Source organism: Oryctolagus cuniculus, chromosome 13 (assembly GCF_964237555.1).
Source record: "Oryctolagus cuniculus chromosome 13, mOryCun1.1, whole genome shotgun sequence".
Lineage (NCBI taxonomy): Eukaryota > Metazoa > Chordata > Mammalia > Lagomorpha > Leporidae > Oryctolagus > Oryctolagus cuniculus.
The window spans coordinates 36883377-37025819 of NC_091444.1; the positions used below are offsets into that span (position 1 = coordinate 36883377).

The 142443-nt window shown below is 46.0% G+C and overlaps 3 protein-coding genes, 1 long non-coding RNA gene, 1 other non-coding gene and 2 pseudogenes across 14 annotated transcripts in view; 2 read left to right on the plus strand and 5 right to left on the minus strand.

The window, feature by feature from the left end:
- Positions 1-5493: 5493 nt before the first annotated feature.
- Positions 5494-14776, minus strand: LOC127483400 (proteasome subunit beta type-3-like; annotated as a pseudogene).
- A 7962-nt stretch (positions 14777-22738) lies between these two features.
- On the plus strand, positions 22739-22811 carry TRNAT-UGU (transfer RNA threonine (anticodon UGU)). The gene has a single exon. It is a non-coding gene; the product is annotated as a tRNA-Thr (tRNA).
- Positions 22812-26653: 3842 nt separating this feature from the next.
- Positions 26654-50417, minus strand: HHIPL2 (HHIP like 2). The gene is made up of 9 exons (XM_002717388.5): positions 50039-50417; positions 46300-46952; positions 43886-44029; positions 41907-42238; positions 40687-40813; positions 36973-37118; positions 31981-32062; positions 28286-28368; positions 26654-27563 (listed from the first exon to the last, which is right to left on the minus strand). The coding sequence occupies exons 1-9, from the start codon at positions 50354-50356 to the stop codon at positions 27286-27288; spliced, it is 2163 nt and encodes a 720-aa protein (XP_002717434.3). The 5' UTR covers positions 50357-50417; the 3' UTR covers positions 26654-27285.
- Positions 50418-52618: 2201 nt separating this feature from the next.
- TAF1A (TATA-box binding protein associated factor, RNA polymerase I subunit A) lies at positions 52619-87434 on the minus strand. 5 transcript variants are annotated; one of them, XM_008268394.4, is made up of 11 exons: positions 87302-87434; positions 85930-86062; positions 81554-81723; positions 77318-77431; positions 72769-72967; positions 67350-67480; positions 66425-66583; positions 60355-60421; positions 58836-58959; positions 55795-55949; positions 52619-53057 (listed from the first exon to the last, which is right to left on the minus strand). In XM_008268394.4, exons 2-11 carry the CDS (start codon positions 86048-86050, stop codon positions 52945-52947), a joined length of 1353 nt encoding a protein of 450 aa, XP_008266616.3. In that variant the 5' UTR covers positions 86051-86062; positions 87302-87434; the 3' UTR covers positions 52619-52944. The 5 variants fall into 5 exon arrangements, with proteins under 5 accessions (XP_008266616.3, XP_008266618.3, XP_069911440.1 ...); XM_008268396.4 differs by having other exon boundaries at positions 85930-86052; positions 87302-87427; XM_070055339.1 differs by having other exon boundaries at positions 77318-77384; positions 81449-81723; positions 87302-87394.
- An 11473-nt stretch (positions 87435-98907) lies between these two features.
- LOC127483540 (cytochrome c oxidase subunit 4 isoform 1, mitochondrial pseudogene) lies at positions 98908-99372 on the minus strand (annotated as a pseudogene).
- A 5604-nt stretch (positions 99373-104976) lies between these two features.
- Positions 104977-142443, plus strand: part of MIA3 (MIA SH3 domain ER export factor 3) — a 53715-nt gene continuing 16248 nt past the window's right edge. For 3 of the 6 annotated variants that reach the window (XM_008268390.4, XM_008268391.4, XM_008268392.4), the window contains exons 1-8: positions 104977-105173; positions 107932-108065; positions 113792-113878; positions 117398-120242; positions 122579-122740; positions 126023-126174; positions 138856-138987; positions 142277-142298. In XM_008268390.4, coding sequence (XP_008266612.3) covers positions 105041-105173; positions 107932-108065; positions 113792-113878; positions 117398-120242; positions 122579-122740; positions 126023-126174; positions 138856-138987; positions 142277-142298 — 3667 coding nt within the window. In that variant the 5' untranslated portion in view covers positions 104977-105040. Of the gene's footprint in view, positions 105174-107026; positions 107118-107931; positions 108066-113791; positions 113879-117397; positions 120243-122578; positions 122741-126022; positions 126175-137385; positions 137713-138855; positions 138988-142276; positions 142299-142443 lie in introns of those variants that run through there. The other 3 variants (XM_017347772.3, XM_017347773.3, XM_070055340.1) reach the window with 2 other exon arrangements.
- LOC138844952 (uncharacterized) lies at positions 132508-137375 on the minus strand. The gene is made up of 3 exons (XR_011381467.1): positions 137026-137375; positions 136499-136565; positions 132508-133413 (listed from the first exon to the last, which is right to left on the minus strand). It is a non-coding gene; the product is annotated as an uncharacterized lncRNA (long non-coding RNA).

Here is a 142443-nt window from a genome sequence, read left to right on the forward strand (position 1 = left end):
CAAATTGGCGAGAGGCAGCTGCGTAGAAGTTTACTCCTCCCCAGCGCCATATTGTGGGAGAGCAGATGCATAGAATAAGTCTTAATTCCAGTAACTTAGTCTAGTCCCAGTTGCTCCCCACACTCTGTCTTTCAAATAAATAAAATAAATCTTTAAAAAAAATGTCTAGGACAGACCATATAAAGTAAATCTTTTTAAACTATTCTTTGAAGCCATATTTGGTGGCAAAATGCTTTTCTAATACCAGGAGGGGCACCAAGACGCTAGGAGCCATTGGACCTCAGAGGCCGACTTCTAATTAGAAGCAACACCCACAGCTCTCTGGTCAGCAGCCTGAGTACATCAGCCCTGTAGCCAGCCCCACAGCCCTACATCAGCCCCTTCCTCCCAAGAACCCTCAGGTAGAAACATTCATCTGGAGGGGTACCTGAGGGTGAGGGGGCCACAGATCAGAGGCAGCCCTGGGGAACAGGAAACATCATCAGATATTTTCATCCCGTGAGCCAACTATTCTTTAGCAGAATTTAGGGGTATATTTTATAACCCATTTGAGTTCCCAGAGAGAGAAGAGGGGAAAATTTGGTGAAAGAATTACTTTAAATGGGAGGATCACAATAAAGGCTGTGGCCTCTGTTGACCCATCTAAAAATCACTGTACTCCAAGCCCAGGAGCATAAATTCAGCAAAATCATCTTTGAATTTATGGGATTTGGCCACTTTTCAAGAATCTGTCTTGGCAGATAGATCCTGGCTGCATCCATGGGGGGAAAATTTATTAAACTTGCACCCAAATGGCCAGCCCTCAAACTAAGTTCCTTAATGTTTCCCACTTCTCCCTTCTTGCTTTCTTGGTTAAAAATGGGAGTAATATTATGAAGTGTGGCAAGGTGGCAAGAGGATGGGATTTGTAGTTACGCAGTCCCAGGGTTCAAACCTCAGCTCTACTATTTACTAGCTGAGTAACCTTCAGCAAGCTTCAATCTCTTCATCTGTAAAATGGGGATGAAAATATGTAGCTTGGAAAACTAATAGAGTACCTAAAATGTAATGCAATGGAGTGAAACGGACATTTTGAAATTCGATGATTGTATGCAGCCCTGTCTCTTCCGTTGACAAACAGGTTTTTTTCTTCATACTATCTGTTGAACTCTTTTACTTAGTGTAGGGTTAACTCTATGATCAATAAGTAAACTGAAAGTAGATCTTTGTAAAAATTAAGAGTGGGATTGGGAGAGGGAGGAGGAAAGATTGGAGCATGGGCAGAAAGGAGGGTAGGATGGGAAGTATCACTATGTTCCTAAATCTGTGTATATGAATTACATGAAACTTAAACAAAATTTTTTTTAACTTTTATTTAATGAATATAAGTTTCCAAAGTACGAATAATGGATTACTATGGCTTCCCCCCCATACCGTCCCTCCCACCCACAACCCTCCCCTTTCCCACTCCCTCTCCCCTTCCATTCACATCAAGATTCATTTTCGATTATCTTAATATACAGAAGATCAGCTTAGTATACATTAAGTAAGGATTTCAACAGTTTGCTCCCACACAGAAACATAAAGTGAAAAATAATGGATGATTTTTTTTTAATGATGATGAAATCAGGTCAGACCTATTGTCATGTTTAATCCCAGTGAGAGTCAAGTTGGGAGTTGATAGTTTCTTTTCTTTTTTTTTTTTTTTCAGAGGATCAGTTTAGTATGCATTAAGTAAAGATTTCAACAGTTTGCACACCCATAGAAACACAAAGTGAAATATATTGTTTGAGTACTCGTTATAGCATTAAATCTCAATGCACAGCACATTAAGGACAGAGATCCTACATGAGGAGTAAGTGCACAGTGACTCCTGACTTAAACAAAATTTTAAAAGTAAAAAATATTTGTTTAAAAGTTGCAATGTATAAAAAAGTTAATATAAGAAAAAATTAAGAAAACATCTATAAATTATCTGCAAACTAGTTTCCTGCAATAGGAGGTCAAAAAATGCTACTCCCCTTCACTTTCAGGTAGGTGTTATGTGTGTAAAAGGGTTTTATAGTCAAGTAAGCTTGGAAAGTACTTGGTTAAACAAATTTAAACCCATATCTTTTCTATGATATCTCCCAAAGTCTTCACCCTACTAAAGTGGACTATAGGTCTCCAAGAGGTCTCAGGCTCCCCAGACCACTGTGAACACAGAATCGTTATCATGGAATGCCATGTATGGCTTCTCCTTTAGCAAATGATGTTTTAAATTTAAGAGAATATAGCAACAGGGCCGGCGCTGTGGCACAGCAGATAAGCCCTGGCCTGAAGTGCTGGCAGCCCATATGGGCCCTGGTTCTAGTCCCGGCTGCTCCTCTTCCAATCCAACTCTCTGCTATGGCCTGGGAAAGCAGTAGAAAATGGCCCAAGTCCTTGGGCCCCTGCACCCACGTGGGAGACCCAGAAGAAGCTCTTGGCTCCTGGCTTGGGATTGGCACAGTTCTGGCTGTTGGTGGCCATCTGGGGAGTGAACCAGTGGATGGAAGACCTCTCTGTCTCTACCTCTCTCTGTAGCTCGGTCTTTCAAATAAATAAAAATAAATATTAAAAAAAATAAAAGAGAATATAGCAATTAAATGTTACAGCTTCTCAGATGACCCCTTTTCTAGAATCTAAACATGGCCATTGTTTCGATTCCAAAGAAGAGAATTCAAAGTAACATTCTTCCCCAAAAACTAGTGCATAAAAGGAATATGCATCCTAACCCTCACATTTTTCCAAGACACAAGCTATCCAGCACTAGCCGTTGCCTCAGCCTCATGGCTCATATCCCCATTGCTGCTCCCCAGTACTTGCTTCTGGGGAAGGAGTTGGAGCCAAAAATAAAAGTAGAGGGGTTTACGGTTAAGCACTTTCTTGGTTATTGTCTGATTTTATGCCACATCCATAAATTTACACTAAGTGGAGTATCCTGAGCCAATCTGCAACTGCAGAGTTATTTCAGCCATCTTATTAACTTTGCACAATCCTGTAAAGGAGGCAGAGTACAGATTCCCATTACCTGTGAGCAAAGTAAGGACCAGAGACTCAGAGCAGTTAAGCCAGAGAGCAAACCACCACCAAGAAAGGGTCTGGGGCCCCAAAGTTCTGGTTTTGCCCGAAAAATTAATTCCAGGCTCATCACCTTCTATTCAACAGTTGTGAATCCTGCATGCTTTGAAACAAGCCAATACTGCATGCAAGTGGATTTCACTTTACAGAGGGAGGGAATTAATATGCATATTCTGTCTTTCCAAAACGACCTACCAGGTATGAAGAGCCACTATAGCTACTTCTGACCAAAAGAGTCCTGCCTAGAGCCCTGCCTAATAGCTTTACACTGTAGTTTGTGGATTAGAGTCTAGGACAGTTTATCCCTTCATGCAGATGAGAATGTCAGATGGCTTTCCTTTACCACTGTCCCCTGAATCCAGAGGCACACTTAATCCCACTGCTAAGTCACATGCAAAGCACAAGAGTGTCGGCTGGAGAGGTAGATGACTTAGACAAAAGGAGCCTTGAAAAGAAGGGCCAATGTTACCAAACTTCAGCATCAAAATCCCCCTCTCCTACTCCTTTCAGCGGTTCCTCGGCTCTTAGGACTATCCCACCCCTCAAAGCCCCTGGAATACTGGCCACCTCCAGCCAGGTGCACAGTCTTTGAGGCAGAATGCAGAGCCATCAGCTGAGCAGTTCTATGTGATCCCCATGTGGGGTCTTATCCTCATGCCAGCTCTGTGAACAGGGACTTTCCATGGGCCAGAAGATAAAGGCAAGCCACCAACAGGTTCAAAACATACCCAGGGCTGCTTGGACAGCACCTCTCCATAGGAGAGGCTTGACTAACCTACCTATGTCTGAAGTGGATGACCTCTGCTCAGTCACTGCTAGGTTGCCCCTCCAGACTCTTATAATATCACTGGAAACAGAAAACATGGTAGTGTTTCTTTTGTAATCTTGCAACAATAATTTCTCTCCTTTCTCAAGAGTTTCCTATTTTCCTTGGCACACTACTGCCCAATTTAAGTTTACATATTCCATATAATTTACAGATTTAATCCTCACAATAACCCATCCTCCAGGTTACAGAGAAGAAAACTAAAGTATATAAATATTAAATGTCTTTTCAGAAGTTTAAGAGCCAGAATCCAACTCCAGACCAGACGAGATCACACAAACTGAGCCATCAATTTTTCCACTGCCTTCTCTATGCTCTTAGAGAGTGTGCCACTCTGATAGCATTTGCAATCACTTTTTATGAACATTTTCCCTTTTGGTAGACTGATAGCTCATTAAGTGTCATGTTCAAATTTTACTCATCTTGCATACATGTATATAAACACGCACACACACATACCTTTAGCACAATGCAGGGCACGTGATACATATTTAATAAATGTTTAATGCTTACATTAAATTAACCCAGCACATTTTTCTTTTGTTATATCCCCATTTTGTAGGTAAGAAAGTATATATTATCTTGGTCCCAACTCACCAGCAAGAGGTTGCTTCATCATTGCAAAAAGCTTTCAGAACTCATCAAAAAATATAAAGAGAATCCACTTAGAACAAAATGCCAGAAACCATATCTTCAAAATAAGCTCTTCCAAACCAAATACTTTAAAACTCCAGAAAGAAATCTAGGGAAACAGCCTGGGGAATCAGTTTGAGACAATCCCACCACTGACTACTAAAAGCCGGGGAAAGTCTGGGTGCTGCTCTCCAGTTAAGTTTTTCACAAGAGCTTATTTCACCTCTGACCACCATTAGGACCACCTGAGAAATATGTCTCAAAAATAAAACAATCCAAGGCCTCACCCCCAAATGCCAGCTCCGTCTGTCCAGGGTGGGACTCCAGCATAAAAGCATTTTCTTATAGCTTCCAAGATGTGCAGACCTGTAGCCAGGGTGAGCTGGAGGGTTAGGTTCGAGTATACTGCAACTACAGCAGGAAAGACAGACAAAGGATTGGGCCTCACTTGGGAATGGTATGTTCTCAGTGCCTGACAAATGGCAGGATGATGGGTGAGTGGCATGTTACTGCCCAGCCAGGAGGCAGAGCTGAGGTAAGTCCATGGCAGGGAGAGGCCAAGGCAGGTGAAGACTGGGAAGATGGCTGGTTCACCAGCTGTGATCAGCCAGGCCCTCACCAGCCCTACCACGTGGAAAGAGAGTCGCCCATCAACCTCACCCAAATACACCTGGAAATAGCCCACTTCACTCAGCCCACAGCAGCTGCCCAGTTCAGTCTAAAGCGGGAATCCTAGCAGGTGATTACAAAGCACAGTCAACATATGAATGGATCACGCCAGTATACCCAGTGCCTCAAACAACACCTGCACAAAGTCGGTTCTTGAAAATTGTTTTTCAAGTGAGTAAAGAAACTGGAAATACTACAGGCAAGATAGCCAAGATATTCTCATAATCTCAGGAGGAAAAATACGAAAGCCACAAAAACTTCAAAAGCACTTAAAACAGCTTGTTTCAACCAAGAACCACTTCATTAGAGCCACGACCAGCTAAATGAGCTATGTATTTTATGTAATCTGTTTCTGTAATGTCCAGGCATGTGTCCAGCGCTGTATAAAATGCATAAAATGCTTTTAATGCAGAATCCAACCTAAGTTTCAGAGTAACCTCAAAAAAGTACAAACCTGTTAACAAAAAGTGCAGCTTATAATTAGAACTAGTCAAGGTCAAAGTGTACGTGGTATTGCTACATAAAACCAAGCATGTGTCCTTCTCATTCAATATACTATGAAAAATCCTGGGAGAATTAGGAGAAATGGAGCAAAGCATATCCACAAACTAGAACCTCTGGGCTTACTTCCTCACTCTTGGGTCTGGGCAGGTGAGAGTAACAACATGACCTTGTCATGGTCTGAGGAAGGCACTAGTGAACCCTACCAATAATACCAAATTTGGGGACCAGGATGGAGGCAAGGTCCTCTCTAGGGGGACCCCTCTTCCATAGTTGTTCCAAGAAAGTGGCAAGCAAGCTAACAGGCAGGACTCTGGAGACAAGGGTCCTCATTTCCTCAGGTCACCCATGCCTGCATCCAGTCACCTGCACCATAGAAAGAAGAATCACACCACTGAGGCCAGCTGACATGTAGCCCCTGCAGGTTAAAGTGGCAGCACGTGTCATGAAGGGAACCACGTCATAATTCAGACTACAGGCATTGTGATAGATCTTTGTATGAATATTCATATCTCACCCAACCTCCTCCTATGTAGAACATCACACTAGCTCAATCTAAACAGTAAACCCACTAATGCAAGATCAATCAGCAACTTGCACTCACCCAACCTTCAGCTGTCACCTCTCTGAAGAAGGCCTGGCCCTGCTTGCCTCTCCATGCCCCTCATCTGTGTTCTTGAGCACTCTACTCTCCTCTGGAACAGCCCACACACATGATGACATGAGGCAATCATTTATGTACCTATTTCTTCTGTTAGCCTTCAGTCCCCTGGGTCAGGGTTAAGGTTTTAGGCATCAGTAGCTCTGTCATATTTTTCCCTGTTCCTAGCATATAACTGGTTCTCACATTGGTGATCACTGCAAAAGTTCAACCATAAGTACAAATCGAGCAACATCACCCAAGTCTTGGATGTCAAAAGGCCTTTGTGCTTGGGTTAATCCTCTGCCTGCGGTGCCAGCATCCCATGTGGGCGCCAGTTCTAGTCCCAGTTGCTCCTCTTCCAGTCCAGCTCTCTGCTGTAGCCTGGGAAGGCAGTGGAGGATGGCCCAGGTGCTTGGGCCCTGCACCCACGTGGGAGACCAGGAAGAGGCGCCTGGCTCCTGGCTTCGGATCAGCGCAGCTCTGTCCGTCGCAGCCATTTGGGGAGTGAACCAATGGAGGGAAGACCTTTCTCTCTTTCTCTCTCTCACTGTCTGTAATTCTATCTGATAAATAAATAGAAAATCTTTTTAAAAAAAGGCCCATGTGCTTTCACATGGGTTCAACATAAGCTGTTAAAATATATAGGACCTTCACAGGCCCCGGCTTTTTCCCCCAACATGAGTCCTCAGACATATCTCAGTGCTGTTCCTTGCCACATCAGCACTCACAGTCCCAGGCTCTGACCCACAGAAGCATGATAAAGCATCTTCATGGCTGTGTGCTATTAATACAGACACACAACACAGGCTGGACAGGCAAAGAAAGGAAAACCTGGATCACCAGCCAAGGATAAATACACCAGGGCTTGTATTTATCCAAATTATTTTGGCAATATTACTGTGCTTACAAAGTCTACAAAACAAAAATGTGGAACTCGGGGAAATGAGCGAAGTTAAACTAAGACCTGGTGCAGTATTGTTCTGTAATTTCCACTCACCGTCTGAGCCAGCAGTAGTCAGTGCTCCCCCGGGGGATTCTGCACATGAAGTTTGGGTGCCACCTGTTGCCTCAGGAAGGAAGAAGTAGCAAGCATAAGGGTGGGAGGCTCGAGCTAGGAGAGGATCATAGGATCATGAGGTGAAAACAGAGGATAGGGCTTAGGGCTTGGGTGTTCAGGTCTGGTGATCAGCCTGATGACAGCAGATAGAAGTGTAAGGACTCTGACTTCTTTGTGGGCACCCAGTCTTCCAACAAGACAGCCTGCAGTTAAGTTCAAGCTCACCACTTGCAAGCTGTGGAACAAGCTTTGGGCAAGTCATTTAACCTCTCTGGACTCATTTTCTCACTGGTAAACTGTCCAATTTGTGGCCCCGGCGTCATATGGCTGCCATGAGGATTAAATTAATAAATATATGTAAGTGTGCTGGAAGGGGGCCTTGCACATGGTAAGTGTTCTAAGTTTGTAAATATCATTATCTGTGGGGCCAGTGCAGTGGTGCAGTGGGTTAAGCTGCTGCCTGCAGTGCCAGCATCCCATTTGGGCATCTCATATGGGCACCAGCTCAAGTCCCAGCTGCCCCACTTCCTATCCAGCTCTGCGCTAAGTGCCTGGAAAAGCAATAAAAGATGGCCCAAGTCCTTAGGTCCCTGCACCCATTATAGAGACCCGGATGAAGCTCCTGGCTTTGGCCTGGTCCAGCCCTAGCCATTGTGGTCATTTGACTAGTGAACAAGCAGATGGAAGATCTTTCTCTCTCTGCCTCTGCTCTCCATCCCTATAATTCTGCCTTTCAAATAAATAAATAAATCTTTTTTAAAAATTCATCACTATCTAGACAAACTTGGACAGTTCACTTAACTTCAACTATAAAAATTAAGATAACTGTAATAATACTCATCTCACAATCACACACATGACAGGGCTTGCGAAACAAAGGGCTTATAAAAAGATCAAGTATGCGCCTATCTTCCTGAGGACAGAGATCGCCTAGATTAACCTCTCTTTGGGTCTTCCTCAATGTCCTGGATGGGTCTGGCATATAGCAGATACTCAGTAGGTGAAGTGAGCGTCAGAAGAATGTTTAAGTCCCAATCATGAGTCAAACCTCCCACATTAATTGACTCATCAATTTTTCCCTAAATGAGGGTGTTTGACCTTTAACACCTTCTCACTCTCAATCAAGGGAGGAAAATCCCTGTTGGGCGGGCTCTCTAGGTTCCAGCGATGAAGTAAGGCTATTGTCGGAAAAAGAATTTCACCCTTGAATACCGGACTTCTCCAGGTGAGAGCTGAACTGTTGCTGGTCAGGCCTGAGACTCATGGATGTCATCAATTCATTAAGGATTTAGATTATTATTATTTATCAATGATAGAGCTTAATTTGTTAGTTGCAGGACATTATTGCTATGCTAGATGTAAATCTGTTGATTTTTTTATGCAGTTGCATAAATATTATTTGTCAACATAAGAAATTTTTATATTGACTTGTTGGTCTCACTTATTGAGAACCCGGGCTCTCCAGAAACCCTAATGAGCAGAGTGGGACGTACGTTCAGGACTCCCCAACATTAAGGGACAAAAAGTCTTTCCCATCACACTTCTATTCCTTGAACCTTGCTTTCCTTGCCTTTCCAAACCCCTGTCACAAGAACCTACATCAGTCCTTCCAGTATCCTTTCAATCATTATCTCTCCTGCCCCCACCTGTTGCAATCTCCAATGACTGACTTACCAAATCGGTGACATTTCCTTGACTTTTCTACATTTCAAACTTTCGGTCAGCTTCTCATTTGGGAGCTCTTACTTTGGTCCTCACTGCACCGCCTGGGTCTCCGTTGCTCCTCAGGCCTGACCTGTCCCCTCCAGCCTCCCGGCCCAGGCCTCAGCCTCTGCTTTCCTCTATCCTGAGAATCACTCGCTCTTTGGTCTGATAAAGACTCACCCCTCCCCTGGCCCCTCCAAGAATAAGGCTGGAAAATCCAGCACCTCCACCTGGGTGTCTGCAGCTCACAAGGTCTAAAAAGCGGTTAGCCATCATTGCTGAAGCCAGATTTTCTCCCTATTCAATGCTCCCAATGGCATGCACTTGTCTCTGTCCACTCCATGTTCCAGAGGTGCAGGGTGCACACTTTGGGCAGGGACTGCCCATGGTGGGAAATACAGCAGCAAGCAAGCATGAGCCCTGCCTCATGAATGGGAGAACTCAGACAAGAAGCCAAAGATAAGGGAAGGTGTTTGCCACAACAGTTCAGATACTGTTTGAGATGCCCACAATTCATAGCACAGAACCGAGGTTTGAGTCCCAGCTCTGTTTCCAATCCAGCTTCCCAGTAATGTGTACCCTGGTAGGCAGCAGGTAGTGGCTCAAGTGCAGGGGCCCCTGCAACCCACATGGGAGATATAGACTGAGTTCCCAGCTCCTAGCTTCAGGCTGGTCCAGCCCCAGCTGTTGTAGATATTGGGGATTGAACCAGTGGGTGAAAGATCTGTGGGTGTGTGGGGGTGTGTGTGGGGGTGTGTGTGTACCTGCCTTTCAAATAAAGGGAGAATAAATAAATAAAAACAAAATAATTGAAAAATAAATATAAAATGTTCAGATGGCAATGGGCACCTTAAAGGAAAATACAAAAGATGTGGGGGATAGTATCCACAGGAGCTCTATCTTACACAAAGGTTTAATCCCTGGGTCCACGGGCACTCATCAAATGAGCCTGAAGAAAGAAAGATTTAGGAAATGGATGGAAGGGCAGCCCTGGAGACCCAGGTGGAAGTGCTAGGGAATAAGAAGAAAATTGGAAGTGAAGTCCCAGAACCAAAGCCAAGACAATGTTTCAGGTAGTCAGCTGGAGCCAGGGGCTCTGTCATTAGGCTTAGCATTATGGCAGTCACAAAAAAAAAAAAAAAAAAAAAAAAAAAAAAAAAAAAAAAAAAAAAAAAGAAAGAAAGAAAGAAAAGGAAGAGGAAGAAAGAAACAAAGGCAGTTTCAGCAGAATGTGGAGAAGGTGACCAATGAGAGAATTGGTGAGAGACAAAACAAGAGACAGCAGAGCAGGCACTTGGCACAGTGACTAAACCATTGGCTGGGACACACACATCTCGTATCATAGTGCCTGGGTTCAAGTCCTGGCTCTGCTTCTGATTCCAGCTTCCTGCTAATGTGCACTCCAAGAAGCAGTAACAATGGCCCAAGTACTTGGGTCCCTGCCACCCATGTGGGAGACCTAGATTGAGTTCCAGGCTCTGGACTTCAACCTGGCCTAGACCCATCTGTTGTGGGCATTTGGAAAGTGAGCCAGGAAATGAAAATCTCTCTCTCTCTCTCTCTCTCATAAAAATAAAGAACTTTTAAATAACTAAAACAAAGACAGCAAGGACAGGTGACCTTTTCTAGGATCTTTGATACAAAGAGCAGAGAAATAGAGGAGGAGTTACAACAAAGGCATGATTAAGGTTTTCAGGGTAGAAGATGCGCACATTTTTGTGTTGGTGGATGGAATTCAGAGAAGGAAATTTTGAAGATGCAGTGAGAGGAAGAAGAGACAAGCGCAGCAGTGAAGCCCTTGATGGCAGCCAGGATTGTGCTCAGCTTGGGAAGCAGAGCACAGGTGGGGAGTTTGGCTTAAGATGGGGCAGAAGCCATTCTCTGGGATGACTTCTCCCTGTTCCCTAATCTCTCCTCTTTTATCCATATTCTTGAGATCTTAACACTTGAATCAATCACCAAACATGGTCATTTATTCACCCTATAAAATCAATCACTTTTATCACTTGCTTTTCATCCTCCCTACTGTCACTCACAGCCAAGTTATTACAAGTCTTCTTATCTATAAAAGATGACAGAACATATTTGTTTTATGGTTGAAACACAAGCACTGTGCCACTGCCTGCCCACATGAGCAGAACGACCCATCTTTTTCCAGAGTCCCCTCTCCACACACTATGAGTTTACCACAAGACTGCACACGCAGCCCAAGGATCAGACACAGAGATTCCAACCCCCTGAGACCCCTTCCCACAGTCCCTCGGGCCCAAAGGCCTCCTGTGTCTTCACCAGCTAAGACAGAGACCTGGGGTCCCTGCTGGAGTCCTGAGAATGACAATTGCAAAGATAAGCCCCCAGTAGCCAAAACTGCCACCTTGGTCATCAACATCCACTGGTAGGCAGGGAAAAGAAGAGACAATTTCCCAGAAGGATTTCTAAGCTAGGCTTGCAGGTGATATCCATGATCACCACTAACTGCAAGCAGGCCAAGAATCTCCAGTCTCCCTAGGTTCCCAGGAAGAAGAGAAACAGCTGTTTTTAGGACAGTAATGACGCATGAACATCTTAGCAGCCCAGGGTAGTAACATTTGTTTTATAAAGCTAAGCTAAAGATAAGAGATTCTGGGTGCTATAAAGTCTCTCGGCATGTTACTGGACACAGCCACAGAGGTAAATGATCAGCCTCCTTCTCCCTTTCCCTCTCCTCCCTCATCTCTCTTCTCTCCAAGCCCTCCTACCATTTTTCCTTCTTTACCATTTCTAACCTTTAATGTTTCTAAAACTTCTACTTTTCTCAAACCACTGCCCACTCCCCACCCCATCTAAAGAATGCTGGAAATTCTTCCACAGCCTTCAGGACGAAGTCATAACCCCAGAATTTGGCAGTAAGACTCTTCTCAACCTTCTTGCTCTTCCATCCCTTATTCTCAACATGAAGCAACTCCATCTCAGAAGACACTGTGCAGGTCTGCTGCAGGTGTACTGTCCATTCTCTGGCCCCACTCAAATCTCACTCATGTTTCAACAACTAATTCATTTCCTGCCTTCTTCATGGACCTCCACTCACCACCCAGATGTCTCTTCTTCACCCAAGTCCTGTAGCACATCTCACCTCTTTTTTTTGAAGATTTATTTTATTTATTTGAAAGACAGTGTTACAGAGAGAGGCAGAGGCAGAGAGAGATGTCTTCCATCTGCTGGTTCACTCCCCAGATGGCCACAACAGCCAGAGCTGTGCCAATCCAAAACCAGGAGCCAGGAGTTTCTTCCAGGTCTCCCATGTGGGTACAGAGGCCCAAGGACTTGGGCCATCCTCTACTGCTTTCCCAGGTCACAGCAGAGAGCTGGATGAGAAGTGGAGTAGCTGGGACTAGAACCGGCACCCATATGGGATGCTGGTGCTTCAGGCCAAGGCACTAACCCACTGTTCCACAGCACCGGCCCCCTGCATCTCACCTCTTCTTCCTGGATATTTGTAACACTTCTTCATGTGGCTCATGAAAGACTTTGTCAGTTTTTGTACCACAACTGTGTTGTGATTCCTGAGGGCAACAACCATTGTCTATACTTCTCCCCATCATACTCTTGGACATGGGTCAGTACTTTTTTGCACAAAAGGTGGTTAAATAAATATATGTTCATCAAAGCACAAACTTCAGCTATAAGAGGCACTAGGAAGAGCTCAGATCTGAGCTTAAAGCCAAAGTATAACATCTTCAAGCTGTATGAGTAAGGTCAAGGTCATCCTTAAGGACATGTCTAAGTCAGAGCTAACTAGCTGTCCAGCAAGGTGGCTGAGAAGAAGGTGAGAGTATGTAGATAAAGCACCTAATAAGTAACTGAAACATGGTGTGCCTTCAACGATTATTCATTCCCTTTCCCAGCTACCCTACTGAAACTAATAACACAGAACAACAATGGACAACCGTGTTGGGGGACAGGCAAAGGTAACAAACACACTTTACACTGCAAAGCTCAGAGACCCTGCTCTGGGATGCTTCGTTCTTTTGACAAGGTTTGACGACTCTAAGGATTGAAAGGAGCTTCAGGAAATGCTGAGATGCCAACAAATTGGAAATCAGGGTTATGTCAAGAATTAGCTCCAACCCAAAGGTTTGACTTCTGAAGGGTACTGGAGACTGCCCACCATGTTGTTGCAAGAAGGGGAGTGCTCAACCCTAAAGAGTAGCTGGCCCAGCTAGCCCACATTCAGTAGCCCAGTGGTTATGAGTCTGGCCTATCCTTTATTTTATTAAAGAAAATTTGTCTTATTAAAAAAGAAGTTTGGGGCCGGCGCTGTAGTACAGTGGGTTAAAGCCCCAGCCTGCAATGCCAGCATCCCATATGGACACCAGTTCGAGTCCCAGGTGCTCCACTTCTGATCCAGCTCTCTGCTATGTCCTGGGAAAGTACTAGATGATGGCCCAAGTCCTTGGGTCTCTGCACTCACGTGGGAGATACAGAAGAAGCTCCTGGCTCCTGGCTTCAGATCCTCGGTTCTAGCCAGTGCGGTCATTTGGGGAGTGAACCAGTGAAATGGAAATCCTCTCTCTCTCTCTCTCTGGCTCTACTTCTCTCTGTAACTCTGTCTTTCAAATAAATAAAATAATTCTTTTTTTATATTTTTATTTGACAGATAGAGTTAGACAATGAGAGAGACAGAGAGAAAGGTCTTGCTTCCATTGGTTCACCCCCCAAATGGCCGCCACAGCCGGAGCTACGCCAATCCGAAGCCAGCAGCCAGGTGCTTCCTCCTGGTCTCCAACACTGGTGCAGGGGCCCAAGCACTTGAGCCATCCTCCACTGCCCTCCTGGGCCACAGCAGAGAGCTGGACTGGAAGAGGAGCAACCGGGACTAGAACCTGGAGCCCACATGGGATGCCGGCACCACAGGCAGAGGACTGACCAAGTGAGCCATGGAGCCGGCCCCTAAAATAATTCTTTAAAAAAAAAAAAAGTAGACTCTGGAAACAGTCCACTCAGGCCTTCAGTGTCCAGGTGGTGATTTTGTCCTTTTCAGTGATGTGAATCCTATGCCTGACACCTCATCCCAGTGCACAGCATGCTGTATGGCCTGGGAGATGGTTTCACACAGGTGTTCTTAACCCATGTTGGACCACCAGAAGGAATTGCACATCCCATACACTTGTTCAGCACAGATACCACTGACTACTGACTACAAAGTCACCGGTCACCATGGGGCAGCTGTGAATTCTACAGAACAGATAAAGAGCTTAAAAGTCTCTGGGTCCAACCCAGCAATGACCAGCTCGGTGTAGTAGAGACCAAACCATCTCAGACAAGAGGTTGGCCACCATGCTCACGAGGGACCTTCCTTCCCACTCACACAGGTTCAATCAGCATTTAAGGTGCTGCACAACTGTCTGGACATTGGTGGTGAGCCCAGCCAGGCCGACGTATAGCCAGGTACCCACGAGAAAGACCTCCCGGAAGCCTGTGGTTGCCACCTGAGCCTGAATCCCGAAGCACTGGTCTGCAGCAGTGGCTGTACTGTCCTGCCCCTTCATGGCCATGACGTGGACATAACAGACACTACTGCAGTGTACTAGGATGCCCAGTCACTGCTGCCAAACGGGAGAAGAGTGTGGACAAATGGGAGAAGCAGCAGCATCACTCAGGACTGGACCAGTAGTTTCAGGTTCCCCTTGCATGTGGCAAATTTCACAACTGGCTGAGAGAATAGCAACTGTGGGGGACACCCAGCTGAGCCCATGTCATTTAGAACATGATGGGCATTCATAATCAGCCCTTAAGGCATGCGGATCCGGCTGAAATGCCCATGAGAGTATTTCAGGCATGGAAAGCCAAGACACTCTGGGGGAAAAAAAACCTAAATGAAAGATCTCCACGAGTGAGATCCCAGTGGAAAGAATGGGTCATCAAAGAAGGAGGTACCTTTCTCTGAAGGGAGGAGAGAACTTCCACTTTGACCATGGCCTTGTCTAAAAATTATCAGAGTCAGTGAACTCAGGGGGCTTCCATAGCCTTGGCAGCTCATGACAAGAGCCTAGGGTACTTACTGAGGCCATAAACAAGAGTGTCAATTTGTTAAGTCAACAACAGGAGTCACTGTGCACTTACTCCTCATGTAGGATCTTTGGCCTTAGTGTGCTGTACATTGAGATTGAATGCTATAACTAGTACTCAAACAGTATTTTTCACTTTATGTTTCTGTGTGGGAGCAAACTGTTGAAATCTTTACTTAATGTATGCTAAACTGATCTTCTGTATATAAAGAGAATCGAAAATGAATCTTGATGTGAATGGAAGGGGCGAGGGAGTGAATAAGGGGAGGGTTGTGGATTGGAGGGATATTATGGGGGGGGAAGCCATTGTAATCAATATTCTGTACTTTGGAAATTTATATTCATTAAATAAAAGTTAAAAAAAAAAAAAGAACATGATGGGCATGTGCAACTCAGGATAAAGCCGGACTCTGCACTTACACAGAGGAGTGCATGTGTGTGCTGAAAGAAGCATGAATGAGTGAACAAAACTCACTGCACATTCTTGCAAGAGCAGCCTCTAAGACTCTGGTCATCTGAGAACAAAGGCAGAGCCTCTGCTTCTCCCATGGGCAGCTGAGCCTCCTGCCCACCTGCTTTCCCAGGTAAACCTGAGTAAGGTTGATTCCACAGTCCATCCATACCAGGGCTTCCCGCTGAAATCCACCTTCATGTCTTCGGATGTGCCCCAGTGTGAGAACACTTATGTTGCATGGGGCCAGTGTTCCCTAAGTGCAGTGCCAGGTTTGCTGCCCCATCATCATTACACGACTGCCCAATGTTAAACCAAACAGCAGGAGGATACACAGTAACAACTTAATAAGCATGAGTACAGACCAAGTCAGGGCAGTCACCAGCAAAAATGCATAAAGCATTCGAGTAGTGGGAATGGCATTTGCCCATCTCCACTCTCAAGGCCACTCTCAGAGTTCAAGGGCTCCTCCAGGATCACGCATGGCTGGCTGGCCACTTTATTCCCAAGCTTTCTCTGTCTCTGAGACGGAAACTCATTTAGAGCAGCTCGTTTGCAACTTGGCTGCCTGTTTTATCCATATTTTACAGACGAGAGCACTGAGGCATAAGTGAAATGACCTTCTCAGGGTCACAGAGTTGGTGGGTGGCAGAGCTGGAATGCAGGACAATGGGCTCCAAAGTCACCTTCCTACCCATGCCTCCCTGCCCCTTCTGAAACAATGACTCACCGGGACTTCACGGTTCTGGCTACAAAGGATGGAGAAAAGAGACAAGACGATGGTGAGCCTGCAGTGACTCCATAAGCCCCCAATGACTGATTTAGAGAGCCCATTGCAACACAAAGGCACTGAAGAGCAGGGTGACCAGGGCACGTCACCATAACAACACTCCTGTCCTATGCCGCGGTCTTAGGTGGTCTCCACACCGCCACCTCCTCACTAGTGAGAAAAGTGGTTCCCGAGAGTTACTGCTGAAAATCGGGAAAGATGCCTCCATGCAGGCCAGGCCTCTCACAATTCAGGAGGAGCAGATCATGAAAAGGCTTGCACATGACAACCGCACACTCACAACAGCCAGCCACACACCCGCACCCCAGCACCCAAAGTCCAGCTTCAGCTCTGGTAGAGAAAACTGTGCATGGGTGACATGGCCACTCTGGACGTGTCACGCAGGGCATCCGTGCCAGATCCCTGACCCATGACTGAGCCCAGCTGGTTCTCATTCGCTTCTGGGGCCAGGCCTGCTGCGTGGCTTCATTTAATTGTGTATTGATGGTTTGATATCTGTAGCCAGAAGCCCGCAGGCAGTAAATGCCCTTTTCCATCAGTTCAAGCAAGAAAATGTACCTGCCATGGTAGTATTTGCTTCACTGGGCTGCTGACTTATTTTAAGAACTAAATCTTTCCTGCTACTATATTTTTTATTCTGTGATATGTACTCCAAGCCTGACATTCATAACTTAGGGTCTAGGACAGGAGCATCCTTGCGGGTGAGGGCATAGTGCCACCTAGTGACCACTCTCTCAACCACAGTAAAATTAAATAATGGGTAATCTTGATAGACAGGAAAATGCTCTGTGCTTTGCCTGAGAACCTGTACACGCATTCTTCTCTTCTCGCATAACAGATCTTGCCTAACAGCATTATGCTTACTTTATTTTTAAAATGAATAAGTTAAGACACAAGGCACTAGCAAGAAAGCTGAGTACGTTTTTCATTTGCCAGCTCTTTCATACTTTCCAGCTTTGGTGTATGTCATTTATAAATGATGAGCTCATGAGAGAGAAGAGCTAATGCAACCTCCGGGTGCCCAGAGCACGACCGTGGAGAAAGGCAGCCCTCCCACGGGGCCTGATGCCATCGTCTTGTCTTTATTTAGTTTCCCAAACCAATGTCTCTAAACTTTGGGTGCAAGATTATCCTCACAGCACCTCCAAGGAGGAAAAATCCCAATGTTGATTATCTACAGGTTGCCACAGCAACTCATGTGTAAAGAGATGGAAAGCCCTTCCCCTGTGCTGAAGCAGAGATGGGGCTGTTCACAGCCCTCGAAACTCACTGCCACCGTGCTTCACTAGTGCAAGAATCAAGAATTAGCATCCTCTCAGCACCCTGCAGTCCTGGACTTCAAACTCCCATTTCCTTGCAGACATCTAAACTAGAATCTGTTGACCTGGGCAGCATGGGGTCAGATCAGGCTTTGTTCCTGGGATGGCTGTCTCCGTGCACTGTAACTCGTGGCATCCTTGACTTCTCCACACCAGATGCCAAGGGTGCCCGTCAAACCCTAAACCCCCACCCCAGGCACCACAGTACTGCCAAATGTTCCCTGGGCATGCAAAATCTTCCCTGGTTGATAGCCACTCACCTAGAAGGCAAGTGCTTACGAATATACTAGTAAGAACCACCACCACCACTACTGCTACCTTTTACAAGGCACAGACTGTCCAGTAGTCTAAGAAGGAGATGCTGGTCTCCTAAAAAGCACAATTGTGTGCTAAGATCTTCATGGTCTTATCTGATGCTTACAACCAAAAAAGTAGTCTGAGTTGACTCTCTGAGGAAACAGTTACAAGACAGGCAAAGAAACTGAACTTCAGACATGTTGAGTCGGCAGTGGCACAGCTACCGTTGGAAACGAGGCTCTGCTGACTCCAAAAGCTCATCACCACCTCTGGCTCCTGGGGCCACAGGTCTCACACAGCCCTGGGGCAGGCTTAACTCTCCCCAGTCCTGCGAGAGTACACTAGCACTATTTGAAGGCCATATCCAGATTCAGGCCTAAGGGATAAAGACTGTAACTGTCCTCTATAAGAAAATCCATCTAAAGTGTTAGTGCTGGGGGGATGTGAGGTTGCTGGGTTTGAATCCAGATCCTGTGGCCAATATCCTGGAGTCTCTGTTCATTTGTTTCCAAGATTAAAAAGCTTTTGAAGATCAGCAGCTCTCTACCCTGGCTGCACACTAAAATCACTTGGGAAACTTTTAAAAAGAAATATTTAGCATCTCTCCTCCCCAAAGCAATGAAACCAGATTCTGGGGCTTGGGCAATGACATTTTAGAAAGCACCCAGGTACTGTGTTGTGCAGCTAGAACTGAGAACCATGGGCCTGGATGAACTGTAAGACCCTCAAATTCTGTGTTTCTGCTTCAGGTCCCAACCACTCCGACTGGAGCCACCATTTCACCCCAGCACGTGCCCCTGGGATGTCAGCACATGCAAGAACTGTCTCAAGAGACTGTCCCAAGAGTCTTGAGGCATTCCCTAGAATCCCTTCACTCACCCCCACCCCCCAGTCCCTGCCGATCACGTCCAGCATTTCATGATTCCACCAAAAAGTAGCAAAACCCACTCCAATCTCCCACGGTACAGAGAGGCTGGAAAGCCCTAGGAAAAGCTGGGAAGAGCAGGGAAAAGGACAGAGGACAGCTGCATCAGCTGAAAGACTATCTTCCTCCTGGCCTCACCGAGCACTTGCCCTGCCTGACTTTAATAGGGCTAATTCTAATCCATGGTCCTCTAGGAGGTGAGAAAAGCTCCCCTTTCTGAACATGACTCACTGACTCCTCTCTCAGATCCCAAAGCAGAGTGATAATGTCTCACTCAGCAGGTGCCTGAGAGCAGCTCTGGCAAAACCAATGGGGCTTTGCAAGCTAAGAGCCCTGGCACCCCACCCCTCCCTGGCCCTGCACTCGCTCTGCAACAGGAGCCCTTCTTAGACCCCAACAGTGACAGCAATCAGCAACTTAACATCAACTCACACTCCCCAGAGGCCGGGCTCTGTGCAAAGTATTCACATGTCTCTGCCTCCAGACTCCTTCCTCCCAGAACAGCTGGAACACTAGCAGCCCCTGTTTAGCCCCTGCTAAATGACCTAATGACATCCATGCATGGCCATGGCACAGCTATCCCCAGACTCAACTGTTGTCCATCCAACAATTCCATCATAAAGTCCAGCGACCTGGTTACTAACAAGTCCAAGAGACAGTTGTTTGTTGTGGAACAGGCCTTGACAAATCTCATTACAGCGATTGTCATAGGTGGGTGCATTCCACTAGGCCCAGGAGGTCAGACACTGCCCTGCCCCATCCTGTGGGACACCTGTGCCCCAAGCCTTGTGTGCTGAAGCTGCAAGCAGGCCTGTGGGCCAACTCATTCAGAGAGCACGACAGCCCTGCCCACTAGGGATCCAGACAAGTAGTGGGAGAGGATCCGCTGGGACCACAGTCCGTAAACCCAGGATCCCAGCATCTGAGCCCCTACAGTGTCCTGGCTTCCTCTGGCCTCCGCACCCACCACCCAGAACCAATGGGCAGAGCCCAGACACTTGGGCCAGGTAGCCAGCTTCACTGGACACTACAAACATCGCATTCAGGTGCGAATCCCTCTTCTTTAACACAGGACAGAAACCTTGAGGGCAGGAACCACATACTTTTTTTTTTTTTTTTTTTTTTTTTTTTTTTTGGACAGGCAAAGTGGACAGTGAGAGAGAGAGAGAGAGAGACAGAGAGAAAGGTCTTCCTTTTTTCCATTGGTTCACCCTCCAATGGAGGCTGCGGCTGGCGTACCACACTGATCCGAAGCCAGGAGCCAGGTGCTTCTCCTGCTCTCCCATGCGGGTGCAGGGCCCAAGGACTTGGGCCATCCTCCACTGCACTCCCAGGCCACAGCACAGAGTTGGACAGGAAGAGGGGTAACCGGGACAAAATCCGGCGCCCCGACCGGGGCTAGAACCCGGGGTGCCAGCGCTGCAGGCGGAGGATTAGCCCATTGAGCTGCGGCACCGGCCACCACACACATTTTTGTACTGCATCTGGAAAAGCGCCCGCCCTGAGCTGCCTAAGGCACAGAGCCACTCTCCCGACAATGACTGCTCTGGATGAGTAAAGCAAAACTGAACATTGCCTCTCCTCCTGCCCCCTCCCTTCTTGGCCATAGCTCCTTTCCCTTGGTGCCATTGCCCTGGGGTTTGCTCCCTGACACCCCCTGTGACTCCTATGTCCCCCGCACCCGCAGCTAAGTGTGGGGAATAGAGGACCCCCACCGCACTCCCTCCCTGTCTAGATCTATAGAACCTCGGGTTCTTCTTGGACAAGTGCAGAAAGTCCCGTTCCCACACTCTATTTTGGGCTCGCTGATGGTTGGTTTGCTTTTGTGTGTGCCTGTGGCTTGTTTGGCTTTGTTCTTTTAACTTTCTTTGACCAACACCCAAAATAGGAAAGGAAAAAGAAAAAAAGCCCCACGCAGAAGGGCAAGTACGTGAGTCTCCAGGGCAGCTTCTGCTGCCAGCCGTCCACGCGTGACCTGGTGCAGGTCCCTCACCCTCCTTGAGACCAAAGCTCCCTTCTGGCCCTTATACTCTCCCATGCTCTGGGCCAGAGGCTGCCTTTGGACTTGAGAGTGGGAGGTGTGCTCCCAGGAGGAGAGGCCCTGCACTGAGCAGGTGGGAGCTACAGCCCAGAACTTAGAGCTGAGAGGAGGAGGGGTTCCATGTGTCTATCTCATCCCACCTGCGGCTGCCAGGAAACCAAGCATCTCCTCGCTGGAGGGGAGACAGGGGAACAGCACCAGCTCAGGGTAATGGAAGGAAGAAAATCCAAGCCCTAGTCCTGCTTGTGCCTAAACTGAAGGCACCATTTCCTTGTGAAGGGTTGGGCTGTCTCCCCCAAGTTCACATGTGAAAGACTAATGTGACCCTACCTGGAGACGACAGTCCTTGCAGAGGTGATGGGTTAAAGTGAGCCCATTAGAATGAGTCCCAAGCCATTATGACTGGTGTCCCTAAAAAGGGGGGTGGGAGGAACTGTACATCGTGATGGGCACAGAGGGAAGAGGATGTGGAGAGACACGGGGGGCAGATGGTCACCTACAAGCCAGGGGGCAGACCCCTTCCCTGGCCTCAGGCGGAACCAACACTCAGACCCAGAACTGGGAGACGGCGCGCTTCTGTTGTTGAGCCACGCAGCGTGTGACACTTGGTTGTGGTAGTCGTGGCAAACCGACACACTCCTCAGTGTCCCCTCTGAGGTGGGCTTCGGCCAGCTCCGACGGCTCACGCCAAGACCACACGAGACTCCGACATTAGGCTGAGACAATGCAGGCAGAAGGCGCCGTGCGAGATGAGATGCGAAGATGCCTTTGGGTCAGCGTGAGATGGGGGAAACGCTGGCGGAAAAAAAAAATACCAAGGGGACTGGGGAGCCGGCCTTTCATCCTGCGTCACCGGAGGAGAACCAGGCAGGCGAGGCGCAGCAGAGACAGGAGGCCAAATCCCTACCTGCGCCCCGGAGGCAGTGGAAGGAGAGGTGAGCGAGAACGCTGGGAAGTCGCCTGCCGTCCAGAGTTAACGTCAACCTCCGTGCCACGCCGCTCGGGGTTTGTTGAGCATCTACTGCGTCCGGCGCTAGCCCGCGCGCTGGGAATACGGCAGGAAAGGAAACTGATTGAAAAACACACAAGCATGATGTTCTAAGGCGAAGGGCGAGATAGAGGACGCTCACTGCTATAAGCGCCTTATCCCGAGTGAAAGGAGGTGGTGAGAGGTCGACGGCGCAGGACCGGGCAGAGGGCGCGCAAGGGCTCGCGAGGCGCGCGACAGCAGGCGGCGAGGCAGGCCGCGGGGCCCGGCCGGGCTGCGGGGCGGCTGCTGCGGCCCGGCCGCGCCCGGCGGCGGCGGTTCGCGGGGTTCACGCAGCAACGGGGTGAGCCGCGGGCCCCGCCGCCAGCAGAGGGCAGGCCGAGCTCGGCTCCCTGGCCCAGCGCCTTTCGCTCGGGCGACCAGCGTGCCGCCGACGCCCTCGCTCGTCCTCAGCTGAGACGCGGCCCTAACTTCCCTGGAAGACCCGAACCCGACACCGCGCGTCTCAGGAACGGGGCGGGAGCCGCTTCTGCGTGCAACCTGAGCGCATCCCTCGAAGGCTCCCCACGTCGCCTCCTCCCCTCAGCACTGCGGGGAACTTGGAGTACACTCGTCACCACACGCGAGTCTGAGCTGTCCCGCGGACCCTCAAGTTGCAGACTTGTCTCGTGCTCTTTTCACGGTGGGCGCGAAAGGCCATTCTCGAGCGCCGCCTACCGGGGCCGTTCCCAATATGTTCGGAATCTGGCGCCCTTGGCAACAAGCGGGCTCCATAGCTCAGTGGTTAGAGCACTGGTCTTGTAAACCAGGGGTCGCGAGTTCGATCCTCGCTGGGGCCTCTTGCTGTCTTTTTGTGCGTGTGACACCGTTTGAGAACACACGACTCCAAAGCTACAACATGCGTTTTGTGAAAACGTTACCTCCGGCAGGGCTGAAAATTATCCCAGCTGAGGTGAAGATGACCGGCAGAAGCGACCCGGAAGGGAATATTCCAGAACGTAACAAAAAAGGGGGAAAAGAAACTTGCTGAGCCAGCAGCGGCTTTACCCGGGCTTACGGGCTTGAGCCCCGGAAATGGCGGCCACAGACTCCTCAGGCTCTCTCCCAACACCCTGCCCCCAGGCTGGTCCCCGGAATTACCACACCGACCGGAGCGGCCGGCCTCGCCGTGAACTCTGGCAGCGGCGGGATGGGCCGCGGCGGCGCGGCGCCTGCAGTGGCGCCGCGTAGCCGGCGGGCGGCGCTGTGGCACCGCGGCCTTCCGCCTGGCCCTCCCGGCGCAGGCCCCTTGGCCAGCGTGGCCAGCGGGGCCGACACTGCCCTGGGCGCTGTGGCTGACACGTGGCAGCGCGGGCCTCCAAGCCCAACCCGGCGCCCAGGTCCTGCCTCTCTGGGGTGGAGGCGGGGGCGACTCCCAGACATAACAGCTCCGGGCTGCTGGGGAAGCCAGAATCTGCGCTCCTCCTGTTTTAGCTTAATTCCGGAATGCCTCGTGACTCGTGGCCACAGGCGGTGCCAGGAGGGTTTTCTGCACCCGCGAAGTTTCCCGACCCGGATTTCCTTTTCCTAAGTCTCTGGGCCAGCGTTTGGTGAAGGAGATGGCGCCGAAAGAGTGCAGTGCGCGTTGCATTTCAGACATTTGACAAGCAAAACGAGAATATTAACTGCTTCGCTGGGAATTTGTTAATTGGGTACATGTTGAAGCAAAGATATTTTGGTTTTACTGAAGAAAGCAAAAGTATAATTGCAAGTAATTTTATCCTTTTCCTTTAAAAAAAAAAAAACGCGACTACTGGACATTTTTAAATTACACCTGTGGTTTTTCTTTTGCAGCTCTCCTTATCTTTCTATTGGCTGGCGCAGAATCCTGCGACCTTGCTTTCAAGTTAATTCTTAATCGGTGCCCACACCAGATGCTCCCCACCTGGGAGAGGCAGAAAGAGTCGGGTTCATCTCTGCGCATGGCAGTCAGGGAGCCTGGCGTTCATTGAGCTGACATTAAGTAGCTCCCCACCATTTTTTTTATTTTTATTTTTTTTTTTTTTTTGGACAGGTAGAGTTATAGACAGTGAGAGAGACAGAAAGGTCTTCCTTCCGTTGGTTCACTCCCCAAATGGCCGCCACCAGTGCCAGTTTGGAAGCCAGGAGCCAGGTGCTTCCTCCTGGTTTCCCATGCAGATGCAGGGGCCCAAACACTTGGGCCATCCTCCACTGCCTTCCTGGGCCACAGCAGAGCTGGACTGGAAGAGGAGCAACCAGGACTAGAACCCAGCACCCATGTGGGATTCTGGCACCGCAGGCGGAGGATTAACCTAGTGAGCCATGGCACCAGCCCCATCCCACCATGATCTTAATATCCAGACAACAATTTTGCTTGGAAGATTAAAAAGATTTATTTATTTGAAAGCCAGAGTTAGGCAGAGAGAAAGTAGGTCTTCCATCCGATGGTTCACTCCCCAATTGGCCGCAATGGCCAGAGCTGCGCTGATCCGGAGCCAGGAGTTTCTTCCGGGTCTCCCATGTGGGTGCAGGGGCCAAAGGGCTTGCACCATCCTCTAGTGCTTTCCCAGGGCATAGCAGAGCTGGATCGGAAGTGGAGCAGCCAGATCTTGAACCAGCAGTCATATGGGATGCCAGTGCTACACGTCAGGGCGTTAACCCACTGCGCCACAGCACCAGCCCCATGGACTTTTCTGTGCCGTGGAGACACACGCCCTTCTGTCGTGTGGATGTCTGCTGCCACGAGGCAAAGTGCAACCATGGCCCCACAGATGCAAGACGGAACACCTGCCCACCGCGATTGCGAAGGGGCCAGCCCCTCAGGAACCGCAATCGCCTTTTTGCAAAGCCGTTTCAAGTCTATCTTCCTACTGGGACTCCTTCCTCTGAGGCATGTGGTCGTGAAGTGTCAGTGAGAAAGAGAAGCACCTACCCATCTCCCTCCAAATCGGGCCTCACCCACAGCTGGTCCGAGCGCAAAGAGCAGGCACGTGCACGGACTTTTCAGCACTCTTGGCCATAAGGAAGCCAGCTACATGCTGGCCTTGCTGAGCCCTGAAGATTGTTTTCTCAGTCCTAGCCCGGTCACGAAGGCTCCAGGGCATTATGGGTCATCTAAGCCCCGGTGCCACAGGGGGCGCTCTGTGGATTCCCCCAGCCTCCCAACAAGTCAAAGGCGCCCATCATTTCCCTTCTCCCATATTCAAAACCTGGCTTTAGAGTGCAGTCCCTTATTTTGATATAAGAACACCAAGCTCAGGCTGTATTTTTGCCACATGTGTCTAAAGAAAGATTAAATGGGTAAAATGAGACATTGAGTGCAGAGGTTATATCCAATGTCCCTGAACTCACCTATGATTTTTATCCATCTTTCAACAAAAGGATCCAGGGTTTAATCCTCTGGATACCTTCCTCGGAAAAGGAGCTAAAAGTGTGAAACATCAGGATTAGGTGCAGCAGCTAAGACCCTGCCTGCTGCACCTGCATCCCATATCCAGGCGCCCAGGATGGGGTCCTGTATCCACCTCCATTTCTGACTCCAGCTTCCTGCTAACACCCATCCTGGGAGGCAGCAGATGATGGCTAAAGAACTTGGGTCCCTGCCATCCACATGAGAAACCCAGATTGAGTTCCAGGGTCCTGACTTCAACCCAGCCCAGTCCCAGCTGTAGGCATCTGGGGAGTGATTAAGCAGATGGTACTCTCTCTCTCTCATCAATGTTTTGTTTTTTTTGTGTGTGTTTTTTTTTTTTTTTTTTTTGAGATTTTATTTATTGGAGAGAGACGGAGACAGAAAGAGATCTTTCAGCTGCTGGTTCACTCCTCAAATGGCCTCAATGCCCAGAGCTGAGCTGATCCAAAGCCAGGAGCCAGGAGCTTCATCCAGGTCTCCCCCATTGGCAGCAGAGGCCCAAGAACTTGGGCCACCCTCCGCTGCTTTCCCAGGAATATTAGCAGGAAGCTGGATTGGAAGTCTCATCAATTTTTTTAAAAGTTATAACAACAGGGTTGCTCAGACCCTGACGAGTATGCATAGGAGCTACGAAGGCAGGCAAAGAAAGGGGGGCATCATTTGGAGGGGCAAAGGGGAAAATTAAAAGATGATCTAAAAAATGATCTTCAGAAAATGATAGAGCATTTTCTATCTTTCATAAAGACTGAATGAGAGAAAATGAACCAGAGAGTCTTGATGGATGGAGGGGAGGGGAGGGGAGATACCTAAGACAGAACCTGTTTTTATGGAAGTCTCAAAATAGTGCCCAACCCTATCTAAAGCAGGGCAGCACATGACCTCTGAACAACCCTAACACTCCTGGCATTTTATGGTTTTGTTCCCCTTCAGCCAAATTGCCTACACACTTTTGGATGTTTTGCATGATCTGAAGAACTTCATGAAGAGAGAGATCATTTCCTCTCTTAGTTCTTAAGTCCTCTAATACCTGATTCAAAGGCCGCAATCTCATTAAAGTCCCTTGGGGGAGGCAGGTGCACAGCAGACCGAGGGCAATGGGTCAAGGCCAGCTGAATGGCTGCTGTCCTCTCACCACTGCAGCCGGTCACTCACCCTCCCAAAGCCTCTTTCTCCATCCTCTACAGCAGTTCTACAGCAGCCATAAGAAGGAAAGTTGTGAGGTTCCAAGATAAAGTATATAAAGTTGGCTGATAATAATAGACTCGATAATACAGATTTAAATTTATCATTCTATTTGCCAAGACCAAATAGTAGGTGCTAGATATACAAAATTGAGCCTGTTCTAGTTAGCTTGGTGAGCTTTGGACTGGGGCAAAGGGGACATCATTTTAGAGGAGTTTTCCACAGCAGCTGTCACTCACGGGCCTCCTCCTAGACCCCGGATGAGGTGGGACAGAGAAGTCTGGCTCCTAGGCAAGCTCTGTGAGGCAGGCTAACTTCCTAATACCAGACAAACATCCAGGAGCTCAAAGGACAGGTGTCAGCTGCAGCCAGTGTTGATCTATCCCTTCAGGTCACAGGCATTTACAAGCCATCATGGAGGCATCCCAAGGAACTCCAAGCAGGTTTCTAGATGGGTAGACGCAGTAGTAGTAACCCAGGGACACTAGCAACGTGGGACACGGCCTGCCTGCAGAAGCACTGGAAACGGACAAAGCACACTTGTCGTTCAGCAGGGAGCAAGATTTCCCAGAGAGGACAACCAGAGGGACCTTGGACAAGCCCCTGCCTCCACCCCCAGCTTCCCACATTTCTAGGGTCCAGTTTGAGCAGTGGCTTCCATGAGGCAAGGTGGAGTTCTCCTCTCCGCCATGGCCCCACCAGCCACGGTCACCAAAAGGTCAAGGGAAACTGCCTCCCCCCGCCGGCCCCCGCCGTGAAGACGGCCTCATCCTGCCACTGCGGGCGGCGGTCAGGCTCTGCTTCCTCAGCCGCTGGGGGGCTGGGGACCACACTCTGGCTTTCTTCTTTCTACCAGGCCCTCGCACCCTTGTCTTGCTGTCTGTGGGAGGAGCCGGCTTCCTGGGCGAGGTCCGGTCTGCGCTGGAGGCTAAGGTCACGTTGGATGCGCTTCTGGCAGCTCCCCCGGATTGCTCCTTTAGCAAGTCCAAGACTGTCTCTGGGAAACAAGCATTTGCTTTGTGAGATACAAGTCCTGGAAAGTAGCTAGAAGGGCAGCACCACCCGGGACACCCATAACTGCATGACGGTTTTAACATAAATGCTTCTGGTTAACGTGTTTTTAATTCCTTGACCTGGCCTTCGCCTATTTAAATACACTGCTCTCTGGGTAGGGTCACTCCAGACACCTGGCTCTGGCATGGTTCCCTTCAGCTAGCGTCTTCCTCTGCGTCTCTCCTGACTCCCCACCCTCCCTGAGGAAGGCTCCCTCATCCTAGGGGCCCTCTCAGTGCCCTGGCCATCCTTCTAAGGCAGAGCCTCAGGGCTCAATGTATCTATTTCCTGCACCACCCCTACTTCCTATCTGATCCTGGACTTGTACAGATCAGAGAACTCAGCGTTCACTGCTTGTAGCCCAGTGCCTGCCACAAAGTAAGTACTGAATGAATGACGCACGAATGATTAACTGAATGAATGGACAGATGAATGAATGACTAGAGGTCAACAGGTCCCGGTAGAAGCAGGCGTCCCTCCCACTCACTCTGGGAGTCAGAGGGACGTAGACAGACTGAGCCACAAGGAACAAGCCTCATCTAAACGTTATCCCCTAAGGAGGAAGCTAAGCCCCTCCATGCTGGGGATTGGAGTGAGTTTGCTAAGGGTACTGCTTGTGGTCCGAGCAGGCTAAGCCCCGAGTTGAAGACCCAAAGACAGACTCACTGGCAAGTGGCCGGAACGGGATCCGCTTACTCTTGGTCTTCACAGGCACGGGTTTGTATCTGCACTTGCCCGGGGGTGCACGCCTGAAAAATGCATACAGAAAGGGTGAGGTCACAAGACTCAGAAGATGCCATCAGGAAACGCAGATCACCAGGAGACACACATTTGCAGCCCTCATCCATGGGCATGGGGTGCATAGTAGGAAATCTGCTATGAGCTCAGACGAAGAGGAGAAAGGGCATGGACATCACAGGGCGGGCACTTGAGACCCCTGGGAGACTGTGGGGGTTAGGAACATGGGCATGGTAACAGAACCGGGTCCAACCCCCAGTGCCCAGGGGCAAGGAAACCTTGTTCAATTTCTGCATCTATGAAATGCAAAAAATATAATAGTACCCATCTTGCATGGGAGACCCAGAAGAAGCTCCTGGCTCTTGGCTTCGGATTAGCTTAGCTCTGGCCATTGCAGCCATCTGTGGAGTGAACCAGTGTCTCTCCCTCTCTCTGTAACTCTACCTCTCAAATAAATAAATAAAATATTAAAAAAGAAAAAACAGGGGGCGGCGCTGTGGCGCAGTGAGTTAAAGCCCCAGCCTGCAGCGCCAGCATCCCATATGGGCACCGGTTCGAGTCCTGGCTGCTCTTCTTCCCATCCAGCTCTCTGCTATGGCCTGGGAAAGCAGTAGAAGATGGCCCAAGTCCTTGGGCCCCTGCACCCGCATGGGAGACCTGGAAGAAGCTCCTGGCTTCGGATCAACTCAGCTCCGGCCGTTGCAGTCATTTGGGGTATGAACCAGCAGAATGGAAGACCTCTCTCTCTATGGCTCTACCTCTTTCTATAACTCTGTCTTTAAAATAAATTAAAAAAAAAAAAAAAACAGCAGCAGCCTCTCTGCCTAGCAGCACACTCAGTCTTAAACTGCTTGTCCCCTGGATAGCTTTTTCGAGATACTAGGCGCTCTGGTGACTGCAAGCACTCCTGCTGGCCAGAGTAGAGCTGGGACTTCCCGCCAGGCCTCACGGTCCGCTCTGCCTTCTCCAACTCTAAGTCTCATTCCCACACCCCAGGGGAAGAAAAGAAGAAACTGTATTCATTTATCAAACCTTACAGGGTGCTTAGACCCTGCCCTAAATGCTTCTCAGTATGAACTCAGGGAATCATCGTTTACCTCCCTATGAAGTAGAGACTACCGTCACCCCCACTCTGCATCAGGAAAGTGAGGCACACAAAGGCTGAGAAACAGGCCTAAGATCAGTGACAAAGCTGAGATGCAAAAACGGGCTCCAGGGGCTGCCTCTGAAGGACCGACAGGAGGAAAAGAGAGGCGGGAGGAATTGATCCATCCGCCAGCCAACTGCCCCTCCGAACACGGGCACCGTGTGTTAGTGCGAACACAGGCTGAGTAAGCGAGCAGGGTGGAACCTGGTTTACTGCTACAGAAGCTTTGAAGCACCTGCGTGATTTGATGCACTTACAGCTGATGTGACTCTGATCTACCAAGAGAGCGAGTTCCTGCCTGGGAACCCTCTCACTGCTTCTACCTTGTCAGTCGTTTGACTCTGTCGGACTTCAGAGTCCTTATGCATGGATTGTGATGTCAAACCTGCATGGTGGGGATTCGGTCCACAGTGAGCATTATATACACAGTACTCAGCACGGTGCCGGGGGAGACAGTGCTAGCTCAAGGGACGCAACTTAGAAAGGTGAGTGAGTAAGTGATGGAAGCAAGGGTGTCGTGCATGTGGTACAGGTTTTCCAGCTGCCTCTCCTGCTGTTCGTGTGAAAGAGGGGCGCTCAGCTATCCCCAAACCAGTCAGGAAACTGTCAGAGGAAAGATGAATGGCTTCACACGGAAGCCATTTAGAAGAGCAGGCAGAATTCCCCACGCAGGGGTTGTCAGCCACCTGAAGCACTCTAAGTGCCTGGCTGTGCTCCGTCCCCGGGGCCGTGTGGGATATGCAGAGGCAAAGCCAGGAGTGGAGACAGCTCTAGGCATCGGGCTCCACTATCAGCTGAGCCTGCCCAGCACGGCCTCCAAGACTGAGCGTCTTCCAGGAACTTCCAACAGTGCACCAACTGAGCCTTGTGGCCAGATGGAAGCTGAGCTGGGCCTGAGTCTGCAGCCCAGAGCCCTGGTCAGCGTTTGGACCTATTTACCTAATGTCAACTGGACCCCAACCCAGCTATAGGAAGCTTAAGGCTCAGAGGGACGTTTCCCTCTGCAGGTCTGTCAGTGAGTTCATTCACAGGCAGACTTTCTTGGTTTGGACAACAATCCTGAAACAAAGTTCAAGCTCTGCCTAGACTCCTAGGGTTGGATAAATGGTACCACCCTCCCAGGGGCAGACCACACACAGCAGCTCACAAACCGCAACTTGCATCCTGGACTTGGGTTGCTCTGCTGGAGGATGGTCAGCCCCTGAGAGAGGAGGGCCCGGAAGCAGAAGTAAGCAGCTTGGCATCCATCGAGTGCATGGATACTCCAGAGAGGCCAGGTGGTGAGGCTGAGACAGCCCAGCCAGGAGACAGGGCAGCAATACTTACTCAGGTGTTCAGAGATGTATACCTGCTGTCAGATGATTCCAGGCAGAAACTTCCAGAAGCATATATTTTTTAAAAAGTAGGAGCCACATGTAGCTGGCAAAGCTGCTTTCTGCAGTGCCAGCATCCCATATGGGTGCCAGTTTGAGACCCGGCTGCTCCACTTCCAATCCAGCTCTCTGCTATGGCCTGGGAAAGCAATAGAAAATGGCCCACGTCCTTGGGCCCCTGCACCTGTATGGGAAATCCAGAAGAAGCTCCTGTCTCCTGGCTTTGTATTAGTGCAGCTCCAGCCATTGTGGCCATCTGAGGAGTGAACTGGCAGATGGAAGACCTCTCTCTCTCTCTCTGCCTCTCTGTAACTCTGCCTTTCAAATAAATAAATAAATAAATCTTTTAAAAAAAAAAAAAAAAAAAAAAAAGGTCTAGGCTGGTCATCCTGAGGCTCCAGATCGTATTCCCCAGTCCTTATAAGCACATTGTTCCGCACATTTATTGAAACCACTTTTCATCTGCATTGGCAGGGGTGGGCAACTTCCTGCCCACGGGCAAAACAAGGCCCTAAAAATCATCTGGTCTGGTCCTGCTAAGGCAACCACAGGCAGGACTTGAAATTCAACAAATCTACAGTAGGCTACTTTTTAAGTTGATCATTGTGAGGGCTGGTGCTGTGGGCTAGTGGGTAAAGCTGCAGCCTGCAGTGCCTCCATCCCATATGGGCATCGGTTCCAGTCCAGGCTGCTCCACTTCCAATCCAGCTCTCTGCTATGGTCTAGGAAAGCAGAATAAGATGGCCCAAGTCCTTGGGTCCCTGCACCTGCATGGGAGACCCAGAAGAAGCTCTTGGCTCCTGGCTTCAGATTGGCACAGCTCCACCTGTTGCGGCCAATTGGGGAGTGCAGCAGCGGATGGAAGACCTCTCTCTCTCTCTGCCACTCCTTCTCTCTCTGTGTAACTCCTTCAAATGAGTAAATCAAGGAAGGAAGGAAGGAAGGAAGGGGGGGGGGGAGGAATGGCTCTTGGAAGAACAAAGTCCTCCTCCTCCAGCAGGCTTTGGTGATTCCCTCAGGAGCCGAGGCATGACTGAATGATGTGCCATCGAGATAGGGACTGACAGAAATGCAGCTCAGCTGAACATGACACCACATCTCACCTTGAGGGGTCAACGAATCTGTAAATAGATCCATAGGGCGCGTAGGCACTCGGGTACGAGGTGGCCAGGAAATACAGCTCCCCTGAGGAAAGAGGAGTAAGCAAACACTTACCTGCATGCCAGGGAGGGCTGAGCAGAGCTGCATGCAAAGAAAACAGCCAAAATGAGGCTGCGGCCCTCAGATGCAGGGAGCCCCCGAATGGAACCCTGGGTCCTGGCTGACAGCCAGGCCTTCGGTGGACCGTGAGCTCCCCAAGACCATCTCCAAAGCCCCAGACTGGCTCAGAGTGTGGCCCAGCAGAGTCACATGTTTGTTTGGAACCAAAAATGCTTCTCCCATATCAGCTCTGCTCTTGGAAGCCTCCCCTCGATGAATGTCCACTTCCTTCCCCAGCTTTGGCATACGATGAGGATTCCCTGTGACCGCGAACCCGTGGAGACCCACAGCGGGTGGATGGGCGGAGGCCTGTTCCTTAGGTCCTGCACTCCGCCCGCCTGTGCGCTAGTTTCCCCTCAGCCTCCCTCCCACTTTTCCTCCTTCACTCAGCCTGGGGCTCCTTACTTCCTGTGACCTCTCCGCTCCCAGCCTCCTCTGTGCCCACAGAAAGCATCGCTACACACTCTCTCCTGGATCACTTCTGGAAACAGCCGGCTTCTTCCTGTATTTTTCCCATTTGGACTTCAGAAAACACTGTCCCTTCCTTGCAGTAGTTCTGCCTTGCTTCCTGCTTCTCTATGAGGGATGGTCTAGTGTAAGGCCAGGAGCCCCAGTCTCAGGCTGTCTGGGTTTCAAATAAGCCTAGATTTGAGTTCTGATAACGCCACTTACCAGCTGTGTTATCTTGGGCAACCTCTTAATCTGCATAACCCTCAGATATTTATTCATTTGTAAAATGGGATCAAATGTCTCCAATGATTCTTTTTTTTTTTTTTTTTTTTTTTTTTTGACAGGCAGAGTGGACAGTGAGAGAGAGAGACAGAGAGAAAGGTCTTCCCTTGCCGTTGGTTCACCCTCCAATGGCCGCCGCGGCCGGCGTACCGCGCTGATCCGATGGCAGGAGCCAGGAGCCAGGTGCTTTTCCTGGTCTCCCATGGGGTGCAGGGCCCAAGCACCTGGGCCATCCTCCACTGCACTCCCTGGCCACAGCAGAGAGCTGGCCTGGAAGAGGGGCAACCGGGACAGAATCCGGCGCCCCGACCAGGACTAGAACCCGGTGTGCCGGCGCCGCTAGGCGGAGGATTAGCCTAGTGAGCCACGGCGCCGGCCTCCAATGATTCTTGAAAGGTTCAGTAATCCTGGTCCTTGTTGGTGCTGTCTTCGAACAGCATTGTCAGCTTGGTGAATTAAATTTAATTGCTGTTGTGTGCTTTACATGCTCTTTCACAATTGTTTGGAAGAAAATATTTGCTAAGTTGCAGATCTGAAAATTCTAGAGCCTTCACACAGCGCTGGAGCTGTGTCAACAACTGCCTTCTTCCTTGAATGCATGGAGAACAGTGGTTTGCCTTATGCAGAGCGTGAGGTGCAATGGGCTTTTCAGAGCCCTTTAAACGAGGTGGCAGCTGCCAAATGAGCTAGGGTTTTGTGGACTGATGAGTTACACTTGTGATCTTCCCTTAGGAAGGGGTCTGAGGAGTTAAGACACACAATTAGAATCCATCTGCCCTGCTTGGTTGGAAATCCCAGGCAACAAGACAAGTGATTCTACCACTGGACACAGGAGGCATCGACCAAGGATCCTTAAATACATGGGTCTCCCTCAGCCAGAGGACCCTCCAAACCACGCAGAGGCCTTCCTGGTCTCAATGAAGAATGGAAAGCCCTATCTTGATGTATATTTCCCACATCTGACTACAGTTTGTGTGAATTATACCTCTTTAAAATGCCATAGGTGTCCCATTGTATTTTTAGGGGGAAACCATGCTTTAGTTGAATTCAAACATAATGCCCAACTGATACTCTTAACTCTTTTGGGAGGAAAAAAACTACAATATGCCATGCAAAACACCATGCATGCAGTGTGAATTCACTGCAAGCATCATTACTTTGGCCAACCCTCTTAGGAACGTGCCCCAGTGACTGACATTCAGAAATCCTGTCAATCAACTCCACACCTGCCATTCACTCAGCAATTCTTTATTGATACCAGCTATATATAAACTAAAACTCAGGAAGGAAGAATTCTGGCTCAACTGAAAAGTAACTTACCTAAAGCCAGTGAGTGATAATAAAAGAATGAAATAACACTCAAATCTAAAAATGTCTCTAAGTGGAAAAGACTATGCCAAGAGCAGAAAATACGGATGTTTGTACAAAAACACAGAAGGCAGCACCTCCGGAAGAAATCAACTTGCCTCGGGAACAGCCTCACTGGCTGTAGGGCTGCCCTTGAGCAACGTCTGACTTCGGAACACCTTGGCCAATCCACTTCCTAAAACTCAGCCAAGAACACTTCGTTTTTTCCGGCAGATGTACTGACTGCTTTTCAAAGACTGCCTGTTCCCTCCTGCAACACATCTCCAGGAGCAACAACCAAACCACCAAAGCCAGGATTTCTGTGGTCTGGACTTGAAGTGACACATGTCACAGAAGATGGCACCAGTGTCTCAGGGCAGGCCAGCCCCTAGGGGTCCACCTTCTGGGGGAGTCCAGCAGGGGAGAGGCCCCACCATGGCGGGAGCTTTCACATCACCCCCTCTACACTGAGCATCAGACTCCCGGCCTGTGGTTGCTCTACTCTTATTTTTTTTTTCCCTCTTGGACTTCCCGTTGGAACTCATATCAACTTTTTTCGATTAAAAATGCTTGAATTTTCCAAAATACCATCTGCTCCTATAACATGTTCATCTCAAACCTCTATTCATAGGCTCGCTGAGGGGAGCGGGTCCTGGGGCTGCCTGGATCTCTTCACAACCTTCTCCAGCAAAGGTCCTGTGCAGCCAGCCACCCCACATCTCAGAGCAGAGAGCATCAAGCATCTGGGAACTCTTCAAGGCTCTGGTTTCCACCTATGGAAACTGAGAGACCTGGGAGGCCACTTTACTCTCGTTTTTACATTTCAGCATGGCTGGATCCACTGCCAAATACTGGATTTATTTAAAATTTGAAAATTTCATCTTTCAAAATGAAACATGATTTATGTAAAGATAAGCAAAAAAATCACAGTGGTTAAGACGCCCCTTGAGATGTGCGCATCCCACATCGATCGGACAGCCTGACCGAAGTCTCAGCTTCTCAGCTTCCAATCCAGCTTCCTGCTAACGTGCACCCTGGGAAGCAGCAGATGATGGCTCAAGTAGTTGAGTCCTTGCCACCATGTGGGAGACCTAGACTGACTTCTGGGCACCTGGCTTAGAGCCCTGGCTGTTGCAAACATTTGGGGAGTAAAACAGCAGATGGGAGATTATCTTCTCCCCTCTTCCCCACCCCATTTAAATAAAATGAAAACAAATTTTTTTAAAGTCAGTTCTCTGATTGCAAAGTATCTGGAAATTTGCTAGAGCAGAGTGTTTTTCTCTCTCTCCTACACATGCCTATATGCTTTGCTTCATTGATATCCTTAGTAAACGCCTAGTCTGACTATTGAGTAAACTCTTACCTAGTCTACTGTTTTCTCAGATTTCTCAAAAAAGAGTTTCTTGGAGAAGATATTTGGTGCAGCAGTTAAGATGCCGCTTTGGGGGCTGGTGTTCTGGCATAGTGGCCACTGCCTGCAACACCAGCATCCCATATGGGCACTGGTTTGTGCCCCAGGTGCTCCGCTTCTGATCCAGCTCCCTGCTAATGGCCAGGGAATAGCAGCACAAGATGGCACAAATGTCTGAGCCCCTGCTACCCATGTGGGTGACCTGGAAGACGCTCCTGGCTCCTGGCTTCGGTTTGGCCTAGTGCTGGCCATTGCAGCCATATGAGGAATAAACCAGCAGATGGAAGACCTCTCTGTCACCCCCGCCCCTCTCTGTAACTCTTTCAAAATAAAATAAATAAATCTTTTTTTAAAATGCCACTAGGGACACTTGCATCTCATAGCAGAGCACCTGGGCTCCAAGTTCCAGCAACTCAGCTGCCAATCCAGTTTGCTACTAATGTATAACCCAGGAGGAAGCATATGATGGCTGAAGTAACTGGGTCCCTGCCACGCATATAGAAGACCTGGACTGACCCTAGCCCAAGCAGTGAGTTGATCCTGAGTGGTCTCCTCTCCCCAGCAACACCAGCAGGATAAACCCACTCGGCCCACTTTGGCCCTGTCCCACTTCCTGTAGCTGTGGTTAGAATAAAAGCACAAGAGCACTGCAAGCTCCTTCATTATCAGGAGAGACAAGACAGGGGCCAGCACTGTGGCTTATGGGGTTAAGCTACCACCTGCAATGCCAGCATCCCATTTGCTCGCTGGTTCATGTCCTGGCTGCTCCACTTGCAATCCAGCTCCCTGCTAATGCGTCTGGGAAAGCAGCAGAAGATGGCCCAAGTGCTTGGGTTCCTGCACCCATGTAGGAGTCCCAGATGAAGCTCCTGGCTCCTGGCTTTGGCTTAGCTCAGCGCTGGCCATTGCAGCCATTTGGGGAGTGAACCAGCACATGGAAGATCTCTCTGTGTCTCTCCCTGTCTGTACCTCTGACTTTCAAATAAATAAATAAATCGTTTAGAAAAACAGACGAGCGCAAAGATGAAAGTGTGGACCTTGATTTGCCCCTCAAACACAGTGTGCACTTCAACCCAGAAGGAGCCAGCTGGCATATTCAGTCTATTTCCTCGTTGGTGAAATAAGCATAAGGAGGACATCACAGGGCAGCTGTGATTACCAAATAATGTGGAAAATGTAAAGTGCTCAGAAGAGAATCCAGTACATACTAAAAGATGACTAATGACGGTGCTAATGGCAGAAGTGAGAGTTACTGTGTAAACACTGCAACAGTGAGAAATATTCACCAATGCCTGGGACCACGCTCCAGCGAAGCGGAGACCCAAGGACCCTGCATGCTGGTTACCTGCTTCATCTTCGGCAAAGGAGATGATGAACTTGCTGTAGTTGCTGATCAGCCCTGGGAAAGCACAGGTCATGGTGTTGCCCAAGCAAACGTCCCGCTTCTTCCATTTTTCGGTTCTCCTATCTTCCTGCAAAGCCATAAGTCGACTACATGAAAAATAAAACCTTATATTTTAGAAATCCGTATTTCCACTCTGCAGTATATTTTTTCATCTAGAATCAAGGAATCCTTGAGTACAAGGACTGGCGCTCCCAGAGATCAATAACTAATGGCCCCCAAAACACAAAGTTGCTTGAGAGATACTTCAGTTACCCACTTGCCTTAGACGGGAAAGCACATTTTCTATTATGAAAGAGGTTATGGGGCTGGTGGTGCGGCCTAGTGGGTAAAGCCGCCATCTGCAATACAGGCATCCCTTATGAGCATCAGTTCAAGTTCCAGCTGCTCTACTTCCGATCCAGCTCCCTGCTAATGCACCTGAGAAAGCAGTGCAAGATGGCCCAAGTGCTTGGGTCCCTGCGCCCACATCGGAGACCAGGAAGAGAAGCAGCTCTGGGTTCCTGGCTTCAGTCTGGCCTAGCCCTGACTGTTACAGCCATTTTGGGGAGTGAACCAACAGATAGAAGATTCTCTTTCTCCCTGTCCCTCCCTCTCTCTCTTTGTGTGTGTGTGTGTGTGTGTGTGTGTGTGTCTTTCCCTCTCTCTGTAACTCCTTTAAGTAAATAAAAATAAATCTTTAAAAAAAGGACTTTGGGCCGGCGCCGCAGCTCACTAGGCTAATCCTCCGCCTGCGGCACCGGCACACCGGGTTCTAGTCCTGGTCAGGGCACCGGATTCTGTCCCGTTGCCCCTCTTCCAGTCCAGCTCTCTGTTGTGGCCCGGGAGTGCAGTGGAGGATGGCCTAGGTCCTTGGGCCCTGCACCCGCATGGGAGACCAGGAGGAGGCACCTGGCTCCTGGCTTCGAATCGGCGTGGTGCGCCGGCCATAGCAGCCACTTGGGGGTTGAACAAATAGAAAAAGGAAGACCTTTCTCTCTCTCACTGTCTAACTCTACTTGTGAAAAAAAAAAAAAAAAAAAAAAAAAGGACTTTGGTAGGGGGCTAGAGCTGCTGCCTGTGACTATGAGATACCGGTTGGAATCCCAGCCTCTCCACTTTTGATTCAGTTCTCTGCTATGGCCTGGGAAAGCAGCAGCAGATGGCCCGAGTGTTTAGGCCCCTGCACCCATGTGGGAGACCCAGAAGAAGCTCCTTGCTCCTGGCTTCAATCTGGCCCAGCCCGGGCCATTGAGGCCATTTGGGGAGTGAACTAACTGACAGATCTCTCTCCCCCTTTCTTTAACTCTGACATTCAAATGAATAAATAAATCTTTAAAAACCAAATAGTTTTGTGCCCTGTAAAGGTTATACTATTATAAAGGACTCATCTTATTCTTCTGAGTTCTGTGACCTTTGGTTACTTGCTCAACATCTCTTAGCCTTGGTTTGCTCATCTGTACAATGGTAAATGTGAAAGTTAAAAATAATAATAGTAATATACATTAAGATCTCACCAGTGTGCCTGACCCAAGTTGTTATTATTACGTCTACATAACAGCAGGCAGATGCTTCACATCCCTCTGTCATCCAGCTGAACTAAAAGCAGGTTTACAGAGAAAAGGAAAGGAGGCTGAGTAAACTTGAGTGTTCATCAGAATCGAAGTTGTGTGGAAACAGGGATCCCAAACCTAAGTGAACCTGATGTACACACCTCTCACCTACCAGGTGAAATGTAGGGGGCGGGCCTTGCGGGAAAACAAAGAACAATGAACTACCAGAGAGCGCATCAGTGATGATAAAAGAACTGAGAGATGAGTAACTCCACCCCATCTCTGTAACCAAGAAAGGCAGCATGAAAATATAAACATCCTGGGGCCAGCGCTGGGGTGCAGGGGTTACACGGCCTCCTACAGTGCTAGCATCCCACGTGGGCTCCTGTTCAATTCTCAGCAGCTCTATCGCTGACGGAGCTCTCTGCTAATGTACCTGGGAAAACAGCGGAGGATGGCTCCAGTCCGTGGGGCCCTGCCAACCATGTGGGAGACCTGGAAGAAGATTCTGGTTCCTGGTTTCAGCCTGGTCCAACCCTGGCCATTGAGGCTATTAAGGAAGTGAACCAGTAGATGGAACAGGTCTCTCTCTCTCTCTCTCTCTCTTTGTCCCATCCTCCCTGAAACTCTTTCAAATAAATAAATATTTTAAAAAAAATATATATATATATGAAAATGATAATATATCATGATCAAGTGGCACTTATCCCAAGAATGTAAGGTGGCTTTGACAATTACAAAATCAATCAAAAAAATTCACCGAATTAACAGACTAACAATGAAAATTTGCATGATTCTCTCAATAGGTTCAATGAAACTTCTGACAACATTCACCATCTTGAAATATATGAAATTTATATATCATATATATATATCATATATATATATATAATATATATATAAATTTATATATCAGCCAACTAGATAGTAGGAAACGCCACAGCCTAACAAAGAACATGTAAAAAATACCTACAGCTGACACAATTATTGGCTTTAAAACAAAAAATGGGGGCCAGCTCTGTGGCATAGCGGGTAAAGCCGCTGCCTGCAGTGTCAGCATCCCATATGGGTGCTGGTTCGAGTCCCGGCTGCTTCACTTTCAATCCAGCTCTCTGCTATGGCCTGGGAAAGCAATAGAAGACGGTCCAAGTCCTTGGGGCCCCGGACCCGTGTGGGAAACCCAGAAGCAGCTCCTGGCTCCTGGATTCAGATTGGCATAGCTCCAGCAGTTGCAGCCAACTGGGGAGTGAACCAGCAGATGGAAGACCTCTCTGCCTCTCCTTCTCTCTCTCTGTAACTCTTTCAAATAAATAAATAAATCTTAAAAAAAAAAATGAATGCTTTCTTCCACTTCTAGCTGACATTGTACTGAAGCTGAAACAATAAGCCAGTAAAGAAACCCAATTTGGGAAAACAAAAAGTATCTATTGTCACAGATACAATGATCAGTCACACAGAAAATCCGATAGAACATGTGAAAAAGCTACTAGAACTAGAAAGGAGTGGAGCAAGGTTGCCAGATACATAAAAAACCCTCTATATTACATCAATTATACATTATATCAATTAGCAATCAGAAATTAAAATTTAACAAAATAACATTTATCATAGCATCAAATACTTCTATGTACAAGACTGTACATTGAAAACTATAAACACTGTGGCAATTTTATTCACGATATTCCAAAACTATAAATGACAAAAGTATCCATCAGCCAAAGAACAGATGAATAAATTATAGTATATTCATAAACCTGAACACTGCAAAGCAATAAAGGAGACAAACTACTGAAATATTCATTGAAAGTGATGAATCTCACAGACATCACTGAATGCAAGAAGCCCCAAAAGAGTAGATACCACTTTGGGGAGAGTGGTTATCTCTGACTATTATGTGCATGTGCCTGTACAGAGTGAGAGAACGAGATGGTTCTGACAGGTACTAAGCAAGAAAGAATCTTCAAGGGAGACAGATACGTTTTGAGTCTTGACATGGTTGGTGGTGCTACAACTATATACATCTGTAAAACTTTAGCCAACTGAGCTCTTAAGAGCTTGCATTTCATCATACGTAAGTTATACTCAATAAAAAAATCAAATAACCAAGGGAGCAGTCCTTCCTTACCCACTCATGAAGTCCCCAAAGATGTAGAGGCCATTCAGATTAGGGGACTCGCATCCACGGTAGACATAGCCTCCAGTGACCGACTTCCCCACAGCGTGGCCATAGGCATAGATTGGCAGAATGTCATCTGTCCAGGAATAAGGAAAAAGGGTCAGGGCTGAAAATGGGGAGCTCTGAAGAGGAAGAAAGGGGCTTTGTGATGCAGCTGGTCGGTTCAGTGAAGAACACTTTATCTATTGATCGCCAGGACGGGCAGGCAAGCGAATTGTATTTATTTTTCTCAACAGACCAGCCACAACGTGTGTGAGCTTATGATCTGATGGTTTCCAAGGCCAAAGAGTCCCTCCATCTACCTGGTAATGAGCTAGGAACCCACACATCCAGGTTTTCCCCCAAGGTTTATAGGGCAGATACTCAGGTTTAAGGAGATGGAAAGTACTGTGAGGATCTGTAAGGCTGCTTTGTAACTTAGAGGACAGAAACAACCAAGCAATGGTGATGGCGTCAGAATACCGGGATCGCAAGTCAGGCGGAGTTTCTAAAGCACACCTGGATTGTTGATGCTTAGGCATTGTACTTTCAGTTGACTGTATGGAAGATATCATTTCAGTGGGCCGTCCCAATTGGGAAATAAGTATCTCACTAATTTTGCTGTGCTGGTTACTCTCAAAATAACGTGCCTAAAAATCACGTGAATGACTTATTTAGAATATAAATTCTTAGGTCAATGCCATTTCCCCAACCTACTCAAGATTTAGATTCATTAGGCCTAAGGTAGAACCTAGGAATCTACATTTTTTAAAATAATCTTAATTAGCTTTATTTTCTATTCAAGAATCAAACACTCCATTCCACAGAATAGAATAAGTGTTCCTGTGGTCCAAGCAAAGGGAGTTGATTTTATAGACAGAGAGAAGGGCTTAAAGAAGCAAAATGAAACAAAACGAACATTGGTCATTTAGAAGCTAACTGCCCTGTAAGGCAGGTCAGAGAGATAAAACAATAGGAAAACAACTGATTGGTTAGCATCAGGAATCTATTTTGCAGCAGGTACTGCCAAAGTGTCTCTGGTGCCAGTGGCTGGAGGGGCACTCAGAGAAGTGCTATCCCACAGGACACAACCAAGGCACTATTTAAATCTCCGAAGGTTGTATTCCCCAACCTCCACGTCCAACCCACCCCTGTCATTCAAGAAATCACCCAGAGAACCCCCTACTTACCCAAAGAGGCATTGTGACAAAGTTTTCTGTCATAACACTCAAACCCCTCCTTGGCCCTCCAGCCATAGTTCCCTCCTTTAATAATGAGGTCAACTTCTTCAAACTTGTTCTGGCCCACATCCCCACAGAAGATCCGGCCTCGGCCCCGGCGCGTGATGGGGTCCCCGCGGTCCACGGCACAGCGCCACATGTTTCTGACCCCATAGGCATAGATGGCGGGATGAGCTCCTGGCTCAGAAACAAATGGATTGTCCCAGGGGATTCGGTACTGCCTGCCATCGGAGCCTGCCCCATTCACATTGATCCTTAACACTTTTCCCAGCAGTGAGCTTCTGAAAGACAGAAGGCCAGAGACACGCACAAGTGAGCAAGCGCACTGGAGGAGACCACCCAGCAGGCCGATGACTGTCAATACCACAAGGCCACTGAGAGTCGCATGGAGGAGCCACGACTCACGCTTTTCTTTTAAAGATACCCAAGAGGCTAAAATTTACCCAATTTTGACACCAGAACTACTAGGAAAGTTTGGTGGGATCCTGGTTCACAGAACCCTGAGCAAGTTGTGGCTACAATTTGTTATTTTTGGGGGGGCTGGCATTGTGGAACACCTGGTTATGCACAACCCGCAACTCTGGCATCCCATATGACTGCCAGCTCAAGTCCCAGTCCCCCTACTTCAGATCCAGCTCCCTGCTGATGCTCCTGGGAAAGCAGCAGAAAATGGCCCAAGTGCCTGGGCCTCTGCACCCACATGAGAGTGCCAGATGGATGGAGTTCCAGGCTCCTGGCTTTGGCCTGGCCCAGCACCAGCTGTCATGGGAGTAAACCAGCAACAAATGGAAGATATCTCTTTCTCTCACTCTCTTTCTCTCTCTGTAACTCTACTTTTCAAATAAATAAAATAAATCTTTACAAAATTTTTTGGATGAAGATGGTTTATCTCCAACTGGTCTACTACTACGAATTTTTACCAGAAGCTGGCTGCATTCTTCCTTGTCTAACAATGCACTTAGTGGAAAGAAGGGTTTTTGAGAGGCTCTGCCAATGACTATGGTCTCTTGACTGAGTTTTCACATTTGTAAAGTGGGGAAAACAGCACTACCTTGCAATGTCCAATGAACTGTCCTGTGTACAACACCCAGTAGAGTTGCTGAATCACAGTAGGTATTGGACAAATGTTAGCTTAGTGTTATTATCAACCTTAATGTTTTTATTGCCAGGAATAATGGAAGCCAAGTGCTTACTGGGTACAGAGGGCAGAAAAACCACATGATCTCTCTCTGGGCAGTACGGCATCATTGGGCTCTGGTGCCAGACTGAGTTGGAATTTTGGGTGTGCCACTTACTGACTGTGTATATATCTGCATTTTCTCATCTGTAAAATAGGTATCATAATACCTACACTTCATAGGATTCACTCACTCCATACATATTTGCGGAGTGAATACCTAGGCCCAGGCACTGTTCCTGATGCTGGTGAAACACTACCTAACAAAATAAATGAAAATTCTTGCCCTTGAAGGTTGTTAGAATGATGTTCTCAAATGCACACAAAACACTTAGAGTGCTTGAGGTATAGCAATCACCCAACACACATTACGTCTCATTAACTTCTCATGAGTCTCCAGGGCCTAGCACAGTGCCTGGAACACAGTGCTCAATATTGTTGAGTTTAATTCAGTTGGATGATTGGTGTGGTACATAATGTCCTGCTAACTTGCAGTTAAGATTCTGAATCTTTCCCTACATAGCACTTTGAGGGTTACAGTACGTCTCCAGAATTTTAACTACTAAGTACACAAAGTCTAAAATTTATAGGTCAGAAAGCCAAATAGTCTTCCTACTTGCCTCAATGGAAGAGAATACATGTTGCAGTAAGTGATTTGGGTTTGCCTCTGTCTCAGCCAAAACCAAGGGCTCACTCTTAAGGGACACAGGCTCACTCTAAAGGATCAGGGCCCAGTCTGCACCCAGCTTACTTGTTCTGAGCATTTCCAAACTTGCCAAAGGGATCCCCGGCCTGCCCTCCGTCCCCAGTGAATATGTACATATAGCCATCCACGCCAAAAAGAATTTGTCCACCATTGTGATTTGAGGCCGGTTCTTCTATCTCCAAGATGACCCTAGAAGAGACAAAGAGGAGCCAGCACTGTAGCACAGTGGGTTAAAGCCCCAGCCCACAGGGCCGGCATCCCATATAGGCGCCAGTTTGAGTCCCGGCTGCTCCACTTCCGATTTAGCTCTCTGCTATGGCCTGGGAAAGCAGCAGAAGATGGGCCAAAGTCCTTGGGCCCCTGCACCCACATGGGAGACCTGGAAGAAGCTCCTGGCTCCTGGCTTCAAATCAGCTCAGCTCTGGCTGTTGCAATCATGTGGGGAGTGAACCAACTGATGGAAGACCTCTCTCTCTCTCTCTCTCTGGCTCTCTCTCTCTCTCTGTAACTCTGCCTTTCAAATAAATAAAATAAAACTTTAAAAAAAGAAGAAGAAGAAGAAAAAGAAACTATACCCTTAGGCTTTGACACAGGCTGAATAAAGCTGCATCCTGTTGATATCCCCCAGAAACCCTGGCCCAAGCCCACAGGATCTGCCAAGGCAGTCAAGACCTGCTACAGAGTTTCCAAGGATCATGAAGCACACAGTTGCAGGCTCTGAAATGCCCCTGGTTTCCTGGTATGACTCCCTTATGGGTCATTTTTCTTCCATACCTTGACCTCACAGGCTAAGACACAGCCTTGGCAGCAATCATGCCATGACTCTTTGCTCAACCAGAACTCTCAATCTCTTCCTCTGAGCAACTTATCAGGACTTATTCTACCTGTTCATTTTTCTTTCCAGTCCTCCAACCTAACTATAATAGTTAAAAAAGATAAGGCATGAAAGAGAAGAAGGAAAACAGGCAGAAGGAGTGGAAAGAGCATGAGTTTGAGGCCAAATTGAACGGAATTGTCATCTGATCATGGCCTTATGCCACAGCTCCCTGTGAGGGTGAGAAATCTCATGTTCTGGGGGCCAGTGCTGTGGCGCAGCAGGTTAAGCCTCCACCTCCGATGCCAGCATCTCATAGGGGCACAAGATAGAGACCCAGCTGCTCCACTTCCAATCCAGCTCCCTGCTAACGTGCCTGGGAAAGCAGAAGAAGACAACCCAAGTGCTTGGTTCCTGCACCCTTTTGGGAGACCCGGAAGAAGCTCCTGGCTTTGGCCCAGCCCAGCCCCAGCTGCTGTGGCCATTTGCGGAGTGAACCAGTGGATGGAAGGTATCTCTCCATCACCAGCTCTTTCACTCTCTCCCCACAACTCGTCTCTCCTCCTCTATAACTCTGCTTTTCAAATAAATAAAAATGAATAAGTAAATATAAAATAAGAAATCCCATGTTCTAGGGTCTAATGGACATAAAATAACCAGACTGCTATTTTATTTAATATATTGATACTATCTATGATCATTTCCGAAACTCTTAAGGTTCTTGACACTTGCTTACCCTCTGTACAAGCAAACAAGCTTGACTCTCATCAGGGTAAGTCATGGCGCTGCCCCTCAAAGCCCCTCAACTCACGGGCTGTGTTTTCTAATCAACAATGATCCCGAGGCCAGCACTGTGGAGTAGTGGGTAAAGCCGCTACCTGCGGTGCTGACATCCCATATGGGCACCGGTTGGAGTCCCAGCTGCTCCACTTCCGATCCAGCTCTCTGCTATGGCCTGGGAAAGTAGCAGAAGATGGCCCAAGTCCTTGGGCCCCTGCACCCATGTGGGAGACCCAAAAGAAGGTTCTGGCTCCTGCCTTTTGATCAGCTCAGTTTGACCACTGTGGCCATCTGGGGAGTAAACCAGCAGATGGAAAGCCTCTCTCTCTCTGCCTCTGTATCTCTGCCTTTCAAATAAAATAATAAATCTTAGAAACAAAAAGCTGGAGCCGGCACTGTGGCGCAGTGGGTTAATGCCCTGGCCTGAAGTGCTGGCATCCCATGTGGGCGCTGGTTCTAGTCCCAGCTGCTCCTCTTCCAATCCAGCTCTCTGCTATGGCCTGGGAAAGCAGTAGAGGATGGCCTAAGACCTTGGGCCCCTGCACCCGTGTGGGAGACCCAGAAGAAGCTCCTGGCTCCTGGCTTCGGATCAGTGCAGCTCCAACCATTGCAGCCATCTGGAGAGTGAACCATCGGACGGAAGACCTCTCTATCTCTGCCTCTCATCTCTCTGTGTAACTCTGACTTTCAAATAAATAAATCTTTAAAAAAGAAACAAAAAACACACACAGCAATCCCTTTCTCACCATTTTCAACTTTAGACTGCTCTAAAACCAGTAGGGTTTGCTCTGTATCATCTCCAAAGACTGACTGGCATTAAATGGGCACACAAGACCAGAACTGCATTCTTGTATGCATGACTCACCTCTCTGATTTTGGGTCAGCTTTGTTGGGATCAGCTGGAGAAACCTTCATCTCACTAATCCGGATCTTTTCAACCTTCTTTTTGCCCAGAAATGAATAGTAAATATAGAATTTGCGGTTGCGGCGGAATTTGGGATGAAAAGCCAAACCCAAAAAGCCCCTTTCGTCCCCAATCCATGGAGTGGTCAACACAACGCTCTTGAGGTCCAGGAAGGGTTGCTCCAGGCGACTGCCATCAGGGAGATAGACCCACACCACTCCCACCTGCTCGGCAACAAAGAAGCGATGGGAGCCGTCCCCTGCGTGGACCATGGAGACAGGGTTCCTCAGCCCGTTGGCCACCTCAGCGAGGCAGAGCTGCAGGCAGCCCTCAGGGTCCTCGGCCACCACGCCCAGCTGGCGGTTGAGATGGTCATTCCTCAGGACGTTTGGGAAGCAGTAGTCCTCGTCAGGAAGGTTGAGGAGGTGGCAGAAGCGGGCACTGTCCTTCGCTTGGGCATCCTGGAGACCACGGTCATTGGTCAGCAGGGAGATGGCGGAGTGGCAGTTGGAGTGGAATGCAGAGCAGTAGTCAGAGCAGAGACCAGGAAGGTTCCGCAGGGGCGTGTGCGGGTTCTCAGCGTCGTAGAGGTGAGCAGCGTAGGGCGAGCACTCCTGGAAAGGAAAGGAAGCTCCATGTGAGTTTGAGGAAGCAGAAGAAAAACAATTTGGGGGAAAAAATAATCAGGATTCTGGAGTTTTTGCTACCAGCCACCCGTAAATCACTTCTCTGTGACCCAAATTGTCTACCCAGGCAATGCCCCTGGAAGGCAGAAGGGGGAAAATGATATTAATGTACCTCTCATATTCACGGCACTAATGCTAGCCTTTCAGCTTAGTTCTTTAAAACACTTAAGTTTTATTAAAGGATGTATAGATTTAAAAGAAGACAGAACCAAATACTTCAATCATTCTCTTTCTTATAAATGCCATAGCTGCAAGATTTTGTTTCCTTACAAGATTCTCAAGCAATTTGGTAGAAATTTCATGTTTGTTAAATCTGGGTGTTACAGATACCATGTTGATTATTTCAGTGGCTTGATTTTGTTCATATTTCTGTTTGTTGGGAATATTTTATGATTAAAATGATCAAAATAGACATTCAGTATGTCACTCCCAGAGCCTCGGTGTTTAGTCATTTCTTCACATCTTATTAGAAACATCTTATTAGAAACATTTAAGTGTTTAACACACACACAGCACCAGGCTGGGAGCTCTACATACGTATTTTAATTGTGGCTACAGGGCAATATACCTACTGTTTACGCAAAGAAGACTGTGCCCGAGGGAGTATCTGCTTCTGACATATCCCTAGATTGTCAGATTGTTTAGGGGTAAAATAGCATACTGGGAACAGACAACCAACTTTCAACTCAATGAAAGACAGATGCAACTGGGATTTGGAAAGAAAGGCAGGTCTAAGGAGTACAGTTGGGGCAGAGGAATACAACAGGGTCCACTGGCCCAAGAGCCCCCTTGTGATCACTAAGGGCTGTCTCTTCTGTGCCAGCCAGCCTGTGCAGAGCTGTCTCACTGTTCTCTTATCACCCCAAGAGACCAGCAACACTTTCCACGTGCATTGGAGCTCCCTGCTCTCTCTTATTTCCCAGCTGTGGACTGCAGAGCAAGCTCTTGGTTGCTGGGTAGAGAAGGAGTCCAGAGACTCACAGTGCCTGTCCCTGGGCTCTGTTTCAGGTGAGGACACTCAGCTGAGCTGCTGACAAGAACCAATACGACCAGCTCTTTTTTTTTTTTTTTTTTTTTTTTTTTGACAGGCAGAGTGGACAGTGAGAGAGAGAGACAGAGAGAAAGGTCTTCCTTTTTGCTGTTGGTTCACCCTCCAATGGTCGCCGCGGCCAGCACGCTGCGGCAGGCGCACCACGCTGATCCGATGGCAGGAACCAGGTACTTCTCCTGGTCTCCCATGGGGTGCAGCGCCCAAGTATTTGGGCCGTACTCCACTGCACTCCCGGGCTACAGCAGAGAGCTGGCCTGGAAGAGGGGCAACCAGGACAGAATCCGGCGCCCCGACCGGGACTAGAACCCAGTGTGCCAGCGCCGCAAGGCAGAGGATTAGCCTACTGAGCCGTGGCGCTGGCCACAACCAGCTCTTGATGTCACCTGACTCTGTTCATTCTTGGGGAGCAGAAACAAGAAGAGAGGGGAGCCAGAAATAAGGATGACGTACCAGGGAACAGAAGGGGGCTGGCAGAAGTAGAACCTCCAGCATGCTTTTATGCAGCCTTTGGAAGTTTTCAAGTTTGCTTCCACTCAGCTTAGTAAGCAAAGTTTCTGCTTTCAGGATAAGAAAACAAAGACCCAGGCAGAGTGTTTCCTCAGTGCCTGGCTGACCGAGCTTACTCTTGTCAGAGCTCAGAAAACCATTTGGTAAATGGGCCAAAAGGGCACAAGAGTCTAAGCATCTAGATCTGTGCCCCAGTACTCTCTGGCTTTGGAGGAGTCATTTAAAATGCCTGAATCCTCAGCAAACAGGGGTCATTATCACTGCCTGCAGAATCCCTGCCGGGAGCACACCAGCAAGGGAAGAGAGGGTTCCTTGCAGATTTTAACAAAGGAACACAGGGAGGGTTATTTGGCTGAAGTTGTTCTAATTCCACAAGTACCTGAAATAAGAGAACATTCTAATATCTCCGAAATAAACAGGGCTGAGCGCTGATCACAAAAGCCCGGCCTCTGCCCACGGGGTTAATTCTCCAGAAAACTGCTGAGGGCTGGAAATTGAGGTGAGAGAGTGCGCCCGGGGCTGTGCCACCCAGGTGGCAGGCTTCTGGGCCAAGCTTGGCTGTGATTTCCCCTCTGGGCTCTGAGAAGCTCAGTTACTCTGTGTCCCTGGCACAGGCGGTGGGGGTGACCAGCATCCTCCAGCCGAGTGGCAAGAGGAGGCATGAACAGACAAGCAGCGGGTGGCCAGGCGGTCACTCGGAGGTGCCCTGAGGAGCTCGGATCAGAAGTCTGCCTGGACTTCTGTCTCAGCACTGGAGCAATCCTCCCAGCCACAACTTCTTCCACCAGCTCTCCAAGGCCAACCTCTCCCCTACACGGCTAAATGTTGTCTTCCCACAGAGTTGCTGTGCAGCCTGCAGCTGTCAGTTTTCAGGCTGAGCCCAGCTCAGGCGATGCCTCCCAGGGATGTGGTTTTTGGCTACAGGAGAGCCCAAAGAAGCAGAAATTCTGAGTCACAGCCACTGCACGGCTTGAAGTTCCCTCAGGCTTGGTCTGTAATGCTGGGCAGACAGGACCCCAGGGAGAGCCCCCAGCCCCTGCCACAGCCATCCACACTCCAGAAATCCCCAAGCACAAATCGTCCAGGGCAGGGAAGACTGGACCTAGACAGACAAGGCCACTCCCTCCATCATGCACTCCACCATACAGGCACAGGTGGGAGCTGTGCCAGGCTCTCCCAGCACCACAAGGAAGACCCTCTTTCCTTCTTCTGGGGCCCAGGAAGAGCTTCAGAGGAAGAGTTTTGGGGAGCCCGCGGAAACCTAATTCAGCATACTCTCCCTTAAGCGTCCATCCAGAGTCCGTGGCCCTAAGGTGAGGCACTGGGCAGGTGAGCTTCTCAAGGGTTGAGTGCCTCAGGACCCTCCCTCTGCAGCCTGGCACCTCAAACCTCTGGGGCTGGCAGGAACCCTCCCAAGGGCTCCCTCCCCTCTCCTCAGGGCTGTTCCCAGGCCTACCTGGCACAGGATGTCTTTAATGTAACCTCCACACAGCTCGTGGCCCCTCAGATCAAAGTAGTCCATGATGTCCTGGTACCGGGCAGCAACACGGCGGTCCTTTCGCTGGTCACAGCAGCCGAAGGACTCATAGTCGGAGCAAAACTCCAGGTGCCGGGACGGCCGGAAAGGGGGTCCATAATCCAGGCACTGGGGGTGTCCCTGCAGCAAGCCCACCTGGCCCATCAGGATCACGAGGCAGAGGGAGATGTCAGAAGAGAGCCTGGGGGGCCAGCAACTCCGACCACCCCTCAGATGAGAACCAGGCTTCCTCGGCATTTCGGCCTTGGGAACACTCAGCTGCTGTTTGCTCAGGCTGGCTTCCCTGCTCTGCCCCGTTCCCTCCCTCTCTTCCTCCCCCACCTCACCCCACCCCATTTTTTCTTCCTTCCTGCCCCCCCTCGTCCCCAAGTTCTCGGAGGTAGATTCTGAGCCGTGTCCCTCATGAAAGCAGTGGGAGGCGTCCCTAACTGCTCCATTCCAGCTAAACACAAAGCTGGCACAAGCTGAGATGTTGGGGCACATGGCTGCTTAGGCAAAAGGTGCAAAGGCATCAGTGGCAGAGGGGTCGAGTCATTAAAGTACAAAGAATCCCTGCGGCGTAGCGGTGGCGAGGCCAGGAAAGGCATACGTTTTATTGTTTCCTCACAGGCCAAGCAATCCAGTCACTGTGAGGAGACCACACACTACCTGGTCCCAGCCAGGGCTGAAGGACACCCCGAGAACACGGGTGCAGGGCTGGGAAGACGGAGGGGCACATGACAAGAGGCACGGTGTACTGTGTGGTCCTGTGACCTAGAAAGGTGTGTTTGGAGCGGCAGGAAGAGAGTTTCATGAATGCTGCAAGGAGAGGAGAGATGGTGAACGAGAATGAAGGTGCCGTGGTTCATGCCGCTAGACCACCACCACACCGGGTAATTGATGGGTAATGGGAATGTGTTTCTCAGGTTCTGGAGGCTGGGGGTTCAAGATGAGGATGCCAGAAGGTCCTCCCCTGGCGGCACCTTGTTGCCGAGTGCTCACATGGCTGAAGGGGCAAACGCTGTCTTCCCCTGGTAGAAGTGAGGCAAAGAACACACACCACTTCCTACATCCCTTTTATCAGGGGCCAATCCCGCTGACGATGGAGGAGCTCCTCCTAGGGCCCCCACCTCTTAATGCATTAGCAATTACTTTGAACATACAGATTTGGGGGAACACAATCAGACCACAGCAGAGGGAGTGTGGCCCAGTGAGAACAAGGAGGCAGTAAGGGTGCTGTTTGGGACGATTTCATCAGGAAGTACAGGAAGTCTGGGTTGCTTCTGTCACATCTACACTGCTTCAGGGGTACTCTCCACACTCAGCGTTGAGTTCCAACGTTAGTGTCTAAGAACAGGTTTTACTTGAACATGTACCTTACACATAACAGGCCCATGACACATATTTCTTGGAAAAGCAGATGAAGAACACTGGAGTTCCAAACTCACACAGCTCCAAACCCAAATGGGGACATTACTACCTGAACACACTCTCCTTTCAGCACCTCCATGGCTCTGTTCACTCTGTAACCTCCTTCCTGGTCAGATCCCTTTCGGATACAGATGGAATTCAGTGCTACTTGTTCAGACGGACATCCATGGGGGCGCCCTACTGGCTCTCCCACTCCCACCAGAAACAGCCTCTGCCAGGAGGTGCTCAAGAGAACAGTGAGCCTCCATCCAGCTAAGTCTGCACTCACAATGCTCTGGGTAACGAAAGCCCCAAACAGCATTTGGAACACAAACTGTCAACAAATCCCTGCTTTCCAATTTGTCCTGCTCAGAATCCTACCAGGATGGGTGCTGTTTTTAAAACAAAATGCGCCATCCATGACTCACTGGTGACTGTGTGGCTTCCACCAGGCTGCTTGCTCAGAGGTCAGAAGCCGCGGGTGGGAGGAGAAACACTTGGACTCCCTTCAGCCAGTGAATTCAGAGCCACCATAGCCTTCTCAGAAATGGGCAGTCACCATCTGGGCTATGGAAGAATGAATACATTCTCTCATTCCACGCAGGACCTGAGGGTATTTCTTGACATTTATGTCTCAGTTTTCCTTTTGTCATAAAAAATACAGATATCTTACTGTTGAAGGTAAAGAGTCAATGGAAAATTAGCAGGGAAAAATCAGCCAGCAGCATCTCATCAGATATTGTGAGAGCCTGAGTGTATAATTATTGGAACAGGTAACATTTCAGATGGGACTTCAAAACACTTCAGATACATAATACTCATGATTATACAATAAGTAATAACTAAATTTACAATAGAGACTCGGGGTTAATTCATATACTATGTGCAAAGTATTACGCTGGAAGAGGAATGTTTAACAGAGGACTGATTCATAAAAACAAACTTTTTCAAGAATTTCATGCTCTGAGAAGAAATATCAAGACAGAAGGAGGAATTCTTTTATAATAGTCATCTCCTCCCAAAATTCCTCAACAGAACTTATCACCAAAATATTTCCCCATGGTATTAAATCTAACACTGATCAATTAGAATCAAAAAAATATAAAATCATTTCACCACAGGAGAATATTTTATTATACAATTTCAGAGGAAAATCTGCACACAATAACTGTTGTAGCACTGTATTACCTCATTAAACAAGTATTTTTCCATTTGAAAAACTATTTCTTAATAAATGCTACATTTGGCATTACAAAAAATATAAATTTTCAAGGAGCAAAGGCAATCAAACTCTTTCTCCAGCTGTAATTGATAACAAAAGAAAATATAAAAATATATAAAAATAACTTTTTGTAGCTATTAAAACACCAAATAAATACAATCAATAACTACTGAAATACTACCTAGTAACTTCTGAAAAAACAACTAAAATTTAATCAGAGTCTTGGATTTACAATATTGTATTTTTTCACTGATTTCTTCATGCGCTTAATTTTCTTCCTTAAGACCTGATGATCCTGTTTTGAGACATACCGAAAGTATCTACAGCCTAAAAAAGAAAACAAAATAAATAGTTTTAATACTTACCAAATTTTGTATTTCTACATTCTGAAAATTTTGCTTCAACACTAGCATACTAATGATTATGAAAATAGATTTGTATTATACCAATATATCATAAGCATATTCTAAGAGGTACCAACTATTAAAATGTATTACTATGAACATTTTAAGATGTTTCTGATCCTCTGGAATTAAAGCATATATTTTAGCTCAACCCCTGGTTATAGTAATATGCAAATTATATATATTATACATATTAAATACACCTTCTTCAAAAGCAAGCTATTGTAACCTCCCTCCAAACGTCAGCTTGTAAATCAGCCAGAGGGGCAACTATAACAAAAAAAGTTCTCCTTTGGAAATCTTTGTGTGCAGGATTGGAATAAACATATCCTGGGTGGGAAGACATCAAACATTTTCTGCTCCTTCCAGCCATCTTAGCAAGCAGCTGCATGGTGATCCTGAAGCTGACAAAGGGTCTAGCACTCATTAGAAGCGCTACCTGCTCTTCATGGTCTTACAATACAAAGAGGACCATTTGTCAAATACTTCTGAGAAATAAAATCATTTCTATAAGAAAAATGTAAACTTGACATTAAATAACCATAAACTACATCTGAAAATACATTTTCATTACATTCTCAATTTATTTCTGGAAAACTGCTTGGAAATATACTGTACCTTTAAGAACCATGTTATTGACCTGGCAAACAGTATGCCAGCATTTCTAACATCTTATTAGCTGGGAAGCAGAGATGTCTGCAGTATTCCTAAAATAATTTCTCTTTCTGAACATGACACTACTTTTAGAAAAACAAAATACTTTTGTTTCTGCTTTTACCTATACAAAAATCTGGAAGGAGCTTTACTACCATAACAAAAAAGAAAAGCCCATGGCCGGTGCCACGGCTCATTAGGTTAATCCTCCACCTGCGGCGCTGGCACACGGGGTTCTAGTCCTGGTTGGGGCGCCGGATTCTGTCCCGGTTGCCCTTCTTCCAGGCCAGCTCTCTGCTGTGGCCAGGGAGTGCAGTGGAGGATGGCCCAAGTGCTTGGGCCCTGCACCCCATGGGAGACCAGAAGAAGCACCTGGCTCCTACCTTCAGATCAGCGCAGTGCGCCGGCCACAGCAGCCATTGGGAAGTTAACCAAAGGAAAAGGAAGACCTTTCTCTCTGTCTCTCTCTCACTGTCTACTCTGCCTGTCAAAAAAAAAAAAAAAAAAAAAAAAAAAAAGCCCAATAAACTACAAAATTTTAACTTGTCTTAAGTCTACTAGAGAACTAAAGTCACAGGACAATCAAGAAGCCAGAATTCAAGGAGCAAAGGTCCCTTCAAGGAGAACCAGGCCTGGCTTGCCTTTAGCAGAGTTGGGGAAGAAAGGCAGGCACAAAGCAAAGGCAGACTACAACTATAATCTGAATTTGCTGAATGACAGGAACCAGAGCAAGCAGAGAACTCAGCTCAACTCCTAAGCAGGGTGACCCACCCATGCAGGAACACCCTGACAGAAAAGATGTGTCTACTTTCAGGCATGAAGATGCCTGACAGTCATGAGACACTTTAGATTTATTAGGCACTTTGATGCAACCTTCACTTAATGGCCACAACAATGCTGTGAGCAAATGAGGATAGGTGTTCTGATGCCCACTTCACAGAGAAGTTTCCCAAACGGTCTCTGACCTAAGTTACGCAGCAAGTGAACCTAAGTCATTGGACATTGTATAGACACTAAAACCTGCAGTTACCTGTACTAGACAATTCTATACTCACAAAGTAGCAGAAATTAACAGTCCAAATCACACTTCTGTTCCTTACCATCAGTGTATCAGAGAGCAATTTTTAAGTTACTGACCAGTTTAATAATTCCTTTCTTCCATAAAGCAACATTTTTCCTAATCCTAGTAACTAACTGAAACAGTCACTGAGAACACTAATTCCAAAATAATACAAACCATACCCAAAAGCGAGCTAAAGAATCTCTCTCAGATAATATATGAGAAATATATAAAAATATCTTTTTTGTAGCTATTTAAACACCAAATAAATACAATCAATAACTATCTACTGAAATACTCCCCTATCGCAGATGGCTTTCTAGTGGCCATTGTCTGGTTTACTTTCCTCATTTCTGAACAGATTTTGCAGTAGCTTCATTTTAGTACTTGGCTATCTTCATATTTCAGTGGCACAAAGCAGGTCACAGTTTTATCAGCCAAAATGTTCCATAAAGAAAAGATCAACTTCTTTTAAGAGGTATTCTTTCTCTGAAGGGGAGAAAATATTTCCTCCTTACAGGAACAGGTAAGTAAACACCATATAGTCCTACCGGATAACAATGAAGTCAATAAAGACCATTTTTGTGTTTTCAATAAAGTAGGCAATCTCAGTAAACTTTCTATACAGCAGGTCAAATGGTCACTCTGTGGAAATAGGATGCATCGAGCATCTTAATGCCCCTAACAGCACTCAAGGCAGACCATGGAGACACCCACCATCAACGGCGTGAAATCTCTATTCCTATCCCACAGAGGCTCCTTACAAGCACACTGCCTGTCCCAATTCAGGACTCATTCTTCCAATCTATAATAGTTACTTCCTAAACATCTAGTATCTATCCTTAGGCAGCTACTAGGCAAACTCTAAGATGAATGGTGGTCATACTACATGATTTCAAAATCAGCCAAAGCACTGTCTAGATAAAAAGAACACAAAAATGTGTACCTTTTCCTAACAGTATTCCAGCTACAAAAGCTTTCTCACAGGCCAAAGCTGTGTCTTCTTTCCAATCACTTTTTGCCCAAAAGAAGCTGAAGTGAAAGCCTGGCCACCAGTTTTTCCTGGAATTCCACTCTTCTTGAACCCATGCAAGATGATTCCTGAAAAAGATGTCAAAAGGCAAAGTCAGTCATGGCCATGGGAATAGATCTATACTGTCAGAGTTTACATTTACCTGGAGTCTAAGCAAAGATGACAAGGGGATATTTTCAAACTAACTTCTGAGCTTGGTCATGACATAGCACAGGATGGGCAGTAGCATGAAAGCAAATCCTTCTTTGTTCTCTGTGATCCCCACATCTCATCTTCAATTATAGCAGAGTGGTTAACAGCATAGAATCCTGGATTCAAATCTCAGACCTTCCAGTTATGACCAACGCGACCCTGGGCTGGTTGCTGAACCTGTTCTATGGACCTCAATTTTCTTAAGGGTAATACAATTAATGATACCTATCTCCCAGCACTGTTACTAGGATTAAACTGGCACAGTAGTTTAAAGAACTACTAGCTGCATAATGTCTACTACATAGTAAATATCCCCAAAATGTCAGCTATCATTACTACTTAAAAGCTACTTTAGGAGAGGGCACTGGACACAGCAGTTAAGGGAATGCTTGCATCCCAATATCAGAGTACCTGGGTTCAAGTCCCATTTCCACACCCAAAGTAAGCTTCCTGCTAATGGGCACCCCAGGTAGCAGTGGGTAATGAATCAAAGTAGCTAGGTTCCTGCCAGCTACATAGGAGACTGGGATTGGGTTCTGGACTCCTGGTTTCAGCCCGAGCCAGCCTGAGGTGTTGCAGGCATTTGGGGAGTGACCAGTAGATGGGAGATCTGTGTTTGTCTCTTTCTTGCTGCCATTCAAATAAATAATTTCTTAAGAAGCTACTTTAAAATCTTATTTAAGGGGCCAGCACCGTGGTGCACTAGGTTAATCCTCCGTCTGTGGTGCTGGCATCCCATGTGGGTGCTGGTTGTAGTCCTGGTTGCTCCTCTTCCAGTCCAACTCTCTGCTGTGGCCTGGAAAAGGAGTGGAAGATGGCCCAAGTGCTTGGGCCCCTGCACCCGCATGGGAGATCAGGAGGAAGCGCCTGGCTCCTGGCTTCGGATTGGCGCAGCTCCGGCCATTGCAGCCATTTGGGAGTGAACCAATGGAAAGAAGATCTTTTTCTCTGTCTCTCTCTCTCACTGTCTGTAACTCTGCCTGTCAAATAAATAAATTAAAAAAATATACTTAAAAAATAAAATCTTATTTAAAACTGTATACTACCAAGAATCGTTATCCAAATTAAGATGCCATTATTATACAAATATATGAATAAATAGATTTAGTAGTTGAATCCAGGCAATACTATTTATCAATAATTTAACAAAAGGGGCTAATGTTGTGGTACAATGGGTTAAGCCACTGCTTGCAACACTGGCATTCCATACCGGAGTGCCAGTTCGAGTACCGGTTATTCTGTTTCTGATCTAGCTTTATGCTAATGTGTCCAGGAAGGCAATACAGGGTAGTCCAAGTGCTTGGGCTCCTGCCACCTACATGGGAGACCTGGATGGAGTTCATGGCTCCTGGCTTAGGCCATCTGGGGAGTGAACCAGAAGATGAAAGAGCAACATTTCTCTCACTCTGCCTTTCAAATAAATAAATAAATAAATAGATCTTTTTAAAAAATAACTTAATTGAATACATACTTACTTAGCATCTACGTTCTCCTCAGGATAGAATCTTTAGAGGTTCAAAATTAACAGTACCTTTCTTGACCTTCAAGGATCTTACAGTCCAACATGGGTTTATATAGTGCTTTCAGCATGGAAAAAGGTCTATAGTAAGTTTGTCAACAAATCACACTGCCATGGTCTAAGTGCTTGTTCCCCAAAATTTGTATGCTAAAACTTAATCATCAGTGTGATGATATTGGGGTGTGCTGGGCAGTGATTATGTCATGAGGGATTAGTGACCCTTATAAAAGCAGCCCCAGAGAGCTGCCTTACTCTCTTCTCTTCCCTTCCCTTCCCTTCCCTTCCCTTCTACCATGTGAGGGCATGGCAAGAAAGACCCTCTGTGAGCTAGGATGCTGGCCCTCATGAGACACCAAATCTGCTGGCACACTGAGCTTGCACATGCCAGCCTCTGAAACTATATGAATAAATTTCTGTTGTTTATAAGCTACCCAATTTATGGTATTTTGTTATAATAGCCCAAATAGACTAAGAAACACCAAAAACACTTTATAATCAACACTGTTCTATCTCCAAGGTCAAGTCAGTTGTGAAACCTGAAGTTTCCACTGATACTAAATTTCCTAAATAATTACACCAGATATAATAATAAATACAGCCATGCTTCACTTAATGAAGGAGAAATGATCTGACTGAGAAATATGTATTTAGGTGACTGCACACAGAATGCATTTATACAAACTAACATGGCTATGACATCACCAGGTGACAAAATCTTACAGGACCATCATCATCTATGTGGTCCATTATTGATCAAAACACCACTGTGTGGTGCATGATAAACTTGATATTATGATCAGAGTTTTACATACCCATACTACTATGGACTTAATATATATTTGTGAAAAGAATGACTCAAGATGATCTTTTGAGGCTCTAAAATGCCACTGAAAAATAGCTGAGAGGAAAGCTGCTTTCCATGTGATCTGAGATGCTGGTGGAACACCTGAATATCACGGCACCATCAAATCTTATGGAGTCTTTGCCAAGAGTCTGCATGTAACACACATTTATCCCCTACTAAGATACAGTACTTACTTTGTGAACACAAAAATCCTGATAGAACTTGTCTGCTATGCCTATTTAGATTTCCTTGCTTCTGATGTCCTCAGAAGAAAACAGCTGAAGACACAGTAAAAGAAATCCAAAATAACAGGCAAACCACTTTACTTAAAAATTGACAGGTATTAGGAAATATTGTTTATGATGACCCAGTAATAAATGGCATGTATCTCATACTTACTGAATTAAAATCTGTTTCAGATATTTTGCCAAATATTTCCAAGCAGTTACATTCTTAGTGCACCCAGCAAAATCTAAGACTCCAAACAATACTTCCAACCCCAGTTTATGGTGTTCTTCTTTTTCTGCAATGGTCATAACAGTTCAAGTTTACATAAGATATTGAAGTACACAAAGCTAAAAATACATACACAGTTGATAAGACATTAATGAATCACAAGCCTTCTGGTTTGGTTAAATTCACAATTTATTATGCTCATATTCTTGTGATGAATATAAAGGTTTTAGCAATACAGTCTGTGTAATAAGGGATTTGAGTCTGTTTTTTTTTTTTTTTTTTTTTTTTGACACGCAGAGTGGACAGTGAGAGAGAGAGAGACAGAGAGAAAGGTCTTCCTTTTGCCGTTGGTTCACCCTCCAATGGCCGCCAAAGCTGGCGCGCTGCAGCTGGCGCACCGCGCTGATCCAAAGCCAGGAGCCAGGTGCTTCTCCTGGTCTCCCATGGGGTGCAGGGCCCAAGCAGTTGGGCCATCCTCCACTGCACTCCCGGGCCACAGCAGAGCGCTGGCCTGGAAGAAGGGCAACCGGGACAGAATCCGGCGCCCTGAGAGGGACTAGAACCCGGTGTGCATGACGCCGCTAGGTGGAGGATTAGCCTATTGAGCCACGGCTCCGGCCGAGTCTGATCTCTATATAGGCTATAGTCCTCTATTTATACCAAGAACATTACTGAAAGCATCTTCCTACTTGGGCATTTTTTATATGTTCTCTACTCTCAACAGAAGGATTTATGCAGTCTTGGTGCCAACTGGATATATTGAGCTGATACCCTTCTAAGAAATAAGTACATTTCTATACTGAGCTGAAGTATATTAGAGATTTAAATGAGATGAATTATATAAATAAAAGTCATTTCTCTTTTGCTAACTATTGCTATAGCAAAGTTAAGCAAATTTTTTACTGTAAAGAGCCAGATGATAAAGATTTTTAAGTTCTGCAAGCCCTACAGTCTCTATTACAACTACACAGTTCTGCCATTGTGGTACAAAAGCAGCCGTAGACAATACATAAATGAATGGACTCTAATATAACTTTATTCATAAACACAGGCAAAGGGTAGAACAATCCCTGGGCCACAGAGTACTGAACCCTATACTATAGTTTGAACAGAGAATTATAAAACAAGAATTAGGGGCTGACGTTGTGGCATAGCAGGTTAAGCCACCACCTGCGATGCCAGCATCCCATATGGGTACCAGTTCAAAACCCAACTGCTCCACTTCCAATCCAACTCCCTGCTAATGTGCCTGAGAAAGTAGCAGAAGATGGCCCAAGTACTTGGGCCCCTACAACCACAGGGAGAACTGGAAGAAGCTCTGGGCTCCTGGCTTCAGCCTGGCATGGCCCCAACCACTGCAGCCATCTACAGCAGATGGAAGACCTCTCTCATTCTCTCTCTATATATAACTCTGCTTTTCAAATAAATAAAAAAGGTAAATCTTTAAAAAAAAATTACTTACCTGATTTTTTAAGTAATGTATGGAATTCTAACATCAGTTTATGAGATGGTACAATCTGATACAAAATCTGGAAGAAAGAATAGTCTTGTAGTTTTTATACTCTGTAAAGGCAAATTCTCAAATGTCAGCCTACTTTCTTAATTGCCTAATAAACTCTCAGTAAAGGAATCAAGGATTTAAAAGATACTTTGTTTTATCTACTTTCAATTTGGGTACACAAAGATCATCCATCTAATGCTAATTTTTTAAAAAAATCTCTGCTAACAAGATAGAGGAATTGAGGGAAATGGATAGGGGTGGTGTTTTTTGCTCCTTATACACATCTATATTGCTTAACACACTAAAAACTTAAAATAACATCTTTTCAGAAGCTAGGATTGAGGAAAAAAATAAATAGAAAAATAATACCAAAAAATGTTTATTTATCAATCAGAAGAAATCAAAGAATACTTATATAAAACAAAAAAATAAAATAAAATAGGCAAGATGGCAGTTTTAGAGATTGTGTTCTGAAACACAGTACACTAAGGTAATCAGTAAATATTTTGATAATCTTTTTACACAACAGGAAGAAACTAAGATGTTTTTCTTTTTAAGAATAGAAAGGACTATTTTTGTAAATACATAAAGTGAGATTTAATGTAAAATTGTAGTACTCATTTCAACATATGTAGTATTTTTTTAAAAAGATTTATTTTATCTATTTTGAAAGACAGAGTTACACAGAGAGACAGAGAGAGGTCTTCCATCCACTGGTTCACTCCCCAGATGGCCGCAACAGCCGGGGCTGAGCCAATCCAAAGCCAGGAGCCAGGGGCTTCTTCCGGGTCTCCCACACGGGTGCCAGGGGCCCAAGGACTGCTATCCCAAGCCACAACAGAGAGCTGGATCGGAAGAGGAGCAGCTGGGACTACAACTGGCGCCCATATGGGATGCCGGCGCTTCAGGCCAGGGCTTTAACCCGCTGTGCCACAGCGCCGGCCCCAACATACTGAGTATTAGAAATAAATTCATGGGGTGATGGCGTGGCTCACTTGGTTAATCCTCCGCCTGCAGTGCCAGCATCCCACATTGGTGCCGGGTTCTAGTCCCGGTTGCTCCTCTTCCAGTCCAGCTCTCTGCTGTGGCCCGGAAGGGCAGTGGAGGATGGCCCAAGTGCTTGGGCCCCTGCATCCACATGGGAGACCAGGAGGAAGCACCTGGCTCCTGGCTTCGGATCAGTGCAGCGCTGGCCACAACGGCCATTTGCGGGGTGAACCAACGGAAGGAAGACCTTTCTCTCTGTCTCTCTGTCTGTAAGTCTACTATCGAATAAATTAAAAAAGAAAACGAAAGAAATTCATTCTGGGCCATGCTCAATGGGTTAAGTCACTACCTGTAACACCAGCACCCCACATGAGTACCAGTTCCATTCCCAACTGTTCCACTTCCAATCTAGCTCCCCATTAATGCACCTGGGAAAGCAGCACCACCTATATGGGAGACCCAGATGGAGTTCCAGGTTCCATGGACATGGCTTTGGCCTGGCCTAGCCCCAGTCATTGCAGCCATTTGGGAAATGAACCAGTGGGCAGAAGATTCTCTCTCTGTCTCTCTTTTATTTGGCCTTTAAAATAATAACAACAGAAAGAGGAAGAAGGAGAAAAGGGAGGAGGAGGAGGAGGAGGAAGAAAGAAGAAAGGGAGGAGGAAAAGGAAGAGGAAGAAAGATGATGAAGACAAAGGAAGGAAGGGAGGGAGGGAAGGAGGGAGGGAAAGGGGGAAAGAAAGCAAAAGCAGGAAAAAAAAAGAGATGAATTCATTCTGCTTGCTGGGGTATTTGGCCATACACTAAAATAATGTTAATTTCTCTTAAAAGCTTTTCAAAAATATCAATCAAGATCAATAATAAAGATCATTTCACCAACATCAAAAAATATTATGAAAACTTGATTCCTACCAAACTCACATTTTCCCATGATGCATGGAATTCTATAAATGGTTCAATTCACTGTTTTGTTTTGTTTTGTTTTAAGATTTTATTTATTTATTTGAGAGGTTGAGTTACAGACAGTGAGAGGAAGAGGCAGAGAGAAAGGTCTTCCTTCCGTTGGTTCATTCCCCAAATGGCCTCAAGGGCCACAGCTGTGCAGATCCAAAGCCAGGAGCCAGGAGTTTCTTCTGGGTTTCCCACGTGGGTGCAGGGGCCCAAGCCTTGGGCCATCTTCTACTGCTTTCCCAGGCCGAAGCATAGAGCTGGATTAGAAGAGGAGCAGCTGGGACTAGAACTGGCACCCATATGGTATGCTGGCGCCACGCACAGAGGATTAGCCTACTGCATGACGGCGCAGGCCCCTACTTAGATTTTTCAAACTGAATTTAACATAGGTACTAGAAGTGTATATAAATCATGAGTGAGAGTCAATAAATGATTAAAAACTGACCACTAGCTAAAAAACACCAACAATTCAATACCTAAAAATTAAGCAATCCAATTCAAAGGAGGGCAAAGGACTTGAACAAATACACACACAGACACAGACACACACACACACACACACACACAATATGTACAATATAAGAAGTTATTAAGGTAATGCAATTGAGATACCACTTCATATCCACCAGGATCGTTACTGTCAAAAAAAAAAAAAGAAAAAAAGAAAGAAAGAAAGAAACAGTGGTAAGGATGTGGAAAAACTGGAATTCTCATGCATTGCTGGTGGGAATGTAAATTATCACACAGCTGCTATGGAAAACAAAGAATTAACATATCATCCAGGGGCCAGTGCTGTGGCATAGTGGGTAAAGCTGCCACCTGCAGTGCCAGCATCCCACGTGGGCATGGGTTTGAATCCCGGCTGCTCCTCTTCCGATACAGCTCTTTGCTATGGCCTGGGAAAGCACTGGAGGATAGTCCAAGTCTTTGGGCCCCTGCACTCATGCGGGAGACCCAGAAGAAGCTCCTGGCTCCTGGCTTCGGATCAGCCCAGCTCCAGTCATTGCAGCCATCTGGGTGTGTGTGAGGCAGCGGATGGAAGTCCTCCTCCTCCCCCCCACCCCCCGCATCTAACTCTTTCAAGTAAATAATCTTTAAAAAAAAAAAAAAGGGAAAAAAAAAAAAAAAAAAAAACAGATCATCCAGTGATTCCACTCTTAGGTTTATACCCAAAAAGCTGGAAGCACAGACTCAAATACTTGTCCCTCAATTTCACAGTAGTGTTATTTACAATAAGCAAACAGTGGACAGAACTCAAATGTCTATCAAATCAACATGAGTGAATAAGCAAAATGTGGTATATACATAAAATGGAATATTGTGCCTTTAAAAGGATGGAAACTGACACATGCTATGACATAGATGAACCCTGAAAAACATTATGTATTCTTTGTGAAATTAGCAAAATACAAAAGGACAAATATTATATGATCCCACTTATCTGGGCTACCCAGAACAGGTAAATTCTTAGACACAGCAATTAAAGTGCTGATTTCCAGAGACAAAGGGGTGGGGCCAATGGGAAGTTACTGTCTACAGATAGAGAGTGGCTATTTGGGATAATGAAAAAGCTCTGGAAATAGTGCTATGTACATAATGCTAAACTATAAATTTTTTTTTTTTTTTTTTTTTTTTTTTTTTTTTTTTTTTGACAGGCAGAGTGGACAGTGAGAGAGAGAGACAGAGAGAGAAAGGTCTTCCTTTTGCCGTTGGTTCACCCTCCAATGGCCGCCGCTGCAGCCGGCGCACCGCGCTGATCCTGGCAGGAGCCAGGAGCCAGGTGCTTTTCCTGGTCTCCCATGGGGTGCAGGGCCCAAGCACCTGGGCCATCCTCCACTGCACTCCCTGGCCACAGCAGAGAGCTGGCCTGGAAGAGGGGCAACCGGGACAGAATCCGGCGCCCCAACCGGGACTAGAACCCGGTGTGCCGGCGCCGCAAGGTGGAGGATTAGCCTAGTGAGCCACGGCGCCGGCTCTAAACTATAAATTTTAAGGGCTGGCACTGTGGCACAGTGGGTTGGGCCGTCTGAGATGCCATATCCCGTATAGGCATTTGTTCGAGTCCTGGCTGCTCCACTTCCGATCCAGGTCCCTGCTGGTGCACCAGGGAAAGCAGCTGAGGATGGCCCAAGTCCTTGGGCCCCTGAACCAACATGGGAGACCTGAAGGAAGCTCCTGGCTTCAGCCTGTCCCAGACCCAATCATTGCAGCTGTTTGGGGAGTGAACCAGTGGATGGAGGATTTCTCTCTCTGTAACTCTGACTTTCAAATAAATAAAATCTTTAAAAAAAATTCTTTTTATGTTACATATACATATGTTAGGTATATATTCATCAACATATATATACTAAAAACTAAAAAACAACTCAGAGAGAAATTAAACACCTAAATGAATAGATAGATATGCCATGTTCAGTTTGGAAACTTCTATTATTAAGATGTCAAGTCTCCCAACACAAATGTCCAGATGCCAAATCCCAGCAAGAATTTTTATAGCAACAGACTAATATTAAGGCAAAGGACCTAGCCAAAAACAATTTTCGAAACAAAAAATATCATGAATTTCACTATATGATTTTAAGACTCATAAGAAACCTACAGTAATCATGGTATTGGTATAAAGACAGAAATATACATCACTAGAACACGGCAGAACCCATAAATTGATTTTCAATAGTTATTACCAAGAGGGAAAATTACCAAGGGGAAAGAATAGTTGTTTCTGGTAAACAGTGCCAGAACGACCATCTGGAAAAAAAAATAAACTTTGACGCACAGACCTCATACAACACACAAAAAATTACCTAAATATCAAAAACACAGTAGTTACTCGAAGATTCCATTTATATGACATTCTTAAGGATGTAAAACTAATTTCTAACTACAAAAAGCACACAAGTGACTGCCTGGGAACTAGAATGTGTGCGTGGATTGGTTGTATAAGGAAATAAGGGGCTTTTGGGGGTTATAAAAATGTTCTAAATCTTAATTATCATGGTTCAGTGTTTGCATATATTTCCTAAAAAACATCCGGGTGCACTTACTATATATAAATTAAATTTCAATAAAGTTGACCTTCAAAGGATATCGATACAATAAAAAAAGAGAGAAAGAAAAGAAAAATATATCGATAGAGTTTTTAAACAGAGTGGCAGAGTTTCTTAAATACTGAATTTCTCTCTCCACTCCCTTGGGTGATGGGAGCAGGAGTGTCTACCTACAGCCAGCAGATGGAGGACCTTTCTGTTTACTTCAGTGTACCACACATGAAGTGTAATTTTCCATGGGCACTATGACAGTTGGAAAGCAATGAACTATAGTATGGCTTTTTTTTTTTTTTTTTTAGATGTATTTATTTATTTGAAAGGCAGAGTCAGAGAGAGGCAGAGGCAGAGGCAGAGAGAGAGCGAGAGCGAGAAAGATAGGTCTTCCATCCATTGGTTCACTTACCAGGTCGCTGCAACGGCTGGAGCTGCACCAATCCAAGGCAAGGAACCAGGAGTTTGTTCAGGATCTCCCACACGGGTGGCAGGGGCCCAAGCACTTGGGCCATCTTCTACTGCTCTCCCAGGCCACAGCAGAGAGCTGGATCAGAAGAGGGCAGCCAGGATTCAAACCAGCATCCCTAAGGGATGCCAGCACTGAAGGCAGCAGCTTTACCCACTACGCCATAGCACCAACCCTTACATAGTTTTAACACAGATCCCCAACTCTGTTCAAACACTAAGATAAAAATTATGTACTTTAATGGGGCCAGCACTGTGTTACAGTAGGTAAAGCAACCATCTGAAATGATGGTATCTCATATAGCCATTGGATCAAGTCTCGGCTGCTCCACCTCCTATCCAGCTCTCCCCTAGCTAGCTCCCCTCATCCAGCTTCCAGCTAATGTGCCTAGGAAAGCAGCGGAAGATGGACCAAGTACTTGGGCCTCACACCCACATGGGAGACCGGGAAGAAGTTCCTGGTTCCTGGCTTTGGTCTGGCCCAGCCCTGACCATTGCAGCCATTTGGGTAGTGAACCAGCACATGGAAGATCTCTCTCTCTTTCAAATTAAAAAAATAAATTAATAAAAAAATAAAAATTCTATACCTTAAGCACACTTAACAGTTTTGCTCTTGGTGCCTTCTCTCTCTTCAGAAAGTTGTATAAGTAGATATGGGCATTTGGATTTGATGGAAACTTTTCATCATATGCATAATTAGTGAGGACTTTTCGGGCTCTATCTTGATCACCACAGAATTCCAGCATCTATATAAAAGAAGCAATAACATCTCAGCTAATGATCTAAGACAGTCATGCAAAAGACAGCTTAACTCAACTGCTGGGGATAAAATACTTGCACAACTGACAAATAATACCACACAGAGAACAACAGTAATGCTAACTTTTGCTTCCATTAGCACATGTTACAACATCTATGGAACAAGATCACTCATAACAAAGACCTTTTCCTTACAAGAAGTGTAGTTTTAGAGGTTTTTTCTGGCAAGCACAAGTACCACTGTAGTACTCATGGATTTTCACAAAGCCAATTATGTTGAAGATTTATTCCTAGCGTCTGGTGCCACAGTCCTCTGTCCTTTTATGACTCTAGAAGAACCGGACATCTTCACAAACTTCCTAAAAGTCATTTTTCTTCATCCCATGCTCTGTGGCCTAGTTTCAGATTTTTGTCCTCTCCCCTTCTAAATCCCACCAAATTATAAAAGATCTTTCTGCTTTTCTTTTAAGCTCAACAAGAATAACACAAAATTGACATTTACAACTCTACCGTTTTTTATATACTTTGGCCACAACAGGTTATCCAGTGGTGAAAATCAACAAGAGTTACATTTACATTATACAAAATTTCTGTAAAATAAAAAGAAATTATTCCAACTAAAAAAGAGATACCACAGTGGGTAAGGGAAGTTACAAGTTTCACTAGGTTTCTTTTGACCAGTGAAGGTAAGGCAAGCAGTCTTTGCATAGGTTTATTACAAAATGAAACATTATTTTATAAAAGTCTATATACCTCTACGTAACTCTTCACAAAAGGGTCCCAAACTCCTGGAGTTTCAATCAATGCACCAAGGTTTGCAGATGTCTTGCAACTGTGGCTGAGCATACTTCGGGATGCAGTGCCATAAGAATAATCATCTTTATCTGCCCAAAGATAAAAGATTTCTAAGTCACTCACTACTGAGGATTTCTGTTAAATTACTAATTGTCGCTCCCCGTCTTCGTGGAGGAACGACACAGGATTCTGCGTTGTTCTTTCGTCTGCTCGGCCCTCCCCGGGTTTGCTGCTGGTTCTTCCCGGGTTGGCTGCTGACCCTTCCACCTCCGTGGAAGGGCAGTTCCCCCTGGCCACCTTCCCCACTTCCGCAGGGGAGCGGCACACCGCCGGCCGGCTCTCTCAGGGGCTGCACAGGAGTTCCTTCAGATAGATGTTCCCCTTAGATGTTCCTGGTGCATGTTGTCTCTCTCCTCCTTTATAGTCCTCCTCCGCCCACATGCCGAGTACGCTGCTCTCCTCCAATCAGGAGCAGGATCAGCTCCTGGAGGTCATCACTCAAGTTGGCAAGAGGCAGCTGCGTAGAAGCTGTTTTCTCCTCTCCCAGCGCCATATTGTGGGAGAGCAGATGCACAGAATAAGTCTTAATTCCAGTAACTTAGTCCAGTCCGGGTTGCTCCCCACAACTAATCACAAAAGTTCCCACAAGAAAAGCTCAGATCCTGATGCCTTCACTGGTGAATTCTACTAAACATTTCAAGAAAAATATTAATTCTTCACAAACTCTTCCCAAAGTAAGAAAAGAAAGAACACTCCAACTTTTTTTGAAGCCAGTATTACCGATACCAAAAGGAGTCAAAGACAATACAAGGAAGAAAATCATCACCCGGTATATGAATATAGATGCAAAAATCCTCAAAAAAATACTAGCAAACTAAATCTAATGGAAAAGAATTATATACCACATCTACAAAGTCAAGGTTAGCTCAACAACTGAAAATCAACGGATACAAGAGAGATCTATTGATTTAAACCAAAACAAAAATGGACAAAATCCCATAATCATCTCAACAGATGCAGAAAAAGCCTTTGACAAAATTGAGTAAGCCTTCACAATGAAAACATTCAACAAGAACTTTCTCAATCTGATAAAGGGCATTTATGAAAACAGCATAACTAACATCAAACTTAAGGATGAAAGATGGCATGGTTTTCCCCTAAAATCAGAAACAAGACAAGAATTTCCTCTCTCACTAATTCTGCTCATTACACTGGAGGTTTTAGCCAAGACAATTAAGCAAGAAAATACAAAAGACATCCAGATTGATGGGGCTGGTGTTGTAGTACAGCGGGTAAAGCCACTGCCGGCAATGCTGGCATCCCAATGGGCAACAATTCGAGTCCTGGCTATTCCACTTCCGATCCAGCTCCTTGCTAATGTGCCTGGAAAATCAGTGAAGATGGCCAAGTATTACTTGGGCCTCCTAACCCACATAGGAGACCAGGAAGAAGTTCCTAGCTCCTGGCTTTGGCCTGGTCCAGCCCTGACTGTTGAGGCCATTTGGGCAGTGAGACCACATATGGAAGGTCTTTGTCTCTCACTCTCTCCTTCTGTAACTGCCTTTTAAATAAAAAAATAAAATCAAATAAATCTTTTTTTTATTTATTTATTTATTTATTTTTTTTGACACGCAGAGTGGACAGTGAGAGAGAAAGAGACAGAGAGAAAGGTCTTCCTTTTGCCGTTGATTCACCCTCCAATGGCCGCCACAGCCGGCACGCTGCGGCTGGTGCACCAAGCTGATCCGAAGCCAGGAGCCAGATGCTTCTCCTGGTCTCCCATGTGGGTGCAGGGCCCAAACACTTGGGCCATCCTCCACTGCCTTCCCGGGCCACAGCAGAGAGCTGGACTGGAAGAGGAGCGACCAGGACTAGGACCCTGGGTGCCAGCGCCGCAGGTGGAGGATTAGCTTATTGAGCCGCGGCGCCAGCCTAAAATAAAATAAAAAAGACGTCCAGATTGAAAAGACAACCTCATTTGCAGATGACATGATCTCGTACACAGAAAACCCTAAGAATCCACTAAAAACTAGTTAGAATAAATGATTCACCAATGAAAAATAAGACAACTGTTGGAAACTGTTGGGAAAATTGCAGGGAAGTTATACCCTCACACACTACTATTGGGAATGTAAAACGGTGCAGCTACTTTGAATAGTCCAGAACAGTCACATGACCCAGCAATGTCTACCCACATATGTCTACACAAAAACTTATACACAAGGGGGCCAGCAGTGGGCTGGGCCTCCACCTGTGGCACCGGCATTCAATATGGGCGCCAGTTCATGTCCTGCTGCTCCTCTTCTGATCCAGCTCTCTGCTATGGCATGGGAAAGCAGCAGAAGATGGCCCAAGTGCTTAGGCCCCTGCAACCACATGGGGGACCCAGAGGAAGCACCTGGCTCTTGATTTCGGATCGCCCCAGCTCCAGCCATTGTAGCGGCCACATGGAGAGTGAGCCAGCAGATTTAAGACCTTTCTCTCTCTCCCTCTCTGTCTATAACTCTACCTCTCAAATGAATAAAATCTTTTAAAAAATATTTTATTCATTCAAGAGGCAGGGAGACATGGTTCCCATCTGCTGGTTCACTGTACAAATGCACCCAAAGGTTGGGGCTGGACCAGAATAAAGCCAGGAGCCAGGAACTCCAGGTCTCTCCAAATGCCCACAACGGCTGGCCTGGACCAAGCCAAGGCTATTAGCCAGGAGATGCAGGTTTCCCATATGGTTGCCAGGGACAACAACTCTGAACCATCACCTACTGCCTCGAAGGGTTAACACCAGCAAAAAGCTGGATTTAGAAGCAAAGTCATGACTCCAACCCAGGAAATTGGAAAAGAGAAGTTAAGTGTCTTAAGTATTAGGCCAATTGCCCCTAAAAAGACATTAGACTTAAAGATTATCTAAAAGTTCCACAAGGCCAGTGTCATGGTTCAGCAGTTAAGCCACTGCCTACAATGCTGGTAATCCACGTGGGCACGAGTTTGAGTCACAGCTGCTCTCCTTCTGAGCTAGCTCCTTGCTAATGCACCTGGGAAGGTAGCAGAACACGGTCCAAATCCTTGGGCCCCTGCACTCGTGTGGGAGTCCCAGATGGGGTTCCATGCTCTTAGCTTTGGCCTGGCCCAGCCCTAGCCATCGTTGGCCACTTGGGTAGTCAACCAGCAGGTAGAGGTTCATTCTCTTTCACTCCTTGCCTTTCAAATAAATAAATAAATCTTTTTGAAAAATTGCATATATTACCCCCATTTGCTATAGAACAAAACGTCAGCTGCAGAAAGGTACTGAATCATCTACCCACGTGAGTGACCGTAAAAATGCCACGTTCTCACGGATTTCATCATCAAATATTTGCTTGACTTGTGCCTAACCCTGTGTAAGAAAAGTACATATTGACTTTAATACTTATCTAATCAATTCATATCAGCAAGCAAAGCATTTTTTAAAAGAAATATTACACAAAAAATCATGGCCAAATTAAAACAGAGGACACACGATGTCAAAAGATTGCTTAAATGGGAAGTTTAACTGGGAAGATACAACATAAACCATACCTGAAAATGTTAATTAAAAACCAAGAGATGAAGAGCTGAACGATGCTGACCATGCAGCTGATATACTGGATCTAAGGCAGAGGGATGAAGGATTCCGAGGGTCCAGTGAACCCTGAAGGGCAGGGGCATTCTAGAGGAGGAGACTGCACTAACACAATATATGCATTTCAGCATTTCAGAAACGCCTTGGGACAGCTCAGACAAGAGGGAAGGAAATGAGACTAGTCAATCAACATGCCTAGAGACAAAGAAAATACTATTTATCACATAAGGATAATAAGGAAATACTGCTGATCACATATAAAGTGATGAATACTAGGACTAGGATCTGGATGAAATCATGAAAATAGAAGAGTTAATCCTAGAGAAACCATGGGAAAAAACTAGACAAGGGAAAGAAAAGTAGACAATTCTATAGCTCCAAAGAGGAGGAGGGTAGAAGATGACAGCACCAAAGATGACGAGAAGGGGAATTCAGTTTGAGAACTGCAGGGTCAATTTTTAGTATAGTCAGTGAGTCAAGAAAACTTTCCATTATAACCCCATATAGAAATGAAATGACTTTATCTTGACATATTCTTTAAACTTGTTATTCTAAGAAATAAAGTAAATTCCATTCTAAACACAAAGAAATGTTTATATATACACATATATGTATATTATATTACATATGCATTATGTATATATATCACTATATATAATATATGTAACATACATAAAATAAAGACTGCTGAAGAAAGTTTGTAAGCTTTCTTAGAAATTGACAAAGATCTGTCTTGGCCAAACTCCTGCCAGGCTCCTCTGAGGACTTGAACAAACATGAAAATAACTTCCAGCGGCTGAAAGGCACATTCCTAGGATGATAACAGCCCCCTTAAAGTAGCAGCCTGACAAAAAAGCTCAAGGCGGCCAGAATTTACTGTTGGTGCCAATCAACACCTAAAGACAGGGACCCATCTCCCAGTCTCTACAAGAGGGCTGGAGCACATGGGTTTCACGTGGACCAACTCTCCCTTCTGCTTTTTGTAATTTTTCACTTCCCTGATTCTGGTTAAGGCTCCAACATCCTCCCCAACCCCACCCCTCACTCTCCCCAAGTCACTTCACACAATCTGAAGTGGAATTTAGCTCTTTCTCCTACTATCAGCAGTTACTGAATAAAAAGGTGGTTTCTACCACTGATGAATGTCTAGCTATGTTTATCTTTAACAAAATTATGTTTTCAAAAAGAGTAATGAATCCAAAATGGTCTGAACTTAATTATGAACCATCTAATTTTTTTTTTTTTATTTTTTTATTTTTTTTTTTTTTTTGGGACAGGCAGAGTTAGTGAGAGAGAGACAGAGAGAAAGGTCTTTCTTCCGTTGGTTCACCCCCCAGATGGCCACTACGGCCGGCATGTTGCAGGCAGCGCGCCAATCTGAAGCCAGGAGCCAGGTGCTTCCTCCTGGTCTCCCATGGGGTACAGGGCCCAAGTACTTGGGCCATCCTCCACTGCCTTCCCAGGCCACAGCAGAGAGCTGGACGGGAAGAGGAGCAACCGGGACAGAATCCGGCACCCCAACCAGGACTAGAACCCGGAGTGCCGGTGCCGCAGATGGAGGATTAGCCTAGTGAGCTTCGGCGCCAGCCGAACCATCTAATTTGTGACTAAAAAGTTTTTTGATAGTATCAGAAATATTAAAGGATAGTCAAGAATTTTAGATCAATAAAATGTGAACTCTGTAATATCTGAAGTCAGTGTGGGATACTAGATTACTCTTTAAGATCCCTCTGCCCTCAGTCTCATCACCATAAGAAAAGATTTTTCATATTCACTTACCAAGCTTTGACAATTCCATCTTCTTTTTTGACCAAGTGTAATACTGCAAAAGCCCTTTGTAGGCGTGAACAAGATTGATCAATATTTCCTGGGAAGATGACTTCTCACCGTATCTCCATGTCTCTGCCTGACTTAGATTTCTGTTTGCATCCTCCAGCATTCCATGATGCACAAGGTACAGTGCATGTTGTAGGGAGATCTGCAATAGTAAGATACAGCCCACAAACATTTTAGTCAGGAGATAACGACTAAAAAAAAATCAGTAAATATATGATATCTGCTGGGCTGAGATCTTGGTAAAACACAAATGACATGATACTGTCATCAACATTTTTCATTTAGAAAAGAGGAAAGACACAGGAAACAACACTCTAGATGAGAGTTAAATTATGCCAACTCACGAACAGAAGGCAGTGTGATACAGGGGAAAAAAAAAACAGAGGCGTTGAAGACAGAGTGCCCTGGTTCACATGCCACTTACAAGCTAAATGAGGGGCCAGCGCCGTGGTGCAGTAGGTTAATCCTCTGCCTGTGGCACTGGCATCCCATATGGGCGCCGGTTCTAGCCCTGGCTGCTCCACTTCCAGTCTACTCTTTGCTATGGCCTGGGAAAGCAGCAGAACATGGCTTAAGTGCGTGGGCCCCTGCACCTACGTGGGAAACCCTGAAGAAGCACCTGGCTCCTGGCTTCAGATCGGCGCAGCTCCGGCCATTGTGGCCACTTGGGGAATGAACCAATGGAAGGAAGACTTTTCTATCTCTCCCTCTCACTGTCTGTAACTATAACTCTCAAATAAAAATAAACAAAATCTTTAAAAAAATAAAAAGCTAAATTAACTATGTAAGTTATCCACCCCTTGTGAGTCTCATCTGTTATATGGAACAATTATTATTAACTTTTCAGAAGGGTATTTTTGAGAATCAATGAGATAATACCATCCAATGCCTGGTTGGGCCCATAGCAGACAACCAATAAATATAACAATGTTATACATGTATAAACTCAAAGAAAACATCTTAATAAGGGGTGTTGAAAAACAGCTTTAGTTCAGGTGGAAAAGACAATGTAAAAATACTACACAAAAAGGAACAGTACAAGAAGAGAGGACATTAGTAAGGAGAATAATGGGAAACACAATGAAACACATGGGTAGAGCAGATCATGAAGTTCAAGGTCCCCATCTCAAACTACTGCAATTATTTCTCAACTAACCTCTCCCTTCTTGCCCCCCTACAATCCATCATCCATGCAATTACCAAAGAAATCCCATTTTGTTACTCGTTTCTGTAAAAGCCCCCAACGGTTCACACTGTCTGCAGAATAAACCCCAAGCTCCCTAAGTATGGCACACAGTGCCCAGCCTACTTCCTCTGGCTTCCATTCAAGTAATTTTCAGAGTAACTAGAGCATGGGACACGGGGCTATCGAATCTCTGTCACCCCTGCCACGCCAGAGCACCCTTTCCTTAGTCTGCCTATTGAACCCCACTCGCTGTTTCAAACTCATCTCACACATCACGTCCTACCTTTTCCTGGTCCCCCTATTCATCAATCCCAGCCCTCTCCAATTCCAAAGACAACCACTTCTCCTTCACCTTTTTACTGCATGCTGCATTCTCTACCGTGGTACCCATAACACTTTTTTCCATTTAAATGCCTGTCCCTTCTACAGCACATTGCCTGAAAAACTGCAGTGGCTTTCTGCTTATTCTAATTATCACTCTTGGGTGTGGAAGAAATGAGATTTCCTTCCAGTTTCTTTACTTGAACTGAGTAGATTCCATGCACCAAAAGAAGCCTGGCCAATTGGTTAGTTAAAACTCCACGCTCCCTTTCCAATCAAACAGCTACCCAGTTTCTTCCTGGAAAGAGAGGAGAGCGCCCATTAAGGCAGGCCTTTCCTTTCCCAACTTGTTCAGCTCGAAGTCTCTTCCTTACATGGAACCATAAGCTGCCTCTACTCAATTTCCACTTGTCAGAGAGCATCTGGCACAAAACTATTCATACTCAGAAATTTTTTTCTAAATTAATTAAGATCTAAAAAAGAATCCTAAACTGCGAAAATTCATTTTCAAAATTAGAAAGCAGTATTTATATAAATAGGTGCAGCCACAGTAGACAACCATTTAGCAATTCTTGAAAAATGTGGGGCCAGCATTGTGGCACAGGTTAATGCCCTGGCCTGAAGTGCCAGCATCCCATATGGGTGCCGGTTCGAGACCCGGCTGCTCCACTTCAGATCCAGCTCTCTGCTATGGCCTGGGAAAGCAGAAGATAGCCCAAGTACTTGGGCCCCTGTACCCATGTGGGAGACCCGGAAGAAGCTCCTGGCTCCTGGCTTCAGATCAGCGCAGCTCTGGCCGTTGCAGCCAATTGAGGAGTGAACCATTGGATGGAAGACCTCTCTTTCTCTTTCTCTCTCTCTCTCTGCCTCTCTCTGTGTAACTCTGACTTTCAAATAAATAAGTAAATAAATAAATCTTTAAAAACATTAAACATAGGGATGGACCCAAAAGAACTGAAAATGGTGACTGAAACAGATAATTTCAAGCCAATGTTCATTGAAGTATGATTTACAACAGCCATATCTGAAAACAACACAACAGTTACATGGAGAAACACAACGTGATAGGAAACTGAATACTATCCAGTCATAGAAAAAGCAAAAGTTCTGATACATGCCACAACACAGATAAATCTTGAAAATATTATGCTAAGTGAAATAAGTCAGACACCAAAGGACAAATGGTACATGACTCCATTTATATCTAGAATAGGCAAAATCAGAGACCAAAAACAGGCTGGAGGTTACCAGGAGCTGGGGGAGAAGAGAATGGGGAGTTGCTGTTACTGAGTACATAGTTTCTGTTTGGGGTGATGGAAAGTTTCGGGACTAGCGGTAATCTTGGTAGAAAACTGTGTATATAACTAATGCCACTGAATTGTACATTTAAAAATGGCTAAAATTGGGGCCGGTGCTGTGGTACGGAAAGTTAAGCCACTACCTGCAGGGCAAAATCCCATATGTGCACTAGTTCAAGTCCTGGCTGCCCTACTTCCGATCCCACTCCCTGCTCATGTGCCTGGGAAAGCAGCGAAAGATGGACTAAGTACTCAGGTCCCTGTGCCAGGAAGAAGCTCCTGGTTTCGGCCTGGTCCGGCCCTAGTCATTGCGGGCATTTGGGGAGCAAATTAGAGGACGGAAGATTTCTCTTTGGCTCTCTTTCTCTGCCTCTCCATCTCCCTTCCTGTAATTCCACCTTTCAAGTAAATAAATATTTTTATAATGGTTAAAAATCATTTATGTTATGTATATTTTATGACAATAAAAGTTTTTGAAAATAAAAAAAGTAAAAAAAAAAAAAAATTTAAAAAGAGCCAGAGAGTAAATATTTTAGGCTTTGCAGGCTAACTAGTTTTTGTCACAATTATTCAACTCCATCATTGTCATGAAAGAGTAGTTACTGGTAGAGCCAGTGTTGTGGCTGTGGCATGGCTGGTTCAATTCCTGGCTGCTCTACTTCAGACTGAGCTCTCTGCTAATGTGCCTAGGAAAAGCAGCAGAAGATGGCCCAAGTATTAGGGACCCTGCACTCATGTGGGATACCCAGATGAAGCTCCTGGCTCCTGGCCCAGGCCTGGCTGTTGCAGCCATTTAGGGAATGAACCAGTGGATGGAAGATCTCTCTCCATTGCTCCCTTTCTCTCTGTAACTCTGCCTTTCAAATAAATAAATCAATCTTTCTTTAAAAAAAAAGAAGTAGCTACTGACAATTTGGAAATTAATGAATGTAACTGTATTCCAATGAAACTCTATGGTCACTGAGAAAAAAAATTAAAAATTACATATCTTTTAAAACTTTATTAAAAAATTTTTAGTCAAAAACTATACCACAGAGAGGGAGAGAGATATATATTCTGGAAATGTCTCCTTTTGGATAAGACTTTTATTAGGGAGCAGGCATATGGTACGGCAGTTAAGCAGCTGCTTGGGATGCCCACTTCCCATACTGCAGTGTCTGAGTTCACGTCTCATCTCTGCTTCCCACCAGCTTTCTGCCAATATGCACTCTGGGAGGCAGCAGGGAATGGCTATAGCACATGGGTCCCAGCCATCCACAAAGGAGACCTGGATTGAGGTCCAGGCTCTTGGCTTCAGCCTGACCCAGCCTATGCTGTTACAGGCATTTGCAGATAAAGATATGCAAATGAAAGATCTGTCAGTCAGTCTTCCTCTTTCTCTCTCTGCCTCCCAAAAGGAAAATAAAAACAAATGCTTGCAAACATGAGAATGTGGCCCATCATCACAATGAAGCACAACTGCAATCCCTGAAGGGCTGGTGTCTGGCAGCCAAAGGCACAAAGAGAAGGATCTTCAGTCAGACAACAAGACAGGGACCAGAAACCAAGACATATGGTTCTCACAATGGTTTCTTCCAGTTCCCCTTCTTTATCCACATGTCTCACCTTTGGTCCCATGCTCTCTGCATTATTATCTCCTTATTACCGATACACTGAAAACGTAAATTCACAAAACCAACAACCTCACCTTTAAATAATTCAAGACGCCAATATTTTTCATCCGGTCAGCAAAGGTGTTGAAAGTCTCCACATTGCTTTTGGGATGATAAAACAGAATTTCACTTCCAAGCTTCCAAATAATCTGTCAAAGCAGAAATTACTACCAAAATGTAACATCTTTACCTTATCAAATTTATGCCTAAGAGATTTTTTTACTGATCATAACACTTTAAAGAAATCTGTAATTCCTGTTCCTAGAGACTACTGTGTCAACATTTTACTGTACTTGTACTTCACGCTGTGAAACTAACATCACATCTGATGTGATAAAACCATTTCGATCATTTAAATTAAAATACAAGATAAGCATAACAGTGCTATTAGGTTAGTAGTCTCAAGAAGGCAGAAAGTTAAGATACATAATTAGCACAGGAGGAAAAAGATTAAGCAAAACTTGGGTTCCAGCTTCTTACTAATACTGGCTTCATGACTGCTCTCATCTTCATCATTTGCAAAATGAAGGCAATGAACTTGATGTTTCCTGAGAGTCCATCAATACTATTAATTCTGTATTTAGAATGCCAATTTAAAAATTTCCTCAGCTATGGACAAATCTTAATGAAAAACAGTCTCTCCTGAGATCACTAAAACTCTGGTGACAGACCTCAGAGCTCTTCTCTCATGCGAGTAAATGTCTACTTCTCTTACCCCAACTTAAAGTACTTTAAGAATATAAGTTTTAAATTAAAATGAACTTTAAATCAATTTTAAAAACATATACATTATTTGGTCATAAAGGTAACACTCACCTTCCCAACTCAAACACAGGTTTTTAGATTTCACTTGTAGACTACCAAACTATAGTACTTGGGAGCCTAAAGAAAACTCAGAGATTATCTATCAGTTGTTCTTAAGCCAGCTGAATAAAAGAATTACCTGGAATGCCTGTTGAAAAGAATCTAGGTATTGGATTTAGTAGGACTGGGGTGAAAAGAAGAATTTATAATTTCAATAAAAGCCCAAGTATCTGGCTAAAAAGCCCATGAGAGTATTTCAGGCATGGAAAGCCAAGACACTGGCAAAAAAAGACCTACAAGAAAGATCTCTGTGAGTGAGATCCCAGTGGAAAGAAGGGGCCGTCAAAGAAGGAGGTACCTTTCTCTGAAGGGAGAACTTTCACTACATAGATTACGGCCCTGTCTAAACACTGACGGAGTGGAAGATAGCTCAGGTTACTTCACCTCTGCCACACCAGGGGAGACCCAGATAGAATTCTGGGCTCCTGGCTTCCCCCTGGCTCAGTCCAAACCATTGCAGTCATTTTGGGAGTTAACCAACAGAAGAAAGATCTCTCTTTCTCTCTCTGTCTCTCCCTCTCTCAATCACTGAGGTTTAAATAAATAAATCTTAAATCCTTCACTTTACAAAACAAAACGTGGACATGAAGAGTCCATGACTTATTCAGTGATTTACAGATCTATGTAGCTTTTGTTCATAAACTGAATTTTCTTTTATTTATTTATTTTTTTTAATTTGACAGAGTTAGAGAGAGAGACAGAGAGAAAGGTCTTCCTTTCGCTGGTTCACCCCCAAATGGCTGCTACGGCTGGCGCGCTGCGCCGATCCAAAGCCAGGAGCCAGGTGCTTCCTCCTGGTCTCCCATGTGGGTGCAGGCACCCAAGCACTTGGGCCATCCTCCACTGCCCTCCCGGGCCACAGCAGAGAGCTGGACTGGAAGAGGAGCAACCAGGACTAGAACCTGGCGCCCATATGGGATGCCGGTGCTGCAGGCAGAGGATTAACCAAGTGAGCCACAGTGCCGGCCCCCATAAACTGAATTTTCAATCAATGGCTTATTTTTTCATATTTTTGGCTTTATTATATAATTAATTAATGTACTGGTTACACTATTAATAAAAGTTATTTAAGACTTTCATGTAAATTTATTTGTAAATAAACTTTTACTGAACAAATTTAACAATATATGCTGGGTACTGTTTGATCCACACCTTGTGAAATTTACATTCCATGTAGAAAGAGAGAATAACCAAGAAATAGAATGATTAAACTAGAAAGTGAAAGAACAGAGAATGATAAGGAGATTAGGAGTATCAATCCAAAAGTATGGGTGCAGGGAGTAAGAAATGGAGCTGCGGCCGGCGCCGTGGCTCACTAGGTTAATCCTCCGCCTTGCAGCGCCGGCACACCGGGTTCTAGTCCCGGTCGGGGTGCCGGATTCTGTCCCAGTTGTCCCTCTTCCAGGCTAGCTCTCTGCTGTGGCCAGGGAGTGCAGTGGAGGATGGCCCAAATCCTTGGGCCCTGCACCCCATGGGAGACCAGGAGAAGCACCTGGCTCCTGCCATCGGATCAGCGCGGTACGCCAGCCATGGCGGCCACTGGAGGGTGAACCAACGGCAAAAGGAAAACCTTTCTCTCTGTCTCTCTCTCACTGTCCACTCTGCCTGTCAAAAAAAAAAGAAATGGAGCTGCAATTTTAAACAGTCAATATAAACCTTATCAAAAAGAGGCCTTGAAAGTGGATGACCACAGTGATGGCTAAACAAAGATATTTACAAGTAAAGGAAATAGCTAAAGCAAAAGCAATCAGGCCCATTTAAATAAAGAGCAAGGAGGCCAATGAGGCTGGAGAAGAAAAAGCAAATAGAAAAGTAACAGCAGATGAGGTCAGCGGTTGAACAGGGAAAGAAAACAGGACACCATGTAGGAACTTGTGGGCCACTATAAGGATGTTGGCTCTAACTCTGTGTGAAATGGGAAGCCAGCAGTGTTCCCAGCAGAGGAGTGGAATGACCTGACACGTTTTAAAAGGATCACTCTGCACCGTCAGTGGAGAAATACAAATCATAACAGTGATGAGATACCACTTCATAACTACTAACAAGCTTATAATCAAAAAGATAGATAATAACCGACATTCACCAAAATGTGAAGAAATTGGAACCCTAAAATACTGCTGATTGGAATATAAAATGATATAACCACTTGGAAACAATCTGGCCATTCCTCAAGAGGTTAAACACAAAGTTACCATATGACCCAGCAATTCTGCTCCTAGATATGTATACACCCAAGACAATGGAACAAACAAATGTATACACAAAGCTTGTACGCAAATGTTCATAGGATTCTTCACAACAAAGAAACAACCCAAATGTTCAACAAGCAATAAATGGATACACAAACCATGATATATCCATACAGTTGAATACTATTTAGCAACAAAAAGGAACAAAGTACTAATACTACAACATGAATGAGCCTTGAAAACATTACACTAATTAAGAAAGGCTCATTCACAAAAGGTCACATATTATTTGATTCCATTTATATAAAACAGATAAGTGCCTGATTTGTTTGTGGTAATGGTTGACTACTTCTGTGAATATAAGAAAAACATTAAATTATTCAATTGAGGCCAGTGCCGCGGCTCACTAGGCTAATTCTCCGCCTGCAGCGCCAGCACCCCGGGTTCTAGTCCCGGTCAGGGAACCGGATTCTGTCCCAGTTGCCCCTCTTCCAGTCCAGCTCTCTGTTGTGGCCCAGAAGTGCAATGGAGGATGGCCCAAGTACTTGGGCCCTTCACCTGCATGGGAGACAGGGAAGAAGCACCTGGCTCCTGGCTTCGGATCGGTGCAGCACGCTGGCCATAGTGACCATTTGGGGGTGAACCAACAGAAGGAAGACCTTTCTCTCTGTCTCTCTCTCTAACTCTGCCTGTCAAAAAAAAAATTGTGCAACTGAAATGAATGAATTGTATGGGCCAATTAGGTCTTGATAAAACTGGAGTCCCCCAAAAAAGGACTACTCTAGCTGCAGAGAGAGAAGTCTTTCAAGGAGTTTTGCTGAAACAGAGAATAGAAAACTAAGAACAAGCAGTCTGTAAAGAAAGTGGTGTCAAGTGATTATTTTCAGATAGAAATAACAATGTTTTTTATATGATGATGAGAAACATCCTACAGGGAAAATAATGAGACAGGGAAAGGAGGAGGTATTATTGGAATGAATGAATGAATTAATTAATTAATATTGGGGAATCTCAGAATTAAGAGTTCAAACAATTTTTAGTCTCCTTTAAAATAGACTAATAGATACTAAAATGCTAACAAGTACTAGACACAAACTTTGCACTCAGAATTACTTGTAGTAACTTTTGTCCACTTGTCCTACACAAGCTACTGAGTGAAGCTGCAAGCAGGAACTCCAGAATCTGTCCTTTCTTCTATCAGACTTGACTTCTGTTTACCTCCGGCGCAGCCTGCTTTTTGTAGGTATCTGAATCCTCCAAGGTCTGAAAATAGCTGTGCATATATTCTGCAGCTTCCTGCCACTGGTGCTTCAGCAGAGCTTCTTGGATAAAACGTAAACAAGCACTTGTTGTCTGAGCAAAATCCTTCTTCTTTTTCCCTCCGATCACTACAAAGAAGCAAGAGGAGCTTTTACTCACAAGGACTTCAACTATCCAAAAAACTTGCTTCTGATAAGCAGAAGTGCAAACAAGTATTAACAGTAGGAATTACCTGACCCAGCCCATTCCCAGTACTAAAACTAGCTTCACCTGAAACAAATCTTTCCGTACCATATCAACTAGTTTTATCAAATTTAAAAAAATCTAATTAGACATTCTTGGGCCACCAGTCACCAATCCTTCGATCAGATTCAATCTTTTTTTTTTTTTTTGAAAGGCAGAGTTAGACAGTGACAAAGAGAGACACAGAGAAAGGTCTTCCTTTCCGTTGGTTCACTCCCCAAATGGCTGCTATGGCTGGTGGGCTGTGCTGATCCAAAGTCAGGAGCCAGGTGCTTCTTCCCGGTCTCCCATGCGGGTGCAGGGCCCAAGCACTTGGGCCATCCTCCACTGCCTTCCCGGGCCACAGCAGAGAGCTGGACTGGAAGAGGAACAACCGGGACTAGTATCCGGCGCCCTAACCGGGACTAGAACCCAGGGTGCTGGCACCGCAGGCAGAAGATTAGCCTAGTGAGCTGCGGCGCCAGCCCTGATTCAATCATCTTTTTGTCCTTGCACTGAGTAACTGTGGAAAGTCTAACAAAGAGGCCCTCAAAAACACAGCACGGGTACTCAGAGCAAGCAGGTCATTTTAAGAAAGACTACCAATGTCCCAAAAATCCCAAAGGGTATTTTGTTTTTTAAGAACCAAGTTCCCAGGACCAGCTTTTGGTCCCAGTTGCACCACTTCCAATTCCAGCTGCCTGCTAATGTGCATGGGGAAAGCAGCAGCAGATGGCCCAAGTGCTTGGGTCCCTGTACCCACATGGGAGACCCAGATGAATTTCCTAGCTCCTGCCTTCACCCTGGTCCAGCCCTGGTCATTGCAGCCATTTGCGGAGTGAACCAACAGATGGAAGATATTTTTCTTTCTTTTTCCCTCTCTCTGCCTCGCCCTCTCTCCTAATTCTTTCAAACAAATAATCTTAAAAAAAAGGGCCACATTTTCAGTTGTAACAGTTGAAGACAGATTTTTCTATCTCTAAAGCATTAGTAATCCCATCTTAAGAATAGTTAGGCTTGGGGCCAGCACTGTGGCACAGCGGGTTAACACCCTGGCCTAAAGCGCCAGCATCCCATATGGGCGCCGGTTCCAGTCCCAGCTGCTCCACTTCCAATCCAGCTCTCTGCTATGGCCTGGGAAAGCAGTAGAGGATGGCTCAAGTCCTTGGGCCCCCACACCCATGCACCTATGTGGGAGACCTGGAAGAAGCTCCTGGATCCTGGCTTCGGATCAGCCAATTGGGAGTGAACTATCGGATGGAAGACCTCTCTCTCTCTCTCTCTCTCTGCCTCTCCTCTCTCTGTGTAACTCTTTCAAATAAATAAATAAATCTTTAAAAAAAAAAAAAAAAAGAATAGTTAGGCTGGGCTGGCACTGTGGTGTAGTGAGCTAAGCCTCCACCTGCAGGGCCAACATCCCATATGGGCACCAGTTCATGTCCCAGCTGCTCCTTTTCCAATCTAGCTCTCTGCTATGGCCTGGGAAAGCAGTGAAAGATGGCGCTGGCCCCTGTATACAGTTCTAACCTAGATTTGCCTATCTTCAAACTTTTTATTCTAAGGAGCACATCCTTTAAAATGCCAAAAGAATCTCCCAGGATAAAAAATAAGTGTTTGGCAATTTTATTTTCCTATTATGGCTAATTTCTACTACAAGATCACTATTACGTGCAAAATATTTTCTTGGGGCTGGTGCTGTGGTGCAGCGAGTTAAAGCCCTGGCCTGAAGCACCGGCATCCTATATGGGCACCAGTTTGAGACCCAACTGCTCCTCTTCCAATCCAACTCTCTGCTATGGCCTGGGAAAGTAGTAGAGGATGGCCATGTCCTTGGGCTCCTGCACCCATGTGGGAGACCCGGGAGAAGCTCCAGCCGTTGCGGTGAATTGGGGAGTGAACCAGTGGATGGAAGACCTCTCTATCTGTCTCTAACTCTCTCTGTAACTCTGTCTTTCAAATAAATAAAATAAATCTTTAAAAAGACATTTTCTCATAGAAGACGGAAAGTACTTTGGCCGGCACCGTGGCTCACTAGGCTAATCCTCCGCCTTGCGGCGCTGGCACACCGGGTTCTAGTCCCGGTCGGGGCCCCGGATTCTGTCCCGGTTGCCCCTCTTCCAGGCCAGCTCTCTGCTGTGGCCCGGGAGTGCAGTGGAGGATGGCCCAAGTGCTTGGGCCCTGCACCCCATGGGAGACCAGGAGAAGCACCTGGCTCCTGCCTTTGGATCAGCGCGGTGCGCCGGCCGCAGCGCGCCAGCCGTGGCAGCCATTGGAGGGTGAACCAGCGGCAAAGGAAGACCTTTCTCTCTGTCTCTCTCACTGTCCACTCTGCCTGTCAAAAAATAAAAAAGAAAGTACTTTGGATTTAATAGCCTATCCATACATAGCACATGAAACATCTTATGCATGTATACTCTATTTGTCTGCAGATTCGGGATCTACAATAATAGTGACAAAAACATGCCCAGAGATGTCTTAACTAGCACAAGTTCAAATTACTCGTTTCCTACAAGCAATGTGGGAGCATTCCTGCTGAAGTACCAACCATTCAAACCTAACAGATGTGTTAACACAGCAAAAAAAAAATTAACAGAGGAACAGAACTATTCTTTTTCAACAATAACGTGCATGAGGCACTATTCTAGGCACTTAATACATATTAGCTCATTTTTAAATATATCTCAGCATATATTAAAAGCCTTGGCTTTCAAATCACACGTGAGCTTCATTCTCAATGCCACCACTTCTTTTTTTAGATTCCATTTCCTTGTATCTAAATGCTTAAAATGTCTAGCACATATATTTACTGAGGATTAATTTACTGAGATCAGTAAGTGAGATGATTTTTAGATTAAAAGGGGAAAAAATGGGAACTGAATCCTAAAGAATATTAGACTGGGCCAATGCTGTGGCATAGTAGGTTAAGCCTCTGCCTGTGGCACTGGCATCCTGTATGTGCACCAGTTCATGCCCCAGCAGCTCCACTTCCAACCCAGCTCCCTGCTAATGGTCTGGGAAAGCAGTGGAAGATGGTCCACGTACCTGGGCCCTTGCACCCATACGGGAAACCCAGAAGCTCCTGGCTGCTGGCTTCAGATCAGTCCAGCTTCAGACATTGCTGCCATTTGAGGAGTGAATGAGCGGATGAAAGACCTCTCTCTCTGTCTCTCCCTCTCTCTGTAACTCTGCCTCTCAAATAAATAAATCTTAAAAAAAAAAAATATTGAACTGAGAAAAGCACATCTGAGGACATTAAGAAAAGTGCTAGTTCAAAAGCATTCCCAAGACTACATCACCCAACAAGCCAGCATACAGGTAACTGCTTCTTTTATATAATCTTACATGGAATTTACCCCATCAGAAACTGTACATGTATTTACATTAGATAAAAAATGAAAAAAAAATATTTTAAAAGATTTATTTACTTGAAAGGCAGAGCAGCAGACAGTGAGCTTCCATCCACTGGTTCACCCCCCAAACAGCTAACAACCAGGTCTGGGCCATGCCAAAGGCAGGAACCAGGAACTCCATCCTGGTCTCCCATATGAGTAGCAGGGGCCCAAGCACCGTGGGCCATCCTCCGCTGCTTTCCCAGAAGCCATCAGCAGGGAGCTGGATCACAAGCAGAGCAGCCAGGACTGCAACTGAGATTCAATATGGGATGCCAGCACTGCAAGCAGCAGTTTAACCCACTGTGCCACAACACCGGCTCCAATATATTTTTGAAAGCTATTAAAGAATCATTTCCATTATGGATTATTTCAATGCAATTCAACAGAAACTTCTTGAACTTGTTAAGGAATATGCTCCTCAAAGGCAGAGACCCTACCTCCATCTATAAATCTTCAGTATTCTGCAGTGAGAGATACAAGTGCTCAATAAGTATTGGTGAAAAAGTATATCAAACATAATACAAACTATCTACTCTTAATGCAAAAATCAAAGAATTACAAAAGAAAATAGAATCTATTTTTTATGGCTTGCTATAGCCTAAAAAAAGTATATATTCCTACCTTGAAACTGAACCAGTTTAACTGTTCATTTTGTGTCCACGTTGAAGCTTACCACCTCCTTGTGTTAAAGTTAACATGGTACTGTGTTATCTTACTTACCCACAGTTTCTACAAGCTTGTGAAGCCAAGGAAAATGCATTCCTGTACCAGATGCCACAGATGTTTCCCCCTGTTCATCCTCCGTCATAGGCCTTGTGAATTCTTCACTGAAATCACTCATACCTATTCCAAACTGAGAATGTCAATTATTTTCTGGACACATTCACCCACAGGCTTTTGAGTTGTACAAATAAACAGCTATCTCTTATAAATACCAAGTGATCAGAAAACTTCACTGTACCTAATAGCTCTTTTAAAGTAAAAAATGAACTTAACCATATCAGCAACAACCAAAATGAATGATACTTTAAAAAAAAAAGATTAAACTACTGTTTGAAGCACAAAGATACTGCCCTTCCAATTAAAAAAAAAATCAAGTGTGGATGAATAAAAAGCAAATGCATAACAAAACAATATGAAAAGTACAATAAAACAGTGGTAGTTAATATTTATTGGGCCCTTATTATAAGAGTATACCACTTACCACACAGCGTATCACTTACTTAGATGGTGTAAATTATCTAATTAAACCCCACAACAATACTTATTAGGTGCTCGCTATATACTACTTACCAGATAGTTTATTGTGTTTAGATAACAGATTATCTAATTTAATCCCCACATCAATGCCGAGGTGGGTACCCTCCAGGTTACTGTTAAGGGACTTAGTGAAATTAGGTAACCTGCCTAATATCACCAAAAAAAAAAAAAAAAAAAAAAAAAAAAAAAAAAGGCAACAGTCTAGGAAATGAACGCCAAACCACCTGGCATGACAGGGATTTGGGATGTGAGGGCAAGGAGGTGAAAGGCAGCCAGACCTGAGGGTGGGAAGCGAACCGAGAAAGACTGCGTCGTAGCAAGCCGAGTCCAGACTTAATCCTCAGGAGGCTCAGGGCGCCGCCCCTCATGCCCCACAAAAGCCGACCGGCAACGCTCCGGATACCACCTTGCAGAACTGCTCCCACCTGCGCTCTTCTCCGCCGCCCTGCAGCGCTAGCCTGTTTAGGACGCCTATCCACGGCGTCCGGATCGCTGCACTCGCCTTCTAGCCCGTCACCCCGCCTCCAACGTGGCCTGTCCACAACACAACCAGCATACACCTTTTAAAAGCCAAGTCTGCGGCTAGGAGTTTAAAGTAACATCTGAAGATGACTCCTACACGAGCCATCACTCAAACCTTCCCTCCCCCAAGGCGTCGGACCCAATGGCGTCGCGCAGTTGCCCCGGTAACCAAAGTTTCTCCCTCTTCCCCATCCCTCCACGCGGCCTTGTTCTCAGGACCTAGGGCTTCAGGGCGTGAGAACACAAAAGGATCCTACCACAGTTCGGACCATTCCACGCAGAGAACACGCGAGAGCGCCGCGACACTTACCGGCCGCAAGCCAAAGCACTTCTGTAAAGCGAAGCTCGGTCTCCGGACTCGGGAGGCCTCGCGGACTCCTCACCGGAAACGCGGAGAGCGAGCGCTTCCTGTGAGCATGCGTGAAGCCCGCCCAGGCTGTCCCAGGCGCGCAGTCTCAGCCCCGCCTCTATTCCCTGCGGCTGCGGGAATGCCCCCGGAAGTGAGTGAAGATTGCCGCCCTCCCATTGGTCTGTCCCCAGTCTCAAAATGGGAAACTTTTCGTTGGAAATGGAGTTTGAGGTGAAGGGACGGAGGCTGGACGTGGGGCGCGGTTAAAAAGCAAACTATCACTTTACCCGAGAAATTCACTGTGTTTGGTTTGTGCTGTGCGCAATACTACTAGTGGCTCTCAGAAGGTAAATGCATGCATAGTCTTTGCTTCCTGGAAAGTTCTCTTGTGTTTTAGTGTTTCGAGGAATTTTGATATGTATTCACTTCTCACACAGTCTACTTGGAGTTAAAATTATATTTCTCCGAGTTAAAATAAAAGATGCTTGCAGCAGTACAGTTCCACTTAAGCACTCGGGTTCCATTCCTGGCGGCTCCACTTCCAATCCAGCTCCCTGCTGATGCTCCTGGGAAAGCAGCAGACGATGGCCCAAGCTCACGGGGCTCTGCACCCACATAGGAGATCTGGATGAAGCTCCCCGCTCCAGGCTTGGGCTTGGCCCAGCCCTGGCTGTGGGGGCCAATCCAGAAATGAACCAGTGCATGGCAGATCCATCTCCCCCCTCTCTGTAACTCTGCCTTTGAAATATATTTTAAAAAAATAAATCTTTTTTAAAAAGATTTATTTACTTATTTGAAAGGCAGAGCTATAGAGAGGCAGAGAGAAAGAGAGAGGTCTTGCATCCCCACTGGCTCATTCTCCACTTGGCCACTACGGCCCGAGCTGCGCCGATACGAAGCCAGGAGCTTCCTCCCGGTCTCCCAAGCTGGTGCCGGGGCTCAAGGACCTGGACCTTCCTCCACTGCCGTCTCAGGCCATAGCACAGAGCTGGATGGGAAGTGAAGCGGCTGGGACTCGAACCGGCGCTCATAGGGGACGGCACCACCTGCCACGCCACAGCGCCGGCCCCCAAAAATAAATCTTAAAAATGTTTTTTTTTTTTTTTTAAAAAAAAGGGAAGCAGCTCACGGGCAGCAGCTTAACTCACTGCACCACAATGCCATCCCCCATGGTCTTCCTTTAAAGGACGTGTATCACAGGTCGATTGTTGGTGGATTCTTTTGGTCGTTTCAGATTTGGTGTTACTCACTTTCAAAATGGGTCTATTTTAATTTTAAACGTAGTTCTTGGTTTTTTCTTTTACTCTTTTGTTTGTGATTTTTTTTTCTCTTAAGATATGGTTCTGTATTCTCAATCAAGTGCCCAAAATATCCGTGGAGCTGCTGCATTTTGTCTGAACTTAAGATCCAGTGTCTCCTGGTACTGGATGACCTTTATATTCATTCTGTGCCTTCCCTCTGCAGCAGGCAAACTCTGCTAACCCTTGCGGAGCCTCACAGGCCCATTTGTATTCACAGTGAATTCTCATACAGGCTTTAGTATTATACACAGATACACACCATAGCTCAAATATTCTACCCCATGGAATTCCAATCATTTCAACAACCTTTGATCATTTCCTTCCCAACTCAACAATACCACAGTTTACGTAAACATCTCCTCCGTGATTATGAAGTACACCTGTGTGTTTTGCTCTCTGCACTCATGTGCTGTTTATTCAATGCCTGAAGACGGTTGCTTTAAGTAATTTTTTTCTATTGTAATAATCTTTTATGGTAGGAAAGCAAGTAAATTATCAGTTGCTCTGTCATGGTCCAAAGTAGAAGTACTAAATTCCTTATATCTTTGTCCAGTAGTAGTGATAGAGGTAACCACCAAACAGGACAAATTACATAAAATCTCTAATATTTCACATATTCAACAATTTAATTGTCCATGGAATCCAAAATTAACAGAAGAAGTAAACCTCCAGATGGGTCTCTTGAAAATAAACTGACGGAAGAATCAGTGATCACTTAACTGAAGACATCTGTGGACCACAAACACATCATGGAGGAACAGATTTTGCTATGACATAATCTAGTTTTATAGCTCAATCATGGATGAACCATGTGGCTAACTTGCAGTTTAAAGGGGTCCCATCAGTGACAAGAAACATTTTTTAAACTGTTTTTAGTTAAATTGGAGCAAGACATCTCTTGTCAAAAGGCTTAAACTTTCCTGCCTCAGTTGTAAAAGCATGTCAGAAAATCCACATTAGATGCCATAAAAATGAACTGCAAGAGAAAAATGGTGCAATCTTAGTGAATGGGGATTGGAATCAAAAGGGTTTGCTGTCCTTAGAATGTTCTAAAATGTCAAGGCAGTTGCTTGTGTTTAACTGTGAACAAATAAAAATTTATTGTTTTGCACTGAAAAAAAAAACTGACTAAAGTTTCTAAATTGATCATACTTAAGTAATAATATATATATATTTTTTACTTATTTGACAGGTAGAGTTATAGACAGTGAGAGAGAGAGACAGAGAGAAAAGTCTTCCCTCCATTGGCTCATTCCCCAAATGGCCAAAGCCAGGAGCCAGGTGCTTCCTCCTGGTCTCCCATGCGGGTGCAGGGGCCCAAGCACGTGGGCCATCCTCCACTGCCCTCCCCGGGCCACAGCAGAGAGCTGGACTGGAAGAGGAGCAACCAGGACTAGAACCCGGCGCCCAAATGGGATGCCAGCGCCGCAGGTGGAGGATCAACCAAGTGAGCATGGCGCCAGCCCCCAAGTAATAATATGTTTTACCAGTATCTTTATCTACATGAAATCTACAACAACTAGACTTTTCCCTACAATCCAGAAGATAGTATCTTATGATATTCTAATATATTAAATGATACTTCTGAAATTATTACGACAGTAATGAAATATTCCATCCACAAATTAAAACATTATTCCCAACTATTTTGAAAAATTGTGTCGTTAGCTCCCACCCAAAGATTAGCTCCACCTCAAAATGCCCTGGAAAAGACATCTGTTAAATGGCATCAAGTTAAGTACATCAGTTTCTTTTCACTTTGACATAACAGGATGCCAAGATTTCTAGTACTAAATGCACACCTTCTACAGTGAGGAGATACTGGTCTTCACAATTAGTGACTTCTTGGTAAGATATCATACAGCCCATTCTAGCCATATTAAAAATTGTTTGTGCATGTATTCTGCTGATTTTTAATTACAAACTTTCTCTGTAAAGAGACAGATAGTAAATATGTTGAGATTTAGAGACCATACAGTTGATAGCAACCTCTTCTGCTATGGTAGCACAAAGGTAGCCATAGACAACATGGAAACAAATGAGTAAGTCTGTGTTCTACTAAAATTGTGTTTACAAAAGCAAGGGTCAGGCTGGATTTGGCTGATGGACCACAGTTTGCTGACCATTTCTGCTGAGTGCCAATTAATGTTTACACTCACAATAGAAGTTTTGCAGGGCTTTATGCACAGATACATTCAATATGAATGAATACAATTTTAAATATATGTAATCATATTAGTGGCAATACTTGTGTCCAAAAAGATGGACTAAAAAATAATTCCTGATGTATCTGACAGTAATTAACTGCATACTTTAACATGCGATCAGTAGATGTCAATGCTAGGAATAATTTTGCTGTTGTTAGTGGAGAAAACTGTTCATAGTGGAGCATATTAGATGAGCCAACATGAATGAACATGTATATTTAATTGCAATTATTGTGCTACTGACTCTACATACCCAGTTTTAACCTAAATTCCCCTAGGTTCTAAGTAAGGAATATACTTTTATTAAAAACGAAGAAAAAATTCCATGTCAATTCGAAGTAATGTAAATTGTATCAGTGGTTTGACTATAAATATACACAGAAAAACAAAACCTCTCATTCAGACTTAACCTTAAGACACAGATGCCAGTGTTCTGGCTTAGCAGGTTAAGCTGCCACCATCCCATATGGGCAGGGGTTTGAGTCCCGACTGCTCTACATCCAATCCTACTCCGGCTAATGTGCCTAAGAAAGCAGCAGAAGATGGCCCAAGTGCCCGGACTACTGTGTGGAGTTCCAGGATGGAGTTCCAGGCTCCTGGCTTCAGCCTGGCCCAGCCCTGGCTGTGGCAGCCATTTGTGGAGTGAACTCGCAGATGTAAGAATCTCTCTGTGTGTCTCACTCTCTCTCTTTCTCTGTAACTCTGCCTTGCAAATAAGTAAGTAAATCTTTAAAAAAAAATAAATACACAAGAGGGAAAATGTGAGACTATGGAAGTCAAACGACGTGAGACCCCTCTTGGAGTTAAGAAAATATAAATTCAGGGGCTGGCGCTGTGGCATAGCAGGTAATGCCACCCCCTGCAGTGCCTGCATCCCTTATGGGTGCCATTCAATTCCCAGCTGCTCCACTTCCGATCCAGCTCTCTGCTGTGGCCTGGGAAAGCAGTACAAGATGGCCCAAGGCCTTGGGCCCCTTCACCCGCATGGGAGACCCAGAAAAAGCTCCTGGCTCCTGGGTTTGATGGGCGCAGCTCCAGCCGTTGCAGCCAACTGGAGAGTGAAACAGCAGATGGAAGGCCTCTCTCTCTCTCTTTCTCTCTCTTTCTCTGTCTTTCTCTCTCTTTCTCTCCTCTCTCTGTGTAACTCTTTCAAATAGGTAAATAAATTTTTTAAAAAAAGAGAGATATAAATTCAGAAATGTGAGACCTCCTCTAAGATCTTCTTAGCTTTAAGTGGAAAAAAATGGTAAAGCAAAGTCACTTGGATATAGAATAGCTTTGGGATTTCTTTTGGGGTTTTTGTTTTTAAAGATTTATTTATTTATTTGAGAGGCAGAGTTACACACAGAGGGAGAGACAGAAAAGTCTTCCATCCACTGGTTCACTCCCCAAATGGACACAACAGCCACAACTGGGCCAACCCGAAGCCAGAAGCAAGACTGTTCTTCTGGGTCTCCCACGCAGGTGCAGGGGCCCAAACAAGTGATCCATCTTCTACTGCTTTCCCAGGCCACAGCAGAGAGCTGAATAGGAAGTAGAGCAGCAGGGACTTGAACAGGCACCCATATGGGATGCCAGCACTGCAGATGGAGGCTTAACCCACTGCGCTTCAGTGCCAGTTGCAGTTTTTTGTTTTCTGACACTGATGTCATAATCTTTTCCTCTTAGCTCATAACAAAAGATACAGAATGCAGAATATTAGGAACTACAAGTGCTTTGTTAACTGATCAGATTTATCATTCATCTTAAGCAGTGCATCTCAAAATGGGGAGGTGATACCATTCCCACTCAGGAGAATTTGGAAATGCCTGTTGGCAACTTTCATTGTGTTACCATAACTAAGGGTGCTATTAAAATTCCATAGCTAGGAGCCAATGCTGTGGCATAGTGGGTGAAGTTGCTGCCTGCAATGCTGGCATCCCATATGGGTGCTAGTTCATGTCCCAGCTACTCCTTTTCTGATCCAGCTCTCTGTTGTGGCCTGGGAAAGCAGTAAAAGATGGCCCCAAGTCTTTGTGCCCCTGCACCACGTAGGAGACCCGGAAGAAACTCCTGGCTCCTGGCTTCAGGTTGGCTCAACTCCAGCAGTTGCAGCCATCTGGGGAGTGGACCAGTGGATGGAAGACCTTTCTCTGTCTTTCTGCCTCTGCCTCTCTGTAACTCCATCTTTCAAATAAATGAATAAATTAATAAATAAATAAATAAATCCATAGCCAGGGTCAGAGATTATATGTTTTGCAACTAGTAGAAACATCCAACCCAAAAATCCATTAGAGCTCTATTGAAAAACATTCATGTAAACAATTAATGTGCTCTGGGGCTGGCCATGTGGCGTAGCGGGTAAAGCCACCTCCTGCAGTGCCATCATCCCATATGGACACCAGTTCAAGTTCCAGCTGCTCCACTTCCGATCCAGCTCTCTGCTATGGCCTGGGAAAGCAATAGAAGATGACCCAAGTCCTTGGGTCCCTGCACCTGGGTGGGAAACCCTGAAGAAGCTCCTGGCTTTGGATTGGTGCAGCTCTGGCCATTGTGGCCAATGGGGGAGTGAACCAGCAGATGGAAGACCTCTCTCTCTCTCTCTCTCTCTCTCTCTTAGCCTCTCCTCCTCTCTAGGTGTAACTGTGACTTTCAAGTAAATAAATAAATCTTTAAAAAAAAATCCCTTACTGAACTGCACCTGTGTTTTATTGCCATTTTATTATTATCCATTTCAATGTCATTCTTCATTTCTTTATGTTTGTCAATAATAAAAAATGTATTTAAGATAATTGTAAGCAATAAAATCATGACTAGTGAAGAAGCTTAATGATCACTTGTCACTTGTACTTTTTAAATACTTGATATGAAACACCAATGGAATTATCAGATATCACAACAAAAAAATCCTGATCATACACACAGGGGTCTTTTGAAATAGCTTCCTCTCTTCAGTAAGTACCAATGGATCTTGGTCAAAAGTATTTTAAATCCTGCAAACACAAGTATAAACTTTACTTTTCTTTAAAATAAGTGTATATTAAATAATGTACTGGGGCTGACACTGTAGCATAGCAGGTTAAAGGCACAACCTGCAGGTCTGGCATCTCATATGGACACCTGTTAGAATCCCAGCTGCTCCACTTCTGATCCAGCTCCCTGCTAATGCTCCTGGGAAAGCAGCAGAAGGTGGTTCAAGTGCTTGGGCCCTGTGCCTACGTGAGAGACCCAAAAGAACCTCCTAGCTCCTGACTTTGGCCTGGCCAAGCCCGGTCATTGTGGCCATTTGCAAAATGAACCAGCAGATGGAAGATTTCTTTCTCTGTCTCTGCTTTTCTCTCTCAGCAACTCCACCTTTCAAATAAATAAATCTTTTTTAAAAAAGAATACTGATATGGTATGAATCTGGGTACTAATTTTCAATCCCTGCTCTGTGTAGCTTTGGCTATCTTTAAATGTGCCTAGGCTGAACTGAGATGTGCTGTAATTATAAAATACGTATCAGATTTCAAAGACTTCATATAAAATAAAGTAGCTCAATAATTTGAATTGACTATACATTGGCATAATAGTATTTTTGATACATTGGGTTAAACAAGACATATTATCCAAATTAAGTTTACTTGCTTTGGTTCACATTTTAAAATGTGACTTCTTTTTTTTCTTTTTTAAAGATTTATTTATTTATTTGAAAGAGTTACATAGAAAGAGGAGAGGCAGAGAGAGAGAGAGGTCTTCCATCCAGTGGCTCACTCCCCAATTGGCCACCTCAGCCAGAGCTGTGCCAATCCGAAGCCAGGAGCCAGGAGATTTCTCTGGGTCTCCCACGTGATTACAGGAGCCCAAGGACTTGCGCCATCCTCTACTGCTTTCCCAGGCCACAGCAGAGAGCTTAATCAGAAGTGGAGCAGCTGGGACTTTGAACAGGAGCCCATATGGGATGCCGGCACTGCAGGTGGCATTCCCACCCCACCAGCTATGCCACAGTGCTGGCCCCAAAATAAGACTTCTTAAAAATTTAAATTACTGGTGCTGTGGCATAGTGAGTAAAACTGCCGCCTGCAGTGCCGGCCTCCCATATGGGCACTGGTTCGAGTCCTGTGTGCTCCACTTCCTATCCAGCTCTCTGCTATGGCCTGGGAAAGCAGAAGATGGCCCAAGTCCTTGGGCCCCTGCACCAATAAGGGAGACCAGGAAGAAGCTCCTGGCTCCTGGCTTCAGATCAGCACAGTTCCAGCCATTGCAGCCATCTGGGGAGTGAACCAGTAGATGGAAGACCTCTAACTCGTTCTCTCTCTTTGCCTCTGCCTCTCTGTAACTCTGCCTTTCAAATAAATTAAAAAAACTTTTTTAAAAAAATTTAAATTACTTAGGTAGCTGGTATTATATTTCCTTTTTTTAGTTTCCTCCCTCCTTCTACCTTTTTTTTTTTTTTAGTTTTTGTGATTAGATATTTTAATTTACATTACAGTAAAAGGATTAATACTTAGTGGAATAAGAATTTTAACAAGTAAAAAGCAAAAATGCCCTAGTTTGGCCCGCGCCATGGCTCAATAGGCTAATCCTCCGCCTTGCGGCGCCGGCATACCAGGTTCTAGTCCCGGTCGGGGCGCCGGATTCTGTCTTGGTTGCTCCTCTTCCAGACCAGCTCTCTGCTGTGGCCCGGGAGTGCAGTGGAGGATGGCCCAAGTGCTTGGGCTCTGCACCCCATGGGAGACCAGGATAAGTACCTGGCTCCTGCCTTCGGATCAGCGTGGTGCTCCGGCCACAGCGCACTGGCCATGGTGGCCATTGGAGGGTGAACCAACGGCAAAAGGAAGACCTTTCTCTCTGTCTCTCTCTCACTGTCCACTCTGCCTGTCCAAAAAAAAAAAAAAAAAAAAAGGCATAAAAAATAAAAATAAAAAATGCCCTAGTTTATTGGGAACATACACAACAGCTATAAACAATAATTGAATGGAAAAATAATCATTTCATCCATATAGTTTTGTTTTGTTAACTCATAATTTACTTCAATGAAATAGAACAAATGACAATGTAACATCTAAATATTTCCTCTGTGGTACAAGGAGCAGCCAAGACAGAATCCGGCGCCCCGACCGGGACTAGAACCTGGTATGCCGGCGCCGCAAGGCGGAGGATTAGCCTATTGAGCCATGGCGCGGGCCAAACTAGGGCATTTTTGCTTTTTACTTGTTAAAATTCTTATTCCATTAAGTATTAATCCTTTTACTGTAATGTAAATTAAGGTCATTTAGACTTTAAGCCATTTTCTCTCAACAGTTTATGCTCAGGAATATTTTTATGCAGATTGTAATGTAAATAATTGTACTTTAAGGCAGGAGCCGCGGCTCAATAGGCTAATCCTCCACCTGCGGCGCCGGCACACTGGGTTCTAGTCCCGGTCAGGGCGCCGGATTCTGTCCCAGTTGCTCCTCTTCCAGTCCAGCTCTCTGCTGTGGCCCGTGAAGGCAGTGGAGGATGGCCCAAGTGCTTGGGCCCTGCACCCGCATGGGAGACCAGGAGAAGCACCTGGCTCCTGCCTTCGGATCAGCGTGGTGCACCAGCTGCAGCGCACTGGCCGCAGTAGCCATTGGAGGGTGAACCAACAGAAAAAAGGAAGACCTTTCTCTCTGTCTCTTTCTCTCTCACTGTGCACTCTGCCTGTCAAAAAAAAAAAATAAAATAAAATAATTGTATTTTAAATATTTTTGTACTCTACTAGTTACCACAGATCAGGGAGAACATATGGTATTTGTCTTTTTAGGACTGGCTTATTTCACTAAGTATAATGATTTCCATTTGCATCTATTTTGTTGTGAAAGACAGGATTTCATTCTTTTTTACAGCTAAGTAGTATTCCATACCATATATATATATACTATGATTTCTTTATACAGTTGATGGACATCTGGGTTGTAGCTATTATGAATTGTGCTTCAATAAACATGGGGGTATGGATAACTCTTTCATATGCTGATTTCATTTCCTTTGGATAAATTCCCAGAAGTGGGATTGCTGGGTCATATGGTATATGTGTTTTCAGCTTTCTGAGGTATCTCCATACTGTTTTCCACCATGGTTGTACTATTTTATATTCTCACCAGTAGTGGGTTAGGGTACCTTTCTCCTCACATCCTGGCCAGCATTTATTATTTGTTGATTTCTGTATGAGACCCATTGTGGTTTCGATTTGCAGTTTCCCCGGTGGCTTAGTGATCCTGAGCATTTTTTCATGTGTCTGTTGGCCATTTGCATTTCATCTTTAGAAAAATCTGGCATCATATTTCCGTTGGACAGCACTGTCGTAGGGAATCTGTGAGAAAGAAGGAAATATGAGGTCATGTTTAGATTCTATTTAGTCATTCTGGTTCGATGTCATTCCTCGATCCTCTTAGATATTCCACACCACTTCACATACCATGTAGCTCTAGATAGAAATGACTTTCAGACTGACTTTTCTGTATGCAATTGCTCAGTGTCCACACTTGAGTACAATCTTCAAAATGGTGTTTATATCCACGTTTCTAATTTTATACCACATGGATCAATAAAAATCCTGAAGACTCAGGAGGTTTGTTTTAGCTCTCAGTGTATGGTTGGCTGAGATGTTATCCTCAAAAAGGTGTTTTCTCCTTGGCCCTCAGCGTCTCCTCCAGGAGGTGCTTTGGTTCTTTCGAGCACAGCTTGGAAGGTTGTTACTGGCCTTGCTTTTAGGGAGTCAGTTTCCAGCCTAGGAACTGTCTAAAAATTTCCCATTGTGATGAAGTCATTGATTCACAAGACTTGTTTCACCATCAACCATCTCAATTGTCTGTGTCAGCCTGAGATGTTGCTGTTTAATTTAGACAACATAAACAATCATTTTATATATGGTCTATTTTCCTTTTTCAAAGAAGACTAGAGTTTTAACCTTAGTCCCAATGTTATAGACATGGAATCAAAAGCTTAGAAGAGTTAATGGCCTGCCCATTGTCACACAATTAGACTGCTAATTCTTAGTCCAATCTTTTGGATGGCATTCCTTGCCTCTGCTGTTTTCCTGGTAGGGAAGTAATTCCTCTCTGAAGGAGAGACCTGGACAGACGCAGTCTACACTGTGGAAACTGAGTTGCACAAACCACACCCTGGAGTTTGTTCTGCATTTGTTTCAAAGCATCAAATATTTGACTTCATTGGAAACAGTGCCAATGTAAATTTGACAGAACCGGAAACAGGAACTTTTATATACGCCTATATGTTTGTGGCAACTTCAGATGTTTGAGTTTCTTTCTGTGTACAATAGAAATTGGAATAATATTTGCCAGGACTAGACAAATAGTACAAGCTGGTAGAAAATCTTGCCTTTTATGTGACTTACATCCAGTAGAATATACTGTTTGACATGAGTTTTCAAAGAAGAGATTTAACCCTACTGGTCATTTTGAACACAAACCTCTGTTCTCACTGGCTTTCTCCCTGGTTCCCACAACAGGATGTTTGCTAATTTCCACTTCCGTTACATGACCCCTTAACTTCAAGTTTGATAGCTTTCTATGTTTTTATTCTATTAAGTCTAAATTATTATGCTTGATTTTCAGAGGCTTTCATTCTTGCCATCCAAATTTGTTTTCCACTACTCTCATAGAATCCTTTCACTCTAGTAAGATTAGGTCTCCTTACTGATCTTTAAGCATGTTTTCTTTATCATTAATTAACCTACTTAACTGATTTGAAAGGCAGCAAGAGAGTGAGAACTCCCATCTGCCAGTTCACTTGCCAAATGTCCTCAACAGCCAGGGCTGGGCCAGGAGGAAGCCAGGAGCTGGGAATTCATTCTGAATCTCCCATGTGAGTGCAGGGACCCAACCACTTGAGCCAACATCTACTGCCTCCCAGAGTGTGCATTAGCAGAAAGCTGGAATCAGGATCAGAGCTGGGACTCAAAGTGAGCATACTGAGCTGCATCTTTTTCTTTTTTTTCACATAAACTGGTCATTGATTAGGATTAGTACTGTCTGGCATAGGGGTTACCAGTAAATACTTGGCATTGCAAGAGGCAACAGAACATAGGAAGGCTCAGATCCACAGCAGCAAGCTCTTACTTCTTCCACTCATTCTTGCCATAGTCCCACTTGGCAGAGAAGCCCTGGATGGGGTTGATCTTTGTGTCTAGCAGCATCTTGGTTTACATGGCCATCCACTCTTTGTCAAAGGTGTGCAGGATGGGGCCGTACACGTAGTGCTTCTCCCAAATCAGAAGGAGGCCGTGAAGCTGATGAAGAACAGGGCTGCGCCCACAACTGTCTTCCACTCATTCATGCCCCTTTTCACCTCAGCAAAGCTCTCGTTGAACTGACTGCAATACAACTCGATCTTCTCATCCCTGGTGAGGCAGACGGTTGCTTCACATGGGCCATGTCGGGCAAGGGGTAGTCAAACGCCGATCCACATAGCTTGGGAGAGCATAGCCCTTACTCTTTACAGCATTTCCATGTGAGCGCACACACACTGAGGTGGAAATTGCACACTTACCAATTAGGCTAAATACCCTGGTGGCCAACATTCTGAAACATACAGAAAAAGTACATCTTCCCTGTTGCCGACCCTGCTTGCCCCAACTGTCTCCGAGATGCATCTTAATCAATGTGTCAAGTCCACCCCAAGCATATTGCTTTCTGCTGTGTCTACTCTTGGGATATTTTGTTCCTTACCCTTTCATCCCTTTTTAGAATCTAAATCCTGTTTTTAACCTCATATTCCACCCCATCACTTGCTTAACTCTTGAGTACTTAAAATTTGTAGCAAAACGTATCTTAGCGTTATGTGTGGCAGGATGTTGCTCTTACTTCTCCCCCAACCCCCACCCCACCCTTATTCTTACTAAGAGAAGTAACTAATGTTAGCTAGAGAGGTTTGTTTATCTTTTAGGAGTTCCCACCCTGAAGGATGTAATGAGGATCCAGAGTCACCCTCCACCCTCGGGGTGGAGCCAAGACTGGGGTCCTTTGGGCACAGATGTTCAGATGGACCTGTCTCTTAAAGAGTGATACAAAGAATGACACTGGACACAAACAGAGACAAGAGAGGAAGGAGCCCTCCGATGCCCAATAGGAAATGATACTGTGCAGGCTGACTTGTCAGAGTAAAGAACTATATCTTTGTTGTCCTTTATCTGTCTCACTCTTGTGGTCAATCATAGGTACATAGGCATTTATTACATGTGCAAAGTAAGGAATTGGGCCACTGCTGCTTAATTCCTGGACTCCTGGAGGGAATACAGGCCATGAATTTTAAAGTCCAAAGTTGGGGATGAGCAATGCATGCTCAACTCAAGTGTGGACCTCTGGTTGGTCCACAATGTTTGTGGCCTTCCTTTGACTGGTCAGTGATAGAGGCCAGCCTGTTTCCTGTGGAATGACAAATGGCAAACTCTAATCTGTTTGGGTAGGTTGGGTATCCAATTTGTTAGGGTTGGGTTTGGTATTATTTTATATGATTGAGGCTTGAAGTTCCTGAAAACATGTCAATTTAAGTCTAACACTAGGGTTAGGAAGATGGTCCAAGTACTTGAACACCTACACGCATGTGGGAGATGTGGATGGAGTTCTGGGATCTTGGTTTCATCCTGGCTATTGCAGCCATTTGGGGCGTGAATCAACAGACAGAAGAGCCCTCCTCTCTCTGACTCTCAAAATAAATACTTAAAGCTTTAAAAACTTATTTTTAAAAAGATTTATTTTGAAATGCAGAGAAACAGAGAGAGAAGAAGAAGACAGAGAGGTCTTCCATTCTCTGTTTCACTCCCAAAAATGCCTGCAAAGGCCGGTGCTGGGCCAGGCCAAAGCCAAGAGCCAGGAGCTTTATCCAGGTGTCCCACATAGGTGCAGGGTCCCAAGGACTTATACCATCTTCTGCGGCTTCCCCAGGCACATTAGCAGCGAGCTGAATTGGAAGTGGAGCAGCCTGAACTTGAACTGGTGCCCATACGAATGCCAGCACTGCAGATGGAGGCTTAACCTATTTTTTTTTTTTTTAAAGGAATTGATGTGGTTCTCACAGAACTCTGGTCAGTTTTCACAGAAGCCTGATTAGTTCTCAAGAGAGGGTTGTTATAAATGAGCAAAGTGGCTCACCACTTGGGACACCCACATTCCCTATCGGAGTGCCTAGTGTAAGTCCCTGCTCCTCTGCTTCTTCCCCAGCTTCCAGCCAACGTGCGTCCTGGGAGGCAGCAGATGACTGCTCAAGTACTTGGATCCCTGCCATCCACGCGGGAGACCCAGGTGGAGCTCTGAGCTCTTGGCTTGAGCCTACCCAGTTCTGGCTGTTGCGGGCATTCAGGGAATGAACCAGTGGGTGGGAAATCTTATTCTGTCTCTGTGACTTTCAAATGTTCTAGGGTAAGCCTCCCCTTTCGGCGTCAGCATCGCACATGGGTGCCAGTTCGAGTCCCAGCTGCTCCACTTCCAATCCAGATCCCTCTCCCTCCCCTTCCTTTTTCTCCCTCTCTTCCACTTCTTCTCTCTTCTCTTCCTCTTCTCCCCTCCCCCCCCCCTTTTTAAATATTTATTTATTTATTTGAAAGGAAGAGCTACAGAGGCAGAGAGAGAGAGAGAGAGAGAGACAGATAGACAGACAAAGGTCTTCCATCCACTGGCTCACTCTGAAACCAGGAGTCTGGAGGTTCTTCTGGGTCTCCCACATGGGTGCAAGGGCTCAAAGACTTGGGCTGTCTTCTACTGCTTTCTCAGGCCATAGCTGAGAGCTGGATGGGAAGTGGAGCAGCTGGAACTCTAACCAGTGCCCACATGGGAATCTGGTACTGCAGGAAGTGGCTCTACATGCTATGCCACAGCGTCGGCTCCCAGCTCTCTTCTGGTGGCCTGGGAATTTTAAATTCGGTATTTTATTTATTTGAAAGGCAGAGTAACAGTGAAACAAGGAAAGACAGACACACAGAGAGAAAGATCTTAAATCAGCTGGTTCACTCCCGAACAGCTGCAATAGCCAGGGCTGGGCCAGGCTGAAGCCAGGAGCCAGGAACTCCTTCCTGATCTCCCACATGGGTGGCAGGGGCCCAAGCACTTGGGCCATCATCTTCTGCTTCCTTTCAGGGCACATTACCAGGAAGCTGGATTGGAAGCAGAACAGCCAGGACTGGAACCAGCACGTCAATGTAGGATGCTGGTGTCACAAGTAGTGGCTTAACCACTTGAAGCCATAATGCTGGCCCCCATAATGCTACATTTTCAAGTTCACTGGTATTTTCTTCTATTGCTAATCCCATTCAGTGTGTTTCTCATCTCAGTCATTGTTATTTTCATCTTTTTAAGCATGAGTTAGGTCATTTTTATATCTTCTTTGTTTCCATTTTACATGCTTACGCTTTTCTATAGCTTCTTGAACATATGGATGATAACCATAGGAGTCTATCATCCTTGTGTAAGAATTCTACCACAAGTTTCACTTCTGGTACAATTTCTGTTGATTGATTTTTAATTTTCGTTAAGTATTTTAAAATTCATTATTGTTATGTTCATTATGATTTATAAATTCATTATGTATTTTCCTACTTCTTTGCATACCTCCTAAGCTTTTATTGGATTCCAGACATCATAAATTTACCTTGCTGGATGCTGGATAGTTTATGTTCTTTTAAATATTTTTGGGCTTTGCTCTGGAATGCAGTTAATTTACTTGGAAACATTTTGATCTTTTCAAGACTTGCTTTTAAGCTTTGTTAGGCAGGACCAGAGTAACATTTAATCCTGAACTAATTTTTCCCCTTTACTGAACAGTCTACTGGATACTCTGTTCCTTCCATATTTGCCCACCTTGGCTGGTGGTATCACAAACACAATCAGTTCACTCCAAAAATCGCCCCCACCCGCTCCAAGTTCTGCACCAGTGCTTCTTTTCCTGGCTTCAGGCAGTTCCTCACATCACATGCCTTTACCCTCAGTAGATCTCTGAAGGGTTCTCCCCCTCCCCTGCAGCTCTCTTTTCTCCTGTACTCAGCCCTACAAAGTCTAGCTGCATTGGCTTCCCCAAACTTTCTCTTTTTTTAAGATTTATTTATTTATTTATTTGAAAGGCAGAGTTACAGAAAGGCAGAGGCAGAGAGAGAAGTCTTCCACCTGCTGATTCACTCCCCAAATGACCGCAGTAGTTAGAGGTGGGCCAATTTGAAGCCATGAGCCGGAAGCCGGGTCTCCCATGTGGGTGCAGGAACCCAAGGACTTGGGCCATCTTCCACTGCTTTCCCAGGCAGATTAGCAGAGACAGAACACGTGCCCATTATGGGATGCTGGCATTGCTAGCTCCTGTTTCTTTCAGATATATCAGTCTTGCCTATTATGGGCTAACCATACCTCAATAACCTGAATTAAATAAAACAAGGTTCTCTGAGATTTGGGGTGTGACAGAAAAGAGGTCAAGGTTGGTTTCTAAGTGTTTGCCGTGAGCACTTGGGAGATGGGAATTAAATTTCCATTCCGATTTCTATCTGAGATAGGAAAGACTGAAAGGGGCAAGGTTTGAGAGCAGAAAGACTTAGGCTTTATATCCTACTGGACACACTTCGGATCCTAAGGCAAATAACTACACAGTAGCAGAGAGATAGAGAATGACAGGCACTGTGACTGCTTGGAGAGTGCTTGTGCCCGACCTTGCCAGGCAGCCACAGCCTGCTGGACTCAGGGGACTGCTCTTGGGCCCCGTAGACTTAAAAAAACAGTGAGTGCCTCTTTAGCATCTTTCCCCCTATTCAATCTATGGATTCCATGGATGGGGCACATTCTTCCTTTTCATTTCTCCAGAACCCAGTTAGTCTGGGAAACCAACCACTGGGTCTGTGGCTCACTACAGTGAAAAGCCCCTGGACACAAAGGCATAGTGCTCCAGCCAGCACTGTAGCCACTCTTCCTTGGACTCACCTGCTTGTGTCCACCCCCCACCTTTAATTTTGAACATATAGACATTAGTTATGTAATGATTTTGGGAAGATTTTGCTCCACTAGTCAGAAAGGAAATACAAAAATTGCTTGTCACTTGATGGAGGCTTTATAGACTTGTAATTAACAGGGAGAGTGGTACCTGTTTTTTTTTTTTTTTTTTTGGCTCCACCCCCTCACTAGGCGTGGGAATGACTCAATGGCCACATCTCTACAATGGGTATCATCAGAGGATCTGCTGCTAGGAAGTGCTATTGTGTGCAAAGTAAGCGAATGGACACATAGAAAGCCCTTAGACTAATAACTGGGCAGAGAGCAAGCACCCAGTAATTGTTAGCTGCAATGAACCTGGCTTTCTCCTCTCTGATACTTACTCTTCAATTGCTTTTAGGCCAACTGGCTTCCACTAACCCGCTGCGTCTCTAGCCAAAGGCCAGCTATCTTGCTTGTCTGGCACCGGCCCACCCTAGAGCTTCATCCTGGGTCTAGTACGAAAGGTAGCATAAAATAGGAGCTCAACACACTTATGTTGAATTGCATGACTTTCTCCCTTATGGACAAACACGTGGGAATCTCAACATCTGGGAAGGGTCATCGCCCACCTCTATCTGCTCTTCCCCCTTACAGACCCAACAGGCCCTGGCTCTGATGCACACCCCCAACCCACTTCCCGCTCTCCCTCTTTCTCCGTCAAAGCGGCTCACGGGGTGGGGGTCCCAGGGAACCCCTGTGAGTCTGAAGGGGAGGGAGCCTCGAACTGAAGACCAACCGTGGGTGGGGATTCGCTAGTTCTGAAAAGGGAGGCACCAAAGCAAGAAGCAAGGGCTGTGGGCGGTGGAGCGGGCCGGTTCGGGGTGTAAGAGACCCCAAGGCCGCGACAGGCCCCGAGAAGGAGCCGCCGGGACTGCGCAGGCCCGGGGTACCCAAGTGCGCAGGGGGCGCTGGCGCCGAGGCGGGCGCGCGGAGGGTCGGCTGCGAGCGGACCCGGCAGAGCCCGGCGATTGGGTGAGGGCACAGACTCAGAGTCCCAGTTGCCAAGGCAGCGGCCGGAGAAGGCCTCCGGCGGAGGAGGCGCCGCCGGTCCCCTCGGCTCCGAGCCCCGCGTCCCCTCTCGGAGCCCCTGCTGACGTGTCGGTCGGGAACCGCTCGGACCCTCCCGGCGCCGCCCTCGGCGCCGCACCTCCCACCCGGCTCCCGCGCCCCGCCCACGGCGCCGCCCGCCGCGCCCGCCCGGCCGCCGCCGCCTCCGCGTCACAGACTCCCCGGGGTGACCACAACATGGCTGCGGCGCCGGGGCTGCTCTTCTGGCTGCTCGTGCTCGGGCCGCCCTGGCGGGGGTCGGGCCAGCCAGACCCGAGCACCGGCCGGCGCTTCTCGGAGCACAAACTCTGCGCGGACGACGAATGCAGCAGTGAGTGCGGGGCGGGCGGCCGGCCCGGGGTCTCCGCGGCGGCGGCGGCGGCGGGGACGCCGCCCGGGCTGTGCGGGTCGGGGCTCTGCAGCCCCGCGGGCAGGCAGAGCGCGGGAGTGGGCGAGCCCTGGGAGCCTGCGTTGCGTCCCCCGACTCTGTGCCCAGCCGGCGTGGTCGCGAGGGGCTGCACCTCCCACTTGTTGCCAGCGTTTTGTTTTCCCTCTGCTGGCCGCGGCGTGGGGTCGGGGTGGCCCCTGGTTCCCGCAGTGACAGCGCGCGGTGTCCCCCTTCCCCCGATCGGTGGCTCTAGGTTGAGGGGCTTGCGCGCCGCGAGTCCGGGGCTCCCCACGCTGCAGCCGAGCGCTTCCCGCCCCCGCCACGGGGACCTCAGTGGTGCAGAAACCGGGTAGATGCGCCAGGGTCTCTGTGCGCGTGTTCCCGGTGGCAGGAAGACGTGGGGCTCCTCGGGACGGGCGACCTTCTGCTTTCCTGGGATTTGGGCTCTAACTGCCTTTTGGGCAGGGCTTGGATTTTAGGTTTGGGACGAGCCCGGAGTGCAAGGCACACAGGGTTTTCCGAGGTCTGCACCCAGGCTCTGCCTCAGCCCTGTCATTTCTGTGCGTGGGGTCGTCCTTGCAAACTGCCAGGCTGGGCAGCAGGAAGGCCAAAATCCTTGGCTCTCGAAAGAGGCCGAGGATCTGCACCGGCCACCTGGGAGAGGCGCAGGAAGTGGAATTGCTCCCCAGTCCCAGACTGGGGATGGGCGATGAGGAGAGCAGTCTTCAGACTCAGATATGGAAGGTCGTTACAATAATAATCGTAAGAAATGCTTCAAGGGCCTTATAAGCCCAACCAGCGTTCGCCTTAGTTGTGTTGTCGGAGCCTTCTCTGTTTGCCGGGTCCAGGATCCTTCTTAACCTTATAACTTACAGACAGTCGCTGCAGAAATGGTGGTTCATAAATTAGGAGCAATCCTGCAGAAATTATTCATTCCAAAAGGGCCAAGAAGCCTACAGTTTAACTATTTATACATTCAGATTCGTGCTCTAAGATTGCATAATTTGAAGGGTTTGTGTCACTACAGTATTTGAAGAGAAGAAAGGAGGTGATCTGTAATCTATGTTAAGGCATTCCTAGAAGCAGCCCTCCAGCTCATGTAAAGGAGCACTGCCATGCTTTTTTGCCTTCAGTTTTCTTTCTTGGAGCAAACCCAAATGTCTGTTTGCTGTTGGATGTGGTGAAATGTTTGCTGGTTTTGCTTTCAAGCACTGTTCTGCTGGGTTTCTCAAAACAAATTACCCCAGGAGTCACATCTCATGCTTCCTTGGTGCTGAGAGGTCTGTTGGAGGAGCTAGCCTTTGTGGGTAATTTGAGAAAGGCTGCAGGTGTCCAAACAGATGTAACCAAACTCAACAGGCCACGGCAGGGGCATTGCCTGAGACTGTGTGGTGCTGCACAAAGTGCTATGTCAGGTGTCCCCATGTGCTGGACACAGGTGTCCCACCAAGTGCATTATGTTGTCCTCTGGTGTGTTCCTACAAATCCTCGTCCATCTGAGGGGGAACAACAGAAACACTGAATTTCCAATTCCCATAGAGTCCCCAAGTCTTACAGTTCCTGTCACCTTCAACCTGGCCTGGCACCCAGTTATATCCAAACAAAGATGCTAATGTGTCTGAAAACAGTCCCTTCTGAATCTGTCTGTTTGCCCCTGGAATACCTATTTTTAAAACATAGACTTTTATGTATTTTATTGCTAATTGACTTTTAGAAAAAGTGTTGTTTTTTTTTTTCCATTTCATCCTTGTTTCTGCTATTTAAATGCATTTATTGTCCATTTCATCTCATATCAGAAACTGTGTATTTGGTCAACAAAAAGAAAAATACTGCTTCTACCAGTTTCTAGATCGAGTGTGATTTAAGTCCTGCATTTTAAGCATGAAGGTAACTACTGACCTATTCTCATAGTTTTGCTTGGTCCCTGCCAAATGGGATGTCCACTTTTGATTTTGTTTATAGGAAAATATAAATAAGAGTATTTTTCCTTTGGAAATGTCCTTAATGTTGGATACAGTCAACGTTACTTAGTTTCAGAACATACTGCCTTGTGATACGGCTGGATCCGTTCATAATAGGGTTTGATACCCTTTCCCATTTCTTTATTCCCATATTGTACAGAGAGAACAACTTGGCTACAAATGAAGTTGATGGTGTTTCTTGTTGCCTGGTAGCAATTGCAGCCACTTAAAAGTAGTGCCTTTTAGCGATTAGTTCAAGTTAATGGACCCCTTGGGTATTCCTGGGTGTGCTTCTCTTCCTGGTTCCCTATTACCTCTCCATGTAGCCAGGCCTAAGCCAGTTAGCAGTCTGCACTTGAATTTACCCATTTGCAAAGCAGAGCTTTATATGAGTATGAAACAGCAAAGATTGGAGACTGGATTAGAGAGGGAACCAGGGGTTTGACTGGAGACCAGGAATGTGTGGCGTGGCCACAGTGCTTCTTGTTTCTCAGTGTTCTCTAGAGAGAAAAACAAGGAAAGTTCCCTCTCCCCTGTCTCATTACAAACGATGTCATGACTTAGAGCAATAAAGTGCTAAGGATTTTAGATACCATAAGCAGTGGATGGAAAAGGATTCCAAGAGAGTACTGGGACAACACGATTGTTTACAGTGGGATCCTTATGTTTCCTGATACATCAGTGTGGGTTGTGAAAGTTGGATCTGATACCTGGTTATTTTTTCCTGTCTTTATATACAGTGTTAATGTACCGGGGTGAGGCCCTCGACGATTTCACAGGCCCAGACTGCCGTTTTGTGAATTTTAAAAAAGGTGACCCTGTATATGTGTACTATAAGCTGGCGGGGGGATCACCCGAAGTTTGGGCTGGAACTGTAAGTAAACATTCGATATACTTTATTTTCTTGCTTTTTGTTGTGCTGCTTAGAAGTGTAGATTTCACTGACTGTTTCCTTGGTGTCTTGGATGGAGTTAACTTGTCCCCCACCAGACCGTGAAAAAAGATGAGCCCGAGTCTCTAGCCAGGCCTCGGAGAACAATGTGGCACGGAAGTTTTCTGAAACACAATTGAACTGATTTTCACTATTGCCCATTGGCATTAAGTTCCAGGATGCTCAGTACATATGAAAGGTTGGCCTGATGAAAACCTGAACATTTGGGGCCAGCGCAGTGGGTTAAAGCCCCAGCCTGCAGTGCCAGCATCATATGGACGCTGGTTCAAGTCCTGGCTGCTCCTCTTCTGATCCAGCTCTCTACTATGGTTGGGAAAGCAGTAGAAGATGGCCCAAGTCCTTGGGCCCCTGCACCCACCTGGGAGACCCAGAAGAAGCTCCTGGCTTCAGATCAGCTCAGCTCTGGCTGTTGTGGTCATTTGGGGAGTAAACCAATGGAGTAGAAGACCTTTCTCTCTCTTGCTCTCGCTCTCTCTTGCTCTACCTCTCTCTGTAACTGTCTTTCAAATAAATAAAATAAATCTTTTTTTTTTTTTTTTTTTTTTTGACAGGCAGAGTGGACAGTGAGAGAGAGACAGAGAGAAAGGTCTTCCTTTGCCGTTGGTTCACCCTCCAATGGCCGCCGCGGCCGGCGCACTGCGGCCAGCGCACCACGCTGATCCGATGGCAGGAGCCAGGTGCTTATCCTGGTCTCTCATGGGGTGCAGGGCCCAAGCACTTGGACCATCCTCCACTGCACTCCCGGGCCACAGCAGAGAGCTGGCCTGGAAGAGGGGCAACCGGGACAGAATCCGGTGCCCTGACCGGGACTAGAACCCGGTGTGCTGGCGCCGCAAGGCAGAGGATTAGCCTAGTGAGCTGCGGCGCCGGCCCTATAAAATAAATCTTTAAAAAAAAAAAAACCCTGAGCATTCTTACTTTCACTGCTTCCCAGAGGGAGAACTCACACACATTAGATTTAATCCTGTAAACTACAAGTGAAGTAGTGTTTCAGGCATGCACGTTTCTCTTTTTTCTTTAAAGATGTATTTGAAAGGCAGAGTGACTGAGAGAGAGAGAGACGGTGAGACAGGGAGAGATTGTCCATCCCCTGGTTCACTCCCCAAATGGCTTCAACTGCTAGTGCTGGTCCAGGCTGAAGCCAGGAGCCAGGAGCTCCATCCATGTCTCCCACATGGGTAGCAGGGACCCGAGTGCTTGCGCCATCTTCCCTTGCCTTCCTAGGCACATTTAGCAGGGAGCTGGATTGGAAGCGGAGCAGCTGGGACTTGGGCTAGTGCTCTGGTAAGGGATGCTGGATCACAAGTGGTGGCTCAGCTGTGCCACAGTGCTGGTGCCTAGGCATGCACCTTTCAAGTTGACTCTGTTTTTCTTCTTTTCCATAGTATTTATATCTGTGGAAAAAGTGGCAGCCCTGGGAAAAGTTACCCAGTCATCTGTGTCATTATTAGTCTGTTAAAGCAAAAGATTGTGTTCACTGTGTGATTTCCTGGTTGTTTTTTTATTTTTGTTTGCAACTTCGAGGTCATCCTTTTCCTGCTTTCAATATAGTTGTACCTGGAGGTGGGGACCCTCTTCCCAGCCAGTTTTCTGAGTGTCCCGATACCAGATGTGGCAGTCAGTGACTGTGGGGAGCAACTGGGAGCAACCCGGACTAGACTAAGTTACTGGAATTAAGACTTATTCTATGCATCTGCTCTCCCACAATATGGCGCTGAGAAGGGAGAAACAGCTTCTACACAGCTGCCTCCAGTTCAACCAATAAACTGTAGGACCTGCTCCTGATTGGAGGAGAGCAGCGTATTCGGCGTGTGGGTAGCAGAGTTGGGATTGGTGGAAGAGGACTATAAAGGAGGAGAGAGACAACATGCACCAGGAACATCTAGAGGGAACATCTATCTGAAGGAACACCTGTGCAGCCCCCGAGAGAGCCGGCCGGCGGTATGCCGCTCCCCCGCGGAAGTGGGGAAAGTGGCTAGGGGGAACCGCCCTTCCACGGAGGTGGAAGGGACGGTAGCCAACCCGGGAAGAACCAGCAGCAAACCCAGGGAGGGCCGAGCAGACAAAAGAACAGCACAGGGTCCTGTGTCGTTCCTCCACGAAGATGGGGAGCGACAAGTGACTGCTTAAGGCTTCCATGTTTTCAATGCAGAGGTTCACTGGAAGTGAACTGATTGAGAGACAGTTGAGTTATTGTCCTTTGCTTTGTAGAAAGGACATGTGGAGGCTGGCACTGGGGGTAAAGCTGCCACCTGCAGTACCGGCATCCCATATGGACGTCAGTTCAAGTCCCAGCTGCTCCACTTCCGATCTAGCTCTCTGCTATGGCCTGGGAAAGCAGTAGAAGATGGCCCAAGTCCTTGGGCCTCTACACTCATGTGGAGACCTGGAGGAAACTCCTGGTTCCTGGCTTCAGATCGGCCCAGCTCCAGCCATTGCAGCCATCTGGGGAGTGACCCAATTGTTGGAAGACCTCTCTCTTTCTCTCTGCCCCTGCCTCTCTGTAACTCTACTTTTCAAATAAATAAATAAATCCTTAAAAAAAAAAAAAGAAAAGAAGGACATGTGGACTCTACTTACTTAACTGAGTAGTGAGGGTCCTTGATGATTTTAGGATTGTCCCAGTTTGGATACATTCCCAGTCCCAGTTGTGAAAGTGTTCATCCTCAGTAAAACATCGAAGGTGTAACAGAAAAGAAGGTTGTCGAGATTCCCCATAGGAAAAATAGATTAACCCTGGTGGTGGTGTCTAGATCTGTGAGAAGATCGTGCCCTGATATTTACACAGAATCCCGATCGAATTACTCCACGCAAAGAAGAATCTGTTGTTCTTCGAGTCTACCAAGTGGAACTTCTTGGTCATCTTTAGGCCTGGCAGTGTTTTCCCAGGTGCCTCGGCTGCATTCATCTTAGAACCGTGCTGTTCTCTCTCCCCTTTGCCTCCTTGCCAAGTGTTGGGATCCATGAACTTGACTTGCATTTTCTTCCTGCCGCCTTTTTGTTCTTGCCCATACTCACCTCTCGAAATCCTGGGTCACAGGCTGTGCCTCCTTCTGGGTCACAGCCCTTATCCTCCCTTCTTGTGGAGTGCTGCCTCCAGCACCCAGGTGGAAGAGATCCTTGTTCTCAGATCTGCTGGCTGCTGTCTGGTCTGCAGTGCTCTGCACAGCGCTTAGTGTGTGTATGGTCTTAGCTCTCTGCGCAGTCACACCTCTGTGATGGAAGGGCCCAGGTCTTATCTGCCTGCCTTCTGCAGACTGCCTTATGGGGCAGTGACACATAGAATTGGTTCTCTTGAGACAGTACTCTACTATTTTTTTTTTCCAGTATCTTTGAAGGAATGATGTGTGGAAGCCAAATTAGGCCTAAAGATCACTTGCAGTCATGAGAGCCTATGATTCTGAATTTTTTTTGTCAGATTATAGGAAATGAGCTCCTACCCAGTGTATAAATACAGAAGATTAAAAAAAATATATTTGAAAGGCAGAGTAACAGAGACTGATAGCAAGTTCTTTCATCCACTGATTCACTCTCCAAAAGACCCTGATTGGGCCAGACCAATGCCAGGAGCCTAGAATGCTGTCTGGGTCTCCCATGTGGGTGTCAGGGGCCCAAGGACTTGGGTCATTCTCCACTGTTTCCCCAGGCTCATTGGCAGGGAGCTGATATGAAGTGGAGCAGCCGGGACTCCAATGTATGCCTGTATGGGATACTGGCATCAGAGGTGGCCGCTTAATCCACTGTACCGTGATACCAGCTCCAAATACAGAGTTTTATATGATCTGTGTCTCAACTGACAGAGATTAAGCATAGATAAATGTATTTCCTTTATCCAGGTATCTCTGATTTCTTTCCCTTTTCCAAGTGTTCCCCAATTACATTTGTCCTCAGGGGGTCAGCATTGTGGCACCACAGGTTACTCTGCTCTGCTTCTGATGTAGCATCCTGCTAATGTGCCTGGGAAGGCAATAGATGATGGCCCATGTCACCCATGAGGGAGACCACAATAGAGAGCCTGACTCCCTTGGCCTGGTCCAACCCTGGCCATTGTGCCACTTGGGGAGTGAACCAGTAGATGGAAGCATGCGTTTTTTCTCTCTCTCTTTCTCTCTCTGTCACTGTGCCTTTCAAATACATAAATGAAGTCTTAAAATTTTTTTTCTTCAGAAGTAAAAAGTGCTTTTTCTCATATTTCCTGTCTTGTTTCTTGTGTATCTCCCTTCATGTCTCATGAATCTTACACTTAGGAAATGTTTTTAAAGATATATTTATTTCAAAGGCAGAGTTAAACAGAGAGGAGGGACACACACATACACCGCGGGCTTCCATCTGCCGGTTCACTTCCCAAATGTCCACAGCAGCCAGGGCTGGGCCAAGCCAAAGCCAGGAATGGGAGCTTTTTCCAGGTCTCACAGGGACCCAAGCACTTGGACCATCCCTCGCTGCTTTCCCAGGTGCATTAGCAGGGAGCTGGATCAAAAATGGAGCAGTCGGAACTCCAACCGGTGCCCATATGGGATGCTGGCATCACAGGTAGCAGCTTACCCTGTCACACCACAGCGCTGGGCCCCTACACTTAGGAAATTAAAAAACTCTCTCTCCCTAGCTTTTAAAATGATTCTTGTACCTGATCCTTCGTTTTCATCCTGTAGATTTTTGGTTTTGGTTTTGGTTTGTCTGTGTCTTTGTTTTAAACTTGGTAGAGTTACAGACTTTATCTGCCAGGTTAATTGCCCCGTCTTATCTAATCTTAATGGCAGTGTCCTTCTGCCAGCACTGTCTTTGGAGAGTTCCAAGTAGAACAGGACTACTCGGGAGTGAGAACGTTTCAGTCAGTGATAAGATGGCCTTTTTCTTTCTTTTTGTGTATTTGGTTTCCGTCTCAATCCCCTTTAATGATTGGGTCAGACATTGACTGCTGTCTCCCACACAGTAGCTGGTAAAAGTGTGTGTTTCTCAAGAGGACACCCGTGCTGTATTTTAGCTGAAGGTATGCACGTGGTAAACACTGGTGCTGAGAAGGCGTGAATCACTTTCTGTAGAGGATGTAGTTTGTGGGAAACTGAAGTTTGGTGTGGCCATTCGTATGTATTACTTTTTTTCCCCCACTAAGTACCTGTAAATGTAGTTTTTGAAAAAGTGTAACACATGATATCAATAAATACATATCTTTGTTGTAGTGGTCAAACATTTCAGAAACTTTATATTATTTTTACTTACTAATTTCCGTGGCTGTGTATTGGTTTAAGAAAGGCTTGTTAAGTATTGGTTTATGAACAGTACTATGAAATGTGCAGGTAAATTCTTTGAAAAGCTTCAAACCAGCTTTGATTTTGCATAGTTTTAATTTTATATATATTTATGATCTTGTATGCAGGTATTTTATCTGCTTCTAAAATCTAACTTCATATACCTATGTTAGGAATTAAGCTAGATATAAAAAAAAGACTTCAATGGTTTAGAAACTCATTCTATTGGAATAATAATCAGTTTAATTATAATAGCAATTATCTATCTACCTTGGTTATATCTACCTCCCTATATCTATCTGTAGACTTCCTGTCACTTCTAAAAAGTATCAACTCTTTTTATATTTCTTATACAGAATGTGATTAATGTTTGTCCCTTTTAACAATTCTTTCTTATAGGTTGGGCGTATTTTTGGATATTTTCCAAAGGATTTGATCAAGGTAGTCCATGAGTACACCAAAGAAGAGCTCCGAATTCCAGCAGATGTGAGTTTGGATTTCTTTTTTTGGTCTCAGTTGCAAATTGGCTTATGAATTTATCAGTTGCATTTAGTTAAGTTTTTTTGAAAATTTGAAGGTATTCTAATCAGAGAGATAAAGCAATCTTAATATTTGTATATCAGATTTTAATTTGGAATCAGACTATCTCTAAGAAAGGAAAGAAAAGCTGGAAAAGAATTTAAGGGAGAGGTTGGGTGTTTGGTCTAGCAGGTAAGACACAGTTAAGATTCCTGAGTTCCATATTGGAACTGGGTTTTATACCCTGCTCCAGCTTCCTGCTAATGCGCACTCCAGGAGGCGGCAGGTGAGGTCTTAGAAGATTGGTTCCTGACATCCACATGGGTGATCTGGATTGAAATCCTGCTTCTGGCTTTGGCCCTCGCTGGGGGACATTGTGAACACTTGGGGAGTGACCCAGTGGATGGGAACTCTTTCTGTTTTTCTTTCTCTCTGCTTATTGAATAAATAAGTGAAAATTGGGAGAAAAAGAATTTTAAGGAGATTATGTTGTAATTTGACACTTGCTGATATATCAAAGCAGATATCCTATACAAAGCTGTATACTCATATATAGGATTTTCTGTCTATATGTATGTGAAAAATAGGAAATCAATATCTGTTTTTTTTAATATATATATATATATTTATTTGAAAGGCAGAGAGAGAGATGGATATTCCATTTACTGATTCGCTCCCCAAATGGCTGCAGTGGCCAGGCCTGAGCTAGTAGGAGCTTCTTCTGGATCTCCCACATAGGTGGCAGGGCCCAAGGAATTGAACCATCTTCCACTGCTTTCCCAAGTGCATTAGCAAGCAGCTGCATTAGAAGTGTAGCATCCGGGACTCAAACTAATGCCCATATCGGATGCCAGCATCATAGGCAGTGGCTTAACAGGGGCCAAAGTGCCAACCCCTGTACATAGTTATTAAAGAAAGAAATTATTTCACTTTACAAGCAAAAAGAGAATGCTCAGTTTGAAAACTATTCACTGAATAGCTACTAGACATATGAAAACTATAGAAATCAGGTTAATCAAACTCTAGATTGTATCCTGGGTACAAACTTATGAGGATGGATGGATGGATCCCTCCCTCCCTCCCTTCCTTCCTTCCTTCCTTCCTTCCTTCCTTTTTTTTTTTTTTTTTGATTGATTTATTTATTTGAAAAGCAGAGTTACAGAGAGAGGGAAAGGCAGAGAGAGAGAGAGAGATAACTTCTGATAACTTCTATCTACTGGTTCAGTCCCCAGTGGCTGTAGTGGCCAGGCCAGGGCGAGGCTGAAACCAGGAGCCTGGAGTTGCATCTGGGTCTCACACATGGCTGCAGGGACCCAAGTACTTGGGCTGTCCTCCACTGCTTTTCCCAGTCACATCAAAATCAGGGAGCCTGGGTCAGAGGTGGAGCAGCTGGGACCTGAACAGCACCCATGGGGGATGTTGTGCTGCAGGCAATGGCTTACCCACTACACCGCAGCACCAGCCCTGAGGATTTTCTTATCATTGACTCTAGTGATTTAAGGGATTGTGGCTATGTTGTGATTTGGAAGAAGGAATCAAGTGAGGTCCAGTCTCGAATCTATGAGACACTGATTGCACATTCTGTAAAGCGTGTCTGCTTTCATCTGTGCTGTGCTAACTTAAAATGGTTTTGTGACTAAGGAGACTGTGTTCTGGAATCCTCATTGCAGCTGACTATTTTCTGGAATCATTGATGTCCACTTTCATTTAAAAACCTGTGAGCATGGCCAGCACCGCGGCTCACTAGACTAATCCTCCGCCTAGCGGCGCAGGCACACTGGGTTCTAGTCCCGGTCGGGGCGCCGGATTCTGTCCCGGTTGCCCCTCTTCCAGGCCAGCTCTCTGCTGTGGCCCAGGAAGGCAGTAGAGGATGACCCAAGTGCTTGGGCCCTGCACCCCATGGGAGACCAGGAGAAGCACCTGGCTCCTGCCTTCAGATCAGCGCCAGCCACAGCGCGCCAGCCGTGGTGGCCATTGGAGGGTGAACCAACGGCAAAAAGGAAGACCTTTCTCTCTGTCTCTCTCTCTCACTATCCACTCTGCCTGTCAAAAAAAAAAAAAAAAAAAAAAAAAAAAAAACCTGTGAGCAGAGCATTTAAAAACCTGGCAGAGCATGCCAGTGGCTGGGTTAGGGTGGTTCTTTGCTATTGCTGTTCTCTGAATTCCTTGACACCCTCAGGAGCCACAAAATTAGCCCCATTGCCTGTTGAGCTTTGCTGTTGATGGAGAGGTTGCCTGGGATGTGAGTGTGAGACCTCACCTGTTTGGGATTCTGCCTTCTCATTGTACTTCCCACTGCATGCTTCTCTTCAGTTTAAGAAAATGGCCCCAAAATGCATGTGGTGGAAAGAGAAACCGTGCATCCCTCCTGCAGTGGACGGATCTCTGCAGAATGCAAGGTTTAGTTAGGAGAAGAAATTACTTTTTTTTTTTTTTTAATTTTTGCCCAGTTTATGGCTCCTTGCATGCCAATTTGCTTACTAGTGGCGATGGTAGGGAGGGGGGTGAGAGAATCTAGATTTATAGAGAGTCCCGGGAGAAGATCTGAGTGATGGCCTGGATCCCTGATTTCGAGTGTATATCCTGCCGATACATACCTTTTTGAGTTGCTTTTCTGGTAATAGTGAAGTGGGGAACCCCGCTTTGAGGTCATTCTTTGTCCCCTTTACATTTTTACTTCTTGTGTACCTGTTTCTCGCTAAGGTAGTTCTTAGATTGGTTTATTTTTTGCAATCCAAGGAAAATACAAGCTAGAAATCCATGCAGACTTAGACCGAGCCTGATAATGTGGTGATTCCGTGTGTGTCTGCTGGGCGCACTGAGAAGTGTAGAAGCATGGTGTGCAGGACACAACAGTAGAGAAACCAGAGGCTCCTCAGCTTCTCCTGGACAGACAGTTGTGCACTAGAGTTCCAGAACATCAGGCATAGATTCTGGGGTTTGGAGAGCCCAATAAAGGGCACCTCACTTTTCTTCGGTCTGCTCACAACAAATCAGGAGACCCAGGAGCTGGGCAGATGGAGGCCAAAATGTCACTCATGACTTGTCGATAGAGATTTTGGAGACTGTGACTCAAGAGTGCAGCAATAACGGGCCTTCTTCTAATACTACAGTCTAGAAAAGTCAGACATAGCCAAGTATAGCCAGAGCTACCCAGCAGGGGCCTCTCTAAGGGGGACTGTCTCCATAACACTAACAGCGTGGAGGAACGGAATGTTTGTGTTCCCTCCAGCAGATCTCAAACAGAAAACAGAGAGCAAACCCACCAGTCACCTGAGTCATTCGTCTCCTGAAGAGGAGGATGAAGGGAAGCTAAGAGTGTTACTGGGGGGAGTGGGGTTCCAGCTTCCCACGCTCCTGGAGCCCATAGCCCATTGTCCAAAGTCGGACCAGTCGTGAATTTGGGACCATCTCTGTCACTAGCATAAGTCAGAGTTTGCTTTTGTGACACTTGGTTATTGACACCTCCTTGTCTTTCTTTTACAGGACACAGATTTTGTTTGTTTTGATGGGGGAAGAGATGATTTTGATAATTATAATATAGAAGAACTTCTAGGATTTTTAGACTTCTATGATTCTGCAGCTGGAGATTCTGAGAACACCATGGATAAAACGTCCCAGCACGTGGAAAAAGTTCCTGAAGTATCTAAGGAAAGGGAACCCATAGAAGCCAATGCAGACGCAAATGAAAGTGTGTTCTCAGAAAGCTCTAAGGATCTCGAGGACCCGTTTCTGCCTCAGAAGAACCCCGTCCCTGCAGCCGTCCCTGCAGCCGTCCCTGCAGCCGGTCAGGCGCGTGCTGCTCAGGGGGAGCCGTCTTCACTTGAACCCTTTGAGGAAATGCTGCAAGATCAAAGTGAGAACAACAAAACCAGCAATAGTTCTCAGGGCTCCAGCGGACAGGAGACAATGGATGCATACAAACTCTTGAAGAAAGAAATGACTCTGGACTTGAAAACCAAATTTGGCTCCACTGCTGATGCCCTGGTTTCTGACGACGAGACGACCCGGCTTGTTACCTCATTAGAAGATGGTTTCGATGAGGAGCTGGATGACGACTACTACACAGTCGAGAAGGAAGAGGAGGACGATAGCGACAATTTTGATGCACTCCCACTGCTAACCTTCACAAGTGGAGAAGATGAGAAAGATCCAGGGAAGCCCGGAGTTGAGAAGTATTCAACAGGTGAAGAACAGTATTCAAACACAGAGCACAAGGTTGAGGCCACTCTGCCCCCTGGCATCAGAGCTGATGATAAGAGTATACTCACGGACTGGGGGGATACCCTCTTCTCTATCGTCACAGGAGGTGAGGAAAAGCCAGGTCCAGCGGATTTAGAGGGTTCTAATTCAGAGGAAGAAAAGGAGGATGATGTTGGCACCCTAGGCCCAAAGAGCAAACAGGAGAAACCACAATCAGCAACAGAGTCTGTTGACCCTGTAAATGCAGAAGACGGCCCTTTGAGGACAGAAGTGCCTAAAACAAATGATGAAAAGGACCCAGAAACGCACACTGAGCTTCACATTAAAGACAAAGGGAAGGAAGTTCAGGAATCCACATTAGCCCTGGAGCAAGCTGAGGCAGAATCAGAGCGGGAGAAGCAGGAGAAGCAGGAAGGGGTGGCTGTGGGTAGCCCTGCCCAGAGCAGCAAGCACAGCGCTTTGCCAGCCGCTGAGAAGGGTAAAGACACACTAAAATCAGCTTTCGGTAACGAAGAGAGTGACCTAAAAGAAGAAGCCATTCTCATTTCAAAAGACACACCTCACCAAGAAAGACCTGGGGAGAGTTTGGCAGGTGGCTCAGACAAGGAATCTGCACCCACAGCTCTGGGGAGCCAAATGGACGAAGAAACAAACAAACAGGAATCCGTAGCCGTGGCACCACTCTTGGGTGATCCTCAGCGTAATACGTCCATGGAGAGTGTGGAGGAAGGAGAGGTTTTGGTAAATAAATCCAGGCTACACTCACCATCAGTGGAGCATCAGCAGGAGGAATCTAAAGAGGAAGCAGTGGTGAAGACTCAGGATCAACCCAGCTTCTCCTCTCCAGATGGAGTGGCTTTGCCAGGGGAACTGGGAGAAGAGGTTCCCCCTCTGGGAAGAAATTTTTCCTGGCAACAAGACAGAGACGTGGCTGCCACAATTATCAAGCAGGCGAACGAGAAGACGAGGCTCTCTGGGGATGAGGGCAAAGAGGACCCTGTAGAAACAGAGGTGGCTCATCACAAGGCAATGCAGGGCCCCCAGGGGCTGGGAAAAACAGACCCCACTGGTAGTGCACAAGCACCAGCTTTCCAGACTGCAAAGCCGGACACCGAGGAAGATGACTACTGGTTCGAAGAACTCCTGGAAGATGAAAACGCTCTGAGTGCAGAGCAGTCTAAAGAAAAAGGCTCTGGGGTTCCAGACGGGAGGTTAGATGTCAATCTGCAGGTGCTTGGAGGAGCAGTTTTAGGGACTGCTCAGCCTGATCCCCAAACTAAAGCAAACAAGCAAGAAACTCATACAGTTTTGGAGACTGAAAGAAAAGGTGAACCTGCAGCCACAGGAGTAGACAGGACGGGCATGGAACCAGGCAGAATAGGGCTGGTGAAAGAAGAAAGCCCCCTGCTAGATGAGCAAGCCCAGAGCCCCCCTGAAGTCAATGACCTTCCTGGCCGGGAGACCCAGGCTCCCGAGGTAGGCCACGTGTTTCAGAATCAAGATGCTGATTTTCTGAAAAGAGACCATCCCCAGGAGCACTGGAAGCCCTCGGGGCTCATGGAGAATCGTGGGGGAGAAGACCTCTCAAAAGAGGACCCCGAGGACGTAGGGAAATTCCTGGACTTGGAAGGCCAGGGCTCTCTCCCTGAGCAGCCCGAAGACGACCCGCTGCGCTGGGGTCCACGGACTCCTGCAGAGCCAGGGCCCGGTGGCCGCGCCGAGGACCTGCCTATAATAAGCAGCTTCTTTAAAGAACAGCAGTCTTTGCAGCGCCTCCAGAAGTACTTTGATGTCCGGGAGCTGGAAGCCATGCTCCAGGAAATGTCATCGAAGCTGAAGTCAGCCCAGCAGGAGAGCCTGCCCTATAACGTGGAGAAAGTCCTGGACAAGGTCTTCCGCGCCTCCGAGTCACAGATTCTGAGTGAAGCCGAGAAAATGCTCGATGCTCGGGTGACCGAAAATAGAGACCTGGGAGTGAAGGAAAACAACATTTTCGAAGAGGCAGCCGTGCTGGATGACATTCAAGACCTGATCTATTATGTCAGGTACAAGCACTCCGTGGCCGAGAAGACAGCCCCGCTGATAACAGCACTACCTTTCGAGGAAGGCTGGCATGGACCTGCGGAAGGTAGAGTTCCCGCCCACGGACTGGTCATGTTGGGCGGGGAAGCAGGCTGAGGCCGGTGCGTGTGTGTGCGCATGCACATGTGCGTGCGTGCGTGTGTGTGTGTATGTGTGTATGTGTGTGAGTGTGCTGTTTCCCTGCAGTGCTCCTGTCTTATTTGTAAAGCTCTGTTCCCAGCTTCCCTGTGCCCAAAGCAGAGGGCCCACGCAAGGGGCCCCCTGGCCCTCCTGCCTTCTCTGCTTTGGGTTGGAGCATGGAAAAGGATTTCTCACTCTGCTTTCCTTTAGGATGGCTGAGACTGGTTAGCATTTTCAACAGAAACCTGTAAGAACCTAAATGGGAAGATACAAACAAGGATGCACCAAGTAGGCCTGGTAACAGGGCCCAGATTTCATGAACCATTATGAAAGGGCTTTGTTGAACTCAGTCCCCCTGCCCCTGTGCTGCACCGATCCGGTGCCAGGAGCCAGGTGCCTCCTCCTGGACTCCCATGCGGGTGCAGAGCCCAAGCACTTGGGCCATCCTCCGCTGCCTTCCTGGGCCACAGCAGAGAGCTGGACTGGAAGAGGGGCAACTGGAACAGAATCTGGTGCCCCAACCGGGACTAGAACCTGGGATGCTGGTGCCGCAGGTGGAGGACTAGCCTAGTGAGCTGCGGCGCCGGCTGAACTCAGTTTCTTAATTGTGAGATAGCTGTCCTCTAAGGAGGGATTGACTGGCATGACTTTTTTTTTTTTTTTTTTTTTTTTTTTAAGATTTATTTTATTTATTTTGAAAGGCAGAGTTAGAGAGAGACAGATCTTCCATCTGCTGGTTCACTCCCCAGATGGCCGCAACGGCTGGAGCTGGAGCAGGCTGAAGCCAGGAGCCAGGAGCTTCTTCCACGTCTCCTACGTGGGCATTGCAGGTGGTGGCTTTACCCGGTATGCCACAGCGCCAGCCCCTGGTGTGACTTTTAAACCAGTGCCGTACCTTTTAACTTTTGTGAATGGCAACTTCTCTGTAGCCTCTTGGAAGCGGTCACTTATCCCAGTTAACTGCCTCTGGGCCCCAGGTGCTTGCATTCAGGCTCACCAAGGCTGGAAGCAGGGGGAGGAGCCTTCTAACAGCATTTGACACGTGGCAGCCATTCCTGGATGTTTGCTGAATCAACTCCAAGTCAATATCCTGGAGCTTTTTGGTTCCTAGTTCCATGTCCTATTATCTGTACCCATATGTTTCAGACTGAGGCATTTTGCTCTGAGGATGGATGGTAGAGTACCAGGGGAGACACAAAGCCTCTAGAGAATGTGTTTCCTCAGAGTGATGATTTTTTTCTTTTTCTTAAGATTTATTTATTTATTTGGAAGGCAGAGTTACAGAGAGAGAAGGGAGAGACAGAGAGAGTTAGAGATCTTCCATCTGCTGGTTTACTCCCCAAATGGCCACAATGGCTGGGACCAGGCCAAGCCAAAGCCAGGAGCCTGGAACTCCATCCAGGTCTCCCACGTGGATAACAGGGGCCCAGGAACTTGGGCCACCTTCTGCTGTTCTCCTAGGTGCATTAGCAGGGAGCTGGATAGGAAGTAGAGCAGCCAGGACTGAAAGTAGAGCAGCTGAGACTTGAACCGGCACTCATATGGGATTCTGGCATCACTGGTGGTGGCTTAACCTGCTGTACCACAATACCGGCTCCCTGATTTTTTTCTGAGTACTGGAGAGGAGGACACTTTTGTATTAATTCAAGTAGATCTATTGTGGATAAGAATGCAAAATTATGAAGAATGATCAGGGTAAGATACGAGGCCATCGAGAAATTAATCTTTGCTGTGGATCACATTTTACTATGGCTCACTCTTTTTGACTCCTTGAGCTACTTTGAAAATATTTGAAAGACCCTTGAGCAGGCTGCCATTGTGTGGCATGCCGTTCCCTGTGCCAGCTCTGTGAAGCAGGCATGCTTGTGTGAAAGAGCTCGTGTTTTTTCTGCATAAGACAGGTGTTGCACACAGCTGCTCTTGACTGCAGTCTCTTCTGCACAGTTATTTGTGTGAGTGTTTGTCAGTTTGCCAAAGGAAGCTAAGTTGTTGTAGTCCTCACCACAAGTATTTTAATTTATGAAATACTTTGGAATCAAGGCTGCGTTATCTAGTATGTAGATTATTTGTCCCTTAAAAGAGCTACAGGCAATTGGAAACTCTTCCTTCCCCGCCGGGTTCTTCTCCATGGGATGCCAGTGCATGGAGGGTGGTGATGAGAGCCCTGGTGCCGGGTGCTGGCTGGGAGGCAGGTCTGTGGAATCAGCTGAATGGGCAGTGTCATCAAGCAGTGCTCGCCCAGTGCCGCCTTCTCCCCTGTAGAGATGCAGCCGCCTCTTGAGGATGACTTCCCGCAAGAGAGCACAGGGGACCTTACTATGCAGGTTCCCGAAGAGCCTGACCACTTGGATCAGCCCATTACTGGGGACACACGTGTCTCGGAAGAGTCACAGGAGCTGATTACTGAGACGGACTCAGACCCAGGTAAAGCTCCTTCTTTCCCTGCAAAGAAGAGGCGTCTTAAAGAAGACCTTCTTGGGGATTGGTTGGCAGAAGTAGGAAATGGTGGAGGGGGATATAGATACATACAAATTGAAAAGAAAAATCTAGAACCTTTTGGGAGAGACACATACATTAAGGCAGAGATTGAAAATAGGAGAGAGCCCCAAAACTGTGACTGAGCTACATACCAGTATTTGGCTGTCACTAACTTTGTAGGTAATTTTAATCTAAAATAGTATTGGAGAAAGCATTTGGCCTATCAGTTAAGATGCCCGAGTCTCCTATTGGAGTACCTGGTTTCTTTCTTTCTTTCTCCCTCCCTCCCTCCCTCCGCTTGCTTGCTTGCTTGCTTACTTGCTTGCTTGCTTCCTTCCTTCCTTCCTTTCTCTTTCTCTCTCTCTCTCTCTCTCTTTCTCTCTCTCTTTCTCTCTCTCTTTGTCTCTCTCTTTGTCTCTCTCTCTCTCTCTCTCTTTCTCTCTTTCTCTCTTTCTTTCTCTCTTTCTCTCTTTCTCTCTTTCTCTCTCTCTCTCTCTTTCTCTCTTTCTCTCTTTCTTTCTTTCTTTCTTTTTTACAGGTTTATTTAAAAAGCAGAGATACAGAAAGAGAGATCTACCATCCACTGGTTTACTCCCCAAATGGCCGCAACGGCTGGGGATGAGCCAGGCGCCTCCACTGTTTCCCACATGGATGGCAGGGGTCCAAGGACCCAGGCCATCCTCAGCTGCCTTCCTAGGTGTATTAGCAGGGAGCTGGATTGGAAGCAGAGCAGCTGGGACTTAAACCGGCACCCATATGGGATGCTGGCACTGCAGGCTGCAGATTAACCTGCTACACACAGCACCAGCTCCATGGAGTACCTGGTTTCTATACCTGGCCCAGGCTCTTGACTCCAGCTTCCTGTTAATACATACCCTAAGAGACAGAGGCAGATGGAGAGAGAGCTTGCATATGCTGGTTTTGGTCACCGAAAGCCTATAATAGCCAGGGCAATGCCATGCTGAAGCCAGGAACCTAGAAGTCAATCCAGGTCTCCCATGTGGTTGGTTGAGACCTATGTACTTGAGACATTATCTGCCACCTCCCAGGGTGCACATCAGCAGGAAGCTAATGGGTGGGAAACAGAGTAGCTAGGATTCAAACCAGGCACTGCAATATGGGATGTGGCTGTCCAAAGCAATGTCTTATCTACTGTCTACTGTGCCAAATGTCCCCCCGATGTATTTTTCTTCTTTGTTTAAAACATTTATTTATTTATTTATTTATTTGAAAGGCAGAGTTACACACACATGCTGAGAGGGAGGGAGAAAGGGGGTGGGGAGACTGGGCCAGGCTGAAGCCTGGAGCCAAGAACTACATCTGGCTCTCCCACATGGGTTGCAGGGGCCCAGGTACACTTTGGCCATCTTTCTCAGGCTTGCTTTCTCAGGCATGTTAGTACAGAGCAGGACTGGAAGTAGAGCAGCTGGAACTCAAACCGGTGTCCATGGAATGCTTGCATCGCAGGTGGTGGCTTAACCTGCTGTACAACACCAGCCCAGGAGCTGCAGGCTAAAATTTGAGAACCCCGGCTCAAAAACTCATAAATTCTGTGTTTTTCCTCCACTTCACCCCCCTACTTCCCATTCCTCTAAATAGAATACAGTGTTACTTGGTTCTTTTTTTGGTTTGCTATCTGGATATGACAAATAAAGTTAAAAATACTTGGAGAAGATAGTTATATACAAGCCTGTTTATACTTTGGGCTTCTAGGAAGCAGTACTGAACTTGGCAGTGTGGAATAGTCCAGTGTGAACCCATAGCACCCAGCGCACAGTACCCATCCAGTGAGAGATGAGAAAGTTATCTTTATAAGTAAAAAAAGAAAAATACAGCCCCAATAATGGAATCAACAGCTTCCTCATTTTTGTGTAGCTCCTTCTACCAGTACATCAGAAGCAGCTGATAGTGTTGTTTTTCTATCCAGTTTGGTGACATGATCACTTCGTTACTGTTTTGTGTTTTTTTTTTTTTTTTTGACAGGCAGAGTTAGAGAGAGAGACAGAGAAAGGTCTTCCTTTTCCGTTGGTTCACCCCTCAAATGGCTGTTACGGCCGGCGCGCTGCGCTGATCTGAAGCCAGGAGCCAGGTGCTTCCTCCTGGTATCCCATGCGGGTGCAAGGCCCAAACACTTGGGCCATCCTCCACTGCACTCCCTGGCCACAGCAGAGAGCTGGCCTGGAAGAGGAGCAAGCAGGACAGAATCCGGCGCCCCGACCGGGACTAGAACCTGGTGTGCCGGCGCCGCTAGGCGGAGGATTAGCCTAGTGAGCCGCGGCGCCGGCCCTGTTTTGTGTTCTGAGAGGTTCTGGTCTGAGAGCATAGCTATGACCATAACCCTGTAGCACTGCAGGGCCCCACAGCACTGGGCTAACACCCCACCCCACCCCCACAGCCCAGTACTCACAGTGTAGGAGAGGTCGCCACGGAGAGGATTTCAGCTAATTGGAGGAGGTGTGACATGTCAGAGATCTCTGTTCCAGAGGACGTTGCGTTCTTATGTAATTCTTCTAAACCACTTTTTTTTTTTAACTCAAAAAGGTTCTGTTTGCTGAAGATGAGTCGTGTACCATTAAGACTTGTTACTCTTTTGCTCAAAAACTTTGAGAATTCAAGAAAATTCTTCCCTTTGAATCAAGAACAAACTCTTTGCCCCCTCCTTTACGTTCCAGCACAGAATGACATTAATGACCTTCACAGGGGAATCTTCCCAGGTGTCCCTCGTGCTTCTCAGGTGCAGGTTTCCGCTCTGCATCGTCACCTGTAGGACCACATATTCTAGGCCCTAGATGTACTGGGCACTCAATAAATATTTATTTATTTATTTATTTATTTATTTTTTGACAGGCAGAGTGGACAGTGAGAGAGAGAGAGAGAGAGAAGGGTCTTCCTTTGCCGTTGGTTCACCCTCCAATGGCCGCCGCGGCCACCGCACCACGCTGATCCGATGGCAGGAGCCAGGTACTTATCCTGGTCTCCCATGGGGTGCAGGGCCCAAGCACTTGGGCCATCCTCCACTGCACTCCCGGGCCACAGCAGAGAGCTGGCCTGGAAGAGGGGCAACCGGGACAGAATCCGGCGCCCCGACCGGGACTAGAACCCGGTGTGCCAGCGCCTCAAGACGGAGGATTAGCCTAGTGAGCCGCGGCGCCGGCCCTCAATAAATATTTAAACTGAGGAACATTCTTACTCTAAACCACAAAATAAAATAGCCGTTTTCCCCCTCAGTTTTAGGGCTGATTACGACTGAAGGCACTCCCGTGAATGCTGTTGATGCAAAGAAGCAACTGGAGACAAAGGTGGAGGAGCCAGCACACGTTACGCCTTTGGAAAATGCAATTCTTTTAACCTGTTCATTCGTGCTCTATGTAACTAACACGGTAAGTTTGCCACCTGGGTTCTTCCACTAGCATGTTGGCTATTACAGTTTTTAAGTTGATTTTAGCATGTGCTGAAGACCTTTAAAATGTCTTTATGCTAATGACACCTGATCCCTTTGAAGATGGCCTCTGAAATGAGCCACAGGTGTGTGGCTTTAACACACCTCTGTCAGTTTAGCCCACTTTGCTGTATGCCAGGGCTGGGCACCTGGGCACCTATACAAAAAACAAACAAAAAAACTATGGTTCTTGCCCTTAGAACCCTTTAGGCTGGCTGGGAGGTTAAGACCTTCCCTTGAAACCTCATGTGACATGGGCAGAGAGCAAAGTGTTTAACTGAGGGTGGAATGATTGGATAAATTGGTTTGTTGTGGTGAGAGGATGGCAGATAAGGTTCAAAGTTAGCTGAGACATTTTAAGCAGAGTTGAAGTTCAAATGGCAGTTTGGGAGGGAGAAATGGAGTCGTGAAGAAAAGGGATGCACACCGAGTGTGAGTAGCTGGTGTGCAATGGCGGAGCTAGGAAGGAGCCGGCCTGTTGGAGGGAGCCAGGGGCAAGTCTTGCTTGGTGCCATGATGCGTGTTGTCTTACTGTCCATGGATCTGTTTCTTAGAAAGAGTTGCTTAAAGCAGTTTTCAGACTGATCTTTCTAAAGAGCGAGACATTTAATCTGCTTTCTGTTTAGCTAAGCTTTTTAGGATTTAGCTCCCCCTTGTGGTGTTTGTTGCCATTGACCATTTGTCTTGATAAATTAAGGGAATGAGAAGCTTTCACCAGTTGGAGCCCGGGTTGCCCTTGAGAAAGGATCCTCCTCAACAAAGGTGGTTTCGTCTAGGTTCTGTTATTTCAAGACTGGCGTAGGCAAGAGGGATTTTCTCTTGTTGTTGTTGTTCTGTAAAATGTATTGATTTTGTGCCAGGATGACCTGGTTTCAAATTCCAAAGTCATGGGTTAGAAGTCTGGGCAAATTACTAACCTTTGACACTTTGAACCTCAGCTTTACCATCTGAACACAGTAGATAATACCAACTCAGACTGTTGTGAGAACAGAATGAATTGATCACGTCAGGTGTCTAGTGCAGTGACTGGCATCTTGCGGGATTTCAGCCCTCACCACATTCTCATTTGGACGATCAGAGGGCCGCATGTGGACATTGAGTACCCCAGGGAATTCTGTGGCCTGGCCTCAAAGATGGGAGTAATAGAGGAAGGTCAGGCCAGTGCTCTCCACCATGGTAGTTTGTAACGGTGACAGCCACCCGGGTGAAAGTGTGTACGATCCATACAGTTAGAATAGTGACATTCTTAGGGATCAAGGCAGCCTCCAAATTCATAACTTAATCAGAATGGATCATCATCACTTGATGTATTTAACAGCCTCCAGCTGGCAGAGGAATCCTTTCTTCAGTGCCTGGCTGTCTTTCTTCCTAAGATTTATTTGAGTTATAGAGAGAGAAGGAGGGAGAGACAGAGAGGTCTTCCATCCACTGGTTCACTTCCTAAATGGCTGCAATGGCCAGAGCTGTGCCAGTCTGAACCAGGAGCTTCTGGGTCTCCCACATGGGTGCAGGGCCCCAAGCACTTGGGCCGCCCTCCACTGCTTTCCCAGGCCTCAGCAGAGAGCTGGATTGGAAGTGGAGCAGCCGGGACTTGAACCGACACCCATAGGGGATGCTGGCCCTGCAGGTGAAGGATTAACCTACCGTGCCACAGCGCTGGCCCCCCTTCACTGTATTTCTAGATGTGCGTAGAGCCCTCTTCTTGGCTTGGGTTGGTAAACACACTTTTGTTTGGATGTGCACTGTGGTTAGGATGAGAGGAGAAGACATGGACTTAATGGCAGGATAGAGAAGCACAGGTTATAAGGTGCTCACTTGAAAGGGATTGTCCAGGGGCCGGTGCTGTGGCATAGCGGGAAAAGCTGCCGCCTGCAGTGCCAGCATTCCATATGGGCACTGGTTCTAGTCTCGGCTTCTCCTCTTCTGATCCAGCTCTCTGCTGTGGCCTGGGAAAGTAGCGGAAGATCCTTGGGCCCCTGCACTCTTGTGCGAGACCCGGAGGAAGCTCCTAGCTCCTGGCTCTGGAGCTGTGGCCATTTGGGAAGTGAAACTGATGGAAGACCTCTCTCTGTGTGTCTCTACCTCTCTCTCTAACTCTCTTTCAAATAAAGAAAATAAATCTTAAAAAAAAGTGGATATTGTCCAAAAACCATTTTGATGGTCTAATACGTATATGATGTTGTGTTAGAAATAAAAGATTCTAAGAAATATAAAGTGTAATTCTGAATTTTGATAGGCTTAAGAAAAAGGCTTATCAAATCTGTGTGAACATGGGGGAAATGGAGAATATATGTTTATGTGAAGTATCAAGTGCTGTAGGTAATTATTTTTTAGGACTGGGGAGTAACAGGTTGTGAGTCAATCGGAAAAACTGTACCAGAGGTCAGATTCCTAGATTGATAGGTGATCAATAGTGGAATCTTAAGGTTGGAAGAGACCTTAGAGGACTACTCATCAAACTTCTTGCTCATTGCAGTGATCTCTTCTGCTGTAGCCCTGACAAGAAGTTATGAGGCTTGCACATCAACAGTTCCTACAGTAAAGGCATCTACTTTACAAGGCTACATGTTCCTCTACTTCATTCTTGTATTGTTTTCTAGAGATCTATTTATTTATTTATTTGAAAGGCACAGAGAGAGAGAGAGAGGTTTTCCATCCACTGATTCACTCCCAAATGACTGTAACAGCAGGCTGAAGCAAGGAGCCAAGAAATCCACCTGGGTCTCCCATGTGGGTAGCAGCAGCCCAAGGAGTAGGGCCATCTTCCACTGCTTGCCCAGGTGCGTTAGCAAGGGAGGTGGATCAGAGGTGGAGCAGCCAGGACTTGAACCATTGTTCTCATGTGGGATGCTGTTACCACAGGCAGAGGCTTAACCCACTGTGCCACAGTGTCAACCCTTTCATTCTTATATTGACAAGAAATTTTCCTCCATCTTGTTTCCTCTACGGAATCTTAATTCCTTTTCTACCTAGTAATCCTTTAAGTATGTGAAATTACACCTGGATTCTTTTTATAACATTTTATGATGGAAATTTCCAACAAGCAAAGACTGTGTAATGAACTCTTGACCCAGCACCCACATTAACAGTAACTCATTCCAGTCATCCAATATTGGGCATGTTCAGAATCCCCTCCCCCTCCATTTAAAAATTATTCTTATCCTAAGTAGGTTCTTGTTGAGGTACAAATGTTGTAATAGGTTGCTATGTATCTTAAGTTAACTTTAATGAGATATAAATTACATACAATCAATGCACCCATTTTTAGGAGTAGAGCCCAGCAGGTTTTAGCAGGTGTTCACACTTATGTAAAAACAGCTAATCAGGCTATTAGGCTATTTCCTTCATTCAGAAACGTTCACTCCTGAAGCTTCCTGGTAAATCTCCCTGACTACCTGCTCCAGGCAGCCACTGGTATATAATTGTGTATGTTGGTTTTTGCTAGTGTAGAATTTCATGTCCATGGCAGTGCAAAGGGACACATACATAGGAGTGAAGTTGCCACCGTGGATGGTGTTTGTGTTCCCTTACAAGAAACTGCCAGACAGTTGCCCAGAGTGGCTGCCCCACTTCCTACTCCACCAGCAGTTTATGAGGCTTCCCCGGGCTGCACTTCTTTGCTAATGCTTGGTATTATAAGTCTTGAATTTCAGCCACTCTGGTGTGCGTGTCTGTGGCTTTAATTGATTCGCTGAGCACTCTCCCATGTCCTCTTGCACAGCCAGTTCCTGCTGACGAGCGGCCGTGCATGTCTCCCAGCCCTCTCACACCCTGCTGGTTGTTCTTATTCGATTGTTCTTTGCCTATCCTCAAGGACTCTTAGCTGACACAGTACTGCTTAGGATTCAGCCCTAAACTGATGGAGACCTCCTGGCAGGTTTCTGGCCCTCTTTTTCTCAGTTGCCCTCCTCTCTCTGGTGCCTTTCCCTTCATGTGTCAAGCCCCTCACACTCTCCAAGCTGATCTCCACTTCCTTGGTGAGATTGCTGTGGCTCCCCGCGCTGACGTCTAGACGGCGCCTGCAGGCAGAAAGCGAGTTATCATCTGGCTCACCTGTTTGTTGTCCTCTCAGGCCTCACAGGTGTGTGCCGCCTGTTCAGTATCTGAAAAACAGTGCTTTCATATGTTTTGTCCAGTGTTCTAATTGTTTTCAGTGGGTGGAGTCATACCAGTTACTCTATAGATTTCTCCCTTTTGTTATTGTCGCAATACAATTATGGAGAAGATGTTTGTATGGCATCTAGGGCAGATTTTGGTCTGAATTTTGTGGACAATATCCTCCTGTTATGGTGCACCATGTTTCTCTGGTTATTTCTATTTCCTGGGAGTGGGTAGTTGGATTGGTAGTCAGTCATGTTCAGTTTTGTTTGACAGGAACAGTTGAGATGTTGTGTATTTCCGTCAAGAGGCATGTAATGTCTGGGTATCCCTTCTTTTTGATGCTACTAGTCATTGGTGACGTTGACTAGATCCATGAAGGTTGAAAAATGGTGATAGTCTGACTGTATTGTTCTTTATTTAAAGACTGGGATACTTCTACAAGGAGAAACCTATGATCAGCTATTCTTCACACTGAGATTGGGTTTGTCTAGTTAAATAACAGAGGATAAACATTTGATTTTTTAACAGCTTGAATTTGTTGTCTCCTAGTATTATTAATAATGGTATCCACAGAGTCTTTGTTTTATGGTTTTCTAAGAATCATTATAATGCAGATTTAAAAATATCTGGTGTGTTTCAGTGCAGTTAAGAATATTAATTATTCTTATTAACGCTTAAATTCTTGCATTTTTAGCTAGTGGGAAACTCTTCAACCTGGCACCTGTCCCTGTTTACACTACTTTGTTGTCATTGCTATCCTCTTTGCTTTCCAGTAAGACATCATTTTGCCAGTCCTTCTTGTACTTTTCCTGCCAAAATATATTTTTTTAAAGATTCATTTATCCACTTGAAAGTCAGAGCTGGGGCCGGCGCCGCGGCTCACTAGGCTAATCCTCCGCCTAGCGGCACCGGCACACCGGGTTCTAGTCCCGGTCGGGACGCCGGATTCTGTCCCGGTTGCCCCTCTTCCAGGCCAGCTCTCTGCTGTGGCCAGGGAGTGCAGTGGAGGATGGCTCAAGTGCTTGGGCCCTGCACCCCATGGGGGACCAGGAAAAGCACCTGGCTCCTGGCTCCTGCCATTGGATCAGCGTGGTGCGCCGGCCGCGGCGGCCATTGGAGGGTGAACCAACGGCAAAAGGAAGACCTTTCTCTCTGTCTCTTTCTCTCACTGTCCACTCTGCCTGTCAAAAAAAAAAAAAAAAAAAAAAAAAAAAGAAAGAAAGTCAGAGTTACACAGAGAAGAGGCAGAGAGAGAGAGAGAGAGAGGTCTCTCATCCGCTGGTTCACTCCCCATTTGGCCACAATGGCCAGAGCTGTGCCAATCCGAAGCCAGGAGCCAGGAGCTTCCTCCAGGTCTCCCATGCGGATGCAGGAGCCCAAGGACTTGGGCTATCCTCCACTGCCTTCCCAGGCCACAGCAGAGAGCTGGATTGGAAGTGGAGCAGCAGGGCCTCAAACCGGCACCCACATGGGATGCCGGCACTTCAGGCCAGGGCGTTAACCCACTGCACCACAGTGCCAGCCCCTGCCAAAATATTTTTTTAAAGATTTATTTATTTATTTGAGAGGCAGAATTCAGACAGGAGAGGGAGAGACAGAGAGGGAGAGGTCTTCCATCTGCTGTTTCACTTCTCAAATGGCCACAACAGCCGGAGCTGGGCCAATCTGAAGCCAGGAGCCAGGAACTTCCTCTGGGTCTCCCAGGTGGGTGCAGGGGCTCAAGCACTTGGGCCATTTTCCACTGCTTTCCCAGGCACATTAGCAGGGAACTGGGTTGGAAGTAGAGTGGACAGGAGTCAAATTGGCACCCATATAGGATGCCAGTGCTACCTTTGGTGGCTTAACTGGGTATGCCACAGCACTGGGCCCAGTTTAACACCTTTCCACAGCAAAAGATTCCAGGCCCAGGTGACTGCACTGGTACATTTCATTAGATCTATAAGGATGAAATAATACTAATTCTATACAAACTCTTCTACAGAATTAAAGAGTGTAAAATACTTCCCAGCTCACTGTATGAAGCCAATGTTAGCATTATAACTAAAACAGGACAAAGACATAACACATAAACCACAGACCAGTGTCTCTCATGAACACAGCTATAAAAATTCTAAACAAAATTCTAACAAATCAAATTCAACATTATTAAAAAGGAAAATTTAACATAACCAAGTAGGATTTATCCCAAAAATTCAAACTTCATTTAACGGATTCAAAAATCAGTTGATGTAATTCATATTAACAAACTTTAAAAAGACAATCCATATGTTCTGCAAAGCATTTAGGAAAAAAAAATCCAACACTGATTACTAATATTTAAAAAAAAAGTAAAACTAGGAATACAAGGGTAAAAAAAAACTTAAGATAGTCTCTATGGAAAACTTATAGCCAGCATCATACTTAATATTGAATAATGGAATAGTTTTCCCCATGCTCAGAAACACAACAAAGAAATTACTCTCAACACATCTATTCAACATTGTACTGGGGTGCTCTAAGGCAAGAAAAAGACATGAAATGAATCCAGATTGTAAATCAAGAAGAAAATTTGTCTTTATTGGCAGTCAACATGAATGTCTACACATCAGATCTGTTGGAATCTATGGAAAAGCTATTAGAACTAATAAATGAGTTTAGTAAGATTGCCAAGTAAAGATTTGCATCTAAAAACAACTGTATTTCTGGGGCCAGTATCGTGGCCCAGTGCTTGCAGCACCAGCATCCCATATGGGTGCCAGTTCCAGTCCTGCCTGCTCCACTTCCCATCCAGCTCCCTGCTGATGCCCAGGAAAAGCAGCAGTATGATTGCCAAGTGCATGGGCTGCTGAACCCACATAGGATACCTGAATGGAGTTCCAGATTTATTTATTTGAAAGGCAGAGTTACAAACAGGCAGAGAGAGAGATATCTTCGTTCACTCCCCAAATGGCTACAACGGCTGGAGCTGAGCCGATCTGAAGCCAGGAGCCAGGAGCTTCTTGTGGGTCTCCCACACAGGTGTAGGAGTCCAAGTACTTGGGCCTCTTCCACTGCTTTCCCAGGCACATTAGCAGGAAGCTGGCTGATCAGGGTTTTGAATCTAGAATATATAAAGAACACCCAAAACTTGCTAAAACACATACACACAATCCGTAAAATAGCACTTCTCCCGGGAAGGCATCCAGTTAGCAAATAAGTACAGGATAGGACAGATGTTGTGGTGTACTTGTTAAAGCCACTGCTCGGACACCCGTGTCCCATATTGGCATGCATGGGATCAAGTCCCACCTCTGCTTCCAACCAGCTTCCTGCTAATGCACAGCCTGGGAGACAGCAGATGGTGGCCCAAGAACTTGAGTCCCTGCTACACATGTGGGAGACCCAGATGGAATTTCTGGTTCCTGTTTACGCCTGGCCCAGCCCTGGATGTTGCAGGCATTTGGGGAGTAAACCAACATTTTGCCTTTCAAATAAATAAAACTTTCTTTTAAAGATTTATTTATTTATTTGAAAGTCAGAGTTACACAGAGAGAGGAGAGGCAGAGAGAAAGAGAGGTCTTCCATCCGATGGTTCACTCCCCATTTGGCCACAATGGCCAGAGCTGTGCTGATCCGAAGCCAGGAGCCAGGAGCTTCTTCCAGGTCTCCCACGCGGGTGCAGGGGCCCAAGGACTTGGGCCATCTTGTACTGCTTTCCCAGGCCATAGCAGAGAGCTGGATCAGAAATGGAGCAGCTGGGACATGAACTGGCACCTATATGGGATGCCGGCACTTCAGGCCAGGGCGTTAACCCGCTGTGCCACGGCATCGGCCCCATAAATAAAACTTTTTAAAATGCTCAGTATCATTAGTTATCAGGGAAATGCAAATTTAAACCATAGTGAGTTATCACTCACTGCACACTTACTAATGTATAAAAATTAAAGACTGATGGGGCCGGAGCTGTAGTGTAGTGTGTAAAGACAGTACCTTCAGTGCTGGCATCCCAAATGTGCACTGGGTCAAGTCCTGGCTACTCCACTTCTGATCCGGCTCTCTGCTATGGCCTGGGAAAGCAGTACAAGATGGCCCAAGTCCTTGGACCCCAGCCCCCCAATGTGGAGACCCAGAGGAAGCTCCTGTCTCCTGGCTTCAGATTCACTGCTGGTGGCATGTAAAGTGGTAGAACTACCTTCTTTTTTTTTTTTTTTTTTTTTTTTTTTTTAAGATTTATTTACTTGAAAGGGAGAGATACAGAGAGTGAGAGGGAGAGACAGATCTTTCATCAGCTGTTTCACTCCCCATACGGCCACAATGGCTGGGTCTGGGCTAGGCCAAAGCCAGGAGCCATGAGCTTCTTCTAGGTCGGCATCCATATGGGATGCTGGCCCAAGAACCATCTTCTTTAAAAGGTAAACATACACCTGGCATGATTCAGCCATTCCTCCTCTGAGGATTTGCGCTAGAGAAAGTTATACATCGATAAAAGAACATGGACATCTATGTCCTTGGCAGCATTGTTTGTAAAAGCCAAAACAAATTAATAGGTGACAGGCAAACTGATATATCTATTTATACATATATATATAAACACAAAAGGAAATTTTACTTAGCAATGCAAATGAACTTACATATACAGACCCCATGTACATACTGCAGTGTAGATGAAATCTCAAATTAAGCCGAATGAGAGAAGCCAGAGAAAATAAGACTACATGATGTATTATTCTGTGCCTATGAAACTTTAGAAAATGCAAACTATCATGACAGAAATTCTGCCTGGGGATTAGGGGCTAAGAGGAATGACTAGGAGCAGAGGCTGGGGTTACCAAGGGGTTGAGACTTTTACAGGTTAAAGGATTTGTTCATTGTCTTGATGATGATGGTTTCAGTTTGACATGTCAAAATATATGCACTTAAGTCCCTGTAATTTATTGCATGTCAGTTTTACCCTAAGGCTCTAAAATATCATTTTTGTCTTTCACTTGATTAAAGTATTATCCTATAAATACTTTTTCTGTATCTTATTTCAAATGTATTTAAGAAACCATACCCTAGCAGCATGTAAAATTATTTCATTTCTTACATACAGCTTCATGGTATACTTTGGCTTATTCAGCAGTTCTTTTATTGATGGATATTTGGTTATTCCAAGCCTTTTGTTATTATAAATAAGGCTGGAATGACATAGTCTTGTGCATATGTCTTTTTTTAAGATTTGTTTTTATTTATTTGAAAGGCAAAATGGCAGAGAGCAAGGGAGATACACAGAGATCCTTCGTCTGCATATCTTTTCAGCATTTGTTGTGTTGCCAGATAGATCTGTAGAAGTGGTTGTCAGTCCGTAGGTAAATAGGTGAGTAATTTTGGGAGATGTTACCAAATTCTCATGCACATAGGTTGCATCATTTTGTACAATGATGGCAATGTGTTAAGGGTGGCTGTTTCCCCCACATGCCCTCACCAGCAGCCTTTTGTCAATTGCTCAGACCTTGCCAATCTGAGTGAGAAATGATATCCCAGTGTATATTTAATTTTTATCTATGTTGAGCAAAGCAGAGCCTGTTTCCATGTTTATAAGCTACTTGCATTTTTCTGCCTGAGATCAGTTCATTTCTTCAGCCCATTTTCCCATAGGTTTGCTGGCCATTTTCTTCTTGTATTTGTAAAGTTCTTTGTATTTCAGGAACATTTATTTTGTGTCTGTAATATGTTACATATTTTCTCAGGTTGTCAATGTCAAATTTTGCTTATTTTGCTTTTGTATGTGTTGGGGGGGGAGGCAAGGAGTAGGGCAAATTATTTTATTTTTTTTGACAGGCAGAGTGGACAGTGAGAGAGAGAGAGACAGAGAGAAAGGTCTTCCTTTGCCGTTGCTTCACCCTCCAGTGGCCTCCACGGGCAGGAGCCAGGTGCTTATCCTGGTCTCCCATGGGGTGCAGGGCCCAAGTACTTGGGCCATCCTCCACTCCCTGGCCACAGCAGAGAGCTGGCCTGGTAGAGGGGCAACCGGGACAGAATCCGGCGCCCTGATCAGGACTAGAACCCGGGGTGCTGGCGCCCCAAGGCGGAGGATTAGCCTAGTGAGCCACGGCGCCAGCCAAGCAAATTATTTTAAGTAATCAAGTTTACAAATATCTTCCTTTGTTGCTTCTGGATATTGAGACATAATTTTGGCCACTCATAATACATATGAATACACATACCTGCACAGAAAAATTCACTCCATGTTTTCTAGCACTTGTTTTCATTTTTTACATTCAGGTTTCTGATCTATTAGAAAATTTATCCTTGTGAACAAGGACAAAAAGATCCAATTTTTATCATTTTCCATATGGCTTTCCTAAGTATGTCAATGCCACTAGTTTAAGTCTGCTTTTCTGCAGGTTTTTTTTTTTTTTTTTTTTTTTTTTTTTTTTTTTTTTGTTATCGTATCCCCAACGCGCGACGCAGTAGTCTATTTCTTTCTGGTTTCTCTGTTCGTCCCCAGGGTCTGCTGTCTGCTTGCACCGCGGGGTCTGCCTCCCACCGGGTCCTTCCGTGCTCTTTTGCAGGGTTTCCCTGCTTGTTCTTTGGAACTGACCCAGCGGAACCGGAACCTTCAAAGATGTAGATGCCGCTTTTCTCACCCCACGCCGAATCTCCCCATTGTGTCCCACGTTTATAGAATGTTGCTTTCTAAAGCATTCCTTATTCCTCCCCACAAGTCAGTAACCTGAGAAACCGGACCCACTGGGGTCGTGGTGACGAGGACTCGCTCGCTCCGGGGGTCCTCGGCTGGCCTGTGAGAAGCTGGCGACTGGCAGGGAGCAGCGAGCAGAGGGCTGGCGTGCGGAAGGCGGCCGGGCGCCGGCAGCGGCAAGCATGTGGGGCAGCTGCCTGGTGTCCCAGGACCTCGGGATCACAGGCTGCAGCTCTGGAGGGCACGAAAACCCTGCTCTCCTCCTGGCGGCTTGCCCTGGCTTCTTCCGTCTGCGGGTGAGCCTCTTCCTTGGCCGCCTCCCTTTCCTTGGGTTCTTCCGCTAGCTCCTTCGCTCTTCTTCCCCGCTCCAGCGGGCAGTTGGTTTCTTCCTCTCTGGCTCCGCCCTCCGGCCTGCGTCAGCGCGCTGACGTCCTCCGGAGGGCCGTGTGTGATGACGTGTTTTATTGGAGGCGTTAAGGGGGAACGTGCCCTCGGCCGGGGAAGGCGAAGTTCATTCCCAGTATCCGCCCCCTCTGAGCAGGTGCTTTCCGAAGGCGGAAGCGTCGAGAGGGGGCTCCTGTGCCTTCCTGCAGGGAAACGTCGCCTCCGCTCTGCAGTCCCTCCACGATGGACTCAGTACCTGCCACTGTGCCTTCTGTCACTGCTTCCCAGGGGGACCCGGAACTGCTGGGACCCCTGTCGGTGCTCTACGCCGCCCTCTTAGCCAAGCTCCTGGAGGTGACGGTCCCCATTGCCGGGGCGGGACCCGGGTTGTGGCAGGCGGGCGGCCGAGTGGCAGAGTGGGAGCGCTGGCCGGCAGGGCCGAGGAGCGCGTCCGGCCCGGACGTGGCTGTGCCGTTCACGGAGGCAGAGAGAGAGTCTATTTGATAAGCTTTAATCGCTGGTTCTTTTTATTTGTGGAGCCCTTAGGAAGTGATAGGTGCCTTGTTACCTTCCGGTGTGCTGTCATGATCAAAACCCAGAGCGTGGCGTCCCTGCAGGTCTCTGCCCCGTGAGCGTCGTTGGCGAGTGAGGCCAGTGTGACAGCTAACTGGTGTGCTTTGTAGAGGGCAGGCGCTTTGTGATCTTCTCATTGCAGACCCTCCCCCAGCCCCCGCACCGGGTCCTTCACCGCGCTCCTTTTCCGTGGTTTTCCTGCTTGTTCTTTTGAACTGACTGCAGAACCGGAAGACGTACCTTTAAAAATCTACAAATACCGTTTTTCTCACCCCATTTTAAATGTCCCCATTGTTTTCAGAGCAGGCAGGTGCTTAATTCCTGCATTTGAGAAAAAGTTTAGAATTAAGGCGCTGAGTTTTATAGAAGAGAGTGAAATTCAGAACAGTGTATCCAGACCAGTTATCTAGAACTGCCTGAACTTAGTCAGCATTTCTCGTTGCTTTTGTACCAGTAGAGTAGAAGAAGTAAGATTTAAAATCACAGCGGAATAACGCATTACTGGTATTGTTCAGTATCGTCATACTGGTTTTATTTGCAACCATAAAAGTTGAATTTCCATAGGATATTTAAATCACTTGTGTGGGTTTTTTAAAGTGGTTAAAAATCAACTTATCCAACAGAAAAGTATGATCCAGGGATTCTAATAATGTATCACACGAGGTGAGGTGGTAGGGCCTATGTGCTGTGAACAGAAAATACTCAAATATACACAGTTAAACACATTTACATTCATAATACTGGAAAGCACTCCAAGACAAAGGAGGAATAGGAGACTGCTGGTATCCTGTCCTTCTGGAAGCAGGAGGGCTTGATTTTTTTGGAAGTGTCATCTGATGGGTGTTGGTTTATAATTTCTAGGATGACTCTTTGTGACCACTTTATTGTAAATTTCTTCAAGGTTTCCCATCATTTCTATTTCAGTTAGTTGCTACACTGCCTGATGATGTTCAGCCGGGGCCTGATTTTTACGGACTGCCATGGAAACCTGTACTTATCACTGCCTTCTTGGGAATTGTTTCATTTGCTGTTTTCTTCTGGAGAACTATCCTTGTTGTGAGTAAATTAAATTAACCTCTACACTGATTCATAAAAACAGTGGGCGTTTTATAGTCATTAGCTCTTTTGTTTTTGTTACTAACATCAGCACAGATTAATGCTTATAATTCAGGCTAACCTTATAAAATAATTGAGTGTAATCTTTGTGTTGGTAAAGATGAAAGCAAACAAGAAGTGTGTAATCTCAGTGGAAAACTTCCAATTCTAAAATCTTTATATAAAACCCTAGAGATTAAGAAGTAGGAGTGTGTGTATGTGTGTGTGTGTGTGTACACATACTATTAATAGAACTGGGAGTTCATACAGGCATCCTGAAAAGTAGTTTAATAATACACATAAGAAGCCTTAAAAATGTTCATATTCTTTTATATACTGTAATGTCATGTCTGAAAATCTGAAGAAATAACCAATCATGCATTAAAGATCTTGTACAAGGGAGTTCATTGCAGCAGTATTTATTAGTGTGAACTCTTGGCACAACCTAAATAACCCATAGGAAGGAAACTGTTCAATTATTCTATATCTGTACAATGGGTTATTTGGTGGCCTCATTTGTTTCAAGGACATCGGGGCACAGAAAATGCTCAGTCCAGTGTTAAGTGGTGGATAAAAGTAGAAACCAAGACTTCAAAACTGTAGATAAACTTTATTATAGACACACACATACACAAAGTGCTTCAAGGAAATACAACAAAATGATAGAAATTCTTGTAACTGGGAGATGAGGGGATTTTTCAGCCTTTTTCCTTATACATGGGAATTTATGGAAAAATAGAACTAAATATTTTAGTGTAAAAAATTTTTTTAAATTCATGCATAGATACAAATTTTTCTAAAACTAAGTATTCTTTTTCTTATTTTAAAAATTATATCAGATGTATAATTTTTAAGTTTTTCTACTGTACAATTGGTTATATAATTGCTTAAAAAGAAGCACCCCCTTTAAAAGAAGACTCTTTTGCTTGGTTTCCTGTAGGACCTCATTGAGCAGCAGGTGAACAGAGTGGGAAAGGTGAAAATGTTTCACAGTTTCCATTCTTGTTTGTCACATTTCAAAAGCCCTAACATCTGTTTGGATTTTCATAAGACTTTGTGTTTGTTTTTTGTTTTGTTTTGTTTTGTTTTGTTTTCTTTTTAAAGGCTGAATGCTATGTGGAGTTCTTTTTAGATTTATTTATTTATTTGAAAGTCAGAGTTACACAAAGATAGAGGGAGAGGTAGAGAGAGAGGTCTTCCATCCGCTGGTTCACTCCCCAGTGGCCGCAATGGCTGGAGCTGTGCTGGAGTTGTGCCAGTCCAAAGCCAGGAGTTCCTCCGGGTCTCCCACATGGTTACAGGGGTCCAAGGACGTGGGCCGTCTTCTGCTGCTTTCCAAGACCATAGCAGAGAGCTGGATCAGAAGTGGAGCAGCCGCGTCTTGAACCAGTACCCATATGAGATGCTGGCACTGCCCGTGGTGGCTTTACCAGCTGAGCCACAGCGCTGGCCTCCAACTTTGTGTTCTAACTGCGGCTTCTCAGCCTCAGCATTTGACTTTTGGAAACTGTTCACGATCTTAGATGTCTGCTTTTTGCTTGTCACTCTCCCCTGCCTGTTGTTTGGAAGAAAGGGGGTATATTAGCAAGGCTATGACATTAGACAAATAGTAATTTCTTGCCATGTTGGAATTTTCTCAATACATTTTCCTGTAACAGCATTATTATAAGTGGAGTTTAGATACTGATAATATTGATACCATAGATCATTTTTGGCATGGTCTTAAGTATTTCATCACTGTTTATCACATTTGAAAGAGGAAATACATCTTGGGTTACAAAGGCTTACATTTTTTGTAAGTCATGCTTACATTTTTTGTAGTTAGTTACTGCTTCAGTTTTATTATCCTATAATTAATTGCTATCCTTGGGGAATGGTTATTTTTTTGTCTTTTCAGGAAATGTTAGCTGACAATACTCTTGTTGGTGTATTTTTCTCAAGTAGTCTTCCTTTCCTTGGAAGATTTATAACCACTGTTCTTCCTGGTCTGAGGAAGTCAGATGATCTAACTGATTAGGTGACTTCTGAATTCAGCCAATAACCAACTTTGCATAGGGTTTCTAAGTTTTTTTTTTTTTTTTCTGGAAAGTTAAAGAGATATATCTTAGATAAAAATTACATCTTTTTTTTTTTCTTTTCTTTTTTTTTTTTTTTTTTTTTTTTTTGACAGGCAGAGTTAGACAGAGAGACAGAGAGAAAGGTCTTCCATTTTCCTTTGGTTCACCCCCCAGATGACCTCTACGGCCGGCACGCTGTGCTGATCCGAAGCCAGGAGCCAGGTGCTTCTCCTGGTCTCCCATGCGGGTGCAGGGCCCAAGCACTTGGGCCATCCTCCTCTGCACTCCCGGGCCACAGCAGAGAGCTGGACTGGAAGAGGGGCATTTAGGACAGAATACAGCACCCCAACTGGGAATAGAACCCGCGGTGCTGGCGCCACAGGCGGAGGATAAGCCTAGTGAGCTGCAGCGCTGGCCAAAAAAATTACTTCTTTAGTATAGTTTCTTTAGAGTCTTTTTGATAGTCTTTGTTTCTAGACTTCTATTTGGATTGGTCAGATAAACTTTGGGTAAATAAAACATTTGTATATTTGTTATGAAAAAAATTAGCCACTTTTATAAAGTTAGGTGCTCATTTCTTTTTTTTAATTTTTATTCTATTTTTTTGACAGGCAGAGTTAGACAGTGAGAGAGAGAGACAGAGAGAAAGATCTTCCTTTCCGTTAGTTCCAGATGGCTGCTACGGCCGGCGCGCTGTGCCAATCCGAAGTCAGGAGCCAGGTGCTTCCTCCTGGTCTCCCATGCGGGTGCAGGGCCCAAGCACTTGGGCTATCCTCCACTGCCTTCCCAGGCAGAGAGCTGGACTGGAAGAGGAGCAACTGGGACGGAATCCGGCACCCCAACCAGGACTAGAACCTGGGGTGCAGGTGCCGCAGGTGGAGGATTAGCCAAGTGAGCCGCAGCGCCGGCCAGGTGCTCATTTCTTAAGACTGGTGCTCATTTAATAGATATATAAACACCTCAGCTGAAAAATAACATACATCTTAATGCTTTTATTTATCAAAAATTATGAAGGCTTACTACCAGTTACACTTGAAATGCTATTTAACCTTTCCTTGTTTTTAATCCCATGGATTTATTATGCTAAACTAAACCATTATTAAATTCTATTTGATTATGATTTTGACTGTTGTATTAGGCAATGAATAATTCTATTAGTAAAATGTTTAATATCAATTTTATTTCTCTTCTAGGTAAAGAATAGAGTATATCAAGGTAAATTTTTAGGCTTATTTTGTTACTTGTATTGTTCCTCCTTTGTATTGGGTTTTAGGTGAGCTAGAAGTAGATGTGTATAGTGACTTCTGATATCAGGTTGACTTCTGAACATTTTACTATTGTAGCTTGTTGTCTTGGATAC

Bases quoted from the DNA above. Each gene is read 5' to 3' on its own strand.
- HHIPL2 (XM_002717388.5), bottom strand. From the start codon at position 50,356: ATGCCGAGGAAGCCTGGTTCTCATCTGAGGGGTGGTCGGAGTTGCTGG. The intron at 46,953-50,038 runs GTAGGCCTGGGA...TTTCCTTTCCAG, and splicing joins TTAAAGACATCCTGTGCCAG to GAGTGCTCGCCCTACGCTGC. The intron at 28,369-31,980 runs GTGAGATGTGGT...TGCATTTTTCAG, and splicing joins AGATTCGTTGACCCCTCAAG to GCGTGCACCCCCGGGCAAGT.
- TAF1A (XM_008268394.4), bottom strand. From the start codon at position 86,050: ATGAGTGATTTCAGTGAAGAATTCACAAGGCCTATGACGGAGGATGAA. The intron at 60,422-66,424 runs GTATAGAATTTT...TCTTTCTTCCAG, and splicing joins AACTGTTAAGTGTGCTTAAG to ATTTTGTATCAGATTGTACC. The intron at 53,058-55,794 runs GTACACATTTTT...TTTCTTTTTTAG, and splicing joins TGGAATACTGTTAGGAAAAG to GCTGTAGATACTTTCGGTAT.